The 129,771-nt window shown below is 39.4% G+C and overlaps 6 protein-coding genes across 7 annotated transcripts; 4 read left to right on the top strand and 2 right to left on the bottom strand.

Annotated features, from left to right (window-relative positions):
* Positions 1-9,718: 9,718 nt before the first annotated feature.
* Positions 9,719-31,523, top strand: myo1ha (myosin IHa). Its single transcript, XM_088335043.1, has 31 exons — positions 9,719-9,850; positions 9,927-10,042; positions 10,116-10,314; positions 10,386-10,466; positions 15,264-15,443; positions 15,522-15,620; positions 15,691-15,807; positions 15,889-15,960; positions 16,051-16,170; positions 16,969-17,036; positions 17,188-17,293; positions 17,388-17,468; positions 17,555-17,646; positions 18,830-18,924; positions 19,015-19,061; positions 19,160-19,240; positions 19,362-19,467; positions 20,729-20,846; positions 20,953-21,066; positions 22,277-22,353; positions 22,425-22,493; positions 26,528-26,612; positions 26,684-26,846; positions 26,919-27,002; positions 27,075-27,168; positions 29,924-29,979; positions 30,297-30,432; positions 30,496-30,566; positions 30,645-30,742; positions 30,814-30,913; positions 30,981-31,523. Exons 1-31 carry the CDS (start codon positions 9,722-9,724, stop codon positions 31,005-31,007), a joined length of 3,081 nt encoding a protein of 1,026 aa, XP_088191169.1. The 5' UTR covers positions 9,719-9,721; the 3' UTR covers positions 31,008-31,523.
* A 307-nt stretch (positions 31,524-31,830) lies between these two features.
* On the bottom strand, positions 31,831-43,992 carry kctd10 (potassium channel tetramerization domain containing 10). The gene is made up of 8 exons (XM_088335916.1): positions 43,918-43,992; positions 40,667-40,778; positions 38,726-38,939; positions 37,085-37,254; positions 34,899-34,985; positions 34,773-34,825; positions 34,466-34,661; positions 31,831-32,812 (listed from the first exon to the last, which is right to left on the bottom strand). Exons 2-8 carry the CDS (start codon positions 40,667-40,669, stop codon positions 32,594-32,596), a joined length of 942 nt encoding a protein of 313 aa, XP_088192042.1. The 5' UTR covers positions 40,670-40,778; positions 43,918-43,992; the 3' UTR covers positions 31,831-32,593.
* Positions 43,993-44,032: 40 nt separating this feature from the next.
* ube3b (ubiquitin protein ligase E3B) lies at positions 44,033-62,458 on the top strand. The gene is made up of 27 exons (XM_088335915.1): positions 44,033-44,433; positions 44,506-44,674; positions 44,750-44,864; positions 45,875-45,934; positions 46,036-46,140; positions 46,223-46,319; positions 46,392-46,477; positions 46,804-46,886; positions 48,502-48,607; positions 48,686-48,806; positions 48,880-49,057; positions 50,052-50,218; positions 50,293-50,460; positions 50,534-50,705; positions 50,777-50,895; positions 53,615-53,729; positions 53,811-53,910; positions 56,531-56,650; positions 56,724-56,900; positions 56,978-57,088; positions 57,169-57,306; positions 57,386-57,451; positions 58,513-58,571; positions 58,643-58,825; positions 58,905-59,016; positions 59,095-59,187; positions 60,241-62,458. The coding sequence occupies exons 2-27, from the start codon at positions 44,514-44,516 to the stop codon at positions 60,430-60,432; spliced, it is 3,204 nt and encodes a 1,067-aa protein (XP_088192041.1). The 5' UTR covers positions 44,033-44,433; positions 44,506-44,513; the 3' UTR covers positions 60,433-62,458.
* A 2,849-nt stretch (positions 62,459-65,307) lies between these two features.
* Positions 65,308-72,866, top strand: aldh3b4 (aldehyde dehydrogenase 3 family, member B4). Its single transcript, XM_088335911.1, has 10 exons — positions 65,308-65,480; positions 65,809-66,004; positions 68,837-68,947; positions 69,127-69,247; positions 69,622-69,707; positions 70,450-70,531; positions 70,622-71,011; positions 71,073-71,239; positions 72,360-72,459; positions 72,535-72,866. Exons 1-10 carry the CDS (start codon positions 65,428-65,430, stop codon positions 72,732-72,734), a joined length of 1,506 nt encoding a protein of 501 aa, XP_088192037.1. The 5' UTR covers positions 65,308-65,427; the 3' UTR covers positions 72,735-72,866.
* Positions 72,867-72,891: 25 nt separating this feature from the next.
* mmab (metabolism of cobalamin associated B) lies at positions 72,892-81,330 on the bottom strand. The gene is made up of 11 exons (XM_088335914.1): positions 81,252-81,330; positions 79,649-79,673; positions 75,013-75,238; positions 74,791-74,849; positions 74,618-74,711; positions 73,771-73,828; positions 73,631-73,703; positions 73,472-73,569; positions 73,331-73,395; positions 73,192-73,251; positions 72,892-73,100 (listed from the first exon to the last, which is right to left on the bottom strand). Exons 3-11 carry the CDS (start codon positions 75,120-75,122, stop codon positions 73,016-73,018), a joined length of 702 nt encoding a protein of 233 aa, XP_088192040.1. The 5' UTR covers positions 75,123-75,238; positions 79,649-79,673; positions 81,252-81,330; the 3' UTR covers positions 72,892-73,015.
* On the top strand, positions 75,315-92,977 carry mvk (mevalonate kinase). 2 transcript variants are annotated; one of them, XM_088335912.1, is made up of 10 exons: positions 75,315-75,646; positions 75,776-75,923; positions 76,895-77,042; positions 80,039-80,200; positions 84,405-84,508; positions 84,662-84,707; positions 84,865-84,955; positions 85,303-85,422; positions 87,998-88,151; positions 89,330-92,977. In XM_088335912.1, exons 1-10 carry the CDS (start codon positions 75,569-75,571, stop codon positions 89,479-89,481), a joined length of 1,203 nt encoding a protein of 400 aa, XP_088192038.1. In that variant the 5' UTR covers positions 75,315-75,568; the 3' UTR covers positions 89,482-92,977. The 2 variants fall into 2 exon arrangements, with proteins under 2 accessions (XP_088192038.1, XP_088192039.1); XM_088335913.1 differs by lacking the exons at positions 75,315-75,646; positions 75,776-75,923 and adding an exon at positions 76,065-76,125.
* Positions 92,978-129,771: the final 36,794 nt, after the last annotated feature.

Raw genomic sequence — 129,771 nt, 5'->3', positions numbered from 1 at the left:
ATCATCAACTCTCGTTCTCAGCATGCCTTCCGTAATGGCAAAATCAACCTCACTGACTCCTGTGTAATTGGATTTGCCGGGTCTCGTGCTGAATCAGAGCCCAGTGGGTAGCACAAAGCTTGTTAAGATTGGACAAGCATTGCCGTACCGCTCAGTCGAGGGGAACGAGGTGGGGCAAACTAAGGTAACCTTGACAACTTCTATTGACTGAATTGTTCAAAGAAGCCCAACCGCTCAATCATCTAAGTCAGGGGTCGGAAATCTATGGCTCGTGAGCCAGATATCTGGTTTGGACATAAAATAGAGTTCGCGCTTCCTGCTCATTAACAGAAGAGATTACAAGGGCTGCAATAAATAAGTGTAATGCTAATATTCTCTCTATCGTTCCAATCGTAGTATGTGCAAAGCCAAAAATATTACGCCAAAGATTGGTTCGGTCCAGAATACGTAGGGCAAAGTCCTAAACTGTATTCATGACCCCATTTTGGCTGTACGTCTTTATAGAATCCTATATATGGAAGCTCATTAAACAATGTATGTTCACTGTTGAGACACTTTATAATAAAAACCCACAGAACAAACTAAACACCTGAGAACCGTAGCCAAGCACCCTGAGCTATTTGATTAGGTGAGAGGTAAGGGTAGATGGATCACTTAACACATTGTACACTTTCCGAAATACATAGTATCCTTCTGGTTTGCAGTATTTTGTGACATTATCAGAAAAGAACTAGCTCACACCTTTTTTGAAGACTCTATTCCAAACAAAATAAAAAAACAAGCCTCAACAATTCTAAGTAACTCCAGGAGAGAGACATTTTAGGTGATACTGTATATTAGTCTGTCTGTTTGTTAGATTTTATCAAATCATCAAACGTCACACCATTAAGAAAATGTGCTGAATATTATGAGAGAGGGTTTGTCGATTTTGTGAAATTTTGTTAGAAAATATATAGAGTGCGCATATATATATATATATATATATATATATAAATATATATATATATATATATATTTGATGGCTCTTTGAGTCAAAAAGGTTCCCGATCCCTGATCCAAGTGGTTGACGAAATGCTTTCTGGTACTCAATCAATCAATAAATGGGAAGAGATATACTTTCTTATTGTTCTGTAGTCAATAGAATAAAGAAAGCAGACACCTGCAGTTCCTTGGGAGTCTGTTTGCTTTTAAGCTGTTACCGGGTAACAGTTGTAAGCAGGTAATTCCTCCCACCTGGTCTCTCCTTGCAACGTCTATTACAGGGGTGCGTGGGGCCGTTTGCATTTCTCAAAGCATGTATTTACTACCCTCAAAAATGTGTTGATCAATGTTTTTCATTTTAACAGCTATTTCAAATATCAACTTTTTTTTCATTAGATTCATTTCCTGAACAAACCCTAAAGTGACAGTGTGTAATAATTCATTACAAGAGGTCCCTGTATCATGGTCCTGAAGCATGTGCATTCGACTAAGTCACACTATGAAAGTCCAAAGGATACCTGTAAACAAAATGTGCAAGCTCAATTCTATATTCACGGTAGTTTGTTTGAGAATGGAAAAATGTAGGCGGGCAACAGAACACGAATCCTCGTCAGCGACGGCAAAAGAGTGACCGACTAGCTGGAGTTTGTCAGAGCTGTTTGAGGCCGCTGCGACTAACAATAACTAACAATAGCTAGCGTTCTTGCCGGCATGTCCCCAAAAGCTGGAGTTACAATGGACTCTGTGCACGAATTGCTTATGGGTTCACGACTTGTGAGAATTCTTACTTGCGGTCTCCGATCTAAAGCTTTCTGATACCTTTAAAGCCATTAAAATCTACTCAAACTGGCTAAGAAACCTCAAGTAATGTAAAGTGACTGTGTTGTTTTATCATTCATTATCCAAGTGTTGGTTGAGTAATTTAAAGCGCTGTAGTTGTTTTTGCCTGCATAACCTAAAAATATTATTTCATTGTGATACTATATACTTTTTAATTATTATACATGTACTATTGAATATCAATAACTTATTCGTCCTTCATGTTGAACAGAGGAGAACAACAACAAAAACATTAGAATCCCAGCAAAATGGCTGGCCTCCAATGGAAGAGATTGCTGTCTTCTATTTGACACCATCATCCTGAGGTTTTTGAGTTTTTCCTTTCCCTCATGTAGGTTTCAGATCAGGGATCATGGTGGGCTGTGTAGCCCTTTGAGACATTTTGTGATTAAAGGCTATACAAATAAACATGACTTCACCAGACGTCCCGTCGCATTAGATTAAATGAATCTTGAGTTGACAGCCATACCCAATTGTTTCCCTAAATACGCCATGAACCTCTGTGGATAAAGTCCATTGCTAATGTTAAATACTGTGCAACAGCGCTCACTGTAAGCTGGATTTACGTTGTCTGACTTGCGATACGCCACCGCAGGGAAACTACTTTTTTAATTGTTAAAAGCAAGGAAGTGGTTCCAATTCCGACTTGTATATATAAATGGGCTATATGTCAGGAATTTCCCAGTAAAGGTGATGGATGCTCGCATTCAAGTTCTGGTTCCTCTCCATCCAAACTTGACATATGCTCAATTTGGTTTTGCTTTTCTTCTTCTGTTAAAAACTTTGATTGATTAAACATTGCACTCTGACATCACAAAAGAAGGGGAAGCAGTTTTTCAAGTTAGGTCTGCTTGGGTCCGCTTGACTCTAACCATCAAAGATGTTACCAGCCACCAGCATATTCTCATTCTAGTTAAATTAAAAAGAAAACAACAACCTTGCAACAACTGAATTTTACTGTATCTTGACGTAAAATTTTGAATGATCTTTTTTTCCCATTTACAATGACGTCACAAACCAAGTGTATGATTGTTTTTGCCGTGGATAAATATACCGTAATTTCATACCAGAACAAATTGTAAACATTTTTGTATTTTTCTTAAGTCCAGCCCCTATCGTGGCATATTGCCCTTTAGAACATAAAATTGAGTTTGTACATCCGTTTATTGTATAAATAGCTGTGAACCTTTTGTGCTTTGCATACATATTACAAAAAAACAAAAAAAAAACTGGACATAGCCTGTGTGACCTGTGAGAAAAGTTAGCTTAATCTGCTCAGATGCAGAACTAAGGGCCTAGCCTTTTAGCCAAAAGGTTCGCCAAAATGCATTAAACCCCTCTAAATGCTTCTGTTATTGGATATTATTATGTTACGTAGTCGCAGAAAGAAAAAAGGCACAACGAGTAAAAATCTGACCAGTCTTCACCCAAGTAAGAACTTTATTTTGGTAGACAAGTCCTCTTATGGCAACAACGGTGTCCTCTAACAAAGCTTTGTAATCAAGTATGTACTTTTATGTAACTACCTAATCAAAGATCAGTAACCAGATCTGGGTCGCAGCACATGAGAGAAGAAGAATTGGGCAGTGGGGTCTTTTGGCATACAATGGAGCACAAGGCATTTTAGGAAGAGAAAATAAAGAAGGGGAAGAAGGGTTGGGTGAAAAGTTGGAGGATGAAATTGAGTTGTTTGGATCCAGTTTCCGGGTGGTTACGCTACACTCAGCATAGAAGTAGCCACTCAGGTAAGAACTGAATAAGATATCTTGGTCTCTCTACCTCCCACGGCATGAATGATTAAGCACCTTCTGCAATGTGGCCTAATTGTGGGTCAGGATGGGGCGGACAGGAGCATTGGGCCTCAAAGCAGTTAACGCATTTACAATTTTAGCGTAGGGGCTTCGTCTGCTGAGCCGGGTTACTAAATGCAAGCGGGCACGTGAGGATCGTTCATTTTGTAGAAGGAAGTGATTAAAGGCACCAACTTTAGAGATGCAGGTATGCCGATTTATTAAATTACTCTGTTGATTTGGTTATTTTCGGGGGTTAAAAAAAATCAGAAGTGCTATAAGCGCAAGAGACTGATTTTTGTCGCATATTTCTGTATGGATGGACGACCGATATAGATAAAACTTTTAAATAGCTTCCTACTAAATTGATTGTATACCTGTACTCCCTTATAACTTCCGCGCCTCCGTTAAGGCTACTTCTCATATGGATGAGGTCATGGAGTCTCAGGCAACAGTGACACTCTAGAAGAGATGAAGGTCGGCCTTTTAATTACAAGACAATGGACTGCACGGTACTAACGGACCAAGGCCAGGAACTGACTAAGACCCACCGGTTGAGCATTTATTTTCCTATTCAAAAAATTAGGCCCGGCAATTTTTATTATCACATAGATTGCTACTCAGTACAATCTTATCCACATACATTTGTATTATGGATAATAGTAGGGATCCCCAACAGGGGGCATTACACTACTGGTCCGATGGGTCATTTTTTTGTCTTGACAATACTAAGATCTAAGGTAAACCGATATTTGAGGCAATGCATTGGGAAAGGAATTTATGTCAGTGTGGTTCGCAAGAATGGGCGCATTTGCCAGGTGGGCAGTGCAGCTTTCATGTTAGAAGCGAGGATCCCCGCCCCACTAAATACAGCATGCCAAGGGATGAATCAAACCAACTTTCTGTTCCTTGACATCAGCTATAGCCAATCAGCATAGCTGATGGTCAACTGCAGCCTACCACATCATGATACAAAGACTCGTTTTTAATACATGATTAAAGAACCTAATGGCAATGGAAAAACTTATGGCCGTGGTGGAAAAATAAATCATTGGAGTTACAGGATTAATGGAATAAGTCGACAATACGACAAGCTGTGCACAATGACCACCCAACACCAATACGCCTTTTGCAAAGGTCCGTTTATTTGGTACGGTTGCGTCTTTGATTAACCATCACGCGGCTCCCACTCGCACTTTACGTTGTTGTGGTGTTTTTTTGACCATCTCAAAGGATGTTGATGGTACGATGTTATGAGGTCACCCTAATAAAGTTTCACATGATAAAAAGTGGATTTATTTATGTTAGTAGTCTTGTTACTAATTGTATTATTAATTATTTCATTCATTTTCCAGCGGCTTGTCCTCTGTAGAGTCGGGGGGTGCTGGAGCGTGGTTTGGTTCCCTGTCAATCACAGAGACGGACAATTATTCACTCACACACTCATTTTTAGTGACAATTTTGACTCGCAAATCCACATGTCATCCATGTATTTGGTATGTGGGAGGAAACTGGAGTGCCAGGCCAAAACCCAATCAGCACGAGGAAAACATGCAAACTCCACACTGGGAGGCTGATACCCAGAATTGAACCCAGGACATCTGGAATAAGAGGAAAATCAGTCATCCATAGTGCCTCCCAAAATAATAATAATAATGATAGCAGTAATTATATTAATATTATTCTTAGTCTTAATGTTATTATTATTGTTATTATTATTATTGTTATTATTATTGTTATTATTATTGTTATTATTGTTATTATTATTGTTATTATTATTGTTATTATTATTGTTATTATTATTCCTGATAATTATTTTACTATGATTATTATCGTTGTTGTTGTTTGCCTGTTTTACCTGTAGTCTGAGCAACTTCAATATCCTTTTCAGACAATAATTTAAGCACTGCAAGTAAAAAAGTCCTCTGCTGGCAGATATTTTGTTATGCCCCCGATTAGCAGTTACGTGTAGTTGCCTTGCATGGCTGACACTGCTATCGGTGTGTGAGTGTTTGTGAATGGGTAAGTGTGAAGCACATTGTAAAGCTCTTTGGGAGGTCTTCACTGACTTGAAAACCGCTATATAAATGCAGACCCTTTCAGTCTATTTCTGACAATATCAAACTTTACGATCATTTCATTACTCAAGCATCATTCTTTCATATGTTTTCGTAGTATTCTTTGCAAAAATGTTAACTGCGATTTCTGCAGTGTGGAGCTGCACAAGTGTAGGGAAAAATCAAATAAATTACAAAATCTAATTGTTAAAATGAGAACGTTTTCTGCCAACAGAAAAATATATTTCAACTTTAAAAGATTGTTATCTCTCTTGTTTGTCTAATTTCCCCAAACAGTTGTAACAGTTCAATAAAACAACTTAATCATGAAATGAATGGAACAAGGGCAGCACGGCGGCGCAGTGGTTAGCGCTTGTGCGGCACAGTTCATGTCATGGGAACCTGTCGTGGGTTCAAATCCAGCTCCAGACTTTCTGTGCGGAGTTTGTATGTTCTCCCCGTGCTTGCGTGGGTTTCCTCCGGGCACTCCGGTTTCCTCCCACATTCCAAAAACATGCATTTCAGGTGAATTGGCCGGTCCAAATTGTCCCTAGGTGTGAATGAGCGAATGAGTTGTCTGTCCCCGTGTGCCCTGCGATTGGCTGGCAACCAGTTCAGGGTGTCCCCTGCCCACTGCCCGAAGATGGCTGGGATGGGCTCCAGCCCCCCCGCGACCCTAATGAGGATAAGCGGTACGGCTAATGAGATGAGATGAGATGAATGGAACAACAAATCCTAATGGTATGTTTAGAGTAGTTGAGCTGCAAATCATCAAATGGAAAGTGTTGACATCCCCTTTCAAAGTAGAAAGAAATGGTAAGGATACTTGCAAAAACACCATACTCCGATGAACAGTACACGAGAACCCAAAACATTCGCATGATTATGACCATTGAATCCATGAATGGTCCTCTTGACAGCAGCTTATCTGTCCATGTTATCACTTGTAATACTGTATGGCAGACTCCTAAGTCACGCTGTCCCTCTACATTGTGTGTTTGCGCCGTCCTGAAAGGAGTTTCTTCCCACGAATAAAGTGGGTGTCAACAATACCAGACACCAGCATTGCCCCACATCACATCAGCAGATTGATTCTGACGTCCCAAAAAGGGTTCCTTCAATGATATTGTTCACCTGTCTCATTGGCTTAAAGTGGGTGGAGTGGGGCTGGTAAGGGTTAATGGCAGGGACACGGGGCCGGCGGGGTGGTTCGGGCGTATTGTCCAGGAGAAGGGGCGAGAACATATGAGGGTGCAGAAGGAGAAAACATCTGACTAGCCTCTGCTCTCCTTCCAGTGGGGCCCCCAGTCAGAGTAATGAAGTCCAAATTACAGCACGGGATAACTCCGAACAAGACTCTATTGTTCCTCCTCAGTTCGCACTAAATGAGTGTCAGCAAGCAGCGGGGAACAGACCGTTACTGCACTATTTAGTCTGCACCGTTGTCTCAAGGCAGACCCGTTTCAGAGTTCCTCAGATCAGACAAATACTGCACACATTACCCCACCTCCTTTCTCTCCCCATCTCTTCAGCCTTCCTCTGTACAGCCCCCCAAAAGTCCTCTCCCCAAAATAGGCCAAATCTCCTCCATTGTGTTTCGACTGCCTAGTGTGAAATTCATTGTGACGTTAAATGTTTTCTAATGAATAAATACTCAATGGATATGCAGGGGGAATATGTGTAATGGATTGTAGACTGCATTTTAAAGACATCTTTTTGTCTCTGCTTCGTGGTATTTACAGGACAAAAACGCTCGGCCTTTTCTTAGAAGAAATGGGGTCCCAAAGCGAAAGAAGGGAGGGGATTCAGGCCTTTGTGTCAATTAGATCCAAAGGATTATCTTTTTAAAAATGTTTTTACAGGGAGAATTGGGAATCAAAGGACTTCTGCTTCTAAAAGAAAAGAGGAGAATATACAAAACTAACAAAAGCTGGGAAAAACTTTGCTTTGAGTGTTGGTGCTGAGAATACAAAACAGAGTGATTGAATTTTCCCCACTATGCCTTTTGAATGTGCAGGTTTTTTTGGGGGGGGGCCTCAAAGTCCCTTTAGCACTGTGTGCTGAGTTTTGCCCGGTGGCAGGATTGGGAGCCAAGGCGACCTTGCTAAATATAAAGATGGTTTTGGTCTGTTTATTGGCGCAACCTCAGAGCTTTGTCGTGACCCCACATCGGACCTTCCAACATTGTGGAGCGAAAAAAAGATAACCGGCAGCAGCGTGTGTGCTTTTCTTCGGCTGATTATGTTTTAGATCTATTCGGCACCATTAAAGCCCTTCAATGATAATCTTATGAATCATCAACATTTGTCTGAGTTGGACTAGTTTTATTGTATTTTTTTGTGTTTAAAAGGCAAAAGTGAGCACCTAGTCAGAAAATTGATATTTGATGAACAGGGTATTCCCAAAAAAGTATCCACATTTTAGATGCTGGTAACTAAATCATTTGTTCTGTCTTTATAGACTGCACCCATTGAACTGAGTGAAAGCAACCAGACTTGACTTTGGAAAAAGGAAATGTAATCTAAAATGCTACTGGAAGTATGAAAACACAGTAGAGGTGAAAAGACAATTTACATGAAGTAGGATTTCAAAAAATCTGTCCATCTCATCCTGAATCATAATCAACGGAGAAGTTACATTCAAGATTAATCCATACTCTGATCCAGACCAAAGAGTAAAGAATTGCGAGTGGTACTTGGAGCGATGTAACAAAAATGCACACTTTCCCACAAAGATTGTGTGAAGTGATGAGGTCACATTCAAATGAAATGGATTGAATAACAGAAACATTTGCACCTACTGAGGGACCTAAAAAAATCCACATTTCAACCACTAAGTTAATTTACCAGCAATTGATTGTGTTTTCACACTTCCATTAGTATTTCACAATAAATTTCCTTTCTCCAAAGTCAAGTCCGGCTGCCGTCACTCAGTTCAATGGGTTCAGTCCATAAAGAAAGGATAAACAATTTAGTTTTAAAATGCGTATACTGTACATTTTTTGGGACACCCTGTATTTTTTTTTATTGATGATCCCATACATATTTAATTCATTAAACTGTCGTTCTCAGAATGTTGGTGTTATAATCAACTTTAGAGAAAATAGTTTCATCTGACATTTTTATATAATGCTGAGAGGTAAGGTTGAATGATCTTTAATTCCTGTTAAACCTCGTTAACTGTCCTCCTATACCTAAAAATCTTACTAATTAAAAGACATTATTATAACAAAAATACACAAAATCCTTTGAAAAGTAATCCACGTGATTTAATTTAGCGATCAGATAACTTTTACAAAGTCCTTGTGAATAAAAACAATAAATTTGGATTACACTAGCTTTCAAAATGTCCACTTTGGAGAGGGCTAGAAAAAAGTTATTTATTTTCTAAAATATTGTTCTGCAAAAAAAAAAGAACTTTTACAGTAGGGAGATATTTTTTCTTAAAATCCGGTTGTGTTTGATACCACTAATGTTTTGGGGGATCAATGATCTCTTGGTGATACAAATAGCAATTTGTTTTCCAACTCAAAGGTTGAGGGCTGAAGCTTTGGCCATAGCATCTGCATATACTGTTATTTGCCTTGAACGCTTGGTTCAATCCTGGTATCTACTGCAGAATAGGTAATCTGCTATCCCTACTGAAAATGGAAATGTTCTTTTTGATTTCCGACAACTTAAATTAATTTAAAAAAAAAACAACACAACATAAAGCCAAGAGCTTACTGGAGTTTAGTCTAGAACCAAGAATAGGGACTCTTGATCAAGGGTATAACTTTTTTTTTTACCTGTTACTACTTCCTCTGGCCTAGAACCTACTGCAGTTTCCATGTCAAGTTGAAAAACAGCCACTGTTACTTCATTATGGTGTCCTAAGTGCAGTTTAAGGTTCCTACCGGTTCCTGTCATCACAAAAGCCTCAATTTCCCGGAAAACACTCCGGGGGCTAATAGGATTTTCAAGAAGGTTTCCAAACTCCACCACAAATGTTGATTTAAGCCTGTCAGCCTGAAAAAATAATGTTCTTGTGTATTTCCTCAATAATGAGGTGGAGATGGACATGGAAGGTGCCCTAAATGCCAGGGACCAGGTTGGCATTCAAGACTTTGTTCTCCTGGATGAGACCTCGGAGGGAGCCTTCCTCAACAACCTCAAGAAGCGATTCAGCAAGGATCTCATTTATGTGAGTAGGATGGATGGATACAAACATCAATACCATTTGTGCCACTTATCTACGTAATTTTTACTCGCTCCTTTAGACCTACATTGGCACTTTACTGGTGTCTGTCAATCCCTATAAAGAGTTGGATATCTACAGTAAGAAGCAGATGGATGTGTACATGGGTGTCAACTTCTTTGAGCTCCCTCCTCACATGTGAGTAGGAGAAAACATTATTACGCATATTTGGATTCATGCCCGAGCTAACAATGCGATTTCCCGCACGCAGCTACGCTCTTGCCGACAACACCTACCACACCATGCTGGCTGAGTTCAGCAATCACTTTATCCTCATCTCAGGGGAGAGCGGAGCAGGCAAGACGGAAGCTTCCAAGAAGATTTTGCAGTATTATGCAGTCAGCTGTCCGAGCACCGCTCTGTTAAACACTGTCAGAGACAAGATGCTCATGTCCAATCCTGTCCTAGAGGTACCGGTAGTGGGAAATTTCCCTAAACAAGTCTAGCTTGCATGGGATATAAAATTGATTTTTATCTGCAGGCTTTTGGGAACGCCAAAACTCTGAAAAATGACAACTCAAGTCGTTTTGGGAAGTACATGGACATTCAGTTTAATAGTGAGGTAAGAAAGGTTTTGATTCAACGATGAAAATTCATATTAGGTTTGCAATATTCGAGACTCTCAGTGGTAAAAAAAAAATCAGTTAATAATAATAAAAGAAAGAATCCAAATAATAAGCATAACTATACAAACTATCATATAAACACACAGTTTTTAAAAATACTCATAAGTTGAGCACATTTATTTTACGTTAAGCTCACCTAGAAGGAGCTGACATGATCTTGCTGCTACAGGTACCACGACAACCAAAAACCTTGTGAAAGGCTGAGCAGAAAACGAAAAGAAAAATGTTGCGGTTTGGGCACTTTCGGTCACTTTAGCTATATTCCCTCTTGTGCTTTATAGCACTCATTTTTGGTTGCACTAGATCCAGACTTTCTGTTCTCAAGTGGGCCGGATGACTAGATGAATGTCAACTCCAAATTTTTTGCTTTGTTTCTCAGTAATATGCTTTATCATTCAGTCCAAGTTAGTAACCTAACCGACACATTATAATCACGGATTACAAGTGATCTTTTTCTAAACAAAACAATTTTTTACACACAATGGGGAAACTGATTTTCATGTTTGGCTTTAAATGTGTTGACTGGTTTATTTACTAGTTGAGTGAAAGCAGTTTTACACCTGAACCAAATCACCACGCTTTACAAACATAACCCTGAAGTGGGCAAAGAGGGCATTTGGTTTCTATTTATGTAAAAAATATAACTTTTGATAGAAGTGACCAAGAGACTCGCTTCTTTTTTTGACATATTACGAAATTTATGCTGGTCTGGATTAAATCATCCAATCGGCCGGATCTGTCCCACAAGCCGTATGTTTGTATGCCTGCACTAAATACAGTGAAATATTGTGGTCAAATATTACACAGTGTCCTTTTAAACTTCCTAATCACACTTTGTATATTACGGTAAGGTTTCAAAGAATAGGTTAATCTTGGTGCAAGTTCTCGACTACTCTGTACTCCTTCTGCCAGCCATTGTATGCCCCTAATGATTACCCGCGTGTTAATTGGAAAGGTTAACGACTAAATGTAGAGAGGTTACCACTGCTTCAAATCTGAACGAATAACTTAGTTTTTACCGCACTTTTCAAAAATAAAGGCAACACGAAATGGCAGGCAATTGAAATCCTTCAGGATGACAAAACCTTAATTGCTACCATGATCTCACACACTAAAATAAACTAAAAGTTGAAATAAAGACATTGTTGGGTACAGAGAAAAACATTAAGGAAAATAACCTATTGGATTCTCAATAATTACAGAGAGGAATGAAAGCCCACGTTCATGGGTTGCCCTAAGTTCCCATCCCCCATGGAGTCTCCAACACGACTCCCCTTCTTCCTTAATCATTAAAACCAACCATGTAAGAATTGGTGATTTTCCTTTTTCTCAAGCTGCGTTTCATCACTCATGTTTGCATGAGAGATGTCAGGGGAGTCATAGATTTATTAGTCTTTTGACACGGTACAACATCTTAATTGACTCAAGAAACAGTCATAGATCAGTCAAGATTTTATTTTAGCTTGTACTTAACAGAAATCTGTCCCCTTTACCACACGGTAAGTCAAGGGTGTAAATCTAAGACCCATATTCAAATTGTATTTGGCACGGCTTGTGTTATAAAATTAAAGCCATCTGGCGTTTCCTCGCAGCTTTGCTGAGCAGAGTATTAAATGTATATTAAATACTAATTCACTTATATTATAACTAGGGGACAGCAAAGCTCTGTCCAGCTTTGGGAATACCCAGGAATTAATTTTGTTTTATGAGGCTTTAAAGTCCTCTATGAATATAAGTCAAGTTGAATACTCATTTGATGCTTGTCACTGCAGTTTTTGTTAGTGTAGGCTAAAAATGGTGAAAGTAAATAAAGGAATGTTCAAATTACAGTCCAATCCCCAACCAAAACCTCAGAAGAGGTGAAAAAAGAAGTGGTTATTCAAGTGCTTCTAAGAAATGCACGTACTTGCACGCCCACCAAGAGGAGCTTAGCTGAGACTGCAATGATGACGTAAGCCAGCAGAAAATGTCAGTGAATGAGAAACTTCCAAATTCCGTACTGCCCTCCTAAAATTTGAAATGTAATTTGTATTAGTGAACACAACTTTAAAATGTATAATTTTACAAATAATTTATGTTTTAATGTTTTTGTGTTATAGAATGTTTTTGTTAGTTAAAAGTTCAAAAGACATAGATTTTGAGTTAGGGTATCTTATGTTGGAAACGTAATTAGCCCTGGTGAATTTAATCTGATAAGTCACGTTCCTAAGGGCCCGGTCACACAGCCGTTTGCGTCTGAATCATGGCCAGAAATTTCTGCCTGTGAAGCAGACACTGTTGGACGCTTTGAAATCGCCATACAGCCGAGATACAGCAGTGCTTTACACGCGGTCGGAAATTCACATGCGGTTGGCAGCGCGAAAAAGTTTTGCGCTGTTTAAAACTTTAGGGCCCGGTCGCCAAGTCTTTCACGGGCGTATCGAAGCTGAATCACGGCCATAAATTTCTGCCCGTGAAGCAGACGATGTTGGACGCTTTGAGATCGCCATATAAACGAGATACAGCAGTGCTTTACACTCGGTCGGAAATTCACACGCGGTTGGCCGCGCGAAAAAGTTTTGCGCTGCTCAAAACTTCAGACCACGTGTAACCGCGGGCGTCACACGAGGTAATGACGCGGAAATGACGTGGAACGACGTGCTCTGGCCGCGGCCAGGGCGTGGTTACACATGGGTATGACGCGAAATTTCAGCGGGTAATCGTGGATGGAGCACGGTCATAGCATGTTCTGCGCCTGTATCGCGGTGTTATTACGTGAAATTAGCGTGTTACGCGTGTGACGGTCAAACGCCTTTCTCCGCGTATATACAGCGCGATTTGCCGAGCACATGTCAGTTGTGCTCGAGACGTCAAGGGGTGGACATGGATCCCCGTCACCGTAGTGACCTCGTCTTAATCCATTTTTATTTCTTGACATTTCTTTTCATTTCATAACAAGATAATAAAATAAAAATGATAAACTATTACAATAATAACATATTGGCTTCTTCGGTGCCATAGCTTGAAATCTTGATCTTCACGGGACTGTGTCTTGAGCGGTTATGATTTCTACAGCCCGGTGTTATGCCGAGAAATGCATCCCTGCCGAGCTTTGCATCCCCTCGCTACAACAACCACTTTTACCTCGTTTTATCTCACTTTTAGGGAATGTAAAGGCGAACATATAACCAAATCCACTTCGTCTTGCATTTGTTGGGAATGTAATACAACATAAACCATTCTGTATTTGTTTTTGTTGTGAACGTAATCGAACGGTAATGCACACCGTATATAAATCACTTTTGAGAACTGTTATGCACTCTACCGTAAAGCTTATTATGCAGAAATAAGCTTTATGGTAGAGTGCATAACAGTTTCAATACGAGCGATTCGAATAGAAAAAGGCAAAATAAACATGTTACTTGCTCAAAAGTGATTTGTATACGGCGTGCATTACCGTTCCATTACATTCACAACAAATACAAAGACGGAATGGTTTAAGTTGTATTACATTCCCAACAAATGCAAGACGAAGTGGTTTTGGTTATATGTTCGCCATTAAATTCCCTAAAAGAGATATAAAAGTGAGATAAAACGAGGTAAAAGTGGCTGTAGTAGCGAGGGGATGCAAAGCTCGGCAAGGATGCATTTCTCGGCATAACGCCGGCTCGGCAGCTTTTATACCAGTGGTCCACAAAAGAAAATGACGCGGAAATGACGCGATGAGGAAGCGGAACAGTCGCCGGCGTCTGTTTTGCGGGCATACCACCGATGATCAGCGGGTTGGCCAATTTTGCGCATTTTCCATCGCGGGCAACCACGGGCAAAGAAAAAAACGCAAAATTTTACCCGCGATACAGACGCAAACGGCTGTGTGACCGGGCCCTAATGAATACACATACATGTATGAAGATCTTGAAATATTAAAAAAAACATAAACTTGCAAGGAACTATGGTTTCCTCAACAGCTTTTTCAGTGTTTCAGAGTTGAAAAGTCAAAAAATTATTTCACATTATTATCCAATTAGATCTGGACCGTTTTACAAAAAGAATGGATACACAGTAGAACAGTGATTTTCAACCACTGTGCCGCAGCACACTAGTGTGCCGTGAGAGATCGTCAGGTGTGCCGTGAGAAATCATCCAATGTCACTTTTTAAATTTTAAAATTTTATGAAACATGAATCATTATCTGCAAATATTATGTCATTGTCAAGTGCTGTAAAAACAGGGGGTATTATAAACTATATTGTAATTAAACATACTGTTCAGTGACATTTTACAACATTTTTGGTTAGTGGTGTGCCGCGAAATTTTTCCAATGTAAAAAAACGTCCCCTGGCTCAAAAAATGTTGAAAAACACTTCAATGGAAGACTGGTCAAAAGGGTGCAATTCCAGCTACTGGTCTCCCTGTGCAGAGTTTGCATGTTCTCTCCATGCCTCCATGGGTTTTCTCCGGAACTGCGGACCAAAAAAATGCCCGACAGGTCAATTGGTGATTCATTATTGTCCCTAGGAATAAGTGTGTGAGTAAATGGTTGTCTGACTATGCGTGCCATGTGATTCGCTGGCAACCATTTCAGGGTGCCCACTCCCCACTGCCCAAAGTCAGCTAGGATGGGCTCTAGCACTGGTGAGGGTAAGCGGTTCAGAAGAGGAATGAATGAATACATGAATGTATACCTCTACTGTAGTCTATGAAATGCATTTTGTTTTTTGTAAAAAGTAGTGTAGCTTCTACCTGTGCAACAGGGGGATGCAGTTGGTGGCCACATCCTCAATTACCTTCTTGAAAAGTCAAGGGTTGTGCACCAAAACCACGGTGAGAGAAACTTCCACATTTTCTACCAGCTTTTGGAGGGAGGAGAAGAGGACCTGCTGCACCAGCTGGGCCTGGAAAGGGACTGTCAGCATTATCGCTTTCTAACTCAAGTATGTGAGTGAATTTTTGTATATTGTTGGGTTGAAAAGGTACTTTTGCCAGTTGTCCCTCTGTTAACTACCCAACAGGGAGAGTGTGCTGTTGTGCCTTCCATCGATGACAAAAACGACTGGAAGACAGTCAAAAATGCACTACAGGTTATTGACATTGATGCAAATAACACTAATGTAAGTTACGTCATTGATGATTTTACAAAAAGTAAATAGTCATTGAAATGGCCTTTCAATTTTTCTACAGCACTTGTTCGGGATTGTTGCCAGCGTTCTTCACCTGGGGAATGTCCACTTTGAGCCTGACAGTAAAGGTCATGTCACTCTCAACAACAAAAATGCAGAGTTGCGCTGGGTCTCCAACGTAAGAAATTCAATACATACAATCTACTTTATTTTAAACGAAAATTTCAAATAGGTCCACTTGTCATGTTTCACATTGCAGCTTCTTGGAATTGACGCTCACAGCCTGCAAGAAAGTCTAACATACAGGAAAATTGAAGCCAAAACAGACCAGGTGTGACTTGGTAATCACTTCTAACAGAAATGTTGGACAATTCAATAATAATTTTGACTTGTGAATACCTGTAATTCATTTTCTCTCAAGGTGCTTAGTCCGTTTACTTTGGATCACGCAGTTTATGTGCGGGATGCCCTGGCGAAAGCTATATATGGACATACCTTTACCTGGCTGGTAAACAGAATCAATGAGTCCATGGAGAACATGGTGAGCTAATGAATAATGGACATATTTTTATAACCTATGGTACCTAAGGTAATGGTACAGCATTACCTATTTTTGCAACAGTACTATCAGGCGTGGTGAGTACTGATACCAGGTATCTGTATCAGGCTGATATCTAGGATTACTCCTTTTAGTATGTAAAACTACCGGTGTTTATAGCTGTAAGGTGTCTGTCAATATTTTTTTAATTCATTGTATTATATATTTTAAACAAAATATGCTATTCATAAACAAATATTTAAAAGAAATACAATATTACAATTCAATTTAAATAATCTTAAGAAATTATCCTATTAATTTATTTATTTTCATTTGCTCTTTGTATTTGAAAAAGTCTATGTATAAAAAGTACTAATGAAACCAGTATCAGTGCCAATACCAGCTTTATTGTAAGGTATTGGTATTCTGGGTGTTGCCCAATACCGCTATGAGCCGTATTACAATGATAAATTACAAAAATTCGAAATTAAAGGAATAATGTATTTTTTTAATTCAGGCAATTTTGGAGAAAATTATTATATTGGGGGATGAAGATTTTTTAATTCATAAAAAAAGGTGGTACAGTATATGGTATTTGTATTGATGATTACTTCATCAGGGTATCTGTATTGTCTAAAAAAAGTGGTATAGACTATCCCATATTATTATAATTATCATCAATTTTTTCATTAATTATTATTATTATTATCATTATCACTATTGTTATAATTGTTATCATTCTTATTATTATTATTGTTGTTGTTGTTGTGGTTAATGTAATGTTATTGGACTAAATTTCAGGATCCTTCACGAAAAACTGTCATTGGACTACTGGACATCTATGGCTTTGAAGTTTTTAATATAAATAGGTAACATTTATGTATGTATATACTGTATGCATGTATGGAGGTTTTGATGTATAGATATATGGATGTATGTGTGTATACATTATAAAGGTTTAATTGAGGAACACATAAGTGACACTTTGCTGAAGTTTTTGCTTTCTTCATCTCACACCAGTTTTGAGCAATTCTGCATAAACTACTGCAACGAGAAGTTGCAACAACTTTTCATCCAACTTACCCTCAAAGCTGAGCAGGAGGAATACGAAGCAGAAAATATTGAGGTTCTTATACAAATCCCCAAAATAAAACATACATTCCGAATGAACATGACTAGTGGCATTGGACAGTGTCCCAAACACAATTTATTTCACTCAGTGGGAGCCGGTCCAGTACTTTAATAACAAAATCATCTGCGATCTTGTGGAGGAGAGACACAAGGGAATCATCTCCATTCTGGTATGTTCTCACTGACATACACAAAACTTACAATCCTGCGCCGAATGGGAGAACTGATTCCATACCAATGGATTCTAAACATGCAGGATGAGGAATGCCTGCGACCAGGTGAGGCTACAGATCTTACCTTCCTTGAAAGGCTGGAAGAGAAAATGGGCAATCACCCTCACTTCATTTCGTAAGTTATATTCTGACTATATTATTTTGTTTGATGTATTTAGTTTAAGCCCAAATGCTGTTGGAAAGTCTGGTATTCACAAGATAACATTTTGAATGCTTTTTAGTCCCTAAGAATGGAAAATTGTAAATAGATTGTGTTTATATAACGCTTTATCAGTCACTGAGGACCTCCAAAGCACTTTACAATTCACTTCACACTTTACCAATTCACACACACATTCCCATTCAAATAGCATAGCCAGCCTTGAGAGGCGCCCACCTTCATATTGGAGGCAAGAAACAATGCTGTATCATCAGACAACTAGGTCAAATATGATTTCTTTCGTAATAATAGGCAAACCTTTATTAATTTGTCTTTTTAAAATTGATACTGTAATGTACGATAAAAAGTAAAAAGGGTGATATCGGACAACCTTGACGGACAGACCTCAAATTCTATACAATTTCTAGGTTAGTGGAGCATTGGAGGGTTGCGATGCCCGAGTTTGATTACAAGGCTGCATGACATTTTAGCCTAAAAGTGTCAGTCACAAGTAAAAACGAAAAAAGAATAAAGGACAAATGATGCTAATCATTGACAAAGTGAGGTTCGTGTGTGGTGAGGTTCAGATTTACAAAAAAATAAACCTACATCTTATTTATCATTTAATATGCAAAGCCAGAAAGCAATGTGTGAACTGTAGCATAGGAAAAAACCTTTATTGTCCTACCATAACTTATAAATTAAGTCTATGCGTTGCTCCTTTTCAATACATAGGTAATCTTCCATTCCAAAAGAACCAAACAATGAAAACTATTTTACTGGATTGCTTTACTTGCTATTAATTTGCTAATACTATCACTAAATATATTGTTTGTGGATGAGGTGTGATACAAATCCGAATCCTTGGTCTCACTTTCGCCCTCTTCCATGAGGCAAGAGAATTGCTGACCTCACTCTATTGAAGGAAACAAAATACAATGTGAAAATTCTGCCATTTTGAAAGAGAAAAAAAAGAAACTGTGAAGTTAAGCTAGAAAGAACTTGAACCAATTAACATAATTTTAATTTTACTTCTCCAAAATAATGGGTGAGGCTGCCTCTCCTGACTGCATGCCACTGAGTCAAACAATCAGTTTTCCTTTGCCTGACGTAACAAGAACTCTTCATCTGTTGTCACCCTCTGCATCTTGGACTGTAGACACAGACTGGCTGATAAAAAGACACGACAGACGCTGGAGAGAGGAGATTTTCGGCTCTTACATTATGCCGGAGAGGTCACCTATTGTGTTGTGGGTAAATTAAAGATCAACCACCATGTTTGCAGTCAAATATGTAAGTATTGTTTGAGGACGACTTCCTGGTATTATATCATGTGCTTTATAGGTTTTCTGGATAAAAACAATGACCTGCTTTATAAAAATATTAAAGATGTGAGTATACAACTTGAATCGAAAATAGAATGATTCCATGACATGTTCATTTTTTGTATTTTTAAAGTTAACCTCATGGTGTATTTTTTTCCCCACAGCTGGTAGTTCAATCCAAAAACACAATTGTCAAGGAATGCTTTTCCTGCACAGACCCGGACAGCAGGCGAAGACCAGAAACTGTAAGTCCTCTCACGCTTTCAATGACGTCTTTTCACGACTGCGAGACGCCTCATCTTCAAGTCCTGTGCACCTGACAGACGGACTGTTGACTCAGGATGATGAGGTGCTTCCTGTGCGTAGGTGGCCACCCAGTTTAAGAGCAGCCTGCTGAAACTGACAGAGATCCTGGTGGCCAAAGAAGCCTGGTACATCCGTTGCCTGAAATCCAATGACTCCAGGAAGCCAGGTACATTGATTACAACATATTTTTAAGATAAGGTGAGTTCCGGGAAGAGGAATTACTTTTTCTTCCTCGCGTGTTCGAATCAGCATCTGGTTTGTGAGACGAGGCGGGTAAAAACAAGCGCGTGAGTGAGCGGTCTGAGTTTTTATAACAATAAAAAAAATTAAAATGAATATTCAGGGCTTGTGAGTAGAGAACAAGTAAGTAAGTAAGTAACACAGAAATTAGTGGAAAATTCACAAGTCACTGGTTTCCACAATTCCTTAGCCCAAACTGGATCCTGCAGTCAGTTTGATAAGACTCAAGGCGTCCCTCCCAACAGTAAATTAGAATACCACAATGCGGAGACCATGTAACTACTTGATATATGGATATATTGTGGCGACAAGTGAATAAAAAAAAGAATACATAAATACATTCAAATGGAGTTAGTGGATGAGAGTATCACAAAATGATTCTTGATTAAAATGTTGATGTGAGGATTCAAAATAATAAAAAGGACATAAATGGCAAATGGACTGCATTTATATAGCGCTTTAACTATTCATTGATGACCTACAAAGTGCTCAACAATACACTTTACACTTTACCCAATAACATTCACACCAATAGCGGAGTAGCCTACCTACTTATCAGGTGCATTGGGGGTTCAGTGTCTTGCCCAAGGACACTTTGACATTTAACTTGGAGGAGCCGGGAATCTTTTCGTCCCCAAGACAACTGCTACTGCTGCCCCATAACAGGAAAACAGATTTCAATATTTTAACACTCGTATTTGTAAAATTTGACAAAGCAAAATCCACTCAATTAAATCTACTGGCAGTTGCTCATTTTAACCAAACTTTATGTATTTAGCACTTGAAGGTCCCTTTTTTGATTATATATAACCGTAAAAATACATCTAATTCTATAAACAGGTAACCCAGCGGCTGTTCATAAAAAGAAAAGTGGAGAGGCCCCGAAAGGGAACCCAGTGGAACACCATATGGCAATAGTGTAGCACAAGACAGAGCTAACAGAGAGTTCTGTGAATTAAAAATATGTTTGCTAGTCAATCACGGCTAAGCTTGTAAAGTCATATGATCGATGTATAAAAAGGGCGAGCAGTTATTAGTCGTTTCCTAAACCCTGAGCAAGTGTGAATTTAATTTTTATTCAAGAGCGTCTGACATTCATGAACACTAATAATATTGTATATTTATTTTTTCACTCCTAAAGAATATGCCACATGTGTTTTTATTCACATGTCTCCCTTCTAAACCAGGACAGTTTGATGAAGCCCTAATCAAACATCAGATCAAATATTTGGGCCTGATGCAGCACCTGAGAGTCAGACGTGCTGGTTTCGCTTATAGGCGGAAGTATGAAGTCTTTTTACAGCGGTACGAAGCAACACACTCTACAAGCACCATAAAAATGACAAAGATTGTGCGTATTTATGTATTACGTATGTTACAAACTAGTTCAAATATGTGTAACATTCAACAGATATAAAGCATTGTGCCCAGCCACCTGGCCACAATGGAGAGGGGAACCGTCCGACGGTGTCTTGGTGCTGGTTCAACATCTCGGCTATATGCCAAATGAGTACAAAATGGGAAGGTGAGAAAAACAGACCATCCACCTGCAAAGAGTTAATCGATGGATGGATGGATGAATGGATAAATAACTGGGCTTTTCTTCTGAGTGAGCCTCTGAAAAGAATAATGTGAAATGCTTTTTAAATAGTTTTACTTACTTTTATTGATTGTTTTAGAATCACACAATCCAATGTCATTTAAAAAAAACAAACTAGAAAAACATGATATGTATCCTTTATTGCCAAATCTGTTATCGTCTTGTTTTTATATTCTTATCTTTTACATTCTACACATTTTAAGACTGTGGTGCCATGAATCTGGCATATGTACACCGCGAAACGAGCATTCTGCATTTAATGGTATTAGTTTGAAAATTTCAATAAAATATGTAAAATAGTTGTCTCTCCATGTAAAATAGTCTCATTCTTACCATATGTTTAAGCTTATTAATAATGGGTTTGAGATGTACAGTAGTTTTACAAAGTACATTTTTTAAAACCAAATGTAAAAAATACTAGAAAAGTACTTTCAATTTAGCAAAGTTTGTGAGTAATTAAATACATTTTGATGTAAAAGTATTTTGGTGTTTTGATAAATCTTGTGTCTCAAAAGTAGTCACGTGGTATCTGCACGGTAAGTACTGAAGGGTTCTATCAGCTAGAAAATAACGTTTGTGAGTAGAAATGAAAGTTGAGCAAAATATTTTGACCTTCAGAGATATACTACAACTACTACTACTACTAAAATAAATAATATTAATAATAATGATAATAATTATTATAATAAATAATGATAATAATAATAAATTATAATTGTTTTCATATTGTACACATATTTTGATATCGTAAATGAGGTAAAATACCATAGAAAATAATCAGCTATTTAAAAAAGGTTAAAATATAAAACTATCCTTGAAATAATCAGTTGATTCTTTAAAATGAAAATGTAATATTTTAAATTGTATTAAATAATTAAAAAAAAAGGAAAATAAGAACAAATTAAAAAGCATCAAACGTAACAGAAATATGTAAAAATGCAATTCTAAAAAAAAACTCGATCAGAAAAAAATCTGTGGTAAGAATTTCAATTAATGAACTTATACATTGGCTACTCTTGTCTTTCCAAATCACTGACATCCTGTCTAACCTTCCTCTGGGCAGTTAAACTCTGCACAGTGCTGGATTCATCTTAAAAATAGAGCCCTCTATGTTGAATGGATTTTATTTTCTCAGATCCAAAATATTCATTCGCCATCCAAGAACCCTGTATGCCACCGAAGATGCTTTTGAAAAGTGCAAACATACATTAGGTGAGAGCAATATTTCTTCTCCTTGATCCATCACCCGTGGCACACTCCATGATTATTTCTTGACATTTCAGCTTCAAGACTCCAGGCCAAATACAAAGGCTACCGGGCAAAGGGCGAGTTCAAAAAACAGAAGGAGGCTGGTACGTGCTCAAGACACTTAGCAAACTTCCACAGAATAGAATAGAATAGAATAGAATAGAATAGAATAGAAAAGAATACAACAGTCTTAATTGTCAATGACATACCTGTCAACCTGTACGGTTTTGCCGTACAAAGTACGTTTATTATGCATTTTAAGACGTGATAATTTGTCAATTATGGGTGCCATCCGGTATAAACCGACTATTACGAAACGGCAAATCAATCAAGTCAAACGAGTTCGCTGTGTTAGCCTCTATCTAGGTAATGTTTTTTTCGTCGCAAACAAAGCGAGGGGTTTGATATAGTGAAAGAAAGTCCGTCTCTTTTTAGAGAACCGGCTTTTTCGGCTCAACTCATGAAAGAGAGCCGGTTCCCAAACGGCTTGCTTGCTTTGATGCATTACCTGTATATTACAAATTATTATGTTGTGTAAAGAAGTTAAGAAAAAAAGGAAGTATAAAATAAGAAAATGAAAAACGACAGGTTTGTGGTTATCCCTTTAATCAGTATATTACCAACAATGATTTAATGCAAAAATGAATTCATAATTTGAATAGGGAAATGTATTATTCTACTTAATTCTTTTTGCATGTATTTTTCCTTCTACAGTGAACGTCCAAGCTACTTCATTTTTTTTAAACTTTTTTTATAATAAACCTCATTCATGTCGAGCAACCCAGTATCTCACAACAAAATGTTAACAATATATATGATATAACGAAACACATGTACAATATAACATGTTAAACTACATAAATAAACACGTTTGAACAAAAAATGGTGTAAGATTATTTTGTGTTTTGTAAGGGAAAATACGACAGTTTGTAAGGGCATGGAGCCATGGAGGTTGACAGGTATGCAATTTTAAACACGTAGCGTACATTGTTAAATCAACACACCAGGATAAACATGCAAAAGACGACTTAAAATGAAAAATAACACAAAAGGAATATTGCATATTATTTGGATAGATAGGCAGTATTCACAAGGCGGAGCTTTGTAGATTTGCACAAGTTGTAAGTGTATAAAAAATAGTGTGATAAAAAAGAGTGCGATGACATTTGCATTGAGCAGAATAATAATAAAAAATTAAATATGAATATGCATTTTTCTATAAAAAAAGAAGATCGTTTTTACTATCTTTTGTACTTGTTCAGGGTGGTGATGTTTCTGAGGAAGAAACAGTCTCTTAAATGACACAAGAGCAGGTCAAAGAGTTCTTGGCTGGGGTGAGAGGATTAGCGAGAATTTTATGAAGACTCGGGAGAGAGCAGCTGATGATTTTCTTGGCTGTGTTGGTGACTCTCTGTCAGGATTTTATGTCTGCTGTCGTGCTCCCTCCGTACCCCAGAGTGATGCTTTATGTCAGAATGCTCTCCATAGTGGCTCTGTAGAAGGACACCAGAAGGTTATCTATTAAGTGTTTTTTCCTGAGCACTCTCAGAAAGTGGAGTCACTGGTGAGCTTTCTATACTAATGCTCTGATGTTGGCAGACCAGGAGACGACCGTCAGAGATGTGCACACCCAAGAGTTTGAAGGAGTGGACTTCAGCTACACAGTTTCCATTGATGACAAGTGGAGCTGGGTCATGCTCTTTTCCTCCTGAAGTCAAATGTGGCTTCCTTAGATTTGGTGGTGTTCAATATGAGTTTGTTTACAAACACGACATTGTCAGCTTATGGTGTCGTCAGTGGAGAGGTTAACCCAGTAAACAAACTGATGAAGGTCCAGTGTAGCAGTGTTGGGGGACTTTGATGTGCTGGACAGCAACCTTTCTAATGCACTTAACGACCACACGCAACAAGGCTGTGGTCATTTATCACAGCTGATCCCTTGGGAGTGGAGGTGTTGAGGCAGGATGGAATGGTAATCTGTTACAGGTAATAATTGAAGAGTGTTGTGAAGACTGCTGTCAGATGGTCAGCACAGTACATTAATACTTACCCTGTTACATCTTTTTGGGGTTTGCAGTTCCTAACCCACTTCTTATGCCATGCTCTTGAAGAATCATGGTGCTACTGATAGTTGTTAGGGCGTTTGGTTCAAATGCTAGGAGATTGCCATCTTCAAAGGGGGCAAATACAACTCCTAGCAAAAGCTAGCAAAAAAATCATCAGTCTTGGACAAGTACTCACCCTGACATTTTCTTTTGTAGAAAAAAACAAAAAGCATGAAAAAATGATATTGATTTTCAAAAGTACAACTCCTTGGCATTCAAAAATACTAAAAAAGACCAAGCAGAAGGAAAAATATGGAATCATGAAAAACAGACAAAGAAACACTTTGGACACTTTTTTTCAATTTCCACCACAGGTTTTCAATAGGGTTGAGATCTGGGCTATTTGCAGGCCATGACTGGATGTGTCTTTCTCCAGGGAATGCTTTCACAGTTTTTGCTCGGTAGCTTAATGCATTGTCAACTTGGAAAATAAGTTCATCATGCCAAAACATTTTTTTCAATTGAAGGAATTAGAAAGCTGTGCAAAATGTCAATGTCAACTTGTGCATTTTATGCAGATTTGACCAAAGCCATCTCCCCAGTGTCTTTGCCTGACATGAAGCCCCATACCATTAAGGACTGTGGGAATTCTGATTCTTTTTCAGGCAGTCCTTTTTGTAAATGTCACCGGAACGGCACCAAACAAAAGTTCCAGCATCATCACCTTGTCCAATGCAGATTCTTGATTCATCACTGAAGATATCCTTCATCCAGTCATCCACAGTCCATGATTTCCTCTCCTCAGCCCATTGCAGTCTTATTATTTTGTGCTTGAGCATCAACGATGGTTTCCTTTTGCCTTTCCTATATGGACATCCCATTTTCATTGGGTGGTTTTGCACTGTTCTGTCACAAAAATTGTCTCCAATTCCCTCCCATTTACTTTTCAGTTGTCTTGTGCATTTTTGCGTTTTAAAGACTTATGACCTTTAGTTGTTTGTCTCGAAGCCTACATGTCTTCCTTAGCCTACCAGTACACTTGACTTTGACAACCTTCCTATGCTGTTTTTACTTGGTCCAAATCTTTGACACAGCTGACTGTGAACAGCTCACATCTTTGGCAACCATACGAGTAGAGTTACCTTCTTCAAGAGGTTTTACGATCCTGTCTTTGGTCTCAAGAGACATCTCTCTTGTTGGGGCCATGAATTGTGCCAATCCACTTTATCCAGGAGCCCTCCAAAATGTGATAACTTCACTGTTTTACACTGCTGAACAACATGCAAACTTTATCTAAGCCAGGTGCCCAATTAAGGGAAGGAAATTGACTGGGTGTGTCCTTATTTTCTACTCAAAATGACTGATTGTGTATTTTTTCCTCAGAATTGAGTGATTCGATATTTATTTCCCTGTACTTGCTCTATGAAAGTAATATTTACTGACCATTGCAATGTTTTTTCTTAATCTATTTTAGTGTTTCTTAATGCCAATATGTTGCACTTTGGAATGACCTTAAGAGTGTTTCATGTTTGTGATCTGAACTTTTTCTACTGAGTAAAATGTCTGAGTGAGGGCTTGCCCAAGACTGGTGATTCCATACTTTTTGCTAGGGGGTTGTAAGAGATTTACATGTCAAGACAGGTCACATTTATTTGTATGGCTCTTAATCATAGAGCTTGTCAAAGGGCTGCACATGCGACAATTACATTGTATCCTGATCAGAAACCTGTAAGGAAAAACAATCCTATGCCAGTGAAGCATCAGCCCCAACAGTCAACCAGTTTGTTAATGCCTAACTTTGGGTCAGCCCTGGGCAGGCAGTAAAGAGGCTTGCCTTCTGTTCTGAAGGTGGTGTTCCGGTGTTTGGGGAGAGTACAAATATTGCTACTCATAAAGACCCTTCTTTTTTGTTCACTCTGACATTGTTCACACAGTTTTTAATGCAAGGAAATACAGAGTCAGTGCACTCCTGTAGGTAATGATTTTCTAACACATCACAGTAAGTCTGTTGAACAGTCGTACAGCTGAGAGTGAGTGATATGACGCCAGTGCAGTAATACATCCATACGTAAATTCTTATTTATTGTGTGCAGCAACGAAGATTGAGACATGTTGGAGAGGAGTTCAGGCAAGGAAGGAGAGAGACAAGAGAGCTTGGGCTGTCAAAGTCATCAAACAGTGAGAAGACAAGCTGATAATAGAACTCAGGGACCGCCAAATATTTATCCAGATACCATTTTATTCCTCAGGTTCATCAAAGGTTACATGACCAGAGGACAAGCAAAAGTCACAGACAACTCTGAGTATTTGGCGTTTGTGAGGCAGAGTTACCTGAACAGGCTGAAAGTCAACCTGCCAAAAACAGTTTTGGATAAAACCACCTGGCTCTCTCCACCACAAGTGCTGGCCGAGGTATGCTGGAACTGCCTCATTGCACACCTTCACGATGTGTTGGTAAACCTTTGCGCCGTCTTTCTGCTCCAGACATCGGAAATGCTTCGTCGGCTGCACTACCGTCTCATGGTGCGCAAATACGTCAGAGGGATGACACCGCAGAGAAAAACGCAGGTAGCACATTCAATAATTCGACATAAGCAACATTTTTCCTGTTGTTATTTAAGTTTGCCTTTTTCCCCCTAGATGGAAATGAAGTTCATTGCCAGCTCCTTGTTCAAAGGAAAAAAGGAAAGTTATCCACAAAGTGTTGCTCAACCTTTTGTGGAAACCAGAATCAGTGAGTGAGATATTTGATATTTGACTATGAAAATAAGCTGGTGGGTGATTTAGGCATAATGTGAAAACGTAGTCATGTTTATTTGTTTAGACCTTTATCACAAGAATTCTCAAACGGGCTGCCCAGACCACAAACTATAACAGACTACAGATTGTTATTACAGCATCCCCCTGATCTAAAACCTTCATGAAGGCAAGAAAAAATTTAAAAACTGAGGTAATCCCTTCTTCCAGAATGACCAGGCTGTAATAGATGCTGCAAGGGCATTGTCTCAGTTGTGTTCTGCCCTTTATATGTCAACCATTTTGAAAGCACACTTGTTAAACCTGATATAGCTAAGAAAGATACATATACTGTAGGATAATCCAATTCCTACCACAACCTTGATGTGAAGTTCTATGAAGAACCAGTTCTTTGTTAGGTCCTTGGTCTGGGTACCTTGCCATTCGGATCACCGAGAAGGAATTTTCTTGGGTGGGAAAAGAACCTTCCAAAACTACAAAGAGAAACGGAAACAAAACTCATCTAGATCGGGCTTTACATCCTTTGTGAATCACATCGCCACTGGGTGAAGTCAAGATGAAGAAAAGGAGAGATTTAGTTTTCCAATACCAAGCAATGTTTTTCTAAGGATTGCTATGATAATCGTGTCTTCATCTCGGAAGTCCAAACGATTGTTGCTAGCTGCGGTATACTTCTAGAAAATTATTTTTAAGGATTACTTGCAATATCTCGAGTTTTAGTCAAGGCAATATTAAAACATAATTGCATATGTTGAGTCTTTGCAGAACATTTGAAATGATTTACTAGGGCATAACTTGAGTATGACACCCTTGTATCGAGTCTGTGGGCCACTACGGGTTGCTTTTTTTCTTCAAATTGACCTAGCAAGAATTTATTGATAGTATCATTTACTATTTTGTATTGTTTTATACTACTAAATAAATGTTGCAATATTTTAGATGTTTTTTCCCCTCAGAATTATTATTCCAAATTCATTTTTGGTCAATGCTTTGAAATGAAATTTCAACCAGGCACAACATAATTTGATACTTGGTTATTCTAAATAGTATAAAGCAGCACTTGAAACCTTAAAAACAATATGATATAAATGTGTATTTTAAAAAATTTAAATGTAAAACTGTCTTATTTTACTTAAACATTTAGTTATATTTTTGCTAAGTTTGAAAAAATGGTTGATTCAGATCAAAGACCAACATGAGCATGAGCTTGTACTAAAACCCACCAAGTATGGACAAAATAAAAGGGTTTTTGATTAATTCATTTTCTAATTTGGGAAATCATTAGTATTTATTCCATTGAGATATTTTTTGCATCCAGTACTTTGTTTTGTTAGTCTGTGTCTCAAACTCACGGCTGAGGCCAAATGCCGCCCCTAGCATGATACTTTGAGGCAATGCCTTGATATGAAACTTAAAGGGACAGTGTCTATTATTTGGCCACTAGATGTCGCTGTATTCTGTCGAGCCACCAAAAACGAGTGCTGAAAACTCAACAGAAGAAGACAAAATACGAAGACTCAAAGTTACCAAAACGCACCTTATTGCTTTTAAAAAGAAGATAAGAGAAGAAAAGAAAAAAATGGAAAAAAAGAAAAAAGAAAAGAAACAAAAGGACAAAAAAAGAATAAGTGAAAATGAGAAGAAAAAGAAATCTGACAAAAAGTTCAATTTAAGAAAAAAAGGAAAATAAAATTGAAAAACTAAAAAAAGGAAATGAAAAAATGAGAGAAAACGGCATTTTTTCTTGTTTTTGTCTTTTTTCCTTTTAATTCCTTTATTTGCTTTGTTTCCTTTTTTTCCATTTTCCTTTTTTTGCTTTTGTTCTTATTGCTTCTTCCCTATGTTTTATTTCCTCAAAAAATCCCTTTACCTTCTTTTGGTCTTTCTTTGTGAAAGGCTGGGTAAAAGAAAAGAAAGAAAAAGGGGACTTCCTGCTCACTTTCAGTCTCCGGGGATTGTAGTTTTCCTTGGACTCATTTTTGGTTGCAGTTCAAATAAAAGAATCTTGTGGATATATATATAAAACATCGTCCCTTTAAGAAAAGCGGACTGTTTTTATCAACGCTGTTTTTGTGAAAAAGCTCAATTGGCCCAACCTCACCCTGACCCTAGCTTTAGTGGCCGCCCAACTTAAATGAGTATATGACCCCTGGTCTATAGTATAGAACAATATGACATTGATGCTATTTCAAAAAGATGTTTATAATAATAATAATAATAATTTCCTTGTATTGTCATTCTGTGTAACAATGTACCAGCTCAGTAGCCTAGATGGTAAGGCGCCCGCTTTGAGACTGGGAGGTCGGTGGTTTGCGCCCCGGCCGAGTCATTCCTAAGACTTAAAAAGTGGTCGGCGGCGCCCTCTGTTGGCTGCGGCTGCATCGGCTCGCTACAACGGGTCAGGTGCAATCGACATTTCGTTCTGTGTACATTGTTCCATTTGATTCCATTTTTTTCGTGTTTTACATATTCAAACTTGTTTTGTGCAAAAACACATGGAGAAAAAAAATGGAGTTAAGTCGTTAGAATAGCAGCAACAATGATTACTGTAAACATTAAAAATAATATCAAATGGGTGAGTATAAATACAGTGGAGTGTTGCGCAAATCTGACACTAATCACTGGAATTTGAAAAGGGGGTGGGAAGATCTTATCTGGGACATTTGATACTTTTTAAAAATATCCTCTAGAAAATAACTGAATCTTTTAAACAAAAACTTGTATTGTTTTAGGTGATAAAGACATCAATGTGAAGATTCTTCAAATGATTCGCAATGAACATATCAAGGTAAGTGGTGATAAAATTCTTGAATCTTTGATTTGGTACGGTTACCGCGAATACCATCAGACTGATACTTTTATTTTTCCAAAATGACAATAGAAACTTGCAACTAATGCCTTGGAATTATAAGAAAAATGTTCGACAGTACACTAAATAAGTGTTCTTAGACCAATAACCGGGGTACATTAGTGTATCATGAGACCTTGTCTAGTGTGCCCCAGGATGTTGAGAAATGCTATCTTTGCAAAAAAAATACTTGGTATTGATGACCATGGAAGATATAAGCAACAAAACATCGTAGAAGCTGATTTGTATCCTTCTAGTACGGCGTCCCAATGATTAAATACGACAGGAATGGCTTCAAAACGAGGCCGCGGCAGCTCATCCTGACCCAAGTTGCGGCCTACATGATCGAGGAGGCAAGGATCAAGCAGAGGATTTCGTATACTGCCCTCAGAGGTCGCTATTGTTATTACCACTACTCGCTCGACTCTGAGTTAAATGGACCTTCTTAAATTGCAGGGATTTCGGTCAGCAATCTGACAGACAGCATCGTTGTGTTACATGTAACGTGTCAGGACCCCAAAGAAAAGGTAAAGAGAGAACACCTCTTTTAAATCGAGTCAATGTTTTTTCAAAATTTAAAAATCTCACCGTGGCGCTGACTTTAGGGAGATCTCGTCATGCAGTGCAACCACTTGTTTGAGCTGGTGACCAAACTCAGCATCATCGCTAACAAACAAAATGCGGTCCTGGTGTGTCAGCGCAGGTAGGTTACACAACAGCAGCACAAAATGACATCCTTTCTATGTGAATTCAAATGTTTGCATCTGTGCACAGCATCAAGATAGAATTTCAGGCTGGGAAGGAGAGCGTAGTGGAATTTAACACAGGCCCAGAGCCCAATGTGTACAAAGCCAAGAATGGACATCTCGTGGTGGTGCGTTCAGGTTGCTGTGACAATCACTCAGGCCACCTTTTAAGATCGGCAACATTTGTCATTTCAGGTTGCCACTCGGGCCAGGCCGAGGTAACACGAGGTGACACTCAAGAGGCCCCTGCATATTTCATCAAAGACCCCTGGGCTGGATCAGCATGGCCCCACAATAAACATCTGACTTCAGTTATGCACTTTAAGCCGGGCCTTTTTTGATGGAACGTCTTACTGATTAAATTTACATTTATGATCTTTAAATTTACGTTTTTCAACCCACCCACATGCACCAATATTATACGAAAGGCAATAAATTAAATATTGATCCAGGTAGTCGAATGTATTTATGTAGCATAGGACTCAGGAAGTGCATCCTTGCATGTTTGGAGAAGCTTGAAAACCCCTAAAAGAATCATGTGTATCAATTAGCGCCTCCTAGTGGTAAAAAAATACATCAGACATTTAAAAACAAAAAAATATTAAGTTAAATCAGAAATAATAAATGAAATATCCGCTATCACATTTCATTACAGGTCTATACATTATACATGACCCGCAAATAAAATCTGATATTATTGTCCGTCACCTTGCTGCTAAGGGTACCCCGTTTGTGAAAGGCTGGGCAAAAAAAAATAAAAGATGGTGTGGTCACTTTTAGTTTCTGAAGTTTGTATTGTTGCTTGTGTTTTTTGCATTAAATTTTGTTTCCACTAAAAATAGAGCTGCACTTATGGGGCAGATAATACACACTGTCACACGGACTAGAATCCTTTATGAGTACATGCTGTTTTACTATATACCGCTTAAAATTTAACATGAGGCTTACCACAACTTTCTGGGACCTCATTTGGAAATATCTAACATACAATGTGTGCAGTAGAAAGGTTTTACTTGTTCGCAAAAAACAGGCAAAATAAAAACAATTCATATTTGTAGAAATGTATTTGAGGTGTATAAATATAAAACGCATTTCTTCACTTCTGTACAATGAATCTAGGCTGAGATTGTTACACGTATGGATTTAGAACTGTGCAAAACTGAACTGTCTGTCATGTAGTGGTTTAATTTCTGTGACTAAAAAATGTCAGCAGGACTTGGTTCTTACCAGTTTAGTCATCTAGTTAAGCTCTACACACCAACTTTAACGTCTTGCCCCTCAAATCCGTTAACCGCTTCAGATGAGGGCTCGACTTCCCGCCAAAGATACGTTGTGATGCTGTTAGAAACTGAAAAAGTGTTGGGAGTGTGGAGGCAATGAGAAAATCCACTTTTTGGGGGGTAATAAACAACAACGATAATCCTCCAAGAATAAAACAGTGCCACCTTCTGGCTGCTTCTCAGTTGACACTTCCAATCACTGAATTAACAGTGAAGAGAAACTTGAGTGATAAATTTCTAGCTGCTTGCATGACTAATCTTGAGCTCATTAGGATTGTTTGTGATGAATACATAGACGACAAACAATGTTAGATGCGACTAATCTGAGCAAAAGACTACGATTAGCTTCTGCGTACCAGAAGCCAATCGTGATACAAGTGAACAAACACCGCAGTTAGTTGGACCACAACAGACACAAGAACTGCACAGCTACACACTTATACAGTCTCATGGTTATGAAAAAGGCGCCACTGAGGAGAGTAATAAGGCACGGTGCTCTGCAAGGCCTCAGCTGAGACGAGCTGAGGCTCACTGGTGGTGGTGAGTTCGGTCGTCAGGCCGCTTGATATGGATCCTGCGGACCCGATCGATTCGTTCCCGTTCATCGTCTTCATCCAAGTGGTGCGACCGTCCAGCGGCGCCACCTGTTGCCTCCAGGAGAGCGTTATCCGGCCCTCTCCCGTCATGGGATTCGTAGAGGAGGATATTGAGGGTCTCCTCGTAGATTCGAGCTTCGGGGAACTCCACCTAGACCGCAAAAGAGACATACCTAATTGGTATAATGGCGGCGCCCTCTGGCTGCGGCTGCACCGACTCGCTACAACGGGTCAGGTGTATCGACATTTCGTTCTGTGTACATTGTTACAAAGAATGACAATACAAAGGAAATTATTATTATTATTATTATTAAAAGCGGGGGTAGGATTGAGAAATGAAATGCCTAGTCCATCAATCATCTGCAGGCAGACCGTCAGACTATCTATAAACCAAGTTGTCTCTTCAAGATGTCACCAGTCATGCGCCGTATAATTGGAAAGCTCAAACTCTTGGAATTCAAGATATGGTGACCACTTCAAAATGTACTCATCACAGAAACATCAAGATCAGTCTGAAACAAGATACTCAAAAAAATATAGACCAATAACGTCCTCTTGTCAGCTGATTATAGGATTCCACGCAAATATGGGCTGTCCAGTCAATCCAACCGTGTAAAATATTTACTCCAAAGCACAATAATACAAACAGATACAAAAAAAAATCCACCTCAATGCATTCTGCATCATTTCAGGATCCTTGTTGCAATCAGTTTGTTTCGCTCCATAATTGCCCTTAAAAATGAAATAACTCGTCAGATGATTTGCAATAGAGCAGTTAGCCTCTAAACTTTGGATTGACATAGCTTTTGCCCAATCGCAAGCTCACGATACTTAGCCTGTATTATAATTAAAAACGATATGACAACGTTGGCTTCAAAGATCTTTAGCCCATAGTGATTCAAATATTGATTGACACATTGGTTAGCCAATAAAATTTCCAACTTAATTTTATGCAATTTTATAGGGCGTTATTAAATCAGAGCCGAAAATAAACGCAAGTAAATGCAACCCGGGATCCATTTTCTCGCTTAATTATTACACGCAAGTGTGCACAATCATGGAATGACTTCTGTAAAGAGAAGTCAAACATTTACAACTCTTTCAAAATGTCCAAAATTGGCCAAAACTAAATACACAGTTGCAAAGATTTTAGAGCTGTAAAATTGTCATCTCCAAATAGCCACTTTTGGAACACTTTGACACATCTATAGAAAAATGTGTAAAATACAGTGTTTAGTTTTCAGGATTGTGAGCAAATTTGACCTGGGAGAGGGTAAGGCTTTATTCTATTGTCCCAGCTGTTTTTTTTTTTTGAAAGTTGACCGTGATTCACTGTTTTGCTGGCATGTGATAAAAAAAGAAATTCAGGCGATAACAAAAACCCTTTTATTTCTATGTGTTGCAACTTAGATGACTCAATGTTAGTAGCACTTGTAGTGATTCCAAGTGTTGCCTTTCAAAAGAGTCCCAGATGGTCCATATTCTCCAAATGGTTGATGCCCTTGCAACATTTATTGCAGCCGGGTCATCGTGGAAGGGGGATTACCTCAGGCTGAGCTTTTTTTTCTTGCCCTCATGAAGGTTTTAGATCAGGGGATGACGTAACAATGGTCTAAAATAATCTGTGGTCAGTGCAACCCTTTGAGACTTGTTTTGATTAAGGGTTATACAAATAAACATGACTTGACGATCGACCCCTCAAAACATTTTCTCCTCAGAGCTACACAATTCACGCAAGTCATCCTTTTTTACTTCAAAACAGAGAATTTTCCCCCGAGTTGAGACTTTCACTCCTGCGTCTCACCTTTGTCTGCTTCTTTTCAGTGGCATAAACAATGGAGGTGCAGCACACTTCAGCAATTTTACGACCTTGCCCGTAGAAGGACCAGCAGCAAATCTCGTCGCCGATCACGTCTTTGATGAAAAGCACGCGTCCGTTGAAGCGCAGCGAGAGCTTGTCAAACAGTTCAATATTTTTCAGCATGTTGTCGTCAGAATTGCTGCAAAGGACAGGGAAAAAAAGCAAGCTCGTACATATTTTTCAACGAGATTGAATCATACATCACGCTCCTTTAGAGGTGTCGAGTTTTTCAGATTGGAAAAGGTCTCACCTGGTGTAAGAATATTTGTTATTGCTTCTGTTATATAGTAGTTTGACTGTAGGCTGTGAAGACACAATATTGCGTTTCAAGTAAATATAAAAATGGTCTTGATATTAAAACTATCTAGATAGATACCTTATTTGACGTCGCAATCAGCTTCTGCTCTTCCTTGGATGATGTCATCAGAGGCACTTTACATAGAGGCTCATATGATTCTTTATTCTGAAAGACAAATCATTAAAAAACATCCAGAAATGATGAGGGACTAAGTAAGACATAAAAAAGGTATACAAATAACAGAAGGGCTGTATAAACTAATCGATTTTGAAATCAACTATTCAAACCCTCAGAATTTCTGTTTCTCAATAGAAACAATGTCACCAATTTTTATTGCCTAACATGAAAAATAAAAGAATCGTCTTTTACCTATTGCTGACAATAAATCATAAATAAAACATTCAGGGTTCCTACAGCTTAAAACAAGTTAAATTCAAGACCTTTAAAGACTGTTTTAATGCCATTTAAAATCAAATTTAAGACCGAGTTGACAACAACAAACAATTGAATGAAACAAACAAAAAAATACCAATATTTTTTGCACACAATACATCGTGCCTCAAACACATAACCTGACACAGCTTTAAGCCATGGCAAAAAACGTTCTTCGGACAGCCACTTCTCATCAAATTTACGCTTTCCTACGGTCCAAAGTAAATGTCTCTGTCCAAACTCGCTGTTTATTGTGGGTCTGTTCCAAAAGGCCTGACCGAAACCACATAAACGTTTAAATAATTCTGTTATTGTGCTTACACGATGGTGCCATGAAAGATTAAGAAAGAGAATTGATAAATGTTACTAAATCTTTTTAGTTTAGGAAAAATACAAACCTTAATGTGTTCACATTTTAAGACTTTCAAACATTGTAATATAAGACTTTTTAATGCCGAATAAGGCCTTATTTTAAGAATAATGAATTGAATGCCTTTTAAAACTTTTCAAGGTTCTGTGGGAACACTGAACATTGTTTCAGAAGTAAAAGGGGTAGCAAGTGTTTGCTTGACGAGAGTAATGTAGATCTATTTAGCAAAATTATGAAATTTATGCTCAATATTTTACTGGTTATAGATCATTTGAAAACTGAAACTATGCTAATTAAAAAGGAAATGTTATGAAATGCAGGTATTGAAAAAGAAAACCACAAAAAATAACGTTACCCGTTTTGATTGACTTCATAGACAGATTAATCAAATATTATAATCCGAAAAGTAATTCTAAAATTAGTTTGTTCCAGCCCTTGCAATTGCATCAAGTTACTCCTGATAAGTTTATTCTGCTTGTTTCGGTTTTTAAAATAGGACACTTGCAAAGGAGATTACAAAGGATGCCAGTTCGTTAAACTATAATTTCTCACTGACGTTTGATATTTTAACTATTATGCACTGTTTACATCATTGTTGCCACTGTCCAATCATGTTGCGGTTCTTTGATCTTCACACCTCTGTATTTCCCATGCCATAAAAAGATGCTGGCATTGTTTCCACTTAAGTCTCATAAACTTATATTATTGAAAAAATATGATATTTGAGATACCATCAGTAATGGTGTATAATGCGCACCAGTGTTTAACACCTCCTGTGCGGAGTTTGCATGTTCCCCCCGTGCTTGCATGGGTTTCCTCCGTGCACTCCGGTTTCCTCCCACATTCTAAAAATATGCATGTTAGGTTAATTGGCCGGTCCAAATTTTCCCTAGGTGTGAATCAGTGAGCGACCGAATTGTCTGTCCCTGTGTGCCCTGCGACTGGCTGGCAGCCAGTTGAAGGTGTCCCCAACCCACTGCCCGAAGAAAGCTGGGATGGGCTCCAGCACCCCCGCAACCTTACTGAGGATAAGTGGTGCAGATAATGGATGGCTGAATGGACATTGATCATAGATCTTGCTTCTTTATTTTGCTCTAAAAATGCTTCAGATTGATAAATTTGACTTCAAAATTTACAATGCCCCTGGACCCTCCTTGACTGTTCATTTACCAGGGTTTCACAAAATTCAATGGAAGACACTGCATCATTTTGGGTGGATCTTTTAGGAGATTTAATAGAAATAAAGACCTTAGGGAGGGGCTTTAGAACAGATTGGGGATTTAGCATTTTGAGGGTTTTAGAACAGTCCTCTCCTATTCTCATTGACATGTCTTCTCTCGTGATTTTGACTGTATACTAAAGTAAACAAAATATGAACCCACCCCATACCAAAAAAAAAAAAAAAAAAAAAAAAAAAAAAAAAAAAAAACTCAGGTATGGGTACAATGTGGACAGAAAATACCTGCAATGCAGCCGTGCATTCATCGGCAAGGCCTTGGACAAGATAGTACTTGGCTTCTGCGAGCAGCTCCTCGGTTTCCCGCCGACTGTCTGGCAACGGCACTGCACCGTCTCGCAGGTAGTTGAGTATTGTTCCAAAATGTTTGCCGCAGCGATCGATTAAAATCCAACCTTAAAAAGAAATATGACAGTATTTGACAGAGGTAATTAACTAGGGCAAAGCCCTTTGACAACCGTTGTTCTTCAAAGGACAATTTTGTGTGGTGAGCTGAAACCCACTTTAAAAGGTTGAGCTGTTGACCAAATAATACATAAAAGTACTGCACAACAATCAATTAGGAATCCAAATTGAGCATCCATAAAACATAAAGTCCATCATAAATTTGTATAAAACCTTGACTTAATAGCTTATCTGGTGTTGTGGTCTAAACAAAGAAAACACTAAAATATAATCCATTAACAATAAGTGTTTCTGTTTAGTGATACTAAACACAAATGTTTGATCCATCAGGGCATTAAAATGGGTCAGGGCTTAAAAGGTGATAAGGGTGTGAAGGAAATACCATATTTATTGGTGTATACCAGGCACTTCTATTTTTTGGTTAATAATAGTTTTAAATTTTGGCCGTTAAAAGTGACAAATGTTCTTAAAAACACGCGGCAATGATTCAAACCATTTAAATAAATAAAAATAGTGTGATAATGAGATCAATTCTAATCCGTGTTAGACATGAATAAATACAGTACAGTAGTACTTCTAACAGATTTATGCCAAAGTTTTTGGATTCAGGCAAAGTTAAGGGGGATCCATAGCGTTATTTTTCTGCCTTTTTTTATTCAAAAATACACTCAAAGATAGCGAATCATGGGAATATTGTGTGCCCTGAACGCTTGGGCCAAACTGGTATATCAGCTGGGGACCACCGGTCATTGATGTTTCTCTTCTTTAACCCCAGGATATCTCCCAGTGGCGGAGCGATGTCTGGGAATATCCCTACCAACTCAACTGAAGCCCTCGGTGTTGTTTGACGGCCTCCACCTCCTATCCTTCGTTCGCAGCGACAAACTGCCTTTTGCTGCCTTCTCCTCCAGCTCCTTGGTTGCTCTCCGGTGGCCAGCTACTGTGCAACCCATATCCCTGAGCAGGCGAGAAGTTGACGAGCCAATGAAACCTATGCACCCCACCTCAACTGGGTACAAAGTGGCCTTTCAGTCCGTCTCTCTGCACTCGGCCGCCAGATCTTGGTATTTAGCCCGTTTCCTCCTCCTTGCCGCCTTCTCCCATAGAACAGTTATGTCCATCAAGAGGACCGCCTTGGTGGTTAGCGTCCACAGCACCACGTCTGGCTGCAATGATGTTTCGGTGATCTCAACACGCACCTCGACTTGCGGTTTACAAGCGTCTCATCTAAAAGACTCAGCACATGCTTCACACATGCAGAGAACCCCCCCTTCCCACCTCAAAACATTTTGTCCTCAGACGTAGGTCACCCTTTTTGGCTCCCAATGCTGAACTTCTCTTAAAGGTGAAAGATTTTCATGCCTAATCCAAGGCTTTAGACTGGACTACTAACCAAAAATATTTTTGGGGGCTACATTCCAATTTAATTAGATGCATGCATGGGACGCATTTGAAGCTCACCTTCACTGTCGGTTAGGACCTCCATCCTGCCACTGAACATGGCTTTCAGCATTGTGTCTTGCTTGGTCAGAGTCTGCATTGTAGTGTAGTACAGAGCCCCGCCCACATTTAACTTCACATATTTGGAGCTGGGGCTGGAACCTTTAAAGGATGTGGTCCGGGTCGTAGCTGCCGGCACTGCCGGACTCACAGCACTCTCTCCTGACATCTCTTCCTGAAACACAACCACACAAAACAACTGGGCTTGTACTGTCCTTTCCAGGTTTTGTGACTCCATGTCTTAACAATGTCCAAGACAGTCTACAAAAGTTTCTGTTTTTATTCTTTTAATGAAAATAGTTTAAACATTTGCAGGAAAGCGTATAGATGAACCCTTTAGAGTCAAGATTGAAAACTTCACAATTTTGTTTTACACCATTCCCTATTTTTGCTTTTGTGTTTTGATTTGGGTGTTTTTGTCCCCTTTGGAGCTTATGATTGCAAGACAAAAAAAATCCACAGGGGTGAGTATGCAGCAGCACAGTGGTTAGCGCGTGTGCGGCACAGTTCTGGGGACATGAGATCGAACCTCCTGTGTGGAGTTTGCATGTTCTCCCTGTGCTTGCGTGAGTTTCCTCCCGCATTCCAAAAACATGCATGTCAGGTTAATTGGCCGGTCAAAATTGTCCCTAGGCGACTAGCTGGTAACCGGTTCAGGGTGTCCCCTGCCCACTGCCCAGAGATGGCTGGGATGGGCTCCAGCACCCAGGCAACCCTACTGAGGATGAGCGGTGCAGATAATGGATGGATGGGTGAGTATGCAGTCCATCCAGATCCAGAAGTAGCAAAGCATGCCCTGCTCATTACATGACGCTACTTCATTGCCACCTTGCCTTTTTTTTGGTATATGGTTAAATTGTTACTGTGCCAATCGTCCAACACATATAGCTATTTCCCTGAAGCATCTTTGTCCCAAACAATAAACAGTTCTGTCATAGTGCCATTATCTAGTTTGCCAGGGGTAAAACAGCCTCAGCCAAAAACATTTTAGCAAATTTTCTCCTGACTCCATGATTGTAAGAAGTAACAGGCCTGAATTGAGTGACATTAAACAGCACTACAAGAATTAAATATTAATATGTACAGTGAATCTAATTTGAGTAGGGGATTGTTTTCCAGTCACCTAAGTATGACAGATAACTATCAATATTGAAGGTATTCAGATGAGACAGGCTAAACTCATTCAAAATCTTACGAACTTTAAAGATCGATTAATTAAAATTACAATAACCGTGATAAAAAATGAAATAGTTTCATTTAGTTACAAATATCAGTGACCACTTTGAATGCGCAAGTTTAGTTCTGTGCATTTCTAGGCAACACACAATTTGTGCAAATGTAATTACGTTTGTATTTTCAGTTTCTTTATGCACATGTTAACAACAGCAAATGTTACTTTATCCAGGGGACATCTATTTTAATCAAGTTATACGCATAATTCAACAGAAAAAAGGAACAAACGTCATCAAACAAATTAGACATAATGTATTTAGTAATCAATCTTTTTAATACTGTAATCGGTTAAATAGAATTAGGCCTGGCCAACTTCCTAATTAGGTTTGTCGGCTACCATTTCGTTTCCCCTTTTCCACATTCCGTTCTCCGTATCCCGAGTTTCGTATAAACAACAAATCGAAATACGATGAACTGTAAAAAAAATGTATGATTACCATTACGGAACGTGCGCAATGGAATGGTTTTCCCGGGTCTAACAAATTAATAATGTAGTAATATCATTTACGAAGACAATGCTAACGCGCTAGCTCACGACTATTTAAATGCTATTTGAAGAATCAAACAAAGGGCAGAACGCCAAAATGACAACCAGAATACAATTCGTGTGGTAAACACAAACATATCCATTCAGTTATTATATAGTGCAAAATGAAAAAGAACATTTACCATAGAAGCCACGGCAGACTTGGGAAACGTTGCTTGCCAACCTACGTCAGCGTTTACGTATTTATTTCCGGTCCGTGCCTGCGCAGTTCAACCTGACGTCATCGTTCTACGCCTTAAAGAAACAGTTACATTATTTCGAGTTGTAAAGTCAACAATTTAGAATATATACGCATTTTATTTTGACAAATATGTTTTTAGTTACTACAATCACGACTACTTTATTGTTAGTTTGTGTATGAAATAGTTAATAAATATCACGACTTCAATTTCTCCATTGTTATTCTATCGCCCCATCAGCACCAGTGTCTTTTGAACATTGGATATTGGGCTAAATCTGGTCGGTCCGTTTTAGCCGAAAAATGGACGCGTAAAATTGGGTTGCATTTTACCCCGGATTGCCAAACATACGGCCCGTAAGCCAGATTTGAGTACTGTATGTCAAAAAAGAAGCAAGTCTCCAGCTCAAATCTATCAAAATTGTGCTCATCCCTGCCGCTAGATGGCAGTAAAGGTGCTAAAGAGCATATGCCCAGCAAAGGTTTTATCCATGTTTGGGACTACTTGAGCAAATTGTCTGTCTCTGTCTGCCCTGCGACTGGCTGGCAACCAGTTCCGGGTGTCCCCTGTCAAGTCAAGTCAAGTCATTTTTATTTGTATAGCCCTAAATCACGAAGAGTCTCAAAGGGCTTCACAGCCCGAAGACAGCTGGGATGGGCTCCAGCACCCTGCGACCCTACTGAGGATAAGCGGTGCAGATAATGGATGGATGGATGGATGGGACTACTAGTCTTTGTGAGAAAGTGTTCTCTTTGATGAACAATGATATAATAAAGCAGTCAAATAAACAGACACTTATATGGCATTGTTAAATGTGCTGCTATTCGGGATTTGACACCGGATTAAATGCAAATGAACATGACTTGACTTGACTTCTCATGGTTTCTGTTTTCCTCCTGAGGTTTTGAGTTTTTCCTTGCCCGCGTGTTGATTTAAGATCAGGTGATGGTGTAGTTGCAATCCTCTGCAGCGCTTTGAGACATCTTGTGATGAAGGGCTAAACAAAAAAATGTGACTTGACCAAAGTTAATCCAAAAAAGCTGCAATAACAAATATTTTTGGACCGTTATTGTGTTTTCTTTGTCTAACGTGGCCTAAATTTTGCTCTCCAAAAGCGCTCTTTTTAACATTTTGGAAAATAATTTTATCAACTCGGGCAGCACGGCGGCGCAGTGGTTAGCGCTTGTGCGGCACAGTTCATGTCATGGGAACCTGTCGTGGGTTCAAATCCAGCTCCAGACTTCCTGTGCGGAGTTTGTATGTTCTCCCCATGCTTGCTTGGGTTTCCTCCGGGCATGTTTTTTCCAAAAACATGCATTTTCAGGTGAATTGGTCCAAATTGTCCCTAGGTGTGAATGAGCAAATGAGTTGTCTGTCCCTGTGTGCCCTGCGATTGGCTGGCAACTAGTTCAGGGTGTCCCCTGCCCACTGCCCAGAGATGGCTGGGATGGGCTCCAGCCCCCCCGCGACCCTAATGAGGATAAGCGGTACGGCTGATGAGATGAGATGAATTTTATCAATTTTCACTTTAAAACAAAAATTCGGACGGAAGAATTTTTTCTACCATCTATTCAACCAGTTTTCCTTGGGTGGGATGATTCTAAAATATGTATTATTCTCGAGTGAAACTGAGTGTACAGTATTATTTCCAATCGTCGTAGCATTTGATTTGAACATTTGGTCGCACTTATGGCTTAGTTTGTGCATCTAGAACAGTGGTTCCCAAAGTGGGCAGTCCCGCTCCCCTGGGAGCGGAGGAAAGATCTGGGGGGGCGGTGAGGAAGAAGGCGGCGGCAGTCCGAAGCGGTGGACTACACAAATCCATGCGTACTGTTATCACGGCAATAAATAAAATCAAGGCAGATGCCCTCAATTCCCGACTGTTTCGACAGCTGTGCACTGATAATGATGAAGAGTTTGAACGTTTAGTGTTGTACACAGAAGTTAGATGGCTGTCAAAGGGGAACTGCCTGAGACGTTTATATTCACTGTTTGATACAGTTGCTGAATTCTTCCAAGACTCCAAATCTGTTCTGTGTGATGAACTAAGAAACATGAAGCATGACATTGCTTATTTGGCAGATAAATTCACAAAGCTCAATGAAGTTAATTTGCAGCTGCAAGGAAATGAGGCTACCCTGATAAATGTCAAATCAGCTATCTCCACCTTCCTGGCCAAGTTACAGTTCTTTAAACGAAACATAGCTCGCCTTGCACTCTACCAGTTCCCAAGCCTCTCTGAATTGGATAAGGAAAAAAGGCATACCAGACGATGACCTTTGAGTGTATTGTACACACCTGGATTAACTGTACAGAGACGTGTCTGAGAGATTTGAGGACATTTTATTGCTGTAAATACCAGACTGAGCGATCAATCAATTCGTAAATGTCGACGGTGAAGAAACTTGAGTGGCAGAGGAAGAACTGATTTCACTTCAAAATGACATTGAACTTGAAGGATTTTATACATTTGACTATAAAGGATTTTATACGATTGACTCATAATGCAATGAAGATTTTCACTGAGAGGGCCTTAGTTCAATGACAGGGCTGTTCCAAATGCAGAATATTTTGTCTAGTTCTGTTGATAACAGGACGCGTGAGTGTGCTGACACAGAATGTTCCAGACATCAAGATGCTCGTCTATGAGATTGTGAAGCCCATGTTGGGCTTCCTTGGCACGCCCATGGGAGGAGCCGGCACACCATTAAGCGGGGAGAAGAGGGCCAATAGGAAAAAAGCTAAAGGACTTCAGAAGAAGGCTTCCCACAGACGCCAACGTCACTAATTCAACCGTTTTAGATGGAGTACACTTGGTTAAATTGTTAGGGAAAATAAATCTGCCCCCGTGTGGAAATGTCGGCTTTCCTGTTCATTTTTCCCTCAAGAAACGAGCGTGCATAAATGGTTGGGTGAATGTAGGTTGTGTTTGGTTAATGGAGTCAGATAACTAATTCGAACAATTTGGTAAACGGTACATTTTGATAACTAATTCCCAACAAGCTAAGGCCAAAGTTCATAAAGTCATATCAAGATTTTTGGTTTCAAATGAAATCTCTGAATGCTATCAAGTGCTGTGGAACAAGGTCAATATGTACTTTATTGCCTTCCCAACATCATATTTAGTAGAACGGGGCTTCAGTGCAGTCGCCTTGCTTCCTTCCAAGCAAAGAAACCGACTGAAAATCACTCACCGCAGGCGCTAAGAATTATCTTGAAGAGCAAAATGGGCGCCAGCCTGCAAAAGTTTGGGAACCATTTACTGTAGATTCTAAAATATTCATAGAAGAAAACAGTTGCCACCCGGACACAATTCAATGTGACACCCTAGATCAATGTTTTCGGTCTTGTTCAGCTCTCCGGTCATTGTTTACATATTAAAATGGTAGCCAACTCGCGTTTCACAGAATGCCATGGATAATGGATTAACTCTGATCTTGAAATTATGGCAGTTAAGAAGAAAACAACACAAGAAAACGGACTGTGAGGCAGTATCTTATGCAGACTTGTCTTAAACTAGCCGCGGATGCTAACTTTCTCAGATCTGCTATCGAGGTGTCGCACGTTTATCCAGAGATGCCTACGTAGTCCACATTTGTACATCAGCTTTTACCGCTGCTCAACCCCAGAAAGAAACATCACCATGGAGGTATAGCACCAGGCGATCTCTCTGGCACAGATCTTCTCACGAGAACCTCTGCCCAACCCAGGTGAGTGTTGAATATGAAAATCAATATTACCTTTATCAGAACGAATGTATGCAGTTAACGCCCTCTTTTTAGGTTGCACAATGTTTGGTGTACCTCAAAGCTCGAAAACTGAATTCCTGGATAAAGCCAGGCAAGCCAGGGAGGAAAGGAAAGGGCAGAAGGAGAAGGAGAGAGCAGCAATCCTCATCCAAGCCCTGGTCAGACGGTTTCTATGCCGCTGCAGACTGCAGAAACAACTAAGGTTCTCTTTTGTTTCATTGCAAAATAAACTGCATAACCAGGATAAAACTCACGTTTGTATTTATTTTCTTACCAGGAAAGACATTGATGACTATTTCGAGTCTTCTCCTGCAACATCAAAAAGAAATGCACTTTCTATTTTCAAAATTACTCGAAAATTACTATTCATTTTTAACTCCGAGGATAAGATGGTGAGTCCAGCAACATTATTGTTTATTTTCATTTGAAACTACGTACCTGTTTCTTTTAGACAACAGAATTATTTTTGTAGCTACACGTTTATAATAAGTATTTTGTGTAAATTGCAAGTTGGAGAAGGTATAGCGTGTGAGAGGGTGGGTTGCATGTCAGTCAGCTGTTTTTTGCAGATGACAATGCTTTGTTGGCGGACTCTGCAGCAGGACTGAGTGCTTTGGTTGTTGGGTTTGATAGTGTGTAAGAGAAGGAATCTTAAAGTAAATATGGACAAAATAAGGTAATGAGGTGTTCAAGAGGTGGTGACGTAGGTGGATTAGAGATTTTATTGAATGAGGTTAAGTTGCAGGATGTAGATGGTTTTAAGGATTTGGGTTCATATGTGGCAGCAGGTTGTGGTTTGGAGGAGGATATGAAGAAGAGGGTGGGTGAAGGGTTCAAGGCAATGGGTGTGCTTAACTGAGAGTTTAAATGTAGGGACCTGTGATTGGATGAAAAGTGAGGATTGTAGGAAGCTGTGGCAGTACCAACAGAGATGTATAGCTCAGAGGTGTGGGGTTTAAGAGTAAACGAGAATAATAGATTAAATATAATTGAAATGAGATTTTTGTGTAGTATGCGTGGAGAGACACGACTGAATGGGTAAAGAGATAAGGACGTAAGGAGAACTGGTGTGGTGAGCCATATAATGGTGATGGGGTAAACCAGTGTAAGTTGTTAGGTCTCTCTGCTGATGAAGGGTTGCATGGCACAGCAATTCACCCTTTGTTGTGCTGTGGGCTTTATGTTCGGTGTCAGGTTGGGAATAGCAAAGTGGAATGAATGTTCGGTGAATGTGAGCGTATTCTCGACCTCCCACTTAACGTCTGATGTCATTGTGGATTATTCTCTTATTGTTTAATAATTTTACCAAACACAAAAATGATCCATTTATTGAATCATCATTAACACTGTCAAAAATGTTATTGGTCGTTTTTAATCTTTTGTCATTTTGCCTGCTGGACAGCGGTTTGAAAAGCTCTGTAGAGCTATTCTTGCGAGCATGGATGTTGAAAATGAGCCAAAAGTAAGTGCTTTTTTTGGTGTATTATTATTATTATTATTATTTTGTTAACAAAACAAACTGACAAATGCATTTTGTGTTTTTTTTCCACTTGTGGCCTTTAGGTCTGGTATGTGTCTTTGGCACTCTCCAAAGATCTCACCATCCTTTGGCTGAAACAAATTAAAGATGTGCTTTGGACCTGTTGTCAACTACTGAAAAACCTAAAGGTTAGTCAAACTTTGACAATGAGTAAGCGACATTTTTTAAAAGATGAGGACATACTCTTTTTTTTTTTTTTACGATTCTTAGCCCGATATACTGCAGGACAATAAACTAGTAACGCTATACCTCACCATGCTGGTCACATTCACCGATACATCAACATGGCGCATTGTGAGAGGAAAGGGTACGTCAGGACACATGCAAATATTATTTTAACTGATATTATCAAACATGACATCCCATTTTTTTGTTTTAGGGGAATCTCTCCGACCTGCTTTGATGAGAATCTGCGAAAATATCATGGGATATCTCAATCAAAAGGGATTTTATTCAACACTACAGGTTTTGTATCACACATGATTAACTCCCTACAACTGTGTAGTATAAACTGTATAAATGGATAACCAATTTACAAACTCAGTTTAAGGAATTTTTGTTTATCACGTACATTTTTTTAATTGAATATCTTTCCCAATGTTCATGACCAAACCTTTTTAAATGCAGAATCTATTTTTTAAAGTTATATACCGTAGTTTTTATCATTGTTTGTTTTGTGCAACTGTACTAGTATTGATTTACATTCAGATTTCTGCTTATTGCTAAAACCTTTATTGTCACATTGATGTCTAATGTAAAGGACTTCTTTCTTTCTTGCTATTTTTTCTAAGATTTTGCTGACTAACGGCTTGGCTCGTTCAAAACCAGCGCTCTCAAAAGGCACTTTAACTGCTATCTTTACTCTGTCTCTCAGGTAAGTGAAGTGGCTGCAGTTACTGTTTTTTGAAAGTGAATTTTGTAAAAACATCAGATTTTTATTTTAAATTCACAATTTCTTTAGTAGTTAGCTTACTTTGTAACTAAACATATTGCCATTTTAGGATATATTTTCCCCGATGACCCGGCTGCAATAGTTTTTTTTTTAATTGTTAAGTTATAAAATGGTGTCCTGGACAATATGAGCCACTTCACAATAATCTATAGGCAATTATTACTTATGTCTTAAATGTGTTGCAATGCCTTTTATTACAAAATGGCTATCATTTATTTTGTAATAAAAGGCATTGTTATTTTTGTTATTTTGGTGTGGGCAATTCTCACCCACAAATAAGTTTAATTGATGAAAAGCACTCCCCCGAAAAACCTTTGTCTATTAATGTTTTTTTCCCTGTTATGTTCCAGATGTCAGACATTATTCAAATAAGCGTCACTTGATTAATGCTAATCGTATCACTTTACTGTGAGCATCCCTGAGAAAACCAAGTCATTGATGTTTTCACTAGATGCTATGTGGCACAGCACAAGAAAACATTATGTTGAGTGTGTTTTTTGTAAGGATTTTGTATTTTAAAAAGAAGATACTAAATGGTTACTCAGGAGGATATGCCTTTAAAGCTCTTTTGTCTCCTTTCTTCTATATACAGTACCTTTCTTCTCCCCACAATACTCATGCTTCCATTTGAGTGATCGCAGCGCTCGCTCACTTTTTAAGGTTTCCTAATAGAATCTTGCATCTGTCATTTGATTTTTGCCAGGATGCTACTTGAGAAAGTGCTTGATTAGCTATTCAGTATTACAGATGCAAATATCGTGGGCCCTCAATGTATTATACAGTGATTGTGGCACCCAAAATTTTAATTTTGAATATAATTTGATTAATTGTGCAGGATGCTTCTCTTGCTATTTGGTTACCATGGAAATCAGAACTATCTGTTTCTTGTGGAAGAGAAAGCCCTATCCCATAAAACGTCCTGGAGAGGTATGGGCGCTACCAGGCTGTACTTGCCGAAGACACACCACAGGAAGTGGTGCCCCAAAAACCCACGCAGTTATGGGATAATAGTAATAATAATCATTTTAATAATTCATTTTTTTCAAAGCACCTTTCAGGACACCCAAGGTAACTGGAGACAGAATAGCAAACAAAAATTAAACAAGAATAAAAAAATAAATAAAAAGAATATTTCAATTAAAAAAAAGGGGGGTGGCGGCTTGTGAGCCAAATTATTATGATAGGTAAGTCTGAAGGTGGGTTTTGCTTCCGGATTTGAAGATGGACTGTGTCGTGGAAATCCGCAAGTCAGGTGATAATAAGTTCCAGAGCTGGGGGGCAGAGCAGCTGAAAGCTCTGCTGCCCATGGAGCTGAGACGGGAAGGGAAAGCGTGGTAATGTAAAGGAGGTTGTAAAGTGAGGGAGGGGCAAGGTTATGGATGGCCTTATGGGTATACAGAAGGACTTTGTTGGTGATTTTTGGTTGATCCTGTAGAGCTGCTCAAGGACAGGGGTGAGGTGGTGGCGAGAGGGGGTTTTGGTGTTAATGGGATCCATGAACCCAACTTAATATCTGTTCATTTTTCCCCAATATCAGACCTGTCATCGCTGCTCACTTCTCAGACAACCTTCTCCGATCATTCCTCATTCACATAATGTCAGTTCCCGCTGTGACATCACACCTGTGCATGCTCACTCCGGAGGTAAGAACATGAATAGAATACTTCAAAAAGATAACATGCTTGAAGTTGCAGGTTTTGATGTAGTATCTCTTGCAACAGTGTATGACTTCGATCCAGACGCATGACCTTTTAAAGAAGTTCATCCTGTTTCTCAGCCGCGAAGAGCAGTGTTCCGATATTTGCGTGTGTCTTGAGGGGAGCCACACACTCTGCTTGCTTGGTACAGTATTTTATATTGTGCTGAGTCAGATGATACTTTAAATAGAGAGAATAATTTTTTGAATGTATTGTAGGTAATCTGATTCACTTGGGCTTCCTGAATGAGGGGATCATTGAGGAGGAGACCAGTCGTTTCGTGAAGGACCTGACTGACATGCTATCCTACTGCCAGCGATACGTGTCCCAAAAGAAGTCTAACCTCACCCATTGGCACCCAGTGCTGGGTTGGTTCTCCCAAACTGTAGATTATGGGTGAGTAATACAAACAACTTATGCTTGCCTTTATCTCGAAAGGAAGGGTACACCTTACAATTGTACTTACAAATATTTTATTATGTGGTATGGTGCTCTTTCAGTGTTGACTTTTTGCACATGTGTGTTTTGGTTTCTTTGGCTTCCTTCATATTTAAAAAGATGTGCTAGGTCTAAGGAAACTATTTTTACGTGAGAATGAATAGGTCATTTTCACCCTACAGTTATTGGATGGCCAGTTGGATAGTTGGTTATGATTAAATAATAAAATATGAGCATAATGGAGGCTTGACTCTAAATTCCAGAAAGCTGTTTTGCTTTTTTAGTATCGTCACTGACAGAAAAGGCCAAGAAAAATGATAACTGGAGCGAGGTAATGTCCTACAGAAAAGGACCACACAGCCCAGGAATCTAACCACAGTCAACAGCTCCAACGACTATCCTAAAAACATGGTGTGCCTTTTCAATCTGTGAGCTAACTGTCGAACCTACAGCGATTGTTTGACCTCGCAATTGATTCAAAAGTACATTAAACAGAAAATCTATATAATGTATTTATTCCTTAGATTAGATTTTTTCCCATCATGTATATTTTTTATACTGTACACAATAGTATATTAAGAAAAATATTAGCAAGCCGTTATTATGTGTGGGTTTCATGTTTAAAATTAGCATTTCTCTGATCAAAAATATGTAATTTTTGGGATTTCCTGAAATTAAATTATTAATACCATACTTTTTATTATTTCACATGGAAGAAGAAAAAAATTAACTGAAGAAAATGTAATAATCTAACAATACTGTTCCCCCCACAATGTAGCTAAATAACAATGTTTACGTCTCTTTTTCTTCCAGCAAACCTTTCCTCCTTCAACAACAAATATTTATTTGACAATTTAGATATATAAAAAAACATTTCACACGAAACCTGTGCTATCATCATGGAGGCCTTCTCCCAGATGCTAAAAGTCCAAATTTCTGTGTTTTCTTGAAGTCTTAACGAATCCATGCCACTGGTCACCAAGCAGCTCCAGTATCTGTGGGGCGTGGCTGTCATCAGGACCCTCTTCAGTGATGTTCTGGCCAAGAAGCTTGAGAGTCAAGAGCCCACTCCTCCTCCCGTACAGCCGAGCACGTCACAAACTAACATCCCAGTTAAAAGTAAATCATGAAGCCAATTACTTTATATTTAGTTATTTATGATGCTGATTGTAATTTTGCTTTTCTACTATCAGGCCTATTTAAGCGGGCATTTCAGAAGTCTGCCTCTGTACGAAACATCTTGAAGCCGGTTGGGGGAAAGCGTGTGGACTCAGCTGAAGTTCAGAAGGTGTGCAGCATTTGTGTCCTCTACCAGACGTCTCTTTCTACTTTGACGCAAATAAGATTACAGATACTCACTGGTTAGTACACCAGACAGTAAATATTTGGAGACAAACAACATGGCAATCACTATTTTATGGTTCTTGTGTGTAGGTCTGACACATCTTGACGACCTCCTGCCCAAGTTGTGGGCTTTTATTTGTGAACTTGGCCCACAAGGAGGCCTGAAACTATTCATGGAGTGTCTCAATAATGACACAGAAGAATCCAAACAACTCCTGGCAATGCTTATGCTTTTCTGTGACTGCTCCCGACACCTTATCACGTAATTACTTTTGGTTTCTTTTGTTGCCTGGTTTTCAACTTCACACAATATGTATTGTCAATGTCTTTTAGAATCTTGGATGACATCGAAGTCTATGAAGAGCAGACCTCCTTCAAAATAGAAGAGCTCATCACGATTTCCTCGTTTCTCAACACATTTGTTTACAAAATGATATGGGATGGGATCTTAGGTGAGTGTTTGAATTCACTTCCTGGCTCACCAAACACTGTCAATTTTAGACTATTCCCGTGGCTACTTGTTGCCACTGGAGACTCTCGCTTTATTGTACAATAACAGATAATTTAATTTGTGATTGTCAAGTTTGTCAATTAATGTTATGAATTGCTAACATTAGCGTCAACAACAATTGCCACTTTCATGTTAGTGTAGCTTGCAAATATTTCCAGCCGTTGCACCACTAATTCTCAATATTAATTACAATAAAAAAATAACAGTACTTAGTGTTTCCCATACCATATAAAGTGTCTGGCGGGCTGCCGGGATCTAATTTGTCCCAGCCAGGTCTCTAAACTTGCATTATTAAACAATATAATATAATAACTGCTGTTCACAAACGCTTTCCATCCAACCTCACTAAACTCGAGCTGGTTTGCAAGGAGAAATGGGCAAAAATATCAGTTTCTCGATGTGCAAAACTGATAGAGACATACCCCAAGCAACTTGCAGCTGTAATCGCAGCAAAAGGTGGCGCTACAAAGTATTAACTCAATGGGGCTGACTGATTTTGCACACCCACTTTTTCGTTTTTTATTTGTCAAAAAAGTTTAAAATATCCAATATAGTGTGTTCCACTTCATGATTGTGTCCCACTTATTGTTGAAATTACACTTTTATATCTTGATGTTTGAAGTCTGAAATGTGGCAAAAGGTCACAAAGTTCAAGGGGGCCAAATAGTTTCGCAAGCCACTGTATATATTATTTCTTTTTAGTATATATATTTTTCTACCACTAGAAGGTGCTAAATAACACCACTATCCCTTTAAACTTTCCTAATAATTTGGGTGACTCAAACTGTCACGCCAAGGGCCAAGTTTAAGGCCCTTGCCTGAAACTGTCCACGCACCAGGGTATCACACAATTCTAAGGGAAACTGTATACTGATATACTTTATTATTATTGATATCTTCAGTATTATGAATGAATGAAAACTTTTATTTCAAACATTAAAATAAAAACAGGACAAAAACAATGAGACAACAACAAAATAATGTCACATAACATGTTCGAAAAGGGGTAGTCAGAAGCAGATGCTTATTTTTCCTACCCCTTTATCTTCTCTATTAAATACATTTTACAAATCCTCCTTTCCTCTTATGTCTAATATAACAAAATCTCATGGATATACTTATTACATAGGTCAGATATCAATAATAATAATTACAATTATCACATATTTTATACACAAATTTTTGCAATACCCATCCCTCAACGTCATAATGCGCCTAGTTACCAAATGTCACTGCGGCACCAATGATAATAACAACATTAAAAATAAACATAACATTTATAATAACAATTCTGATATAATAATAGCAACAATAACAACAAGTTAACCATAGATTTAAACGCAGTATTTCCAATCTCCCTCCTATCCCGTTTTCTTCATCCCTGTATTTCGCCAGTAATGCTTTTTTGTATTTAAATTTGAACACATAGATAGTTGGACATTGTTTGATCTCATCTTGTAAATTATTCCAAAGTTTGACTCCACACACAGACACACACATACTTTTCCTGGTTGTTCTCACCTTTGGGATTTTGATATTACTACAGCCCGTCAAGTTATAATTTCCCTCTTTCCGAGTGGATAATTTTTGTATGTTTTCTGGCACTATGTTTTTGTTGACCTTAAATAACAGTTGTGAAGTGAAACATTTTATAAAATCGTCCAATTTTAATAATTTGGACTGCATGAATAAAATATTGGTATGATCCCGATATCCTACCCTGTGTATGGTTCTTATTGCACGTTTTTGAAGGATAGAAAGGGGCTGTAGTGAACTTTTGTAATTATTGCCCCAGACTTGTTAAATATGGCAGAACTAGAAAACAATATAATAAATACAATGCATTATAATTTGAAAGAAATTTGGCTTCATTAATTATTGAAATGCTTTTAGATACCTTTGTATTTGTCCGATGTGTGTTTTCCAACTTAATTTATTGTCTATTATGACCCCTAAAAACTTAATGTCTGTTACAATGGTCTATTGCAACACCATCCATTTTTACTTCTAAATCTTTATTTGCCTTACGATTACCAAAGAATATTACTTTGGTTTTATTTAAATTTAAAGATAATTTATTTATATCCATCCATACTTTTAGGTTAATTAGTTCGCGATTAATACAGGTTACCAAATCAATATAGTTATCATTTGAATAGAAAATGTTAGTGTCGTCTGCAAATAATACTATTTTCAATAGTTTTGAAACATTAAAAATATCGTTGATATATAAATTAAATAACTTTGGTCCCAGGATAGGACCCTGTGGTACTAGCATTAGGTGCAGGTGCTTTTTCTACTTTATGCACGTCGCGTTAGTCGTTCTGTAAAAAAATTGATGGCATTAAAATGTAGTTACAGTAATGTAAAAATAATGTGACATTAAAATGTATTTATTTTATTTATTAAAGTTAGTTTGCAAACATTTACAAAAGTAGTCTTTGTCTAAGTTGCGAAGAAAAAAATTGTGAAGAAACATAAGCCAAAGAGTTTTGAATTTGAATATATTTTAAAGTTTGTGTTTTGTTGTTTTGACACTGTACTGCATGAATCCGAAAAAGTAATATAAAATGAATGTTTATCGTTGCACACAATTGTTTATATTCTCCTAAAAGTCTAGCTTTGTCCAGCACAAACGGCAACTTTTCTGTGTCCGCCAGAGAATGCAAAAGGGGAAAAACTGGAGCTATTCCACAGTGTTCACGGGTGGCTGATGGTGCTCTATGAACGTGACTGCAGGCGAAGGTTTACCCTTGATGACCACTGGTTACGCAAGTAAATGCAAACTGACAATTGTGCCTCAACGTTTGAAGACATAATTAAAAAAACAACACATTTTCCATCTCACTTCTTTAGGGACTTGAAACCCAGCTTGCTGTTTCAAGAACTTGAGAAAGGCAAGAAAAGAGCCCAGTTGATACTACAATACATCCCACATGTTATTCCTCATAAAAACGTGAGTGATTTTGTCATATGCTTAAAGTTTCCAGTTTTAGGGTTATAAAATTATCAATTGGGAATTTGGAAAGGATGGGTTTAAAAGAAAATTTAACCTAGGAAAATATCCTGGGGAGGGGTGATGGCGGGTGACAACACACATGTGCCAAATAACATTTGTTGTTTTTATGTGGAAAGAAACATGCAAGGAAACTCTTGTAGGCCCATAAAACCCTGGAGGGGGGACTCTGATCATATCTGAGAAGGCAGATGGGGAAAAAAATGCTGAAATATTTACTGTGTAGATATTTCAAATATGGTTTCGTTCTTTTGCTTTATCTTTTTCATTTTGGTTACTATTGTGTTACATTAACTTTAAATTAGCAAGCACACCCCTCAAATTCTACTAATGGAAAATTAACTTTACTTACCGTATTTTCCGCACTATAAGGCGCACCGGGTTATAGGGCGCACCCCGAAAAAATAGTTTTTGGTCCTATTTTTGACATACATAAGACGCACCGGATTATAAGGCGCTACAATGGGAACGTCGACAAAACAGTCAGATAGTTCAGTCCAACTTATTACCCCCTTAACATTCCGAAAGCTTGCAAAGACGCAAATACGTGTCGAGAACACGTGCGGATGCGGTGTCCGTACGATGTCACTCAAATGCATCGTTTCATCATTCGGAAGGTTAAAGTCTTGGGATTCAAGAAATGCCAACCATTCCTTAGTTTCTATTTTCTTTTTCGCTCGCAACTTTACTGTATATATGACAATAAACACTTGGAATTGAGTTTAATTTAAAAATAGACACTCCATTCCATCCATTATCTGCACCGCTTATCACAAAAACATCGAGTTCAGTCTGAAACAAGATACAGGGATAATATATATAGCCAGAGTAGCTCACCGAAGTTGTTGTGTTCATAATAATGTGCAGCCGTGGTCCTCTTATATCCGTGAGTTTAGTAAATCCAGGAGAAAAAAATATTTACAAATACAAAATAGTAAAAAAATGCTTTCTGTATGCCGTCAGCCACGTGCTATACGCATTCACCTTTTTCGGCCAATTGCAGGTTTTGTTTTGCCGTCCAAGCCAATGCCAGCCTGTAAATGATAAAAAGGATCCGCCCCTTGACCTCAGAATAACTTTAGCCAATAGTGATCGATTCAACTGATGATTGACACGTCTTTTTTGGCCAATTGCAGGCTTTGTTTTGCTGTTCAAGCCAATGCCAGCCTGTAAATGATAAAAAGGATCCTCCCCTTGACCTCCGAATAACTTTAGCCAATAGTGATCCATTCAAATGATGATTGACACATTGGTTAGCCAATGAAACACCGGTAAATAAATCCCAGCATATACCGCGGACTACTTGGCGTTCGGGGGGAAATCTAGTCGGCGGCTGCAAGTTAGTTGCAAGATTTTGCGAATTAATTTTGTTCCATAAATAAGGCGCACTGTATTATAAGGCGCATGGTCAGCTTTTGAAAAAAATAAAAGCTTTTAGGTGCGCCTTATAGTGCGGAAAATACGGTAATCTATTTAATTTATGGTCTGTGCATTAGCATTTATTGGCTCTTCACAAAAATCTACCCAAAATATATTATTAAGTATCTCTTTGACCATGTATATTTTTAAACATTCAAAAAAAACATTAGTCTGACTCAAACTCATCAAGCCATTGTTTTTTCTACCTCACTTGTGGAAAATTTTGCTGCCAAATATGATGCTTTGGATCTGATTTTCTTACAATATGTAATGTATTATACAAGCATTCCAACAGTATGAATTACTGGAACGATGTCTCGAAGTCTGATGAGAGACCCAGAAATTGTGTGTTTGAATAAAAGGTGGTGTATGTAACTTTAAATATATTCTACCTGCTGACGCCATCTTTTAGCAGAACTCGTCACTGTAGCTCCTTTTTTTGTGCGTGCAAGTATGTACAATTCTTAGATTCACTCAAATAACTGCTTCCTCTTATCTTTTTGGGGTTTGGGTTGGAATTTGGACTATATTTTAAACAGTCTTTTCTTACCTTCACCATTTTCATCCTACAATTAGAGAAAACCACGACCGCACGCCTGATTTGACTCTATCGCCTAAGCACCTTAAACACCGCGCCTCCTTCCCTTCAGCGTAATGCGCTTGTTGTCGGAATGGTTGGTTGGATCCCTTAACCACTAGGGTCGTAGGGGCAACATTTCCTGTGGTGTGTCTTGGGCAAGTACAGCCTGGTGGCGCCCATCCCTCTTCAGGCAAACCAACATATGCTTCCACTTGGTCTCGAGCTGCAGACCTTTCGTGTGTTAGGCGAATGTGCTACCCAAACACTGGCCGGAATAGCGATGATAAAAGTAAGATAAAAGCAGATAGGCGTGTGAAAAAATAGATAAAGGCTCTTTGAAGTCAGTTGGGCAATGTTAATCCATACTTTATAGAGAACATAAAAATTGTAAACTTTTTAAAGACACCTCAAACTACGCACCCCACCATTAAAGAGATTAGAGATAATCTACGTCTACAGGTAAGCTTTGTGATGTTTGTATATGTGTTCATTCTGGAACAAAGTAGTTCATTTTTCAAAATTACTGACATTATACTATTTTCTGCTATCTGGTTATTTCAGAGGGTCCTGCTGTTTAGAAACATCGTCACCAAGGAAAAAGAGTCTCTTGGCTTAATAGAAACAAGCTCCGCCTCACCGCATGTCACTCATATTACTATTCGCCGCTCACGCATGTTAGAGGTACAGACACAAAGCAGATAGCTGATGTGGAATATTTGTGATTTTTTCCAATAATACTTGTTCCCCACGTTAGGATGGCTATGATCAACTCCGCCGTTTGCCGGTGAATTCCATAAAAGGCCTCATTCGTGTGAAGTTTGTGAACGACCTGGGAGTAGATGAAGCAGGAATCGATCAAGATGGCGTGTTTAAGGAGTTTCTAGAAGAAATCATCAAGAAGGTGTTTAACCCTGCGCTAAATTTGTTCAAGGTAATTTATCCATATAAATGAAACATTTCAATCCATTGTTTCTGAGCTCATTCTTGATTATTTATTGTACTTTTTAGACCACAAGTGGAAATGAGAGGCTATATCCTTCACCTACTTCCTACATTCACGAAAACCACCTCCAGCTTTTTGAATTTGTGGGGAAGATGTTAGGGAAAGCCATATACGAGGTATTTGTGGTACTTCCAAGATCCTGTGATTGATCGGGAAAATTGTGTGACTCTAGGGTCTTGTGTGTGTGTGTGTTGAGGGCATTGTGGTGGATGTCCCCTTTGCTTCCTTCTTCCTCAGTCAAGTGTTGGGTCATCACCATAGTACTTTCTACAGTTCCATTGATGAGCTGCCCTCGCTGGATTCTGAGTTTTACAAGAATCTCACCTCTATTAAGGTTTACTGAATGTTTGTCACATTACAATGATGTAAAAGAGTCTAGAGAAAAGACTTTAAAATTATATCCATGTTTACAGCGCTATGATGGCGATGTGGGAGATCTGGGACTGTCATTATCTTATGATGAAGATGTAATGGGACAGGTATGGGTGAAATAAAGCAATAAATAGCTTTTCAAAGTTTGTGACCATAAAATGGTACCTCTTCATACGAGCACCTCTTATAGCGAGAATTTCAATATACGAGTCTCTTACGAAACAATAATCATGCTCACTCTACAAAGGAAAATCCAGATCACGAGCAGTCCCAGAGGCTACCACTAGAGACCGCTCGAGACAGCCTATTGCTCGTGATTGCTCATGGGCCTTCCTCCATCTGCGCTCTTGGACATATTTGTAGAGTTATAGCATCTCCTTGTTGTGACCTTAGCCATGAGCTTTAGAAAGGGAAACAGTAAGGTGTCTGAGAAAAAAGGAGAATGATGACGATTGAAAAGAAGCAAGGTGTAAGAGAAAACACGAGCGTGAGTGACCAAGGCAAGAAGTACAGCCGGAAAGCAGGAAGTGCCAATCACTAAGCCGCTGAAGAATTTACGCAGTGCTCCGTTGCGATAATTTCTGAGGGACGTTATATTCCTGTTGCAAAAAAAAAGTCTGCAGAAAAGAGGACAAACCAGAGAAGCTGGCTTCCAAAAATGAGATTAGAGAGGTGCTGGCTAAGTGGGAGTTAATTGCAGCGTTCTTTGAAAAATAATATCCAGGAAAAGTGTCTCCCTTTAATGACATTTGCCTTACCCATTTCCTTAACATTTTGAATGGAAGGCAGAGACAATTCTCCTTAGATCAGTTTATTTTTAAAAGACCTGTAGAAAGTAAAAGTCTAGCTTTGTCCAGCACAAACGGCAAAATAAAGTGATAAAGGAAATAAAACATTGAAAAAATAAAATTAAAATAATACTGTAAAAATGTTTGTTCACATTCATTAAGAGTTACAATAAATTCTATTTTAAATGTAAGTACACATCATTAAATATCACACTCAATGTTCCTGGAGAACGTGCAATTCGAGCTTCAAGCACAATCCTGGAACAAATTAAGCTCATATGAAGAAGTACCACTGTACTTTTTAAATGTTGCAATTCACTAGTTAAGAAGTAATTAATAACTGGCACCAATGTTTTTGATTGTCGTATTCTTTCTTACAGCTTGTTTGTCATGAGTTGATCCCAGGAGGGAAAACCATGCCAGTCACCAACGAAAACAAGTATGTTACTCATTGTTGTGTTTTATAAAATGGAACCACTGTTATTCTATGATTGCTGACTTTTTTTGTAGATTCAGCTACATCCACCTCATGGCTCACTTCCGGATGCACACTCAGATCAAGGAGCAAACGGCAGCTTTCATTCGAGGTTTTCGCAGCATCATCAACCCGGAGTGGTTGCACATGTTTTCGACGCCTGAGGTCCAGCGTCTGATATCTGGAGATAATGCTGAAATTGACTTGGATGACCTCAAGTACGTTATTTTCTTCATTTTTCCAATTTTATGTTTGTTTTGAATTTCTATAAAATGTGTTGCTGTTTTCATGGTTTAGGAAGCATACCGTTTACTATGGAGGTTTTCATAGCAGCCACCGTGTCATCATTTGGCTGTGGGACATCTTGTCCAGTGATTTCACGGCTGAAGAGAGGGCAATGTTCCTAAAAGTATGCTCCGTTTTGAGACTTTTTCTTTCCAATTTGTTTCCTAAGCTGTGTCTTTAAACATATTTTACTCTCATTTAGTTTGTTACCAGTTGCTCAAGACCACCTCTCCTAGGATTTGCCTACCTCAAGCCACCTTTTTCAATCCGTTGTGTGGAAGTGTCAGATGACCAGGTAAGGATTATTTACTGTATATAAAGGTCAAACGCCGACCAGCCAAGCAGGTTTTGTATACATTTAGAGCACCATGTGTTTTCTTTTTTACGGTAAATCAAATGTGTCGTTTTTATTACATGTATCACTTTTTTGAGTGAACCGAAAGTTATGTTAAAGTGATTAAATTTATTTTTGTGACAGAAATGAAAATCTCAACGACCACCAAAAAATAGTTTTTTTTATTCTCCGATTAGAGACTGCTAATTGCATAGTTTTATGGTACTCATGCCAATGACATAAACAAATTGATATTTGGGGGCCTTTTTTGTTAAAAAGGAGAACATTTTTGTTGGTATTAACATGTGTATCCAGAAGTGTTTTTGTTGTGACCTCTTTTGCATTAGATTCCAACCAAGAGGCCATTCTGAATACAAAATTAGGTCAAAGGATCACTACTTTAAATTATAAATTTATCTATATTTAAAATGTCTGTTTATAACACAATAAATCAACAAGGCGCTGTCAATTATAAATGAAGAGCTTTTTAAAGGCATTAATTTGACATGACAATAATCCTTTGTTTATTGCGGGGTTTACGTTCTAAAAAGAACCTGTGAAAAGGCGAACTCAGTAAAGTAGAAACCTTTTATATATTTTTTTATAATCATAGGATTAAATACTATACTGAAACCAAAGTAGAAATCCCTTTGAAAGACTCAAGAATGTGATCACAAATAAAAGTACAGTTGAAAATTGTATTCTTTCACAAATAACTACTGTACTGTCAAATAATAAGCCGTTTAGCCACACAGAACCAAATATATGATGTAAATCCGTAAAGTAAAAAAACATTGAAAAGTCAACCGAGTTACAGGGAGGAATTACTAAACTGACGTGTTATATTTTAGAGAAAGCAAAAATGTATTTAAATTAGTAACAGTCCAATCCTTAGCTTGCTTGTTTACAATTTTTTCAAATAACGATGCACGTGTTTTGAATGTATACCAAATCAAATTCAACGGCCATTCCTTTTCTTTTTTCATCTTTGTAATTGGAAACTGCTGCGGCCAGGACACAGGCGACACCCTCGGCAGCGTGCTCAGAGGCTTTTTTACCATCCGCAAAAAGGAACCCGGTGGTAGACTGCCCACTTCCTCAACCTGCTTCAATCTTCTCAAGCTTCCCAACTACAGCAAGAAGAGCATCTTGCGCGACAAGCTTCGCTACGCTATCAGTATGAACACCGGATTTGAGCTGTCGTAATGCAAAAGGATTTTGGATGGCACCACCTGACTCAAGCTAAAGTTTTGAGGCACATAGGAACCTTTCAAATCGCAGGACTTTCTTCCTAAGCAGATCAAGTCAAAACCTTTTTTGTCTTGTTCTAAAACCTGCAGAATTGCTATTTAACTCCCTTCCAGCAAAAGGGGATGCTGTTTTTGCAGCACAATCTAATTTGGCGTCTTGTGATGCCACACATGAACTCCAAGTTGAAATAGATTATTGAATATTTAATTCATATTTAACGCCACTAGATCTCAGCTTCTCAGGCTTAACATCTTCTTCGTTTATTCGACCACGGCCACCATGTAAGAACTGGAAAGCAATACAGATGTAATACAAGCCATCGGATTTGTGAAAATCAAGTGGTTCCCTGTTTCAACTGTGACATCCAATTATCTTTACGGGATATTTAATTAGTCAGAATGTCTTTTAAGTGGCACAAATCCAATTCGTCCGAGTGGAAGACAAATCAGTGTCAACGTCAACCCCCTGAATGGAGGACTCATCGTTATGCGTTGATCTCGCAACCTTCTAAAAGTGGTGGACCACTCAACATTTTTTCATCATGAAAAACCATTCATGTTTTGTAAATACAAAAGTGATGTCTGAATTAGCATATTTTATCTGCGACAATTGTTTTGTCAGTTGTCGGATTATAGCTGACTTTTCTTTTCTTTTCTTTTTAATCTTAATGCTAGAATACCAGAACACCTTTTAAATAACGCTGAGTGCCTCATGTATTGCCATCTTACCCTTGCTGTCACCATGACGTATTTACTGAAAGAAGTGAAACTAATAATGTATGATGGAAACAAGCCATAGGAGCAGCGGCTGGGCTTATTCTGTGAAACCCAACCACTGTTTAACCACTTCACAGCTTCAACATCATGCAGTCTCAAGCGACAAAGATGCTCTTTATGGACTTTTGAAGCCACGTTGAGAAGAATATTGTGTTTGAATTATACTCAAGATGATGTCATAGACTGGATAACCAGTTTATTGGGCTACTTGTTTTATGGTCCTCTAGGTTCTCATGTCATTTTTGTCAGAAATCTAAATTCAGCTTTGAAGAAAGGTAATGAAAATGAGCATAATTCAGCCAAATCGGTCATTATGCAAAAAAGGTAAAGAAATATTACCATGCTGGTCAAGCGCGACTGTCTTAGTAACTAGAAATTTGTGTGGATTAAAGGTCAACAATTCTTGTCGCTTCATTCACAATTTCTGTCCCTCAACATATTAAGTTAAATACATAGTGTAAATGAGAAATCTACATTATGTTCGAATATAGGGATTTGGGGGGTTTAAAAGTGGGACTGATAACTAAGGTTAAAACTTTTTAAAACATAATTTGTCTTCTCAAATTGATGGTGACAGATAATGGCCATATGATTTGTTAATTCGAAATGGAAGTCACCAGTTATTCGGGCTCTTCTATGCTTTTTGTGCTTGGCATAATCTTTAGTTTTCTAAAATATGTTGTTAGAAATCAGAACAAGTTTGTCATAGTGTGCTGACAAAGTCTTAAAAGATTTTATCTTTTTTCAAACGCATAAATATGGCAGGTGTGGTGTGGAGAATCAAATCCATTGTGCTGTATCTAATTCCAATATCTGGCCTCTGGTATCCACAAGGGTATTTACTTAAAACACTGATATCACCAACTAACTGGGTAAATTATTGCTTGTGTGTGCTTTTCCTTTATGTTGGTTTTAAAAAATGTCTATTTCCCCCATGCAGTCTCTTTTACATAAATGGTTTTAGATTGGTTACAGATCTTTTAAATATTGATATATTCTTTATTATGTATTTTGAAAATGTTATCTTTACTGTTCAATATTTGATTTGATTAGAAAGGTCAATTATAACTCAAGGCAATGGTTCTCTAACTTTTTCGGGTGATGTACCACTTGGTGAAATATCTATTTTTTAAGCCAAGTACCTGTTTTAGTTGGTATTTTTTCTTAAATTGAGAAACAACCCAAAATAAAACAAGTAACCAATCCTTCTCATCTCATCTCATCAGCCGTAATGGATAATGAATAACGAAGATAGAACAATAACCCTTAAAAAAAAACCTTTTTGGGGGTTTGTTCTGCCCGAAACAGCCTGATAAAAGTGAGATAAGAGCAAAAAGGCAAAATGGGGAAAAAAGTAGTCTCTTCGAACTCAGTTGGCCATTGTTAATAGAGAAAATATATAACTTTAATCTTTTAAAGGACACTACGCACCCTACCTTTAACATAGGTTTCATTTTATATATATTTTTGAATGCAAAAATTACTTTAAACATGTTTTTAGATGGATGCACTATGTTTAAATATCACTTTTATACCCTCTGGAGTGCCTTCATTTACCCCCACTTGAGAACAACTGATTTAGTGTGTATTTTAGCGCCTCCTACTGGTAAAACAAAAATAATTCTATAATTATTCTAACTATTCTAATAATAGAATAATAAAATAATTATAAAAAAACAATAATTATAAAAAAATCGCAAAATTACATACATTCATATAAACATGCATTAAAAAATAAAATTGAATCAATACATTCACATTTATTTGACATAAAACAAGGCTCACCTATAGGGAGCTGAGATATTAGCTGCTACAGGTACCTCAAAAAGACAAAATGCTTGCAAAAGGCTGGGCGAAAAAATATGGTGCGTTTTGGTCACTTTGAGTCTCCATGTTTGTATACATTCCTGTGCTTTTAAACACTCGTTTTCTGTTGCAGTGCACAATACAGTGACATCTAGTGGTCGGGTAAAACACACTCTCCCTTTGAGAAACACAGTAACTTTCCGGGTTAGCAACCCTACAAAAGTAATTTTGTTGAACCAGTTATTATTAAAATTGCGGTCTTGTAAAGCTGGCCACCAAATTCCAGAATAAAATACAGAAATGCTGTTTGTTTTATATGAGGTTGTTGAGTCATTTTCGTAGAAACAAAAGAAGTGGAAAAATGTTACCCAAAATGGGTTGAATGCAAGTATGCCCCACCAGATAGTGTTCATGTTGGAGTCAAATGGTCATAAAACTGTTTTGGCGCTGACTGCACAAATAGATTCTATATAAAATGTTTCCATGTCTGTAAAATGCATTTCATCCTCTGTTATAGGATGCATCCCGGTGTTATTCTACCATAAAGCATTTGCTCTAAAAATCTCAAAATGTGCCCCCTACCTTATATTTCTTCAGGTTTACCAATGGTTGGCACAATCCTTTGGTGCATTACCGCTCCATATCATCACAGATTATTGTCTCCGTCCCACTCATGAATTTCTATCTAACAATCCTGTACTCCTCAAACATTGGAAAATAATCCTTTGTGGGGGCTTATTATTTGAGTCCAGCCAGTGATATTTCCTTCATTCATTCTTCTACCAGCCTTTCTTCATCCTCTGCATTCCATTATTAAGTACCCTACTGATTGTTTTCTTCTGACAATTATTCCACAATACAGTGTTGTTTTCCCATCAGTTTGAACGTTTTTAAAGGCACTGTGTCCAATCCTTAGTCTCGTCAATACTAACTCCTCTCTTCTGCTTTCGCCCTCAACTTTTGCTGTCCTAACATTTTGTTGAATTTTATACAGGTGTCGCCCTCTGCTCTCTGTCCCATATGCTCTGCCATTTCTGATTAATTTTCTCCTTAATTGCACATTTAGTTTTCGCTCTACTAATGCTTATTTGCATTTCAATCCCAGTAGCTCCAAGTGCCCCTTTTTCCAAATTGTCTGCCCTCTCATTCCCCTGCACCCCTACATGTAGTGGCACCCAACAAAATGTGACCTGCCCCCCTTCCTGTGTATTCTTGTGACTATGTTCAGAGCCTGATACACTTGGTTCATCCTTGAAAATACATGAATTTTAATGTTGTGTTTTCAAGGATTGAAAATTGTGTGGGATGTGGGTGAAGTGCTTGTAAATGCCTGAAAGTGTTGTCATGTTTTTAACAAGTCTGCTTAACAATGATGCCGACACTGCTCTCTGGTGGCTTCACTTTGCAATTGCATTTCTTCTTCGTGATTAACTGCAACCGGCATTAGTTTATATGTCATTATCCTATTAGGCATGCTACACCTAAACAAGGCACTATGAAATGTGTATTATCCATCCATTATCTGCACCGCTTATCTTCAGTAGGGTCGCAGGGGTGCTGGAGCCCATCCTAGCTATCCTCGGGCAGTGGCCAGGGGACACTCTGAACTGGTTGCCAGCCACTCGCAGACAATTAGAGAGACAGGCAATTTGCTCGCTTATTCACACCTAGGGACAATTTGGATTTGCCAATTAACCTAACATGCATGTTTTTGGAATGTGGGAGGAAACTGGAGTGCTCGGAGGAAACCCACGCAAGCACAGGGAGAACATGCAAACTACACACAGAAGGTTCAATCTCATGATCTCAGAACTGCGGCGCACACGCGCTAACCACCGCGCCGCCGTGCTGCCCGAAATGTGTATCAGTGTTTGGATAATTATGGACATTTATCATGGGCCATGCAAGAAAAACTGAAAATGTAAGATACATATTACTGTTAGTTTACTATATGGCAAGAGATTCGTCTCAAAAACAAATATATTGGCGATCTAAAAATCATGTTTTATACTCGCAAGATTAAAAATCGCACATGTAAATCAAAAAAGTACTTGAATTCGGATATGTAAAGAGTGTACGAACCCTAGATATAGAATATCCTCCCTACTAGTGGAATTAACTTACAAAATACTTTCAAGGACTGAGGCAGAATCCAACTATATCACTGTCTTTTATGTGCTTTTACTTCCACCACTTTAGTTCCTACCTTTTTTCTCACATCAATCATGTCTGATTGCAAGCAGCTGCTGTGTGAAAAATCAACCTTGTCGAAAATTGAAAGCTTTTCCAGAACAATGTGACGGATTAGGCTATGAATGCACACATCCTCATCCGTCCCCTGCCATAGACTTGCAGAACTCTGAGCACCATGAGCAACCCTCTGAGCCCGTCTCCCGCAAACTGGTTCAAGTCTTTACGGAGGTGAGTTTCAAATCTCAACGTCTGTTTGTGTGATGCATGTGATGCTGACCTTTAGTTGTGTGCATCACCTGACTAGCTAGAGCCAGGCTTTATTCGGATTTTCCTTATGCCCCCTTTTTAGTTGGGCTTTTACTTTCTGAGCTTAGCACTTGTTAGAATGAGAAGGTCTAGTGCTGGAGAGCTTACTAAGATAGACATGAGCACTAAAGGGAAGGCTTGCTCTGCATGTCAAAGAAATGGCAGGTTAACGTGCAGAAGGTAGAGTGGACTGGATTTTGAATGGTGTTGATAAGGTTTTGAGCTGATGATTGGATTTTGGATGTTAAAGGACCAGGCTGGGTGAGCCATGCTTGAAGACGTACCCCCTGCAGTACGAGGACCTTGTGAAGAGGGCCCGGGTGTCCTTCCAGGCCAGGCGCAGCATCAAGGAGAACTTCCGGCTTTCCCAGCTGGAGGCAGTGCTGCGAATGCTGGAGGAACATGAGTGCGACTTTGTGGATGCACTTGGAAGGGATCTCCATAAGGTATGAGTTGAGATTAAAAAAAAAAAAAAAATATATATATATATATATATATATATATATATATATTATACATACAGCGTGTTTCAAAAGGTTTGATACCTTTTTTCATATATTTATTCATTATTATTGATATATGTTCTTCCCTATGCTAACTCACAACTACATAATTTGAATATAAAAAGAAAACATGATAATCTGCTGAAGACTGTTTTCCAAGTTATCCTTCGGCATGCTTGGCAGGAGCTGCATTACTGATTTGAAGTATGCCGTGTCTTGGACACTGCGCATATTGAACATTTGTGAAATCTGAAAGATTTAATCTTCAACTTTAATAAATACTAATTTCATTTGCCTTAAACATGTGCTTTCTGTGGTATTTACATCTCAAAGGATATGCATTTTTTGGAAAGGCGCTGGATATTTATTTTGTGATGTATCCTTGTCCAATACTGTATGTGTAGAGTAGCCTAGATGGTAAGGCGCCCGCTTTGAGACTGGGAGGTTCGGGTTCGCGCCCCGGCCGAGTCATTCCTAAGACTTAAAAGTGGTCGGCGGCGCCCTCTCTTGGCTGCGGCTGCATCGGGTCAGATGCAATCGACATTTCGTTCTGTGTACATTGTTACACAGAATGACAATACAAGGAAATTATTATTATTATTATTATTAATATATATATATAATATATATATTTTTTTTCAATATTACAAAGCTAAAAACAAACAAAAGTATATACTTTTGAAACAATGATTGTATCCGATTTAGCATTTTTCACTAAAAAGAAATCTGCTAGAAAAATAGAATATTTATCTTTCAAAGTAAAATTTTCTTTAATCTGCTGACCGTTTTATAAACAGAACTCTATGAACTATATGGACCAAAAAATAAATAATAATAGATGGAGCAAAATTTTCTTTTTAAATGTATGAAAAGTTTATAAACACTATTACAAGGCCTTCCTTAAGGTTTTGGGGAGAAAATACATATTCCCAAAAAAATAAATGTAGGAATAGCCTTCTTTGTATTGTTAACATATTACAATATGCCACTTCTTTATAGTGGTATTTGTAAAACATTTCCAGGACTTACCGTTTGATTACTTTAATCATTTTATTTATTTGTATATTTTATTTAGTTGTAATCAATGCACCTAATGATAATCCGCGTATTTGAGTATTGTGTTCGGCGGCGTGAGTCTTGCTAGACCATTATATACATATTTTTGCCATTGTTTTATTGCGATAAAAATCTCAACTGTGAAGCTCTGCTCTACTGCTCAACTTGAATGTTGATTTTAGCTCTTGGAAGAAAATAATCTGTTTTTAGTATAGACAACATTTCAAAGATTTCTTTACTTTTTCTGAAAAAGTGAACTTTACCAAATACTTTCAAATTATTTAAATAGAAATGCCTTTTTCAGGTTGATTAAAGGCTCATGTTCTCTCCTGAAGGGCCCTCATAAACAGACATGAGAGAATCAGTCCTTTATTAGACCTAACAAGTCTTAAAACAGCATTCAGGTAAAATGAGAAAGTAAATCAAGGAGCTAATTCTCTTGTTTACAGCTTTTTTGCCACTTACTGACAATGGAAAATTTATATCAAAGTCTGTAAACGCTCCGGTACCGACCATTCATAGATCAGTTTCTCAATATCGCATAGTGAGTACTCAAAAATTGGGATGCAATTGGTTGGTACCTGATGTCCCATCGGGGAAGAGGTAAAGTCATATTTTTCCCTTCCTGTACTCAAAAGGCTCGACGGAAATGTTAAGAACAAAATGGCTGATGGAAGTAATTTGTTCCCTTTAATGCAGTCCTTCTAAATACTGAACCTAGTCAAATTACTAGATCTGGGGTCTCCAACCTTTTTCAAACTGAGAGCTACTCTTTGTTACTTATTAGTGCAAAGGCCACCCAGTTTGATATAAATTTCTAAAAAAAAAAAAGCAACTTAGCTTGATAGCTTTCTAAATAGCTAAAAAGTAGCTTGACAGCTAGAAAACTAAAAGGGGGCTATATAGCTAGCTAAAATAGTAAAAGGCCAACTAAATAGCCAGATAAAAAGCTAACAAGTTAGGTACATTGCTTGCAAAAAAACACCTGCACATTTTTTCTCATTCGCTTTATAAAACCCATGAATTTGGAATTTAGTTTGTTGTATTTCCTGTAAAATAAATCACCAGGAAGAATAAATATTTGTTTAATACTTGAATAGATTTTCATTCTATTATCTTAATTATCAATACCTGAATAGATGTTTTGTCCAGTAAGCCCATGAACTGGAATTTATTCAAATTTCTAAAATAGAAATCATGTTCTGACCAGGCTAATTATCAAACATGGTTAAATAGACATAGTCCACCAATAGAAAATAATTTTACTAAAAAAATCACAATGACCCAGCACTAGTAAGGTATTTTCAGAACAGGGCTGTGGGCACCTCAACTGTACTTAGAGGGCACCATGTTGGAGACCGCTGCCCAAGATTTGACTTGAAACTTGGATAGGTACATATCCTTTAAAAGTGTTGTTTTGCCATCTGTTTCAGTGGGTGTTCCCATTGTAGAACTAATGTCAGAATGATGTTAAAAGGTATAGTACCAATGCAATTTGAGATAAGCTTCGACTTCTCGATTAAATTGAAAAACGTAGGAGCCAGGATCAACTCTGACGATATTTTCTAATGGTAAAGTTTTCCTTTTGGACATATTTCAGTCATAATACTGTGTGTAGACTTTAGTGTGCATATGGGTGGATTTGATCATTAAATCCACTTTAAAAGAAGGCGAAAACTAACTTCCTTTGTTTCTTTTTAAATTTCTGTTCTTGTCCAGCCCCGATTTGAGACAGTTGTCTCTGAGTTGATACCTGTTAAAAATGAGGCGCTTCACGCCATTGAAAATGTGAAGAAATGGATGCAGCCACAGCAAGTGGAAAGAAACCTGGTGAGAATATTTTTGTTACTATGAAAACATTCGTAGGATTATGCAAAGCCTTTCATGGGAGAGCACATTCCATTGGATTGGAACTAAGATGTACATTCTTTTGTCAAATAAGATTAACACGTAAATTGCCCTACCAGTTGGAGGCTAGTTTTCATGTGTTTTCTGTGTACTGTGCTCAGTCCAACACACTGGATGAGTGTTTTGTGGTAAATGAACCCCTTGGAGTTGTCTTGATCATTGGGAACTGGTGCAGCCCCGTCCAAATGTGCCTGGTACCGCTGGTCGGCGCCATTGCCGCAGGTACACCCACCAATGACACAATAGCGCAGGGGTCTCCAACCCTTTTCAAGCTGAGAGCTACAGTTTGTTACTGATTATTGAAAAAGGCACCCATTTTGAGATGCATTTCAAATATAACATGTTATTACTGTGTTGTTTCTATGTTATAACTAGGCTAATTATTTGAAGTAGGGTTAACTAGATTTAGTCAACAACTAAAAAAAAAATTGTCCTAGAACAATACAATGACCCATCACTGGTGAGCTTTTTTCAGAACAGTTCAGCGGGCACCTCAGCTGTCCTCCGGGGCATTCCTGTGCCAATGAGCACCACGTTGGAGACCCCTGCAACGGTGTTTTCTACATATTTTACTCACACAGTGTTTATTTATGCAGGTAACTGTGCTATCATCAGTCCCTCTCTGTGCACGGCTCACACAGCAGCACTTCTACATCGTCTCATCCCTTCTTACTTGGACAATGTTAGTAGACATGTAATGTAATTGTCAGAAATTTGCATGAGACACGATTGCTAGTGACTCTCTAAGAGAAATGCATGATTGGAAATGTAGCATTGTCCTTCTATGCCTTCAAGGCGACTTGGTGATGAAGTCAAGCTTGTCCCCGCATTACTTTTGGTTCTTGTTAGTGTAGCATGAAAAGGCCTGCATTAAGTACAGTCCAAAGAAAAATGAAAAAAGTTTATTCAAACGTGTCTTAGAAATGCACGCACTTGCACGCGCAGCATTAATGAGCTGACTGAGGCTGCAATAATGACACAGGCCAAGAGGTGGCGGTAGCAGGTAAAGTTCCAACATCATCTGTAAAGCTTTCTTAAAGGGGACAGTTTTAAAAGACCATTGGATGTTGCTGTATTGTGTAGAGAACCGAAAACAAGTGCTAAGAAGCACAAGGAAGAATACAAACGACGGAGACTCAAAGGGACCGGACCACACATTCCTTCTTCTCGTTGCTTTGACCAGCTTTGCAACGTTTTTTTAAATTATTTTTTTACCTCTAGGAGGTAATAAAAATACACCATGTCCCTAAAGTTTCACATTAAGGCTGAGGCCTCAAATTGCCTTCCAATGGCCCACAATTGCCCCTCGGGCTGTGAGTTTGAGTCCCCTGTCCTAAATGCTAAACTTAAAAAAAAAAACCAAAAACATAATTTCATAGTATGTGATTATAACACGATGCTCTGTAATCTTTGTTTTCCTCAAGGAATGCTTCCATGTAATTCTTGCAGGCACCAATGACTTGGCTGACATTGTGGAATTAAAATTTGACCACGTCATCTTTTCTGGTGAGAAGGATTTCCACCCAAAATATCTTGTATCTTCAGTTGAAAGCATCAACGGAAAGGTATTGATTTTGTTCATACCTTGAAATCCAGGAACGAGGGAGGAGGGAGTTCGGATTTCTGTTGCTGCAGCTCAATGTATGACACCCATCACCCTTGTTCTGGGTGGGAAGAACCCATGTTACGTGGACCAACATTGTGACATCACCATCACCGCCCAACGCATTGCCTGGGCCCGCTTCCACAATTGCGGGCAGAGCCTGGTGGCCCCTGACTACATCCTGTGCCATTCTGATGTAAAAACCCGGCTGGTGCAGGCACTGAAGTGCTGTCTCATGCGATTCTTTGGTTCTGATCCAAGAGAATCCAGTAGCTTCAGCCGCATGGTTAATCTAGACATTTATAACCGTACAAAAGATTTATTGTGGAGGTCTGGCAAGGTGGCCTTGGGTGGGCAGGTGACAGAGGCAGAGAAATACATAGGTAAGCCCAGACAAAAAAACACATCATAACAACATTTCCTGAAACTTTTCTCTTTTCAAAGCACCAACCGTTTTGACCGAAGTGGATGAGACGGACCCAATCATGCAACAAGAATTTTTTGGCCCAGTTCTTCCCGTGCTCTCTGTAAATAATGTGGATGAAACAATTGCTTTTATCAACAAGCAAGAGAAACCCCTTTGTGTGTACGTTTATTCCAACAACAGCAAGGTACGTAAACTAGAGATATATTAATACATCCCTAAATGGTAATAGACTGCAATTAAATGGCGCTTTTTGAGTTGCTGAAGACCTTTCAAAGTGCTTTACAATGTGCTTCACACTTAAGTGTTTATCTAATGTAAAAATGTCCCTGCTGTTTTTTTTTAATGCATTAGACGTAGGAAGACAGTCTGTTCTTAATTTTTTAACTTTTTAATATTGGAATTCATATTTTAAATTCCTTAATTTACCTGTTGGCATGCAATAATGTCCTTTTTAATACTTGCAATACCTAGTATGCGATAATGGCTTTGCTGACGTACTTTAAGGCTGTTATCGTATACAATCATTTTGAAATACAGTGTTTTCATTTGTTTCCAACAAATACACCATCACACAGAAAAATGTTTTAAATAATCAATCAGTAATCAGCAATTGTTTCGACAAACTGATTATGTGGTATCCAAGTTAAATAATTGGTGATTTAAAAAAAAGACCAATTATATGCAAGTATTTGTTTCCAAATTGGAAGCTAGAGCTGTTGTTGGTGATAGGAATGAGTGGAGAGATGTTGTAAAAGGAAAGTGGGATGTTTAGACGTGTTCTAAGGGATGGGCAGGGCACCTGTATGATGCGGCAGGGGTAAACCAGTGAAAGCTGTCGGGCCCTGCTGTTGAACAGAAGAGTGTGTTGTGTCAACCTGACTCGAGTGACTTGTCCCGTTTCATCTGGTGGGACGAAAGCATGACCAACTTGGGTGCCCAGGTGCTTAACTTGTTTGGCCATTTGGGTTGGCGATGGTCCCCGAAACATTTTTGTTGTTTTTTGCTACTTTTTCCCTTTTTTTATTTTGTTTTTGTGTGTTTGTCTTGCTGTTGGTCACCCCTCTCAAGGGATATGATCAGGGTATATATTGATTCCAAAATATACGTTTTAGCCATTTTCCCGTAAACCAACAATTATCAGTAATGCAATTTTTCGCATGAGGTTAACGTAATGTCAAAACCCTTTTCAACTTAATTTCTGTCACCATCACAAAATCTGGCAGGCAAACAATGTAACATTAAGTGCCAGTGTCAACAACTGGAAAGATGATGGTTTTTTTCTAACATTTTTTTGAACCATGCAGGTGATTTCAAGAATAATGAGCGAAACATCAAGTGGAAGCTTCTGTTCCAATGACAGCACCCTCCAGAGTCTCATAACAACGCTTCCATTTGGTGGAGTCGGTAAATTACCACCTAGATGTGTTTATGAAGTTATCGGATAATATATCTAATGTAGCATCTTTTTGGGGGGGACAGGTGCCAGCGGAGTTGGTTCCTACCACGGACGTTACAGCTTTGATACATTCTCCCATAGGAAGCCGTGTCTTCTTCGAAGCACGCGCTTGGAATGCGTCACCTCCCTACGTTATCCACCTTATGACGACCGTAATTTGTCTCTTATAAAGTGGGGCAGCAGTCTTTCCTGGAAAAGTCAGGGCTGGTGCCAAATCCTGTGACTTGTGTGGAAAGCTCAAATTGGAACTATATATATTAAAACATGGATATTATGTGAAATGAAGCACAAAATCCAATGAGAACGAATGTGTCTGGATTGAAATGAGAAGTTGTCAATAAACGGCATGATTGAATATCTGTGCTGGAGTCATATAATGATCATATTTAAAAATCATTTTATTCTCACAAAAGCTTTAAATAAAGATCCATCAAAGATTATTTTTTTAGATTTGTTTATTTTACCATATAAAGGTAAAATAAAATATTTGATCCTAATTGAACCTTATTCTGGTCTTTTGTAGACTATCTCCTTGTTCTTCTCCTTTAGCGCAGCATATCTGGCCACTGTGAAAAGGTAGTCACTCAATCTGTCGAAATTGTGAAAAATGTTGGTCAGATATTACTTTTTTTTTTTTTTAAGATATTACATATTTGTCTATTTACAACGACAATAATTACCTGTTTAAAAACGTGGCAATTTCTGGATCAGCCTCTCCAGAGCGCACAATTGGGGATACACTGTAATAAAACCAGAACATACTTCAAGAATTACAAAATACAACTCCTGACAAAGAAAGCGAAGTTTTTTTCTACCGACCTGCGCTCAGCTCGGCGACAAACGGTCCGAGCTATGTGTAAAGCTGCGCTGCTCTTGCCTCCAGACTGTTCAAAAACACATTTTAAGAATGGATGAATAAACACAAGCACACTCAATCTATTGATAAGTAACTAAGCTTACAGGTAAAATAAAGTTGGTGAGGGGAGGGAGTTCCTCAGTAAATGTGTCAATCCAACCTTCCAAATCTTTTATTGGTGTTCCAGAAAATTTAGTCCTAGCTTGGAAACAAAACACATTTAGAACTAAATGTAAGTATTCAAAGGACCTAACATCACATACTTAAATGACTTTCTCTTGCCGATGACTGAGGAGTGGCAATATTGGAGCCAACATCTTGCAAAACACACTGTATCTGTCATGAACAATAACATTTACTTATTAGTGCATCATAAAAAAACAGGAAATTAGATGAATATTACCTTCTCCAGCTGATGTGTGAATGTATGTTTTTTCTCCAGGCAAAATTCTCTTGCCAAGCTGCAATATTTAATACAATATGATCAATAAATGCAAAGAAGGCCATTTAAGATGTAAACCAGGAATCACAAAAACACAATATGTGTATTTTATTTTTTGTCTCCGGCTAAAGCAAATTGTTCAGCGCATTCTTTATACTGTGTGGCATTTGATGATTAGATAAAATCTTTGATATACTAAGAATGCCAGAGGTTGTGTCCCATGTCAACAAAGATACCACTTAAAAATGTCTCCTGCAATTACTTAAAATCGTTCAGGCTCATTTTGACCTGCATTTTTGTCATGAATAAGGGTTTCAAAACAAACTTCGAGCAGGGTTATTTTATATAAGACTGCAAACGAGAAGGATACGTTTTGAGGAAAGTGTGCTTTGTGTATGCAGAGATCCACATACCCCTACTACTCACACAATCAAATCGCTCTGGGTGCTATGCTGGTGTTTTCGGGTGTTTACAGTTTGTTCTGTAGATTTTCATCGAAGTATCTCAACAGTGAACATACATATTTCAACGAGCTTCCATTTGAAGGATTTCTAAGATACTTACATTGTGACACTGTGAGTTTAAAATGTAATTAAAACTTTGTCAAATATATTTTTAACCTAATAAAATACTATTTGTATCGCCTCAACTATGCATGCACTTGCAAAATCGCAGCGAAGATTACTACGTGCTCCACCACAGTCCTTATTTTATCTCCGCGCCAAATTCATTAACGAAAAGAGCCATATCTGGCGGCATACGTTCCCGACCCCTGATGTAAATCGTACAGTATTGCAAGACTACTTACCCAATTGCAGATGACAACTCATCTGTGTTTCCTAAAGCTTCAAAAATATGATCTTCCTTGGGTCTTCTTTCTCCAGTAAATGTGCTAGAGTATCCTAAAAAACAAAACAAAATCAAAACAAGCCATTTTATTGTTTTGATGGATATTTGATTTTAAATTGCAATAAAAACAACCTTTGTCGCCTGTTTTGGTGTAGATTTTGGGAATTCTGTTGTTATTATCAGTCGTGCAACTGGAAGGAACAGATGACCAGAATACAAGAATGATCACAATACTTGGTTACATCCATCGAGAAAATGTACATAGCTTCACTGTTAGCATTACACAATTTCGAAAATGTTATTTTATAAGGTATTATCGGGGATATGCAATTCACAGAAGAAAACTTGGTTAACCTTCTGGAGAGTAATGGTGTTTCCCTTGTCTGCCGTTGGATATTTTTTCTTGTACCATGTAAAACAAAGCACAATATCGAACGTTTGCGAAAAAATATCGCTGTGGCCATGTTTACTACGATTGCTATTTGTCACATTCCACTTTCCGTAGCTCTAATGGGTGTTTCCTTTCATCGTATGATTGGATAGCTCACAGGATGTAGTAGAAAACGCAAGTGTTGATTTGCTGAAAAGAAAAGCAACAAAGTAATGGAGTAAGCCCATTGGTTGATATTTGGGGAACGTGTTCTGGGCTGACTCTCTTCTGGTCAGCTGTGTGTTTACCGATATGCTAGTTGGCTACATCATCGTAGGATCTCAGAGTCCAATTTAGCTTATGCCATATTTACGCACGTACCACACTTAAATAACTTCTCAAATTTTTATTAGGCCTCTGAAAACATTGGAGCTTGCATTGAGAACTGTTTTCTGTTAAATGGGCTGAGCATTCGTTTCATATGACCACGATAGCAGCCTACTTAGTTTGACAGCTTTCTAATTTCGTTGTTTTGAAAAGATGCAAGTAAGGGAATGCATCGTCTCTGCTCCGGGCAAGGTAATTCTTCACGGAGAACACGCTGTTGTCCACGGAAAGGTAATCTCCCAAATAATAATAACTTGTTGTCGCAAACTGTGTCATTCATTTTAGCGTTAAAATTATTAGCAACATTAGGAAATTTATTTATGTATGAATTTTGAATATGTTTCCATGTATTTATTACAGGTTGCACTTGCTGTGAGTTTGAATCTGAGAACGTACTTGAAGTTGAAAGCCACCAACACCGGTAAAGTTTGCATCAACCTCCCAAACATAGACACATTCCTCTGCTGGGATACATCGGAATTGAAAGAGTTGAGGTCGTTTTCAAGGGGTAAGGAAAGGAATATTTCATTTTTTTTTCTTTTACAAAAATTTCCCTCCAATAATGTCAACATAATTTTTGAGACTACCGGATTACCATTCTAGTGTTTGATTTTTTTTTCAATTATTTACAGTCTCATTGATAGTTCATAACCATGTCAACCACGTTTGGGCAACCCGAGTACATGTAGTGGCGGCCATGTTGGATGGGAGTAAGTTCCTCAATAATTATTTTTGTGATTGACATTCAAAGTATGGCGATCAAAGTTCTAGTTTGGCTGTTCCTAAACATTGTAGGCTAAGTCACAATAACAAATTTTAGCTGAATTACAAACAAGACCTATACTCGCTAGGGAAAAGCGTGTACTTCAGGGCTTAGGGTGTAAATAAGGCGATCTCTAGGACTCGTTTCAGCCTGTGAACAGCACACTTTCATCGTGAAGCTGTTTTAGTGCGCCCAGGCTATCGCCGGCTGTTGCATTGCTTTAAGTCGGGGCCTATCTCTGCCCTCCAATCACCAGATAAGGGTGCACTGTTTTCGTCCAGGCTTTCAGGGATACTTGTGACTTTCTTTGCTGTTTGTTTTGGCCAGGAAATCACGCAATATTTTTGCTACGGTTCATAGAACGCGGGCAGTATCGTTGACGGGCACATTGCAAGTGAGGTTCCCGCTCTGGCCTCTACTCATGAGGTAACAGTACTTAAAAACAAATGGGAAAGTCACAAACAACAATCCCTTAAACATTCCTCTTTGATTTGAACATTCAACAAAGTTAGTGAAGACTTGTGAAAACATCAAACCACATCTGGTGGACTCATCCATTATGGTCGATAGATTACATTCAGGTATAAGCATGTTCTCAGGCGAAAACTAGACTTACTAATTTACTCTTATTCTACATGTTGTGTAATGGTTGCTTTATGAAGATCTTATTTTACTGTTTATGTTGGGCCACCATTGTTTTCCCTTTCTTTTTACAGGCAAGCAGCAGGAGGAGGTAAAGCGCCTAGATGCTGAACTTGTAAAAAGACTACGCAAATTTGTTGGTCTAACAAATGGAAATTCGGATACAACTAGCATGGCCACCTTAGCATTCCTCTATTTCTACCTCTCCCTGTTTGAGTCAGGGTAAGAAGCATTTTTTTAATCCGATTATTTTCAAATTATCCCACCTTGTGCGCTGTATCTGACAATAATAGTGACTGTTTTTTACAGCGATGGCAATATTTGCCATCCTTTGTACTGTTAAATATAATTATATGTTTCCGGTATACAATTTTCTATGCAAAGTTCATAAACACCTTAATGTTCTGCCAACCAGCTGGTAGGCCATTAAACTGTTGAGAAGCAAATACCTCTCCGTACAATTTCACCAGACACTAAAATACATCATGCCACATATCATTGGAATTTCTGAATGCTATGCTGACTATTTAAAAATGTACTCCTCACAGAAACATCACGATCAGTCTGAAACAAAACACCTGAAGACTAAAAATCCGCTACAGCTTACCGAAAGCGTTGTCTTGCAGCCATCACATTCGATGATTGTATGCAACCATAGCCTCCTTACATCTGCAAGAGTCTAGTGAATCCTACCGCGTAAAATATTTACTCTAAAACACACGATAATGCTGACAGATGAAGAAAAAAATCCGCCGAAAAGCATCACTGCATCAATGGACGTTCCTTGTTTCTAGCCGTCTGTTTAGCCCCATAATTCCTGTTTACAAATAAACCGACTAGTAAAATTATTTGCCATTGGGCGTTAGCCTATGAACTTGTGATTGACGTCTTTTATAGGCTTTCTTTTAAGGTCCACCGCCCGCATTAGCCTCTACGGTCCCGTATTGCTAAAAATGACAGATTCAAATGATGATTGACACATCTTTTTGCCAGTGAAATTCTGAATAAAGCGATATTAAGATTTCCCTAGTGTATTTAAATTAGAAACTAAAATAAGTGTGCGTAACGCCACGAGTGATTTATTTTTTCAGAGTCTTACCTTTCAAAAGAAACCAAAACCGTCCATATTCTACAAATGGTTCAAGAACATCATTTATTTTCCTTTGGTTACATCTTGGATTGGGATTTTAGAAGAATTTTACAGGAACTTTAAAGCATTAATTACGCTTTTTGTCTTTGGAGTAAATGTTTTACACGGTTGGATTCATTGGGCTCGTGAATGTAACCCAGACCATGTTTGTGAAGAATCGTACCATGAGTGGAATATTACAGCACTTTTTGGGTGAGTTATATTGGTTTTGTAGTTTTGAGGTACCTTGTTTCTGACTGATGGCCATCATATTTTGAATCCAATGAGTTGAAGCTTTCCAATGATATGTGGCATTATATATTTCAGTGTCTGATGACATTGTTAAGACACATGATTAGCAACAGTAAATATTCTAAATCAGTGTTTTTCAACCTTTTTTGAGACAGGGCATGTTTTTTACATTGGAAAAATTTTGCGGCACACCACTAACCAAAAATGTTATAAAATGACACTGAACAGTATGTTTAATTACAATATAATTTATAATACCCCCAGTTTTTACAGCACAGACACCTGACAATGACATCATATTTTCAGAAAATGATGCATTAATTTTTTTTATAAAATTTTAAAAAGTGACACTTGTTGAAAATCACTGATCTAGATGACTGCAATATCATCCATGTAGTGTAGAGAGAAGGGCACTAGAGAGAAAGTAGTTTTACTTTTCAGCTACACTTGAAAAGGCAGATGCTACAGGTCCCCACCCTAAACAATCGACGAGACTGAAAAAAATCATTTTTTGTCTATGGATAGAAAAATGAGTATTCATGTCTTATTTTTGACTTATTTTGGAATTAGTTGGCTGCTAAATGCCATTGCACTACTTATTTCTTCTGATGCACTTACAACTTTGACTTAACTTAACATTATTTTTCATCTTATTTTTCTCTATTATATGTTCATCCTGGTGTTTAATCTTGTTATAAATAATGTTCACTGCATTGTTATTAATTACAATAAAGAACATTCTAATTCTAATTATTCATTGAAACATTATGTAGAGCAGCTTTAAAATACCTGCCTACAGTGGTTGGTGGAGTTGTAAGAAAAGGTCACCTTAGCATTATATCATATCCACAACTAATAAGTTATGCGTTACAATAACCTCCTGTAAAGTGCAAACCAGCATCATGGAATAGCAGCTATCACAAAAGCATGGTTACTGATATTTAATACTGTAATTGAACAATTACCCGATATAAGTATGACATTTAATTTAATTTAAACATTGTATTGGTGATTTGGTCTGTTTATTTGCCAGTTCGATACTTTGGAATAATACGTCGTCGGCATCGGATCAACCCGAATTTATTTTTGTCTAAGTAGATGATTAGCAGATTTTTTTTGCATCAAACTCTTGTCTCGTTTACCATTCTTTGTGGGTGTGAAGTTTTGGCTGTGTCATTGCCTTTCATAACTTCTGTATTTATGATTCAATAGTTTACATGGACACTTATTTGTCATAGATCTAGATACTGGATTTTGCTTTAAAAATGCACCTGATCAATGCATTTTAATTTAAAATGTACCAAATTTACTTTCGGGATAGCATGCCCCTGGACCCCTCTAGACTGTCCACCCACTGGTGTCTCACACAATTCTATGGGAAACACTGCTTTGTAAAATGGAAAATCACAATTGTTAACAAATAAAAGGAGCATCATTATTTTATTACCTTGCCAGTGACACAGAACAGTGACCTGCAAAAAACATGTAAAACTTTCTTTTATAGACCATTTGATTTCTTTCCACTTCCTATTTTAAAGAACTTTATATATCTCTGTCTCCCTCTATGAAAACATGATTAAATGACAAGATGAAACAAGAATACAGAGATAATTTTTAAGGTCATTATGGGCTTTTATTGATACATACTGCAACGCCCATGTTAGGCATAGAGGATGTCTGCCAAAAGAAAAACTTGCAATACAAGTTGACAAGAGCCAGGGTGGTACTGTATCAATATTTCTGCTTTGAAGAAAAATAAATTAATGTACTGTCTTCATTTAATGTGATATTCTGCTTTATTTATTATAAAAGCAGACGTTAACTCATATTCTCCTAGATTTAGTGAACTGCCAAGCTTGACTATATCGGTGTGGTCAGAGCTTCCGACCGGAGCAGGACTGGGTTCGAGTGCCGCTTACTCGGTGTGTTTGGCTGCAGCTCTGCTTTGTGCGAGTGGAGCGATTCCTGCGCCTCTACAAGAGAGGGAACACTCTGCCAGGTAACAACATTATATGTTAACGGGAACATAGGAGGCTTTTTATGAAATGTGTGTTTGAATAAATAAGATCAGTTAATGATATCATCAGAAATAATATGAAATGAAATGATCTGCATTTATATAGCGCTTTTCAAGTCAATGACTTCCCAAAGCGCTTTACAATGTGCTCCACATTTCCCAATAGCGGCCTTGCAGCCATGTAAGGCGCTAACCTGCTTATTGGGGGTATTAGGGGTTCAGTGTCTTACCCAAGGACACTTCGACATGTAACACGGACGAGCCGGGATTCGAACTGGGATCCCTTGATACCAAGACGAGCGCTCTACCTCCTAAATAAATACAAAAAGCTAGGGATGTTCAATCCCAAATTTCTTCAGACTGATACTTATAGTTTACTCATGAGCAGTCTGGTTCCACTGAACTTCTAAAACTTTTTTTAAAATCTTCTTCAAAAAATGACAGTTATTTGGAAAGAAATGGCTTTAATGGCCAAAATAAAAATAGTTTCCTGATCATTCTATTTAGTTAATGGATACTATAGCTATATAAAAGCAGCTGTGTCTTATTCAAATGTAACGAAGGGACAAATAAAAAATCAGCTATAAGCATAGGTCCGTATTGATATAATGTTGACAATTTTGATGGTCTCGTAAACCTAATTGAACTTACTGAAAAGCTTACACATGTATACCCACATGATTATATAAATAAAGCAATATATTCTTTTGGATTTTTCTGTAATATTTAATGTTCAACAAGCACAAAAGACCAATTCTTTGATATAGAAATCCCTGTTGCATTAACATTAGATGAAAGAATACATTACTGTTCATACACTACCAGTAGCCCATCTTTTATATTTTAGCAAAAGTGGGCTAAAATCACTTCAAATAAAAAATAATGGACATTTTCTATCATTCACTGAACTAAACTAAAATAAAGTGCGAGGAAAGGTTACATATTGAGGGCTCCGAGCTCTGTGCTAAAAATAGTAACACGGCTTCGTTTTTAGCACAGAGCTCGGAGCCCTCTATAGTAAAAACAAACTTACAATTCCTGGTGAATGTTACATAATGAATCAAGGTCATCTCAGGGCCCGAAGAAAACCTTCTCGAGGTCGCATGTGGATCATGGGGCTTGATTTTAACTTAAAGGGACAGTTCGTACTATTTTATTCCTCCCAGTGGTTCAAAAAACTTCCATTCAGTAAAAACTAACAAACATTGATTTGAATTCAAGGCAAACATATACAAGCTTTTACACACTCGTTAATTAAAAAAAAAAAAAAAAATCATAGGTTGAGAAATTTGTATTTTTCATTTTGGAATCGTCACTCAGGTCTCTGCCATGTTTGTCCCACACTGTGCCATGTATCACTAGCACAGGGCCATCTAGTGGTCAAAAAAATATCAAATAGAAAATAAAAACAACAATATAAACGTAGATACAAAATTAAAACAGTCTAAATATATACATATTTTTTTTTTGTTTCTATTTCTATATTTATTGTATTTAAAAACCTTTTTTTAAAAAAAATCTTTTCACTATTAGTCATTTTTTGTTTTTATTTCTATTTTCTTCAACATTTTATTCATAAAAAAAACTTCATTCGTTAAAGAAAAGACAATATTGGTGTAAACACTACAAACCTTTTCCACTAACATGCAAACCAATTTGGTGACTGGCTTGCGAGGGTGCTGGTGTTCTTCACATGACGTCAAAGCTCAGGAAGTCAAAGTCTTCCAAATGCATTATCTCAGGAAATATTTGAAATATACCAATGACGTTTATATAGATATTATGCAAAAAACATGTACTATTTTCTCACATTTTGTATGTTTTAGAATTTGTGTCATCCATTAAGGACACAATACACTACTTGGCATGATACTTTGCTGCCATCATGTTGGCGCTATGGAAAACCATATTTACCCTCTGTAGGCAACTCAAAATTTTAAAAGAGGAATTTTGGACAAAACAAAATACAATGTTTGGAACTGCAAAGAATTAAAATCCTTATAAACCTTATAGGGAAGGAAAAATACCGTATATACTGTATATATATATATATATATATATATATATATATATATTCATTAAAAATGTTAAGAATGTTTTCTGTTTGCTGCTATACAGAAACCTTATATTTGTTCATTATCAAACATTTTCGAAGATGCCACCGGGAGCGCCAAAGAGCCAAAATGTGGCTTCAGGGAAAATTTTGCGGGTCGAGAAGTCCATTTTGTTGGCCATTGAAAGCGTCTTTCTTTGCCTTTTTGCCCCCACGTTGGTGCTTTTGCCGTTCCTGAGCATTTTGCTTACATGATGGCTTTTAGAGAAAGTTGAAGATTGAAAAGATTTGTGCATACATCATATAGGTTCCTCAAGCTTTTTATGTATGTGTACAACTGTGACTACAATCTTAATGACGTTAAGGCTGACACAGGCAGAAAAGCAGCGGGGGCGACTCTCAGAATGCAGAACACAATGCATGATGAAATTCTGCAAAGTAGGGAAACAGCAAGGGATGACTGTACAGGGAGTGCAGAATTATTAGGCAAATGAGTATTTTGACCACATCATCCTCTTTATGCATGTTGTCTTACTCCAAGCTGTATAGGCTCGAAAGCCTACTACCAATTAAGCATATCAGGTGATGTGCATCTCTGTAATGAGAAGGGGTGTGGTCTAATGACATCAACACCCTATATCAGGTGTGCATAATTATTAGGCAACTTCCTTTCCTTTGGCAAAATGGGTCAGAAGAGGGACTTGACAGGCTCTGAAAAGTCAAAAATAGTGAGATATCTTGCAGAGGGATGCAGCACTCTTAAAATTGCCAAGCTTCTGAAGCGTGATCATCGAACAATCAAGCGTTACATTCAAAATAGTCAACAGGGTCGCAAGAAGCGTGTAGAAAAACCAAGGCGCAAAATAACTGCCCGTGAACTGAGAAAAGTCAAGCGTACAGCTGCCAAGATGCCACTTGCCACCAGTTTTGCCATATTTCAGAGCTGCAACATCACTGGAGTGCCCAAAAGCACAAGGTGTGCAATACTCAGAGACATGGCCAAGGTAAGAAAGGCTGAAAAACGACCACCACTGAACAAGACACACAAGCTGAAACGTCAAGACTGGGCCAAGAAAAATCTCAAGACGGATTTTTCTAAGGTTTTATGGACTGATGAAATGAGAGTGAGTCTTGATGGGCCAGATGGATGGGCCCGTGGCTGGATCGGTAAAGGGCAGAGAGCTCCAGTCCGCCTCAGACGCCAGCAAGGTGGAGGTGGGGTACTGGTATGGGCTGGTATCATCAAAGATGAGCTTGTGGGGCCTTTTCGGGTTGAGGATGGACTCAAGCTCAACTCCCAGTCCTACTGCCAGTTTCTGGAAGACACCTTCTTCAAGCAGTGGTACAGGAAGAAGTCCGCATCCTTCAAGAAAAACATGATTTTCATGCAGGACAACGCTCCATCACACGCATCCAAGTACTCCACAGCGTGGCTGGCAAGAAAGGGTCTAAAAGAAGAAAAACTAATGACATGGCCTCCTTGTTCACCTGATCTGAACCCCATAGAGAACCTGTGGTCCCTCATCAAATGTGAGATTTACAAGGAGGGAAAACAGTACACCTCTCTGAACAGTGTCTGGGAGGCTGTGGTTGCTGCTGCACGCAATGTTGATCGTGAACAGATCAAAGCACTGACAGAATCCATGGATGGCAGGCTTTTGAGTGTCCTTGCAAAGAAAGGTGGCTATATTGGTCACTGATTTGTTTTTGTCTTGTTTTTGAATGTCAGAAATGTATATTTGTGAATGTTGAGCTGTTATATTGGTTTCCCTGATGAAAATGAATAATTGAAATAGGTATACATTTGTTTTTTGTTAAGTTGCCTAATAATTATGCACAGTAATAGTCACCTGCACACACAGATATCCTCCTAAAATAGCTAAAACTAAAAAAGCCCCACTCCAACTTCCAAAATATTCAGCTTTGATATTAATGAGACTTTTGGGTTCATTAAGAACATGGTTGTTGTTCAATAATAAAATTAATCCTCAAAAATACAACTTGCCTAATAATTCTGCACTCCCTGTATCTTGGTGTTGCTAATAAGCGAACCACTTCTTTTGAATTTCTTAGTTATCGAATTGTTTTGGACGGGCAGATTCTGATGAGAAATCATGACAATAATCTTGACAGATGGCGTCAGGAGGACCTGGAGTTGATCAACAGCTGGGCCTTCCAAGGCGAAACGATCATCCATGGCAATCCTTCTGGAGTCGACAACGCTGTGGGGACTTGGGGTGAGGCCCGGCATATGGCACCGTGGTTATTGCATGGCACCTTGGTGCCCACATGGACTTTAATTTTTTTGGATGGCCTCAGTGGAGTATTGTACGCATCACTTATTATCATCAGATTATTATCTCTTTAACGACTGATTTGTGTCTGTGCAGGAGGCATGTTGAGGTTCTTGGCCGGGAGGATAATACCACTGAGCAGGTAGTGGCACTGATTAAACTCCGCAGAGCGGGTTCATAAAATCACAGCGCATATTTTTCTTCCCAAAATGAGTGTCAATGGGAATAAATTGTATTCTCAGCAGGGCACACCAAGAACAAATCTAGCTCAAGCCTTTTTTTGTGATTTTTGCTTTCAGGGTGCCATTATTGAGAATCCTGCTCACTAACACTAAAGTGCTACGTAGCACCAAGGTACTTGTCGCCAGAGTGAAGGACAAAATTAACAAGGTACTAAATGTATTTTCCTCCCGCGTGCGTTACCTGCTGATGTTATAATTAAAATCCTCAGCGTTTCCTTTGTATGGCACACACTCAAGAGCGTTGTGTTGACTCCTGTCATAAAATATTGAAATTAAACTCTTAGCTGGTACCCCTGTGTGCCGTTGCCTTGACGACAGCAGCAGGTGTGCTTTAGTTAGCTTGCATTTTGTTGTGGCAGTTATCGACTCATAGTTATCCGCAGTTTAACATGCTGTTTATTATTTTAATATGATGTATATATTATAGCGTCTTTAAAACTAACCTTTTATTTTTTCAATGGAATATTATTAACGTTTATCTTCGTATTCTTGCAGTTTCCCACTATTTTGACATCTGTGCTCGACTCTGTTGATGCCATTTCCTGCACTTGTGAGAAAGTCCTATTTGAGATGGCGTGTGAGCCCATCACAGGAGAGCAATATAATGTTTTGGAGGTATGTCCTTTGAAATACATTATCAGAGTTCCCGTGGATCTTTGAAAAATCCTAAAAGGCATTATTCATTATTCTCAAAATAAGTCCTTAATTGCCATTAAAATGTCTTAAATGCAATTTTCAAAAGTCTTAAAAATGTTAACACATTAATAAATGTTATATTTTTTTGAACTAAAAAGAAAAAGTAACATTTATCCATTGTCTTTTTCAATATTTTGATGATTTTACTTTCGGGGCAACTTTGCAAAACGGTGATGTGGTTTCAGTCAGGTCTTTCGAAGCAGATGTATGTCTTGGGTCTATCCACAATACACTTAGCAACATCGGGCAGAAACCTTTACTTTGGACCATGGGGAAGTGTAAATTTAATAAAAAAGTGGCTGTGCGTCTAACTGTCAAGACCGGAACAGAAGGAGGACCCAGATGTGAAACGTTACCCATAAGTTTATTGAGATATAGAGGAAAATCAGTGCCAGCGATCCGGTGCTCGCTGGACGAGGGAAGCACGCCGCTCACGGGATCGGAGCCTGTTCTGAATGTGGAGGTGGATCTTCCGGAGCGGGAGATCGTAGCGTGGTTAGATGAGAGAAACGGGTGGTTAGCTGGGACGGGAGATCAGAATGGGGTCGGGGTCAAAACACGGGTCGTAGCCGGAGACAAACGGGGAAATCGGTAACGGATGAGTAGAAAATGGATGAGAAAACAGGACTGACGGGAGTTGGAGTCAAAATTGCTAGCCTTATGTAAACAGAGGTTCGCTGCGAGTGAAAGCACTGCGCTTAAATAGGAGGGGGAACCAATCAGGTAACCAGCAGCAGCTGGCGCCAAACGAGCGGGCACAGGTGAGTGTAATGAGTAATCATGACACTAACATTTCTCGCCATGGCTAAAAGCTGTGCCAAGTAATGTGTACGAGGCACGATGTATTGTGTTCTAGAAATATATATAAAATTTCTTTTTTTTTGTCGACCCTGTCAATTCATAATTATTTGTATAGCCCTTAATCACGAAAAGTTTCAAAGGGCTGTAAGGACAACAAACTATTATTACAGCATCCCCTGATCTTGAACCCACATGAGGGCAAGGACAAACTCAAAAACTTCAGCATGAGGAGAATGAAGAAACATTTTGAAGGGGCCACGCGTACAGTGTAATGTTTTTATTAGATTTTTTTTGTGGAAAACACAATTTGGCCCTACCTCAAACAGACCCTAGCTCTGTCAGCCCCCTAATTTGATTTCAAAAGGCATTAAAAAAGTTTTTAAAAGTCTTGAATGTAACTTGCCTTAAGCTGTAACCCTGATTATATAGATCTATGAAGGGTAAACATTTTTGTATGGCTTTAACTTGAATGGCTTAGTTGTAATAAGTAATAGTATTACATTGTCTATTACAGGGGTCTCCACCCCTTTTCAAGCTGAGAGCTACTTTTTTTTTACTAACAAGCACAAAGGGCATTTATTTAAATATCCATTTCTAAAATAACTTATGTTATTACTATGTTGTTACTATGTTATTACCAGGTTCATTCTTTGAAGTAGCGTTAAATATTTGCAGTCATCCAGTAAAAAAAATATTTCGCTACAAAATCACAATGGCCCAGGACTGGTTAGCCATTTTAAGAACAGTTTCGCGGGCACCTCAGCTGTCCTAAGAAGGGCACCTGCCTGTGGGCACCAGACTGGAGTTATATTACATTTCATTACATTATTACACTATTGGCAAACAATTTTTTTTTTTTTTTTAACTTAAACATTCATTTTTTTCACTAAAAAAGATGTCAAAGATAAAAACACTTAAAACGAGCAACATTACTGGATGATTTTGCTCTATTTGCGTTAAGTTAAAGTCATATTAAAATGAGAAAACTAATAATTAAAATGCGATGTTGTCTTCCCCAAAAATCTGTTGAAATATTATACCCGTATTACCAGTAGCAGCAGGATGTCAAAGTTGTCAGCTCCCTCTAGGTGTGGCTCATGTTATGTAAAATAAGTGCAAATTTCTTGACCTACAAGTATTATATTAACTTTTTTTGCATAATATTTAAATCAATATCATCTTTTATGAATTTAGTTTTATTTTTACCGCTAGGAGTCGTTAAAAAATACACACTGTGCCTTTTAGATATACATTACGCATGTCATAAAATCTGAAGTAGCCTTTGAAGTGCCTTCAATTGCTGCCCGGGGCACTAGAACACCCATTGGAAAACTGCTGTTGTAGAAGGCCTTTATTCTGTTGTTTATGAGTAGATATGTTTGAAATTCAGTACAGTATATTCAAGCGCACTGTTATAATTCCATTTCACTGGTCAGGCCCTCCTAATTCACTCAAAAGGTTGATGCCCAATCCTATTTCAAAATTGACAAATTTAAATGACTGATAGGAGAAGGATCCAAGGTTGTTTTGCAGACAGGTCTTCTATAAGCCTTTGGCTTCAACCTGTTATCTCTGTTGTCTGATTTGTGATGTAATGTTTGTTGCAACATAATTGAAAATGAAAATGAAATGAAAAATACAAATACCATTGAGTCGAAATTGTCAACGTTGCTTTTTGTCGTTGCACATGCAGGAGCTCATTGATATCAACCAACATCATTTGAATGTAATGGGGGTGGGGCACCCTGCCCTGGATACCCTGTGTCGGGTCACACTAGCCAGGGGGCTCCACAGCAAGCTAACTGGCGCAGGAGGAGGCGGTTGTGGCATCACTCTTCTTAGACCAGGTAGGTCGTTGTTAGTCATCAGAGATTTTAATTTTGCTTGCTCAGTTGTGGGGAAACAAAGCGCAAAAGTTGGCGCAATTTGTAAAATTTTAAAAGAATCTTAAAACAAACATTTATTGTATTTTCCACACTTTAAGACACACCTAAAAATCCTAATATGGACAGAAATTTGTGCGCCCTGCAACAAAGTGAGCCATAAATACTGCAGAATACGGTGGATACGATTGGAAATGCTTACATTGTTGTACAATGTGCGTCACTTTACACATTTTTATAGTAATTCCTCTTTTGAGCATTGATTGTAGGATTAATCAAATCAATCTACAGCTCTGACCTTAATTGCTAAACAGCGTATGCAATGGGAATTGAACCAAAGTCGTAGCAAATAAATTTATGACATTGCACTACTAGATCATCAGTTGTATAAATAACATCTGACAAGGCATTAGACCCTATCTCATTATCACACTATCCGCACTCACGGTTCCAGGAACACTTATTTGCATAGTGCATTCTTATAGGTTAAAACAGTCTCTCCAATACTTCACCAACAGATGTTGCAGAATGGAGAATATAATATATGTGAATTTCCCTTTGGGGATGAATAATCTCGCTCTCGCTCTCGCTCTCGCTCTCTCTCTCTCTCAAACAGAGAGTTAATTGATGCACAGGTGAAGACGTGGAGACACTGTTAACCCTATCAGAATGCACTTGGCAAATCAGTGTTGTGGCACTGTAAGTAAAAATAGTGTAGCGATAGGATAAGGCCTAATGACACTTTATTTGTCCAACTGGTGGTTTAATGGTGTTGATTACCATTGCATACAATGTGTTGTGATTTTGCATTATGTCCATATTACATTAAAATGTACTCCTACTCACGGACTCTCTTACTATAGTAGTTTGGGGGTGCGCCTTATAATCTGGTGTGCCTGTATAGTGTGGAAAATACGGTATGTGATTCATCTCAGGTCTGTTGTTAGTCACAGCTCACACCCAAACGTTCACACAAGTCACGAGTCTATGCATTATTGAAGTTTCGTTGTAAACATTTGTAAAATATTCACGAGGTGTTTTTAGTTAGTATTTTCATTTTTATGTGGGCTGGAATCAACAGGATTTATTTACTTTCTTCAGTATTTCTATATATACAATCATGACCTTTCTTTTATCCATAGAAACGGACTCTGCTGTGGTCCAAGATACAATTCAGGACATGAAAGACTGCGACTTTGACTGCTGGGAAACAAGTATTGGTGGGCCAGGTGTTCAACTGCATTCCCCCTCCTGTGTAAAGGAGGACATTTTAAGACTCTTAAACCAGTACTGAGTAATGATTGATGTGGAAGGTGATATATTAGACTTTTAACAAGACTTAAGGTATGTTTAGCCGCTCCAGTGATCCAAGGGACATTGTCACAATCATGCATCATATCGACTGATTTTATTTAGTACTCTTCGTCCGCTAGATGGTGGTAGAGTTCCTTAAATTCTCATCAAATGAGAGTCCCTTATGCTCAAATTTTGAGTGGACAGTGAAGCAAAATTCTGGTCAAGGAAATGTTTAATGTTTATTTTAAAGTTCTGCTGAACCCCCTTTTTTAAAGGATGAGAAATAATTATGTTATAAGATCAGGCATATAATAAGGAATACTTACTATACTATTCACAAAATTATTTAAAGAAGAACAGAATAGCTACTGTAGAATTTTCACACACGTCTGCTACATATTAACTATTCTATGTACGTGTGTGATCAAGAAAAATCGATATGACGGAGATACATATTTGGCACTAATTGGGGCATGCTTTTAATAGTTTAACCTGCAGGTCTTTGCATACTATAAATGACATTCATTTTCTGTAAAGCAATTTATAAATGGGTATGTGGTTTCATAAGGACTTAAAAAGAAGCTCTAAATATGTGCAACGTAACCTGATTCCTGTTTTTGTCAGTTGCTTCATTTAGCCATAGCTCACACAAAAACAGAATCAGTCATTAATTAAAAAAAAAAGATAAACGGCTGTACAACACAATAATGCAGTACTTAAACACGTGCCCAAAGGGAGTAGGCTGACTTCATACGAAAATATTTGCAAGATAAAGGCCGTTTCTCACAATGAAAATGATATTTTGTTTAGCATCATTTCAAAGGAAAACTTTCACTGTTAATTATTTTTAGCGGGTACTATAAGATTATTTCATCCGACCGGGGCAAAGGTGGAATACCCCGTGAACTGATGCATATTTTAAAATTGGTTTGACTTATATTTTTCATCGTCTTCCAGACATCTCACATCCTCATCAGCAGTGACGCCTGACAAAGGCTGCACTTGCTGAATATTTTCCAATTTGGAAAGTTGTAATACTGAGATTTATAGGTCATTGAACCCCCCTCTGACTCCTCAAAAATCTCATGTAGATGAAGTGGTGTAGTTTACGTGAATAACCGACATTTGTCACCCTCCCTTTCTTTTGGCCCGGCGCCCCTGCTGTCCCCTTGGATTGTGTCATCTTTATGTTGAGCGAACATCACCGCCCCCTGATATCCTGCCTGTCCCCTCCTCGGCAGTACACTGCACAGTTGCCCCTAACCCCTGCTGGAATTTAATTACCACTGTGCTTTTCAATTGAAACCGGCATCGACAAGAGGGAGGGGCGCAGGAGCGAGACAACAGAGCCTGTTTCATTTGAAGCGCCTCTCTCTACTCCCTTTCATTCTCACTTCTTTTTTCTCTCTGTGAGCCACAGATGTTTTTTTTTCTAAATCAATGTCAATGCCTGCTTCTTGCTACTCGGATGAATAGAATCTAAGGAGGCTGTGAGGTTATTCCAGATAACACAGGAAGTTGAGCAAAAGGTGTCAAGGATACACAGAAAATGCCCGAGTAGGAGGGGTAAGATTGTGTGTGTGTGTGTGTGTGTTTAAAATGTTTAAAATTAAGAGGAGGTTAAAGAGCTAGGGAAATGCAAGCATTCCAAAGTTAAAAGCTATTTGAAAAGGATGAACCTGAATCAAGGACGTTGAATACAGTGGTACCTCCTCCTACAAGCCTTACTCGATCCAGGATAGTGCTTATAGCTTGAGCACAATTTTAATATGAAATATTTAAAAACTAGTTGGTCCGTTCATGTCCTCCCTAAAGCATCAAAGTGAATAGATAATAGTATTAATAAATAAAAATAAATGTCTATAAAACACATCTCCCTCATCACTATTACACATTAAAAAAATAATTAAACATAACAAAATACAGAAATAAGATAATATTGACAAAATAAAATGTGAGTTTACTATGAGCACTTACCATTGAGGTAGTCGCCGTAACAAATGGGTGTGGAAGAAGGGGGCAAGTGCAAGCAGGAGTGACAGAGTGCATGCTTATACGTTTTCCCAGTATTTTGTGTTATTTGATCATTTCAAATTTGTCTACACTGTATAATTGTCAAACAAGTTGTTTTTTTAAACATTTTTTTAAAGACAATTCCGTCTTGCCCATTTCATCTCTTATCTGGATTGTCTCTGTCACTGGTTGCAGACGACAACGTCATCGTAGACCGCTATTACTGTCGCTGTATTCTACTTAGTCATTTTTTCTGTGGGTAAATAGGTGCTGTATTGTGTTTGTAAGGTTTATTATCTCTTATTAAAGGGAAATAGCAATCATTAATATGGGGAGCAACTGGCTGAGGTTGGAGGGTATGAAATCAAGAGACAGTTGATGATACGTAAGCATTTACTGAACACCTAAAATTAACAAATAAACAAAAACAGCTGTCAAGATGACAAACGGCTTAAGATTTTCCAGTTAACTCTTCAAAATATCCTTCAATGAAGGAAAATTTAGGTTAATGTCACCGCGTCAAACACAGAAATATAAAAGATGTGAATGTTTAAACAGTGGGACCACTTTTCACAAGCATAATTCCAGGGTCATGCTCCTAGCTCAAATTTCTCAGGTAATGAGCAAATAATAAAAAACTAGGCATACAAGTAAACCAGAATAGCTATAAAACACATCTTCCTAATCACTACAGCCCATTCAAATAGTAATTAAACATAAGAAAATACAGTACTATAATAGGATTATTAAATTGCATTATTCTACGTAGTCTTCATTGTGTTTGTCAGGTTTATTATCGCTTAATAAGGTGGATTTACAACCATTAAAAAAGGAAGCAATTGGCTAAAGTTAAAAGGTAAGAAATTGTGAGACAGTTGATGACACCTAAGCATATATCGTACACTTAAACATAAAATTACTGTAACTTTAAATAAATAAATGTCCACCTGTAGTAGTTTATATCAAACTGTGAGCAATCTCTAGTGGTAGCCTCTATGGTTGCTCGTGACCTGGATTTTCCGTCGTATGTGGAGCTAGATTTTTCTTTCATATAAAACTCGTATATTGAAATTCTTGTGTTTAAATGTGCCCATGTAAATAGGTACCACTGTATGTTTATGTTACGAGTGGTCAAGCGCTCCCTCCGGAGCCTCGGTGGGCTGCTGGAGAGCTTGTCAGGAGCCATTAACTTTGACTATACCACTAGAGCTGACTGACAACTTGTCATGTATGTCCCTGATGGCCGCCGGTTTTACTAACGGGGGGGCTTCGGTGACTTCTTGCCTAGTGTTTACGTGTGCAAATCTGGAGTGGCCAGCCTCACAGTATATTGTCAGCTTCCATTAATGGTACGCATTTACATTAGCTGGGATGGAGTAGAAATGAGCTCGGCAGGATCTATTTTCCCTAGAACTCAATAACAAACATCATTGGACATGCTGGGGTTGTTTCACCATGAGTGGGGTGAGGGTTGTAGCTAACTGCCAATGACTGAGTGCATTGAGTTTAGAATAAAATATGCATCACCCTTAAAGCCCAGCTCCTTGAAAAAAAAAGAAAAAGAAACGTTTCATACATAATGATCTTTGCCATCCAATTATCTGAAATTGAATATATAGATACATGCATATATTTAGATATTCTAGAGCTGATGTGGTTATCTGTCATCTTGCTGCTACTGGTACCCCATAAAACCTCGGGAACAATAATCTGTGGTCTGTGCAGCCCTTTGAGACTTTGTGATGAAGGGCTATACAAATAAACATGACTTGACTTGACAGTCGTATACTGCACAAATCTGGCCTTTATGGAAGAGTGGCAAGAAGCAACCGATTTCTTAAAGATATCCATAAAAAGTGGTGTTTAAAGTTTGCCACAAGCCACCTGGGAGACACACCAAACATATGGAAGAAGGGGTTCTGGTCAGATGAGACATAAATCGAATTTTTGGGCAACAATGCAAGACGTTACGTTTGGCATAAAAGCAGCACAGCTCATCACCCTCAACACACCATCCCCACAGTCAAACATGGTGGTGGCAGCAGCATGGTTTGGGCCTGCTTTTCTTCAGCAGGGACAAGAAAGATGGTTAAAATTGATGGGAAGATGGATGGAGCCAAATACAGGACAATTCTGGAAGATAACCTGGCGGAGTCCGCAAAAGACCTTAGACTGGGACGGAGATTTGTCTTCCAATGATCCAAAACATGAAGCAAAAGCCACAATGGAATGGTTCACCAAAAACATATCAAGGTGTTAGAATGGCCAAGTGAAAGTCTAGATCTCAATCCAATTGCGAATCTGTGGAAAGAACTGAAAACTGCTCTTCACAAACACTTTCCATCCAACCTCACTGAGCTCGAGCTGTTTTGCAAGGAGGAATGGGTGAAAATATCAGTTTCTCGATGTGCAAAACTGATAATGACATACCTCAAGCGACTTGCAGCTGTAATCGCAGCAAAAGGTGGCGCTACAAAGTATTATCTCATGGGGCTGAACAATTTTGCACACCCACTTTTTATTCGTTAAAAAAGTTTAAAATATCCAATAAAGTGTGTTCCACTTTATCATTGTGTCCCACTTATTGTTGATTCTTCACAAGAAATTACAGTTTTATATCTTTGTTTGAAGTCTGAAATGTGGCAGAAGGTCACAAAGTTCAAGGGGACAAAATAGTTTCGCAAGCCACTGTAGATTTTTATGGAAGAGGAAGTCACAAAGGGACACTGTGGACAAGACCCACAATTTTTTTTTCTATTTTTCAATCCTGCTTGTGGCTACCAAATCATTATCAAGCATGTCCTAAAATCAAATCAAATTACATCGTTCTGGCTTTCCACCGATACTAGTTTTTCAAAATTTTAATGAACTGGCTTATCTAATATCTGTAGGTTGCACAGCCCACACGTCAGTTGTTTTTACAACAATGATTACTTGAGATTTCCTTGTTTATGAAATTATTTTTTGTTACATGATACTTACATTTTGTGGTTTTATTTAGTTGGTTGCACAATACTTAATTGTATTCAATCACACTTTTTTAATGGAAGTACAACGTGGGCAAAAATATTGACTTTGCTAATTATTTGAATGTAACACAAGGAGCAGTGACCTCCAAAACACTGCTTTTCTTCCTCTTTATTTCTTTACCCATTTTTTTCCTTGTTTCTTTTGTTTCCGTGTTTCTAGCCTTTTGTTTCTTTTTACGAGGTTTTTGCTTCATTTTCTTGCTTTTTCTTTGTAGGTTTCATTTTTTTCTCTTAGTTCTTACTTACCATTCTTTTTATTGAGCTGTTTACTTCTTTTTATCGTCTTTATGAAATGATCTTTATCTTGGTCTTTATTTTTTGTTATTTCCTCTTTTGTTTTAGTTGTTACTTCCTATTCTCTTTTCTGAGCTTTTTCCTTGTTCTTGCTTTTTTTTTTTGCCCCTGCTTTTTTGTTTTCTTTTCTCCTCTTTTTTTTCTTTTCTTCTTTTTAAAATTTTTGTCTAGTTTTCTTTTATTTTTTTCCTTTATTTCCCCTCTCCTTTTAAATCATTTTGTGGATAATATTACATAATAATGAATCCTATATGGATGAAAGCAACACAAAAATCTGAATAACCGTTTGAATTCCAAATCTTTTTTCTAGATTTTTACGTCTTTTTCCAGCCTTTTTTCCTTTTTTTGTTTTCTTTTTCTTTTACTACTTTTTTTTCGTTGGTGTTCTTTACTTTGCTCATTTCTTCCTTTTGCTTGATGTTTATTCTTAATCTTTCCCCTTTTTTTGCCTTATCCCCCATCATTTTGTGCATACTGTTTCATAATATTTGGTATTGTATGTATCAAAGCAGCAAAAACATTTTGAAGAGCCGTTTGGGTGCCAAAAGAGCCAGTTCTTTTTTAGTGAGCCGAGCTGAAACAGCCGCTTTTCTATGAAAGACAGAATTCTGCACAGCAACATTAGATAGATAGATAGATAGATAGATACTTTATTCATCCCCGAAGGGAAATTCACTTTTCCAGCAGCATCCCTGAGCTGAGAACAATCGAAAATAACACGGGAGCTGCTGGAGTGGCTGCCATTCGTGACGGCGCCGGAGAAACGATTCAATTTGAATCATGTACAAACAAACAAACAATTGAATCATGTACAAGAAACGATTCAATTTGAATCATGTACAAACAAACAAACAATTGAATCATGTACAAACAAACAAACAAAATATTTATGTTTCAATAAGTGGAGTGTTAATAAAATGGGGGGAAAATAATTTCTGATACTGATATAACCAGGTAAAACTAATTTTAAGTTACCTGTCCAAATGAATAGCATAGTCACGTAGGTAAGAAAGGTCGCGTAGCTACGTTGTATAATCACACTTGTCTCTCTATATTTGAATGTCTTTCCATAGTGTTGTGGTTAACACTTTCGCCTGTTATGCTAAAGGTCGCCGGTTTGAGACCAGGTGGAAATATATAATGGCCGGGAGAGGGATGGGCGCCACCAGACTGTACTTGCCCAAAAAAGACCACAGGAAATGGTGCCCATATGGCCTCAGTGGTTCAGGGATCTAGCCTACCAGTGATAAAAACACAATAATAATATTTTTCAAAACGTACGAGTACTTTAGCATGACTTTTATTTTACCCTGCCGTAAATCATCTTTGGACGTGTGACCCCTCAGAGTACACATTTTTCATCCGAGATTCCAAACATTTGATTTGTTGGATGTCAAGCGCGTTGCTCACTCTGTGGCCGGCTGCTGGATGGCCCCTGTGGACCGTGTTTGTTGTAAACATCGGCAACCCTTAACACACTTTGACTCCCAGGCCTCATTCTTTTTTTCTCCCCCCGTCTCCATCGCAGAATTGTATCATGTCGTCGTATCGACCCCGTCATCGATTGCACGAGGCCGCTACCTGCAACATACTGTCATCCTTCATTGCCACCAGCGCACTTGTTTAATTGTAGACAAAAGCACCTTTCTTTGCTGTTGGCTTTGAAACGACTCATTGATTTTTCATAGGACCCTTCATCCTTGCTTTGAATCATTGAAGGGAAAAAGCCATTATGTTTGAACTGGCTCCAATGTACGACTATGAAATATGTCACCACTTCAAGATTATTTTTGTTTACAATCAGTCGAAAAGTCTCATTACATCCTTACGGTCTTTAGCGCAACACGTCTGTTTTTTAATTTCCAAGTGGTGTCCAATTTACAGCTCGGGGGTTTCCTGCCTGACGACCATTTTTCAGCGGAACCGTAGAATGGTAATGAAAATTGTATCCATCTATATCCATTGTACAGCTTTTTAAAAATTATACAATGCAAAAAAAAAAAAAGAAAAGTATTCAAAAATTTCAGTTACAATTTTCCCCATATTGTTTGTTAATGCTACATCCATTGCAACCTGGTCATCCTTTTTATTTTTTTACATTTAGTTATTTTGTATTTTATTTTTTAATTTCATTGTTTGTTAATGCAACAACATCCATTGGGCACCACATCCTTTGGTGTGTCTTGGGGAAGTACAACCTGGCGGCGCCCATCCCTCTCCAAGCTGTTTTTTGGGTATGGGTTTGTCTTTTTTTCTTTATTTTTCCCCTCCTTTTAAGGTCTTCTGTGCACAATATTACAGAATAATTGGAAATGTGCGGATTAAAGCAAAAAAACAACAACCTGAAGAGCTGCTGGGACCCAAAAGAGTCGTCTGTTTTTAGGGAGCCGAGCTGAAAAAGACGATACACTTAAATAATCGGAACTCCCATTTCTATAATTAAACTCCGGCCAAAGACGTCACTGGGGTGTTTTCTATTTGCTTGGAAAATAATAATAATAATAATAATTTACTTGTATTGTCATTCTTTGTAACAATGTACACAGAACGAAATGTCGATACACCTGACCCGTACAGTTAAACTGTAGCGAGCCGATGCAGCCGCAGCCAAACAGGGCGCAGCCATTTTAGTCATTAGGTGAGCAAACCCCCCATTCCACCCCTTAATGCTGAGCGCCAAGCAGGAAGGCAATGAGTACCAATGTTGTAAGTCTTAGGTATGACTCGGCCGAGGCTCGAACCAGCGACCTCCCAGTCTCAAAGCGGGCGCCCTAAAATGTCAAATTCTTTGAGATACAATGTTTTTACTATAACGGAAACAAGTACTTTCCCCGGTAACTGGTTACTTTTTTATAGAGTAATTCAGTTACTAACTCAGTTTCTTTTGGGTGAGTAACTATAACCCATAACATTTTTAAAGTAACGTGCCCAACATACTGTTTGCCGCCAGTTTTTGTCTATATTTTTGTTATTGCAAGCTATTACAGATCTTGTGCCAGAAATACATTTTTAATGCTGGTAGCATTTCATAATGTAAAGGCAATCATTCTTGCATAATCTATTGCTAAAAGGACGATACCTTTAAATGCGTTTTTGCTATTTTTGTAAATGAAGCATTCAAAATTAGCTCTAGAACAGGGTCTCAACGTGGTGGCCTTGGGTACCAGGTAGCATGCTAACAACACCTGAGTAGCCTGAAGGTTTTGGTTCTGAAAAAAAGCTCATCAGTCATGGGTCATTGTGATTTTGCGTGAAGGGTGCTGCGCGGATGCAAGACACGTAAAGAGTCGACCTGTAGGTAATGATTGACTTTTTTTTACAAATTTGGGTGGGGCCCGGGCTAGGCTTAAGATCTTACCTCTAAGGTGAAAATAGCAGACAAAACCTCTTCCCACTTGTGTAAGGCCTGCTCGCTTCAGAGATGTCCAACCTTTTGCTATTTCATCAACACAATATATATCCTTGTGCATTTCGGTCTCTTCAAGCTCTTTTAGCTAATCATAGTTTGTGAAACCAGTGACGTTTACCAAGGCCTGCTAGCAGGCGCTTACTCTCCAACTTGGAATCTGATTGGCTAAACCAACAGCTTTATCTAACACTGATGAAACGGTACATGAGCTATTTGTTAAAAGCTTAAATATGAAAGCACTCATCTGGAAGCAGCGCAACCAGGGAGAAGCAATAAAGGAAACCGATTGACAATTGGGAATTATAGACGCCCCCCTACTAAAAATATCCGGACATTGCTGTAAGTTAGATTTTGTATTCTGTGCGCCGTTTTCTGAGTGAAGGACATTACTGTAGAGCTCTTTCCGCCGCTACCAGCATGTGGCGCTGTGAGAGGTCACCCAGCATCCACCTGAAAGTAAAAAATTCCACTTCCTCGTTCTAGTATGTGTGTAAACATTCTATACTGTATCTCCAGCGCGCTAAGAACTTTGACATTTTTATTGTTTAATATCTTGTGTATCCATTCAATATGGTTGGTGTACAGTATAAAGGAGAGGCGAGCCGTTCCTCTGGAATTGAAAGTGGAATAAGAAAACTTGATGCGGTTGAGAAAATGGTTAGATCGCTTTTTTGGCCACTTTCTAACACATACCTCTTGAAGCGCATCTTCCAAAAGTAAGTTACACTTAACTTTATTTATGTTTATATAGCATATTATTTTATAAAATGTTTTTTTTTTTTCGTACAGAACAATACAGGTTACTTATACAATCCTTAAAAATACTTATATAAACCTTAAACATACAAAATATACCACTGAACCAACTTACGATTTACTAATCATTGACAGACATCTCAGTAACATCACATCATTCACATCTTTTTTAGGCCAGCAGGGCCTGACAGACCACCTCTCTGCAATTAAATTTGATTTGAGTTGCAGATGAACATTTTCAAATGCTCCTTCTTTGAACTTACTTTGAATCAGTCTTCTGGGCCGGCAGCCAACTGAACGACTTCCATTTTTCCCCTATTAGAGGCTCAGGAAGGTGGAGGACGATCTCAAAATGTGACGGCATGTGATTGAGGGCCCGTTAATACGTCAGCCCGATGTACTTAACACCGCCGCTTTTCGGTTGATGTATCGCCGCACAAATGGATTTACAAAACTCTTACAAACAAATATTCCCATCTTCAGTCATTTGTAGTTGTGCTCTAATGGATGTTCTCGCTTGTCCGTCTCACTTTTCCGCGTCTTTCTTCCTTCGCCGGCACTTTGTGGGAAGACCTCTGCTGTCATATAATTACAATAAAACAGGTAGAAGTGCTCATATTTCAGCTGCTGCAGCACGCGATGATAACATCGAATAATCCAAAAGCGTCGCAAAAGCCGTATCTCGTCGCTCATGCATTATGAATGAGGTGCTGATTGGTTTCTTGCATAGATTAGCAATCATTTCACACAAAATGTTTCATAAAATGTGTGCTTGGGAGGGTTGCGCCTTTTTTTTCCACAGGAGTGGAGGTGACACATCCCACTTCTTTGTATGAAATAACTCGGAGCAGGTAATAGCGCTTTTCCTCCTCACCCGCTGCTGCTTTTTCTTTGCTTATCATCACAGGGGTGATAATTGTGTTTTTTAGCCCACTTTGCAACTGATTGCTTACTTGGTAAAATCGTGCAGCAGCTGCAGGATTATTTGCACGACGAGCGAAGAAGCCACAAAGTCAAAGGCGAGGGTTCCATAGTCAACTCAAAACTGCCAGAATTGCATCAGTGTCCGGTGTTTGAAGTTCTGGGGCTGTCGTCAAACAAGACAGACGAGCTTTAAGTTTGAACACAGTTTTCTCTCAATCTCTTTACCAGATGACAAAAATGTATTATTATTTTTTTTAAATCTGATAATATGGAGGGGTTGATGATTACATCTAGGTTTAAACTTTAGTAGAGACTAGAAATAAGGAGAGAACCCATCAATGGATTCCAAACTTGCAAAGAGGACCGGGAGAGGGGCCTTCCGGTAAGAGGATTCCTTACTGTCCCAAAGCCATTCCCTGAACCCCCTTTTTTTTGTTTTATTAAAATTACAAAAACGAGGGTTTGGATATTAAAGAACAGCAAAAGGAGTGACTGATAATGACAATGATGTGTCAGTTAAAACAAACAACAGTGCATCATAATCTATAAAATAAGGAACTGGCATCCTATGAAGTCTTTTATGCATTTGTCTAATTTTGAAAACAATAAACTTAGCAGTCATGCAGGTTGTTTTTTAAAGTCTAAATTTCCACTATTGACATTTTTAAATTAAATGTTTGCATTATTTTTTGTTAAGAGACACTTCTATAGTGTTTCAAAATGTAGAGACAAAAGACCTAACACTCCAATATCTTGTATGCTTAGTATCACTAGTTAAAACATTGCCTTCTCATTATGGAATATAAGCTGCTTGTTTTATCCCTTTGCTGTTGATCAAAAGGACGGTGAGTATTTTTTAGTGACTTCTTTTGGTCAGAAAAATTTCAGTCAAGAATAATAATGCTAAGCAAAATATGTGAACTGATAATTTTTCCTGTTTGAAATATTTAACCTAATGTCTGGATTTAAGTGAGGCTAATGGAATTTTTTAAACATTGTTTTTCTATTGTAATTCTTAGTATTATGTATGGGTGGGTTTTTTCGAGCGCATCGAATAAAATGCATACATTTATGTGTTGCTCTGCTTCCATCTCCTTTCTTAGTCATGATTGCACGCTTACGTTTTCAAATCCCGCACCCCACCTTTGAGTCTCGTGTCGATTATGCGTTGAGTTAGGAAGGCAATCAAGCAATAACAATAATAGAGGGCAGATGCGGGACCTTTAAAAAAGAATACAATTAATTCTGAACAAATGGATACTACAGCTACAGCATGCTAATGGCAAGTAGCTAATGTAAATGGTCTGCATTTATATAGCGCTTTCCAAGTCACTGAAGAACTCCCAAAACGCTTTACATTTACCCATTCACACACACACACACACACACACACACACACACACACACACACACACACACACACACACACACACACACACACACACACACACACACACACACACACACACTGACAAACTGATAGCGGCCACAGCCATGCAAGGTGACTGTCTGCTTATCGGGGGTGTCAGGGGTTCTGTGTCTTGCCCAAGGACACTTCGATATAATATGTTCACTCATAAAACCTTTTTTTTCAATGCACTGATTAGCAGTTCCAACTTTAAAGATGCGTTGCTGAATAGTAATTAATTACAGTCACTAGTTACTTAATTTGAAAAGTCCCTGAGAAGTTACTCCGCAGATTACTGATACCAAAATGTAGCGTGTTACACCAAAAGTAACAAGTTAAACAGGACCATATATACTTGCATAGAACCCCTAAAACTGATTTAAAATAGTCACATTATAAAAGAAATATAGGAAAATGTGAACACCAATTTGTGAAAGCAGTGAAACCTCCATATATCTAGGCTTGTGCACTCATGTGAGCTTGTAAAGGAGATACACAATATCTATTTTGTCTCCGGGCATCAAACCACTTGAAGATCACATTTTCCGTGTATGAGTGCTTTCCAAGACGTTTTGTGTTATTTCCTCCAGGCATGAGGTATTACAAAAATAATTCTACAAATGAAAATACCAAAATTTAGCACATGCTTACCGTAAATTCCGTGCTTATATTTTTCCAATTAGATTCATGTTCAGTTGTTTTTCCAGGACAAGCCAAACTCCTTTCCCCATGCACTGATTACCATTTTCTACTGGTGACACACAGCCAAATACAGTAAGTGCATACAAGCGGACCCCTGATTTGAGTATTTTCTATTTTATAGTAAATGTGGCTTGTCTGCAAGTATATACGGTAGGGAGAATATCTTGGTGAGGGGAAATTCAGCAACCTCATTCTCTGTGCTTCAGACGGCTCCAGTATAACTATTCAGTTGTACTTTATATGTGAATATAAATACGCCAACCTTTCAAAGAATGCTGCTGGCGGATTAAAGGTTGTATGTGAGAATGTAAATGATGCAGGCTTGTTGAGCAGTCAGAGGACATTAAAATACATGATTTGCATTTAATGAGTAGTGGAATAACGCATTGACGATCCATGTACTAACAACAGTAGAGTTACAAAATGTTATTGATAACTCCTTGTAGTATTCATTTCAGAGAAAAGTAATTGTGTATTCCCCCCAAAAAGAACAAGATTCTCTCGTCTCTGTTACTCACGACAGATTAAAATGTTATCGTGGATCGCTAGTACTGTCGCAGTATCCTACATAGTCTGTCTTGATGTGAGTAAATAGTTGCTGCGTTTCTTTTTGCTTGCGGAAACTGGAACCAGCTGATGCTGGCAGTCAGTGGTCTCTAGCGGTCTCAGTCAGTCTCTAGTCTTAGCCTATGGGAGTGCTCGTGTCTTGAATTTTTCTTCTTAAAGTACACAAGATTTTTGCTTCGAATAAAACTCGTATATAAAAACTGTCGTGTTTACAGCTGCTCGTATGAAGGATACCACTGTATTTTGAAGTCCGACTGGATTGATGACCGGGCAAGCGTGAAATCCCGAGTGAACTCTTCCAACCTTCAATCAGGAATACTGCAGTCTCCTTTTTAAACATGAGCAAAGCCATGAGACAGAATAACCAAAGAGGAAACTTTTCGTGAATAGAAATCCGCCGGCTCCTGTGACGCTTTGATGTGCCGGAGCTTTTGATGCTTGGTTTGAATCCGGCATCGGATTTATTTGCGGGGATGCCGTCTCCCTTTGTGACCTCTGCCCCCTTCCCCAGATGGGCGGCCTTCTCAGCCTAAGCCCTGTGGAGGTTGCTGCCCTCTGCTTGACAGCCTGTCACCAAGCCTCGGACGGATTTTTTTTCTCCTCCTGCAGGAGATGGTGTCTGATTGAGAGCAGTGTGTGAATAGCCCTGTCACACCCGATAAGGCAGCAAGACGCCCTGTGACGGGGACATATGGCATGTTTGACAGGGAGAGAGGGCACGAATTGCACTGAATGATAAAATGGGATTTTTTTGTCCCCCCTTTGGCAATGTCATGCTTTCAGGCTAGCTTTGGGGGCCATCTTTCACTTGAGCGGGCTGACACCGACCTCCTCGTGACATCTCCTTCGAAGGTGAGCTCTTGAGCCCAAGTCCAACCTGACCTGAATTTTGGTCCGCTTCGGACCTAAATTGACAATTATTGCTTTTGAGTCGCGCCGGGCTATGCAGACTTCACAGTGTGGCGATGTGTTATGATGCCGTGAGTAGTTTTGGCCTTTAGAGACCGTGCACAAAAAATACAGATGTTGCCTTACTACAACATGTATTGTACTGAACTTGCATTGTCAATTCAAAGAACCCCTTCCTGTTTCTGTCTATTATCCACTTCCCATTCATTGTTTTTGTTTGTCTCTCTGCGTCTCTTTCTTTTAAAATTCCTAGGTAGGGTGCGGAAATTGTTAAGTATGATAGTCTATCTCCTGGCTTTAAGTCATTATTGCAGTCTGTTCATGATTTGCGTTTCTTAGACTCGGTCAAATAAACTTTTTTTTCATCTTTTTGGGTTAGTGTTTCGACATTACTAGAAGCAGGCCTTTTCTAGCTTTTACTGTTTTTAATGCTCCATTGACAAATATAAAAAAGAAACCCCGCAGGGGTGAGCACGATGTCCTTCTCCAGCACTCCCCAGACCAATTTCCCTCAGTCCTAATGGGTTCCTCCCTGAACAGGTCTGATAAAAGTAAGATAAAACCAGATAGGCTCGATGGAAAACAAAGCGTAAGGGCTCTTTGAACTCAGTTGGGCATTGTTAACACATACTTAATGAAGAAAATGAATAACCTTCAACCCCTTCAGGATACAACACACCCCTTTTTAAAGATACTCTTGAATAGACTTTTTTTTGTAGTTAGGCTCAAAATGTCTAGTGTTCCCCTCCACAATTATGCAAATACATTTTTGCCGTGTGCATGCATACCTTTCAACCTGTACGGTTTTGCCGTACAAAGTACATTTTTATGCATTTTAAGACGAGTACGACGTACAAGGAAATCTGTACGGAAAAACTCAAATTTGTCAATCGCATGCGTCTGCTGCCTGGAGATTTACCATCATGCATCATTCCGAGAAAAAAAAAAAAAATATGGTTAATGATTATTTTGTATTTTGTACGGGAAAAAAGGACAGTTTGTAGGGGCATGGAGCTGTGGAGGTTGACAGGTATGTGTGTGTGTCGCTGTTGACATAATTTTGTCTGGCTAGCTCCCAGTTAGCATCAGGGCTGCTGAAGGTTTTCCTGTTTTGTTTGCTCCCAGTTGGCACTCATTGATTAGCCAGCTAGCATGGTATTAGTGCTGGTTTTTCTGTGTCCCCTAGTTCATTCCTGGCTTCGCGTTAGTCACCACAGCCATTGCTGCTTTTTATTGTTCGTTTTTGGTTATACTGACTGCTCACCGCGTATTTTTTTTAAACAGCTAGCCTGCCATTAGCGCTAGATTTGCCGTGTCCCTTGTTTTGTTTATTCTCGGCCGGCTTTGCGTTTGTCGCAATAGACATTGCCACTTTTTGTTGTTGGTTAGCCTGGCTGCTCACTCAGTGTTTTAGGGTTGCCTTTTTGGACCAAGGTGGTGGTCGTTTTTCATGAATTTGTCCTGGTTAGCCCCCGTTGGCGGCTCTCTATGTGTTTTTTTACCAGTTACAACCTTTTGGGCTGCTCCCCCTTTTTTGTACCATTAATGCAACCACTTCTCCACCAAAAAATATATCAAAACTTCGCTTAAAACACTCATGACGTCTTATTCTAATTAAATCATAAAACAATATGGTGACTGTCTTGCTAGGATGCTGGTGATCCTCCATTGACATCACAGGACTGCACGACAAAGATCTGACATTGTTTGTTAAAAAAAAGTAAGTAAGTTGCAACCCTTGTTTATCTTAGATTTTGTCACAAAAACAGGCTTTAATTTGTTAATTCCAATCCCCTCTCCTCCTCCTGAGTCCTCACTAATAAAGCTTCAGGCTTGTTCCTGCAAATCAAGTTAATTGGTCGGGCTTGGGCCGTGTCAGGTCTTTGTACTCGTGAGCCTGGGTTGGATGTTATAGGCTTGATCTTACCTCTAACATTCTTCAAAGTTTCGGTGTTTCCGCTTGCAGCTGCTCTCTTGGCTCGTCGGCCAAGGGGGCATAATTAGATATCAGTTTGGTTTAGCGATGTGGAGCGAGGAAATTCAAGAGCACGCGGGTCGTGAGTTCTCTCGTCCCAGTCTGTCACACGCCTGCTGATTAATATCTACAGCGCCTCATCAAGATGACGCTAATTGATAGCTTCAGCCTCCTCCGGACCACGGTTTATTTAAAGGGTCACGCTGACAAAAGGAGAGGAAATAGGAAGGCTGACAGGATTGAAATAAGCGTTGGGGAAATCATGGAGTTTATAAGGCACACCTCTCATCCTTCCTGTCAGCTAGTCCCGGCTCATGGCGTCTGGTTCCACTCCTGGCTTGTCAAATGTCACTTTGTGGACTTTGGACTGTGTCATGCAGTCCAGGTGTCAAATTCAGGCTTCAGCGCACCATCGGTCACCTCTGCTCCGCTCCCTGTAGGATCACAGTCTTCTTAAACCCAGCAGATCTCAATCCCATGGGACTTTCCCAAGTGCAGTTAATTCTCTAACCACTGGGCCAGAACTTTGTCTATTTCTATTTGAAAGTTCCAAAGTTGAACAACTTATCTTCAGTTGATGCATAGAGGAATGCTCATCACATGAGGGATGTGTATCAATACTATTTTCATGTATCAATTTGATAACAATTCACAATAAGCTAATTAGAATTGAATTAAATTGTATTTATTGTCATTGATATCAACATGTATGCAACAAGATTAGAAACGGCACTCAGGGTAAACATATAATAATTAAGACTTGAGTAAAAAAAATGATCTCCTCCAAGGTGAATTAATATGAATATGAATGGAGGTCTGGGCTTCCATGCTGAGCCCCCGCAACTCCTACTCTGATCAGCAGTAGATAGTGGATAAACTACTATGTGAAAATGTTGCTGTGTTGTGCCATGCAACCGAGAACAAATGCCAGGTTGTCAGCTCTCTTCAAGTGTGGCTCATTTTATGTAAACAAATGCTAATTTGTCTACCCATAAGTAAAAAAAAAAAATGCATGGTTATATTACAGTTCATAAATGTTTGCTTTCTATTTAAATGAATATTGTTTTCTTAATGAAGCTTTTTTTTTTTTACAACTAAGGTGCTGAATAAGACACAATGTCCCTTCAAAATAAAACTATTTGGTCTGGACGTCATTTAGAACTTTTATGTACTGATCCTTAAATTCAGTATACAGTAACAACTGAGCTTTTGCACGTACCACAATCTTAAAAATAAGGTCTGGGATTGACCCTCTCTCAGTCTCGCAATACTCGCATCCCTAAATTGTACATGTCAAGTAAAATTTAGTCTGTCGTGATTACCTAACCGGAGTCACCTGAGGTAATCAGCTGGTGTGCTGGAACGCGATCTCTTGATTGGTGGAAGTCTACTACATAAGCTGTCAGCGTCCAGAGATGGACGTTCGAGTGTCTTCCTCATTTCCTGAGTTAACCTCCAACATTCAAGGTACCACAAGTCCATGTATATTCCAAGTCTGATTCTCGTTGCCTGACCCCTGTCTGTTAAAAGTTTACGATCTACTCTTCCGTCCCGGCCACCGACTTACCTGCTACGTTTCGCCACGCGTTATCACCACAGAGTTGCCATATCGTCCCAAGAGGCTTTCCACTGCCAAGGCTCGACGTCCCAAGCCTGCTCCACCGAATCTTGTCACAATAAAGCCTTTAACTGACGCTATTGGATCCGAGTCCTTGTTCTGTTCCATGACAGAACACTCGAACCAAAGCATGGATCCAGCGACAGTTCGTCCCACCTCTGAGAGATGCGGAAATGCCGAACAGGAATCCGCGCTACAGCGCCTACAACACACCGAAGGCGCAATACAACAAATCGTCCACGACGTATCCACACTAGTCCGGCAAGTACAACGTCACCAAGATTTTTTTGAACAGTACGAAGCTTCCCCGGCAACACGAGCACGAGATCCAGTTCCGCCCCTTTCTGATCAGGTCGGCAGTGTTGAACCACGAGTAGGTTCGCCAGAGAGATTCAGTGGAGAGCCCGCCCAGATCCGCCCCTTTCTTATAAATTGCCGACTAATTTTTGATCTACAACCGCGAGCCTTTGTGAACGAAAAGGCGAAGGTGGCTTTTGTGATAAATCATCTGACTGGCAGAGCCCGCCTTTGGGGAACGGCAGAATACGAACGAGGAGCGACAGCATGCACCTCTTTTAATTTGCTTAGCCAGGAAATGATTAAAGTTTTTGATTCTGGAGCCTCATCAGTCGATGCTGCTCGTTCAATCTTGAACATTCGCCAGGGGAGACGCTCCATTGCCGACTATGCCATTGACTTTCGCACACTAGCAGCCCAGAGTCACTGGAACGAAGAGGCGCTGGTCGACGCCTACCTCCATAGCTTGTCCGGTTATATCAAAGACGAATTGGTTTCCCACGCTCCTCCGGTAACTCTTGACAATGCTATCGAACTGACCGCCCGGATCGACCGTAGGGTTCAGGCAAGACGCAGAGAGAGAGAAGATCCCAGACAACCCATCACCCGGCAAAGTCAAGACATTAGTAAGATACCGAACCCCCCAACCAATTCTACCGCACCTCATGAGATGATGGAGGTGGACCGCACCTTTCTCTCCGTCGAAGAACGCCAGCGAAGGCGTACCGAACGGCTATGTTATTACTGCGGCGGCCAGGGACATAGGGTGGTCAATTGCCCGTTAAAAGCCAACGCTCGTCGGATATAGGGGACATCCGATTGAGCTCAGCTTTATTATCGTCCCCCAAGACTGATAGACCTGTTCTCCGGGCAAATCTCATTATTTCCGGTACATCTCAACCCTTCCATGCCCTCATCGATTCTGGCGCCGAAACAAATATCCTGGATTTGTCACTCGCACACAAGATGGGGATACCTGTTGAAACCCTTCCTAACCCGGTATCAGCTCGGGCTTTGGATGGCCACCTATTAGGCACCGTATCTCAAATAACGGAACCCATTGAACTACAGTTGTCTGGAAATCACAGAGAGAAGATCCGATTTCACTTACTTCACTCCCCTAACCAACCCCTTGTCCTGGGTCATCCTTGGTTGGTGCAACACAACCCCCATTTCGACTGGCGCACTGGGTCGATACTTGAATGGGGCATGGACTGTCACCAAACCTGTCTGCAAGCCGCTCCTTACCCAAATCATCCTGTTTCCACGAGGGCTCCACCCAATCTGTCCAAGGTCCCAGCCTGTTACCACCACCTACGGGAGGTCTTCAGTAAAGCTAAGGCCTCTTCCTTGCCCCCTCATAGACCTTATGACTGCGCAATTGATCTCCTGCCGGGGTCTGCTCCTCCTCGGGGCCGCCTCTACTCCTTGTCCATTCCCGAGAGGAAGGCCATGGAGGAGTACATTTCCGATGCCTTGGCGGCTGGTATCATTCGACCCTCCTCTTCTCCTGCTGGGGCGGGGTTCTTCTTTGTGGGAAAAAAGGACGGGTCACTCCGGCCCTGTATAGATTATCGGGGCCTTAATGAAATCACGGTTAAAAATCGCTATCCCTTGCCTCTGCTTGCCTCTGCATTTGAGCTTCTACAGGGGGCCACGGTCTTCACTAAACTTGATCTGCGCAACGCCTACCACTTAGTCCGTATCCGGGAGGGTGATGAATGGAAGACGGCATTCAACACACCCAACGGTCACTACGAGTATCTGGTAATGCCGTTCGGATTAACCAATGCTCCAGCTGTTTTCCAATCTTTGGTAAATGACATTTTACGAGATGTGCTTAATCGTTTTGTTTTTGTGTATCTGGACGATATCTTGATTTTCTCAAAGTCCCTCGATGAACACCGAAAACATGTCCAGCTGGTTCTCCGTCGTCTCCTAGAGAACTCTTTATTTGTTAAGGCAGAGAAGTGCGAGTTTCACGCCAAGACAGTCTCGTTCCTGGGCTACATCGTGGCGGAGGGGACCCTTCAGATGGATCCTGCCAAGGTATCAGCAGTCACCTCTTGGCCTGTCCCTGAGTCTCGGAAAAAACTCCAACAATTCCTTGGCTTTGCCAATTTCTACCGGAGGTTCATCAGGAACTACAGTTCGGTGGCAGCTCCCCTCACGCTTCTTACCAGTCCTAGAGAGCCATTTCGGTGGTCTTCCGAGGCTAATGCAGCTTTCAACCGTCTAAAAACCCATTTCTCTACGGCCCCCATACTCCAGGTACCGGACCCTGCACGCCAACTGGTAGTGGAGGTGGACGCCTCAGATGTGGGAGTGGGTGCTGTCCTGTCCCAGCGGTCGGACAAGGACCAGAAAATGCACCCGTGCGCCTTCTTTTCCCGGCGGTTGTCCCCGGCCGAACGCAACTACGACGTGGGGGATCGTGAGTTGTTGGCCGTCAAGCTAGCCCTGGAGGAATGGCGGCATTGGTTGGAGGGGGTAACGGTGCCGTTCATAGTTTGGACTGACCACAAGAACTTAGAATATATTAGATCGGCCAAGCGGCTCAATCCTCGCCAGTCACGTTGGGCCCTGTTTTTCACCCGCTTTAACTTCACTCTGTCCTACAGACCCGGATCTCGGAATGTGAAACCCGACGCGCTGTCCCGACAATTCCAGAGTTCCAATGACACACCTCAGGGTCCCGCAACGGTCCTTCCAGCTTCCTGTATGGTGGCAGCAATCTCCTGGGATATCGAGTCCCGAGTCAGAGAGGCGATACCCGATCAGGCGGGTCCCAGCTCCTGTCCCGAGGGTCGACTATTCGTCTCCGAACCCTTACGGTCCGAGGTCCTCCAATGGGGGCACAATTCTCACTTTTCTTGCCATCCGGGGTCGGCTCGGACTCACAGTTTCTTGTCCCGACGCTTCTGGTGGCCTACCATGGCCAAGGACGTTAGGGAATACGTCTCCGCCTGTCAAGTGTGCGCCCAGAACAAAACATCCCACCAACGTCCGGCCGGTCTGTTACATCCACTTCCGGTTCCCCGCCGCCCATGGTCCCACATCTCCTTGGACTTTGTGACGGGGTTGCCAGTATCCGAGGGGATGACGACTGTACTAACTATCGTGGACCGGTTCAGTAAGATGGTCCATTTCGTGGCACTACCGAAGCTCCCCTCCGCCAAGGAAACTGCATTGATAGTCCAGCAGCATGTGTTCCGCCTCCATGGCATCCCTCTGGACATTGTTTCTGACCGTGGTCCCCAGTTCTCATCCGCGTTTTGGAAGGAGTTCTGTCGTCTGTTGGGTGCCTCTGTCAGCCTCTCATCAGGGTTCCACCCTCAATCCAATGGTCAGTCTGAACGAGTGAACCAAGATTTGGAAACGGCACTTCGCTGCATGGTCTCTAGTGAACCGTTGTCCTGGACTCGGCAATTGGCATGGGTGGAATATGCTCACAATTCCTTGGTTAGCTCATCCACTGGAATGTCCCCCTTCCAGTGTGTGTATGGGTACCAACCCCCTATGTTCCCTAGTCAAGAAGAGGAAGTAAACTGCCCGTCAGCTACGGCGAATGCACGTCGCTGTCGGCGAACTTGGGCTCGTGCTCGGGCCACACTCCTTCGGGCAAGCAAGACTCATGCCGTTGGGGCTAACCGACGGAGGAGTCCTGCTCCGAAGTACCAGGTGGGCCAGAAGGTGTGGCTCGCATCAGCTGATCTTCCACTGAAGGTTGAGTCGAGGAAACTGGCTCCTCGGTATCTTGGCCCATTTCCTATAGTAAAAATTATCAACTCCTCAGCAGTCCGTCTCCGTCTACCAAGATCTATGAGAGTGCACCCCACGTTTCATGTTTCCCGAATCAAGCCCGTCAGCCAGAGTCCGTTGGCACCCATTCCACCTCCTCCCCCAGCTCCACGCTCCTTGGACGGGGAGCCTATCTATACAGTGCGCCGCCTGCTCCGCTCCCGACGCAGGGGTCGGGGCTTCCAGTACTTGGTCGATTGGGAGGGATATGGTCCGGAGGAGAGATCATGGATTCCCAGCAGGCAGATCCTGGACCGATCTCTTGTGGCAGAATTCCATCAACTGCATCCTGACCAACCAGCACCACGCCGTGGTCGTCGTCGTAGGTCCGACGCTGCTGCTCTTCCGCCGGCAGACCCACCCGCTACCACCCCTTCAGATGCGGACGAAGGGGCCTCTATCCACTCGGAAGAATTCTGAGGGTTCATCGGACGACCTCTGGGCCCTCGATTTTTGGATTATTGGTGATGTATTTTGGGTTTTGGGGAATTATTTGTAACTGGCCTGTGATTTTTTTTCCCTTGGATTACCGGTGTTGCCATGTGACGTGTTTGGATTTATTTTTATTTTTCCCTGGGGGACTTCTGGAGCCGTCCCTTGAGGGGGGGGTTCTGTCGTGATTACCTAACCGGAGTCACCTGAGGTAATCAGCTGGTGTGCTGGAACGCGATCTCTTGATTGGTGGAAGTCTACTACATAAGCTGTCAGCGTCCAGAGATGGACGTTCGAGTGTCTTCCTCATTTCCTGAGTTAACCTCCAACATTCAAGGTACCACAAGTCCATGTATATTCCAAGTCTGATTCTCGTTGCCTGACCCCTGTCTGTTAAAAGTTTACGATCTACTCTTCCGTCCCGGCCACCGACTTACCTGCTACGTTTCGCCACGCGTTATCACCACGGAGTTGCCATATCGTCCCAAGAGGCTTTCCACTGCCAAGGCTCGACGTCCCAAGCCTGCTCCACCGAATCTTGTCACAATAAAGCCTTTAACTGACGCTATTGGATCCGAGTCCTTGTTCTGTTCCATGACATAGTCATGTTTATTTGCTAGGCCTTATCACAAAGAGTCTCAAAGGGCAGCACAAACCACAGACTATTGCAAACTACGGACTATCCCCTGATCTAAAACCTACACGAGGGTAAGGAAAAACTTAAAAACCTTAGCATAGAGAAAATGAAAAAACCTTGGGAACGTGATGAGGAGAAAACATGTCACTATTTGAAGTTACCCAAAGTGTCGTACATGATTATACTTACATGAATTTTGTGCTTATTATGGACTTTGTTTCGAACTGGCTAACAATAAATTGAGTGATCAGTCAAAAAGTGTTTTTTTTTTTTATCAGTCTTGAGTAATAAGCTGTCCCATCACCCTGCTTGTATAAAAAACAAAAACTAAAACCGAAGCTGGCCTTGCACCTTGTGCTGACCTCAGAGTGATCTCATCACGCCGGCGAGACGAGAGGCCGTCATTACCCCTCGCGCACACTCTCATTCAGTTTCGACTGTTTGGAAATCAGCTGCTAGAGCCCTTGTCCTGTAGGGGGGAACATTTCAAGAGGCCATTTTGTGGATTTAGGCCTGTTGAGATTATATTTATAGGAAAATCTGGCCCTCCAACAACATTCATAAATATGTAATTGAGCCAGAGCAACCAAAGTGGCCCTGATTGCACTCAGAAGGTAGATTGTTGCCGCAGCAATTTGAAAGAGTTGATGTCTTAAGTGTATCAAGTCTTTCATTTGTGAAGGAAATTTGCACTGTTTTGAGCAAAACAAAGGAAAACAAAGCGGAACTCACAAAGCTACTCATAATAAGTTGTCAATGTTTTATGTGATAGTCATAAATAATCAATTTGAACGTCTCCCTATTTTGTGCATTATCTCTTTTTAGCTTTTGAAATTGTTGAAACATGTAGTAAGGTTTTTACAAAGTTCAAACACTCAAATTCAAACCATGAGTTAGCTTCCATTCACATTTGGAAACCTGTCCCAAATTCCCCTCAGTCCACCAGGAGGCCTTTGATTTGTTCGGATTATTCTCGAAATCAAACATGGAAGAAAAAACATTTACAAGTAGTAAATCCAAAACATTAGAAACATAACTGAAAAAACAAATGATCGGACGCCAGGGGTTTTTCTTTAAAGATGTAAAAGTTTTGATTTGGCTGAGTGTTTTTTGAACGCACCGCTGGTCCAGCGAAAGTCGAACGTTGTGTCTTATTTGCTGTTGAGAATAAAACTAACATAAATAAAAAAACACATCACCATTCTGTCAAATGTATCGCATCATTTAATGCCTACAGTTTATTGTGAAAGGGCTTGAAATTACAGGCTGTTTTCTAAGATACACTTCGGTGCAGGTTGTTTTGGTTCATAGCCTAATTAACTGAAGTTGCTGGTCGTCAGGGCCTGCAAGACCTTCTCTACTGACCTAGAAATATCTGAATCATGTGATTTTAGTTATATTTTGTTCATGAAGTCCAAATTGTATGTCAGCCTCCTTTCATCGCTCCTCCCCTCAGCGCACTGCTTCCAGATGTGTGCCTTCATATTCAGGCATTTCAAAATCACTTTTCACGCATTCCTTGTTGCCAGGGTCAGAAATCGGAGGCCTTTACAATCACTTCTGCATGTTCTGAAGCATAAAATAAGTGATGAGACAACTGTTGGTTTAGCCATTCAGATTTTGACTTGGTGGAGCCAGGGCCTTCCAGAAGGCCCAAAGAAACATTAGTGGTTTCACAAACTATGACTGGCTAGTAAGTCAGTAACGGAAGTATCAAAACTAAAAGGTTAAGAAAAAGATTCCTGTGTCCACTGCCCTTGTTGAATGGACATTCTCATCCCTTTATCGAATAAAAACCTATGCTAGAAATACGATGTCGATAGAAAAGAACAGAAAGGCACGGATAATCTGTACGACCAAGTACTTAAAATTTTCTTAAGGAAAGAAAGGAGGATGGATTTTGTGCACAAATATAAAGAATTTTTGGTTGGTAAAATGAGGCTATATTCTTAAATGATATTGCAATTTTCTGAGGTTATCATTGATGGGTTTTTTAAAAATATGTGTCACAGCTGTAGTTCCAGTAAATGTTTTAAAGCCATAAAATAGTTATTAAGGGTTGGATTGATTCAGACGTAGCACTACTGAAAGCCTAGGTGTGAAATGCACAGCCCGCCACTGGTCTACTGTACATGCCTACTTCCAGTGTGTAGTATGCTTATGATTTGGAAGTAGTCATTAAACAACCATAATTAAAAAAAATGTACATTCAGGTTAGTATACTAGCTGAAATTGCTAACCATCACCAACATTTACGCAGAATACAAAAAACTTGAAATGGACATTACAGGCGTTCAAAAAGACCATCCTTTTTTGTGTAAATCGCAACAAGAACTATTCCATAAAAGAGGCACCTGCAAAAGATTTTCATTTAAAAAACATTAATTGCTTTAAGGTGCCCTGCGACTGGCTGGCAACCAGTTCAGGGTGTCCCCTGCCCACTGCCCGAAGATAGCTGGGATGGGCTCCAGCACACCCGCGACCCTAGTTAGGATAAGCGGTGCAGATAATGGATGGATGGATATATTCTTTAAGGGCAACAAAATGGTTGACTTTAGGGTCTTCAATGGCTGTTTTGAGAGTAAATCTCAGACTGTCTGTAATTCTTAACTTATTTAGTCACAGTCATCTGGATCAACCCTGTTCACTAATGACTGTTTTACCTGATGTTAGATGATTTTGCAAGGCCCACAGGATTTTGTATTCCTACTCCCGCCTCTAATTTTTGATTTTACTCAAGTAAAAGTACAGTTACTTCAGAATGATATTACTCAAGTAGAAGTAAAAGTACTCATCCAAATACTTACTTGAGTAAAAGTAAAAAGGTACTTGGTGAAAAAATTACTCAAGTACTTGAGTAACTGTAGCAACATCGCATGCATTGATTTTTTTAAAACAACCAATCAGATCATCACATTATCTAATTCCATCCAATCAACAAATGAATACAATTATTTTAAAAGTACTGTAGATTAAAATAATCAACGTAAATCCAAGTGCTTTAATAAACAATACAATAAAATTTGTATAAATCAAATGAATAAATTAAGCACATGTAGCACATTTAAAGCCCCAATACTTGTCTTAACAGTCTCTGCAATCAGAACAACAAGCTAGCCCATGAACTCAAACAAAGGAGACATTGCATATTGTAGCTGGTGTTTGGCACCTCTTTTAAGGGGAACATGCTTTTTATTTGAGGCTGGAGTGCTTCTCCTCTTCTCTGTTTTCATAGTCGGTATTGCAAAGCGACATTTTCGATCTATGTCATCCGCAAACAACTTTCTCCCCGCTGGAGTTGAATATGGTCACGAGACGAGGCTGCTACGTTTGGTTAGAGCCTTAGCGGAGACAGACGGACGCGTACTTACGTGGAGGGGATTTATTAAGTAACTAAGTAAAGAATTTAATGTTGCCTAGTGTAGCGGAGTAAAAGTACAGTTTTTCTTTACAGGTTTACTCAAGTAAAAGTACAAGTATAAGGATTTAAAAATACTCCTAGAAGTACAACATTTCGCAAAATGTACTCATGTAAATGTAATGGAGTAAATGTGATGGGACAGAATATTACTCAAGAGTCATAAAAAACAAACCGTTTTTGACTGATCACTTAATTTATTGTTAGCCAGTACGAGTAAATGTACTTCGTTGCTACCCAGCTCTGAAATGAGGGCACACCGTTCTTCACCGTTGATCATAGATATATTTATATTTTTCACGTGTACTGCCGTCATAAGATTGATGACCATAATGAATTCATTCATTGATTGAAATAAAATTGTTGATGGTCCATAAAGTAACTAAAATAACTCCATGACGCAATCACGCAAAACCGCTCCTTTCCCTCTCGTGCCGAAAAGCCAAACTGCTCCCATCCCACGTCTGTATTGTATTTCAGTTCCAGCCGGTTATGGATTTTCACAGGGACAAAAAGAACAAGCAGGGTGAGATTGAACACTGAAGCATTTATTCTCATGCGTAGTCACGAGCACACAAGTGCTGATGAGCACGGCCAGGGTCACGGCACTTAACTCTCCAAAGGACGAGCAGGCTGCTTGTAATCACATAATATGGAGAATGTTTCATTCGAGTGGCGCTGACATTATCGCCGCTACTTGTGGATTCGTTCTCCCCTTTGTCCGTGGAATTTTAGAACTATGGTTACATTGTAGTGATGAGACAAGAACCTCAGGTTAGTAAAGAAACGTTTGATTACTGTAAATTCCGGACGACGGGGCGCACCGTGCGCACATTTAAAGAAGAAACTTAAGTTTGTTTCTGTACAAGCCACGCTGGATTTTAAGCCGCAGGCGTAAGCAGCCATAACAATGAAGTGTTTTACGTCCATTTCTTACATCCTAAAAAAAATCAATGGAGAAATGTCTAGTACAGAAAAATAACACAGTGTGTTTAAAACACTCGCTTGCAGAGTGTCTGCATCTGTTAATCTCAGAAGTCAATATTATTCAAATTGGCATAGACAAAAATCATTATACATTAATGCTTGGTATCCTTCTAACAAGTAACGTTGGCTGATAAAAAAACTTAAAAGTGGCAGCGGGTGAAAAAAATTTTGGGCCGAAAACTGTGACGTTAAATTAGGCTGTGATCAATCTGAAGACTACACCCTATACCTAGCGTTGGCATGTATAATCATTTTTTATGTAGTAGTAACTGTACCCAGTTTCCTCTCTCAGGGTTCCTACAGCTTAAGGCAAGGTAAATCTAAGACTCTTTAGGACTTTGTAGTGGCTTTTGAAATCAAATTTAAGAATTGAAACAAAAAAGAGAAAAAAAACATATACATTTCTCGCACAGAATACACCGTTCCACACACACATGGCACAGATTTTAGCCATGGTGAAAGACATTCGGCGGACAGCCACTTCTCATGAATTTGACAACTTTCCATGGACCAAAGTTAATGTCTACTTCTGAATTTGCTCTGTGTATTGTGGGTAGACCCAAGACATTCTTACACATTTTGCCTAAGAAATGCAAAAACATAGTGAACATCAATTAAAACAAATGATAGGTAATATGTAAAATTGTACATAAGTCGATAACAGCAAGCGCATTCCACAGCACAGAGCCCGGATGGAGAACGTTCTCTAACCTGCAGACTTCTTTTTGGCTCTTGGAGTCACAAGTAGACGGGCATTTTCCAATTGAAGGCTCCGAGTAGGAACATAGGAAGAAGTCACATTAGAGAGATTAATAAATATTTTTAGTTAAAACAAATATATATCTTATTAATTAACATTTTTAAGACTTTGGAAAATTTAATTTAAGACATTATTTTTTAGAATAATGAATTCAATGCCTTTTAACATTTTTTATGATCTGTGGGAACCCTCTCTTTATCACTTTGTATGAACGCAAGGGATGGGAAGGCTTAAGATCAGTCGCATGGGACAGCAAGTGTACAGGCTGTTGTGTTTACACGGGTTTCTGAATTTTAGTCGGTACAGTATGTTAAGTTTTGTTTTAAGAATGTTTTTGTCACGTGTAGCGTGGCGGTGCAGTGGTTCGCGTGTGTGCTGCACAGTTCTGAGGTCATGAGATCGAACCCTCCTGTGTGGAGTTTGCATGTTCTCCCCGTGCTTGTGTGGGTTTTCTCCGAGCACTCTGGTTTCCTCCCACATTCCAAAAACATGCATGTCAGGTGAATTGGCCGGTTTGAATTGTCCGTAGGTGTGAATGAGAATGTGAAATGTCTGTCTCTGTGTGCCCTGCGACTGGCTGGCAACCAGTTCAGGGTGTCCCCTGCCCACTGCCCGAAGATAGCTGGGATGAGCTCCAGCACCCCTGTGACCCTACTGAGGATAAGCGGTGCAGATAATGGATGGATGGATGTTTTTGTCACTCCCTATGTATATGTTAATATCAATATGTTAATATCAGACTGCAAAAAAGTTTCAGTTTTCGTGGACATTTACCTGTGGATTTTGCTGTAAGAGCCATACATCAAAGAATTCTGTTTCAACAATCAGATAACAGCAATACAACATTCAAGTTTAAAACATAATTTTTGCCACATTTAAAATAAAAAGTTGCCTTTGTCTCAGTATTTGAGACCACCAATGTGGTGCCAATGGTAAGCAGGTTTCTGCTGTACACTAGGTGTAGCTTATTAAGCATGTCTGTTTATGTGGGCATCAACCAGCATCAAAATTGGGGCTTAGGACACTGGGGGTGGTCATATTGTTTTTCAATCACAGACCACAAACCTGAACAAACCTACAAATCATTGAAAACCACATCACTTTGTTTTAGGGTTGATTGTTTGGAACATAAGGAGGCGTCGTGACCCTCTCTCTCCGCCGTAATTAAGAACATTTTGTGTTACATTAGCACAAGACCCATCGTGCCATTGAACTCGTCGGCCCGATTATTAACAGGCGGCTAATTTCAGCAAAGGAAGGCTGCACTCCAAATTGGCTCCTAATTACACATTAGGAGTGTGAAAGGCTCCTGCCGCTCACAATCCCCCTCCCAACCTGGAGGTTCATGTGTTGGCCCAGCAGCACATTAACGTGGCTCCCAAGAGCGGCTAATTCCAGCCGACCCGATGGCGCAGTCAGTGGCAGATGTCAGGAATCGAAGATGATGAATTATGAATATTCCGGAAATGGGGCTCAGATTGGAAGGAAGGGTGGGGGAGGCATTGAGGGTGGGGGCCTCTCTGGACAGCCAAATAAGCAGATATATTCAGTAGGTCTGTGCAGGAGTGATTGATTTCCGTTCAATGTTATGAATGTCCTCCAACTGAAAATGGATGGTTCAGTTTAGCCGGGAAGGACTCGTGGGGTTGGCTAGGTGGGGTGAAATCTTTTTGGCAGGGACGGAGCTGTGTCTGCAGAAATGACTTCCTTGTGCTCTTCCCTTGGGAGGGCAATTTTAAGGGCACATGCAGGCAGCTGGGACTGACGTCCTGGAGGATGCTACAAAAAGCTCTCAAAACGCAGCATTTGCATAGATGCGTGCTTACTGCCTAAATAGAGAGGGAGATGGGGGGTCTTGTTGAGGAGCAATTGCTAGGGGCTTAAGGGCGCTGCTGAAAATGGCAGCTGCAGAAAGCAATGTGCTAATTTTGTATTAGCATCACCCATACAAAAAAAATGTCCAAACCAATTCTGTTTTCCGGCATAAACAGTATTTGCATGCATTTGTTCTTTATGTAAAAGCAACTTGCAAAGTATTTTTCATCTAATCAATAGCCTGTATTAATTAGGAATTAATAACCTATGGGGATGAACAGGGAGTGGCATTTCTTGTTACAGTTGGCTACAACATAAGCACAAAGAGCTGAGCATCAATTTAAAAAATTCCTAAATCAATCAATTTTCAGAAGTTTAATAGAATATATATTAAACTTCTGAAAATGGATTGATTTTATATATATATATATATATATATATATATATATATATATATATATATATATATATATATATATATATATATATATATATATATATATATATATATATATATATGTATATATGGTAGCACGGCGGCGCAGTGGTTGGCACGTGTGCAGCACAGTTCTGAGGTCGTGAGATCAAACCTTCCTTTTTTATTTTTCATGTATTTTAAGTTGAAAAAGTTTTCCTACCATTATCAATTTTGAATGTGCTTTTAAGCAGATTCATTTGATGGGTTACTTAAAGGGACACTGTGTATTATTTAGCCCCTCCTAGTGGTAAAAAACAATATTGGTTTGAATATCAAGCAAATATAAATAAACTATCATATAAACATGCATTTTTTAAAAACATTTGTAGGTCAAGAAATTTGTATACAACATAACATAAGCCTCACCTAGAGGGATCTGAAAAACAAAAAAACTATTGATTTGATCGATAAGCATAATTACATGAGCAACTGTATAAGTTTTTTTCTAAATACTGTACTTGTCAGTCAGTCTAAAATTTTGGATTTGTTTTACATAACATTGGACTTAGCTAGAGGGAACTGACATGGTTGTCCACAATCTTGTTTCTATTGGTGCCCTCAAAGACTTTGTGAAAGACTGTGCAAAAAAATGACGCGTTTGGTCACTTTGAGTCTATGTAATTTGTATTCTTCCTTGTACTTTGTAACACTCGTTTTCTATTGTACTATACAACACAGTGATATTTAGTGGCCAAATCCTACACAGTGTTGCTTTAAAATCTCCATTACAATTCAGTGTATGGACAGAAAGTCTCCGAACAAAATTGAGACAATGTGTATGTAGAAAAGTGATTGCTAGTTAATTAGCAATGAATTGTGTTTACAGTGTCTTGGCCTGTTTTTCCTGGTTCATTGGCCACATTTCAATAGCCTGAAATTGTTACCCACCTCCACATCCAACACATCTCTTTTAAAATACCCGACCTTTACACATGTCCTTTTCATATAAACGGAGGGGATTCATTGGACACTATCTGCTTCATCCAAGGGACCTTGAGACACTGATGGAATTGGATTTCCTGTCAAAGCAGGTGTCAAAGTGAGGCCGTAGTCTATTATTGAAGGAGCAGACGAGTGATGAGAGCTCGGCCGATATGCGGGTGTACACCTCGGTGTCCGTCGGGGGTCACAGCCACAGGCGGAGGAAGGGACAGTGAGGTGAGATATTAGCCTGAGGCCAACTGCAGGGCCACACTTCACCTTGGCCCCTCTCCTCAAATCCAATGAGCCCAGTGCCTTTTTTCTTACTTTCTGTCATTTTTTTACGACCCTGTGACAGATACGTGGACCCGAGAGACCAGGTAATTCTCTAGATTAGTGACCGTTATGGACCTCCGTGTCTTTGGTGCAGGACCAGCAAAATTAGGCTGTGGTTGTCGGCAGGAAATTGATGGAACACAGATTTGTACCCTATTGGAATCAAAAGTACATATGAAATGAAATGAAATGATCTGCATTTATATAGCGCTTTTCAAGTCAATGACTTCCCAAAGCGCTTTACAATGTGCTCCACATTTCCCAATAGCGGCCTTGCAGCCATGTAAGGCGCTAACCTGCTTATTGGAGGTATTAAGGGTTCAGTGTCTTACCCAAGGACACTTCGACATGTAACACGGACGGGATTCGAACTGGGATCCCTTGATTCCAAAACGAGCGCTCTACCACCTGAGCTACTGAGTCATACTTTGACCACTTTAGTGTTTCTGAAATGGGGGGGGGTGTTAGTAGGTTCAACTATAGTAATCCCTGTTTTTTCGCAGGAGTCGCATTTCAAAAGGGTCCCGCGATAGTCAAAAGTTGTGAAGTAGAAAATTTAAATCCTTTATTTATTGAATAGTCTATTATACATTGAAACCAAAAAACAACCCAATTTACAGGCTCAAGCATTTGTTTCAGAGGGAAGATAAGGCCTTAAAAAATCCCGTCTGACTCAACCCAGGCCTGCAGATGGTGTTAAAGGCCGACTTAGTCCAAACTAGACCAATTCATTTGATTTGCAGGACCGAGCGCAAAACAGACCCGAAATCTGATATTTTATTTGTGAGGACTCAGGATGATGGATGATTTATGAAACCAAATTAAAGTCTGTCTTTTGTAATGAAATTTAAGTTAACAAGATTGTGAAACATTTACATCTTATACATTTCTGCGTCTGCCGAGGTTACATTAACCGATCATTTTCCATCATTGACGGGTACATTTTAAGACCTTCTGTCATTTTGTCGAAGTATAAGTATGAGAAGTATAGGAAGATAACGCGAGACTTTAAGAGAGAGAGAGGGAGGCAGAGATACAAAGAAGAACAGCGACTGTTGATAATAATGATGGGATGGAGTGCTCTGAATTGATAGAGTTTAGTACATGTTGTGATGAAGCATGATTTGTTTTTTTGCGTCCTAAACTACCCACAACATCGAAACGCCTCAGCGCACTGTGATGTTAGCGTTTATATGATAGTAAATGTATTTTTGCTTAATTTTCACAGCAATAGGTCGGTGTTTCTTGCATATCAAACCTGCAAGAGAGAAGCCCAAACCAAACGTAATGATTGACATTTTAGGCTCAACCCAGACCGAATTTTGGATCAAGTTCGGACTCGGGCTCAAGATCCTACCTCTTGTTATAACCCAGAATTGTAGATACATGTTAACCTTTTGACATTATAAACTGTATATTTTATAGCACACTCTATTTTTATACACAAATTACAATCCGTTTCTAAGATATTAAACAAAAAATAAACAACATATCTTGTTCTACCTAAATGGAAATCTAAGGCGATCGCTGAATTAGTTCACATACAAACACCGAGTCTCACCTCAAAATAAAGCAGCCATAGACTAAAATGCTAGTCTCAAGATATTATTTGCTGTTCAAACTTGTAAAATGCGGTAGATTTTTCTTTGAAAAGGGGTAGTCTTAGAAATGGAGGGGTTGTGTTGGCAGGTATTATTGTACCTTACGTCACTCAAGAATACATCACTACATAAGACACACTTTGACAACCTTCAGTCGTCCACAAATGTAGGGGTAGCATGGAATCGATTAATGCAAAACATGTTTTCAACGTATAATTCAGAACACTCTAGGCAAGCAGGAATCCAGAATAGCAGTTGAAACTATATTATTTGAGGTCCGTGCGACTTTTCATGCGGCCGTGTTGATGTAATCTGAAGCCATATTCTCGACGAGTACCTCGGTTCCAACACCCACGAGCCTCCTTGTGATCGCAGCGGTCAGCATTTAAGTGGCCTCTCCACAAGCAACTCTGCACTAGCGAAAAGTGTACATCTATTCAACACCTTTTTGTGCTAACTACTTCTGGCTGGAGAGTGGAATCCACAATTGTTTGGGGTCATTGCTTTTAGTCAAATAAAATGTGTGGACGAAAGTGGCCATGTCTGCTGACATTCAGGAACTGACAATGGGAAATGACAGAACATTTTTGAAGTCTTGAATTGTGTACTGGACATGACACGTGAACCCATGAAATGGGAAGGACTAAATACTTCAGAATGTTTTACCAAAATGAATAAATCCTTGATTTTAATGACTCTTTTTGTTTACATTGCCTTTTATTTAAGTCATACTCTTAAATGTTTTGACCAGAACATAAACAGGACCCAATTGCGTTATGTTTCTCAGAAGTTTTATTGGGGGAAAGAGAAAGGGCTGCGGCCACGATCCGGTGTTCGCTGGATGCGGGAAGCAAGCCGCTCTCGTACTCGGATTGTGATCCGAATGCGGAAGTGGATCCTCCGTAGCGAGCGATGGTTGTTGTCTCAGGAACGGAAAAAAACGGGTCGGTAGCCGGGACTGGGAGAGCAAGGCGTTGTCGGGGTCGGAAGCGAGTCGTAAGCCAGAACGGGAGAGAAGACGTGGTCAGGATAAAAAAAAATGGGTCGAAGCTTGAGACAATCGGGAGCAAAAAACGGGACAGGTGGGAGTCAGGGTCGAAAAAGGCTTGCCTAGTGTTCACTGAGGTTCACAGACGTACTGACAACAGAGGATAGACAGGACTGACAGGGAGCCAATCAAAACCCGCAGCAGTTGGCGCCAAACAAGCAGGCACGGGTGAATGCCATCAGTAATCATGACAGACTCAATGACACCTTATCCGCAGTTACTATTTCATCCCCTTCCCCTTAGATAGTGTTTGATCTGCATATTTGTCATGTCAAAAGTAAAAACGGTTCAAACCTAACTAGGCTATCATTTTTTTTCCACAATATAACTCACCCTGAAATACATGTCACATTCGATTAGGCCAACATTTCATAATTTGCTTTTAAAAAAAATGTCACATGAAGGTATTAGACAGAAAAACAGACAGTATAAGGAGAAGGTATTTTTCAGCATAGAAGATGTTCATATTTTGCGGCATGGAAGAAGACAGAAATGATCCTATTTTGAATTAAATCGTATTGTCTTTAGGGTTAGGGTTACACAGTGCAACATTGTATGCAACAAGATTAGACGTGGCACTCAGGGTAACACGTAATAAAGACTTCAAAGAAAAATAAGATAAAAGACTGTCAGGATAAATGGGAAATTTTGGACGTGGCGCATAGCGACTGGCCTAAGTTGTAATAATCACAGATCTTTTAAGCTCCCGGGTCGTCGAGGGACCCCTTCCAGTGATGTGCACGGCCTGGCGGCGGCCATCCCTCTCCAGTAAGTTGCAATAATAGTGTAACGAAAAATAGTCCACCGTAACAATAGTGTAATCTTTGCATTTCACAGCTCCGGGCCCAAATGGAGAACCATCTTGAACCCGGGGAGTTCTTCTTGGCTGTTCGAATCACTGGTAGACCAGCATTTTCGGAACAAAGCCTTTTTAAAATATTGGGTTACATCGCAGGCATAAGAATTTTACCCATTTACAAATCACATTTTGAATACGGTAATTCCATTTAATAACAAGTAAGGGCTAAGGCTTTCCCTGAGCCGCAATCCATCCAGTTGCCTCCCGACGTCCTGGCTATAGAAACACTAATGCTGTCTGCCAGTGTGGTGCTCCATAGATTTGTGAGAAGACCGGGGGTGATCATTTTTTCTCCTTTTTTCTCCCTCGAGCTGACACTGAAATATATTTTGTGTGCCCTTTCACTTCAGACCAGCCCGGTGAGGAGGAAGCTCACAGCAGACTAATGAGAGAGCGTGGGGCAACGGCTCCGTCTGCATCCGCGCCTCATTTTTCTTGATTTCACTCGCCCCGGCGTGGGCGCAGGTTCCTGCTGGTCAGGTGATGGCGGTGCCAGCTGGTGCGTCCAGCTCAGACGGACAGCGATTCATTTCCCCCCAGCTGCTGATTTATGGCACGGCACAACATAGAGAAGCTGCTGCGCGTGGCACAGGGCCGGCTGAGTTAGTGCACTGTCCGGGCCCCGTCATGCTTTAGCACGCGACGCTCCGGACTGCCTAATTTACACTGGAAGACAGTCACATATATCACAACCCGTCTGGCCAATGAAGATTGGTGGTGTTTTTGGAAGAGCCCGTACACAGTCGATTTTACTCACCCAGTGTTGCATCAAAGAGTCGAGTTTCGCCCCCACCCTCTCTTTTTTTCTAGTCTATTTGATCTTTCATGCTCCATTGCGGCAACTTATTCCCTCTGCCAAGGAGGTTATGTTCTATCTGTGTGGCGCTTTTTGTTTTTGTTGTTGGCCCTTTCAGTTTTTGATAGATGAGAGGTTTTCTTTTAAGATGACTGCATTCAATATAGATGAGAGACAACTTCAAATCTACTGTTTAATCTTATATGACTGCAGTATTCTGCCATTTGTTTCATTGTTGCTCTATATTCCAGTCTTTAAAAGGATACTGTTTAGTATTAAATCACAAGATGTCGCTGTATTGTGCATTGGCGCCTCCAGAAATTTTTCATAAGATGGGGCCGCTTAAAGTCTTGGGGTGGGACACCAAAACCAAGAGCCATAATTTCAGGTTGTTGACGTGAGAAGGTCAGGGGATAACTATCGAAAGACTTGACACGATGTTCTTTGTTGTATTGTGTAATATTTGGTGTTACTAATAAACACTACTGTAAGGGTGAGGCACAACGGCTTGCCTAGCTGTGCCCTTGGGATGTAATGCACAACAAATAGTACAACAATCGAACAATAATAGTGGCAGGCGGGGTGGTCAGCCAATTTTATAGGGGGTGTGTGGCCACCCCTGGCCACTCAGGTGGCGCCACTGATATTGTGTAATACAACCAAAAACGAGTGCTATAAATCACAAGAAAAGATACATACCACAAAGACTGAAAATGACCAAATAGCGCCACTTTTTTCTCATTTTTTTTCCCAGCCTTTCAAAAGGCATTTGGTTTTGGGGGGGTACTCGTGGCAGCAAATGGTGCACAATTATGTCAGCTCCCTCTAGGTGGCCCTTATGTTATGTAAAATAAATACACATTTTTGACCAACAGGTATTCATAAGCTTATATTATGGTTCATGCATTTTTACTTATTCAAATCAATATACTGTATCCAGATGCTGCCCTACTTACGAACGACGATCATTCGTAACTTGAGTTTGTTTGTTAGTTGCTTCAGGGTTATATTTTGTATGTTTAAGGTTTATATAAGTATGTTTAAGGCTTGTATAAGTAACAGTATTGTTTTGTACTAAAACATATAAACATTTCATAAATTAATATGCTCTATAAAAATAAAAAAGTTAAGTGTAACTTACTTTTGGTAGATGAGCGAAAAAAAAGCAATCCAACCATATTCCCAACCGCATCAAGCTTTCTTATTCCACTTCCATTTCAAAAGAAATGGCTCGCGTCTTCTTTACACTTTACAGCAACCATATTGAATGGATGCACGAGATATTAAACAATAAAGTTCTTAGTGCGCTGGAGATTCAGTACAGGATGTTTACACACTAACTAAGAATAGGAAGCAGATTTTTTTTCTTCCAGGTGGATGTTGTGTGACTCTTCACAGCGCCACACGCTAACGTACAGCAATGTCTGGATATTTTTCGACATCCCGAAAAAAATGTTCGTATCTACCGTTTTGCGCAAGTCGAATGGTCATCAGTAGAGGAGCGTATGTAGTTACTTTGCAGTTTCCTAAAAACAAATGAAATCTCTGTTCTCGCTTATCCCCTAAAGGGAATGCTAATTTTATTTTTGTCACGAGGCGGGGTGGAGTGGAAGGGGTGACTGGACCAGAACGGAGGCAGGAGGCAGGAAGGGAGAACTCAATTGCGTGACGATCCATAAGTTTTATTTACAAAATAAAAGTTGTCCAAAACTCAGGGACAAGACAAACAAAAACATTCTTACACTCAGAACAGAACGGTACAGAGTTCCTCCGGCACGAACTCAACAGGACAGGGCATAACAGACGGAAAATGTTTAAAACTAAAACAGGACAAGGCATAACAGACCGGGAAATGTGTAATGAGCCAGCGCCCGCCAAACCCACAACCCAGCCTTAAGTAGCAGACCAGCAATCAGCTGATCTGCTACAGCTTGAGTTCGGCAGCGCGGCAGACTGGTCACCACGGCGACCGTGACAGAGCCCCCCCTTTAAGGGACAGCTCCTGAGGTCCCCAAAAAAGGAAAAAAAAAAAAATACTCCCTCACGCCCCGGAATGGTTCAACGCTCGGCAGGGTTGGGGGGGTCCGGCGAACACGAGGACAGTCGGAATCAGAACCGGCAAAAACAAGCGAGTCAGAATCAGAACCGGCAAAAACAAGCGAGTCAGAATCAGAACCGGCAAAAACAAGCGAGTCAGAATCAGAACCGGCAAAAACAAGCGAGTCAAAATCAGAACCGGCAAAACAAGCGAGTCAAAATCAGAACCGGCAAAAACAAGCGAGTCAAAATCAGAACCGGCAAAAACAAGCGAGTCAAAATCAGAACCGGCAAAAACAAGCGAGTCAAAATCAGAACCGGCAAAACAGGAGCAGCAGAGTCGGACTGGCAGGCAGCAGAGTCGGACTGGCAGGCAGCGGAGTCGGAGTCGGCCCGGCAGGCAGCGGAGTCGGAGTCGGCCCGTCAGGCAGCGGAGTCGGCCCGTCAGGCAGCGGAGTCGGAGTCGGCCCGACGGGCAGCGGAGTCGGAGTCGGATTGGCACGCAGGGGAGACGGAATAGCAGGCAATCGGCACGGGAGTCGGGCAGGCAGGCATGAGAGTCGAACAGGCAGGCGTCAATTCTTCCCGGGACCCCATTCGAGGCACAGCAATGGCCACGACGGGCGGGGCCGTGGTTCGAACGGGCAGGGAAGGTTACCTCAGTGGGCGCTTGCCAAACTGCGTTCTCCAGCTCTCCCCAAGTCGCGCTGGGATCGTTCGCTGAGTTCTTGTCGTGGCTGGCTCATTCTGTCACGAGGCGGGGTGGAGTGGAAGGGGTGACCGGACCAGAACGGAGGCAGGAGGCAGGAGGCAGGAAGGGAGAACTCAATTGCGTGACAATCCATAAGTTTTATTTAACAAAATAAAAGTTGTCCAAAACTCAGGGACAAGACAAACAAAAACATTCTTACACTCAAAACAGAACGGTACAGAGTTCCTCCGGCACGAACTCAACAGGACAGGGCATAACAGACGGAAAATGTTTAAAACTAAAACAGGACAAGGCATAACAGACCGGGAAATGTGTAATGAGCCAGCGCCCGCCAAACCCACAACCCAGCCTTAAGTAGCAGACCAGCAATCAGCTGATCTGCTACAGCTTGAGTTCGGCAGCGCGGCAGACTGGTCGCCATGGCGACCGTGACAATTTTAGCTAAGAATCATTTAATGTGTTTACAATGCATTTGTGTTAAATTCTCAGATGTTTTAGAAGATAGTTTTCCACTTTACCTTGCGCCATCACCTCATTGTAACATTATAAATATGTTGCCAGAAAAGCCCTGTTTATATATTTCTACTGCATTCCTCATGATTTCTATGTTGGTTCTCATATGGAGGGTCATTGTGCTAATTTTACAAAATATAATTTCTTATATCCTAAAATAGTAAAGATAGTTTTAAAATATACTAAATTAGCTACCAATAGAACAATTTGAGTTTGCTTCCTCAAAGATAAAGTATTTTTATTATTCAACTACTCAATGTTTCTGTATTGGGTCTACAACCGAAAACGAGTGCCACAAAACACAAGGAAAAAGACAAACAATGAATGAAATGAAATGTTTTATTGAAGGTATTGTTGGATACATTAATCAAAACATGACACAAAAAAACTAATGCTGAGAGTGAGCATGGCCAAATTTTGTCACCTTATGCCCCCTCCCCTAAGAATCTATTTCTGCCAACCTTTGCTTAAAGTTTTGCACCGTATTTGCACTCATACGCCGGTCAGGCAAAAAAATTCCAAATTTTTGGTATCCTGAAAGAAATAAAGTTTCCATGCAAGTTGCTGGTAGGTCTAGGCACCTGTAACTTATATCTGTGACCACGTAAACCATCAACACGACAGAACTCAAAAAATTGATCAAAAGGCACATCGATCATTCCATGCAGTACTTTGAACACAAAAATTAAATCAAATCGAATTCCGCGGAGCTCCAAAAAGTCCAAGTTCAGTCTTTGTAGTCTTTCCGGACATGACAAGTTGTGCATCCCAGGTATCCGCTTCGTATACCGGCGTTGAACTCCTTCCAGTAGGTTAATGTCCTTGAGTAAGTAAGGGTTCCACACAACGCTATTATATTCTAACCCGGGTCTAACATAAACGCTAAACATTCGAACTAAGAATGCTGGGTTCTTGTTGTAAAAGTGTCTGTAAATGTTTGATGCTATGTTATTGGCTTTGTTGGTAATTTTGGCGATATGCGTGATAAACTTTAGGTTTGAAGTAAGAGTGACACCCAGATCCTTATGTTCAGTAACAACATGCAAATCATGATCATTAATGTTATACAGCGGAACAGAACCAAAAAAAAACAACTGTGCTAAGCATTTATGAGATGACAGTTGCAGTTGCCACTGTTCGGACCAAAGAAAAACTGATTTAATGTCATTTTGGAGAGAATCAATTGTTCCTGCAACCTGGATTTTTGGTAAGAAAGCCGACAGTTCAGCATCATCG

The sequence above is a fragment of the Urocampus carinirostris genome, chromosome 5, assembly GCF_059441175.1.
Source record: "Urocampus carinirostris isolate Australia breed hairy pipefish chromosome 5, RoL_Ucar_1.0, whole genome shotgun sequence".
In the NCBI taxonomy this organism is placed as follows: Eukaryota; Metazoa; Chordata; class Actinopteri; order Syngnathiformes; family Syngnathidae; genus Urocampus; species Urocampus carinirostris.
This window is presented reverse-complemented; position numbering and strand designations above follow the sequence as displayed.

Coding starts and splice junctions, on each gene's coding strand:
- myo1ha (XM_088335043.1), top strand. CDS start 9,722: ATGGACATGGAAGGTGCCCTAAATGCCAGGGACCAGGTTGGCATTCAA. Junction 19,062..19,159: donor TTTATAAAAATATTAAAGAT/GTGAGTATACAA, acceptor TTTTCCCCACAG/CTGGTAGTTCAATCCAAAAA. Junction 19,468..20,728: donor CAATGACTCCAGGAAGCCAG/GTACATTGATTA, acceptor CTTCTAAACCAG/GACAGTTTGATGAAGCCCTA.
- kctd10 (XM_088335916.1), bottom strand. Junction 34,986..37,084: donor AATGCACGGCTGCATTGCAG/GTATTTTCTGTC, acceptor TTTGTCTTTCAG/AATAAAGAATCATATGAGCC. Junction 34,826..34,898: donor TGATTGCGACGTCAAATAAG/GTATCTATCTAG, acceptor GTGTCTTCACAG/CCTACAGTCAAACTACTATA.
- ube3b (XM_088335915.1), top strand. CDS start 44,514: ATGTTTGGTGTACCTCAAAGCTCGAAAACTGAATTCCTGGATAAAGCC. Junction 44,675..44,749: donor AGACTGCAGAAACAACTAAG/GTTCTCTTTTGT, acceptor TTTTCTTACCAG/GAAAGACATTGATGACTATT. Junction 46,478..46,803: donor GATTTTATTCAACACTACAG/GTTTTGTATCAC, acceptor ATTTTTTCTAAG/ATTTTGCTGACTAACGGCTT.
- aldh3b4 (XM_088335911.1), top strand. CDS start 65,428: ATGAGCAACCCTCTGAGCCCGTCTCCCGCAAACTGGTTCAAGTCTTTA. Junction 66,005..68,836: donor TTGGAAGGGATCTCCATAAG/GTATGAGTTGAG, acceptor GTTCTTGTCCAG/CCCCGATTTGAGACAGTTGT. Junction 71,012..71,072: donor AGAGGCAGAGAAATACATAG/GTAAGCCCAGAC, acceptor CTCTTTTCAAAG/CACCAACCGTTTTGACCGAA.
- mmab (XM_088335914.1), bottom strand. CDS start 75,122: ATGGCCACAGCGATATTTTTTCGCAAACGTTCGATATTGTGCTTTGTT. Junction 73,704..73,770: donor TCACACATCAGCTGGAGAAG/GTAATATTCATC, acceptor TGTTCATGACAG/ATACAGTGTGTTTTGCAAGA. Junction 73,252..73,330: donor TGTCGCCGAGCTGAGCGCAG/GTCGGTAGAAAA, acceptor GTTTTATTACAG/TGTATCCCCAATTGTGCGCT.
- mvk (XM_088335912.1), top strand. CDS start 75,569: ATGCAAGTAAGGGAATGCATCGTCTCTGCTCCGGGCAAGGTAATTCTT. Junction 77,043..80,038: donor CTCTCCCTGTTTGAGTCAGG/GTAAGAAGCATT, acceptor ATATTCTCCTAG/ATTTAGTGAACTGCCAAGCT. Junction 85,423..87,997: donor AGCAATATAATGTTTTGGAG/GTATGTCCTTTG, acceptor TTGCACATGCAG/GAGCTCATTGATATCAACCA.